At 45.0% G+C, this 115327-nt stretch overlaps 5 protein-coding genes and 1 pseudogene across 16 annotated transcripts; 4 read left to right on the top strand and 2 right to left on the bottom strand.

Moving 5' to 3' along the window:
* Positions 1–747: 747 nt before the first annotated feature.
* On the bottom strand, positions 748–83903 carry TSGA10 (testis specific 10). 10 transcript variants are annotated; one of them, XM_039519784.1, is made up of 21 exons: positions 83811–83903; positions 83575–83612; positions 75786–75905; positions 69991–70206; positions 68786–68851; positions 64795–64995; positions 64080–64235; positions 63128–63301; positions 62907–62984; positions 56655–56806; positions 54966–55081; positions 45678–45832; positions 37268–37323; positions 34757–34925; positions 32832–32942; positions 31834–32019; positions 30184–30393; positions 27973–28175; positions 27514–27618; positions 22005–22139; positions 748–3803 (listed from the first exon to the last, which is right to left on the bottom strand). In XM_039519784.1, exons 1-21 carry the CDS (start codon positions 83848–83850, stop codon positions 3779–3781), a joined length of 2712 nt encoding a protein of 903 aa, XP_039375718.1. In that variant the 5' UTR covers positions 83851–83903; the 3' UTR covers positions 748–3778. The 10 variants fall into 10 exon arrangements, with proteins under 10 accessions (XP_039375718.1, XP_039375727.1, XP_039375720.1 ...); XM_039519793.1 differs by lacking the exon at positions 83575–83612 and having other exon boundaries at positions 69991–70209; XM_039519786.1 differs by lacking the exons at positions 83575–83612; positions 83811–83903 and adding an exon at positions 78616–78714.
* On the top strand, positions 33816–34097 carry LOC120395419 (annotated as a pseudogene).
* On the top strand, positions 79005–84327 carry C1H2orf15 (chromosome 1 C2orf15 homolog). Of its 3 annotated transcripts, XM_039519795.1 has the most exons (5): positions 79005–79262; positions 80526–80793; positions 82059–82147; positions 82890–82984; positions 83768–84327. In XM_039519795.1, the coding sequence occupies exon 5, from the start codon at positions 83874–83876 to the stop codon at positions 84156–84158; it is 285 nt and encodes a 94-aa protein (XP_039375729.1). In that variant the 5' UTR covers positions 79005–79262; positions 80526–80793; positions 82059–82147; positions 82890–82984; positions 83768–83873; the 3' UTR covers positions 84159–84327. The 3 variants fall into 3 exon arrangements, with proteins under 3 accessions (XP_039375729.1, XP_039375731.1, XP_039375730.1); XM_039519797.1 differs by lacking the exon at positions 79005–79262 and having other exon boundaries at positions 79856–80793; positions 82890–82937; XM_039519796.1 differs by lacking the exons at positions 79005–79262; positions 80526–80793; positions 82890–82984 and having other exon boundaries at positions 81148–82147.
* A 7546-nt stretch (positions 84328–91873) lies between these two features.
* Positions 91874–93832, top strand: LIPT1 (lipoyltransferase 1). The gene has a single exon (XM_039503321.1). It carries the CDS (start codon positions 92437–92439, stop codon positions 93556–93558), a length of 1122 nt encoding a protein of 373 aa, XP_039359255.1. The 5' UTR covers positions 91874–92436; the 3' UTR covers positions 93559–93832.
* Positions 93833–95482: 1650 nt separating this feature from the next.
* Positions 95483–100302, bottom strand: MITD1 (microtubule interacting and trafficking domain containing 1). The gene is made up of 7 exons (XM_039520375.1): positions 99999–100302; positions 98367–98468; positions 98085–98221; positions 97916–98002; positions 97152–97267; positions 95771–95831; positions 95483–95695 (listed from the first exon to the last, which is right to left on the bottom strand). The coding sequence occupies exons 1-7, from the start codon at positions 100183–100185 to the stop codon at positions 95600–95602; spliced, it is 786 nt and encodes a 261-aa protein (XP_039376309.1). The 5' UTR covers positions 100186–100302; the 3' UTR covers positions 95483–95599.
* Positions 100303–100325: 23 nt separating this feature from the next.
* Positions 100326–103085, top strand: MRPL30 (mitochondrial ribosomal protein L30). Its single transcript, XM_039520376.1, has 5 exons — positions 100326–100509; positions 101158–101241; positions 101882–102028; positions 102702–102775; positions 102861–103085. The coding sequence occupies exons 1-5, from the start codon at positions 100456–100458 to the stop codon at positions 102991–102993; spliced, it is 492 nt and encodes a 163-aa protein (XP_039376310.1). The 5' UTR covers positions 100326–100455; the 3' UTR covers positions 102994–103085.
* Positions 103086–115327: the final 12242 nt, after the last annotated feature.

Below are 115327 nucleotides of genomic sequence, written 5' to 3'. Positions count from 1 at the left end.
TGCCACTGGATTTTTAGTGGCCAGAGATTGCAATCGACTGGCAGAAGCTCAGTGATCGACCAGTTGATGACCATTGCTCTAGAAGCAGCCAGCAGCAGGAGCTTTCAGGGGAGTGAGAAAAAAATTAATCTGGTAATTGGTCAATTTGCTTTGAAACAACAGAATAAACCCCATTGGTCCAGACTCTTCACATGTTAATAAGAGTCTACTTGCAGGAATTGTTAAAAAGATGTTGAAATGGTTTCTGTCTAGCAGGGTGTCATGAATTTCTCCTGCTGACTTTCTGGAATTATAAAGGTAAGGAGAACAGTGTTTTATATAAGCCGCTTCCCTCTGAAAAAGAAAATCTGATGAAGCATGTGACATGGACTAAGGCGAGAGGCACTTTACTGTTAACTGTGGCTCCTGTTAATAGTAAGTGATGTTTAAGTAAAGTACCTTCCGTTAGCTTACCTTGAAATGGTGTCCACAGCCTTGAGTAAGCAGAACCCAGTAAAACACAAATCACTGCATGAATTAATCACAAATTAACCGAGAATAGCTGCTGATCAGATATTTCAAGAATGCCTTTTGAAGTACTTTAGCATGCTTTGTTACACAAACTCAAATAAATTTTATAGCATTTCATAAATAGCTGAGAACAAATTAAATAAAACTTCAACAGATTTAGTATCATTTTATTCATTCTAGAAAACAAATACAATTATGTTCTCAAATTCAAATATGTAAAAATTAATATTCCTCAGATTCTTTGCAAATAATAAAATGATTAAGTGAAATATGAAAGCATAACAAACATTACAGTATTTAGTGTGCCTAAATGTCACATACAATACACTAACAAGAAACAGAAATGATAAATAAATGGATTATTTTCATATGTTTATTTCCAAACAAGAATACTATAATAAAATGACAAGAAAACTGCCCTACCACCAAGATCCCACAGTATGGGGAAAGATAAACCACTGCAAAATATAAACATGTTTATATAAACATTTAAATCTGGACACATTCAATATTCTTTCCTGTTTTAAGGGGTGAAAAGAGATATGTTATTAAAAAGATTAAAAGGCTGTTGTCAGAAATAGGAGAAAACTATAAATACTGTCCTGGTTTAGTTCATTACACAATTTTCACTTAGGAAATGAAACAAAGTTTAACATGCTTGAATGAAGTAACAGTCTCAAGACTTTTAGAATATACAGTTATAGCATACAGTGCTCAGTGAACTAATACCGTCCAAATCCCCTCATCAGTCTATAGCTGAACAAGAATCTCAGCAAGGTTTTAGTTTTTTAAGTTACATTGGTGATTCACAAACTAAAGCCAGGTCAGTTTATTTCTTCCACCTTTTTTCCCTCTCCACTCCTTTTCATTCTTTGATCTCAATTTCAGTTAAATGCAGTGATGGTGCCAGTACCAGCCCACAGATCCTGTCAAAGCTCTCTCTTATTTTAATATTGTATTCATTTTTAACGTGCACAAATTTAGAGCAACTAAATGCTCCTGGAAACCAGGCCTAAACCCATCCTAAATTCATGACTAAAGGCCATCTTCTGTTATGTTCCTCCTGCCCATCCATTCCACCTCAGAAATCTTAGTCTCTATGTACAGTCTATACTGCAGTAAGAGGTCCATGTATATAGAGGAGTATTAAATTCTGGTTTGCTGAGTGTTTTCTAAACAAAGGCCAGCCCTGAACATTATTATGGAAGTGTCACATCTAATACTGTTATTTTGAAGCAGTATTCTCTTAATCTGACTCTAAATAGTTCTGATTAAAAAAGGCAATACCAACAAGTTAATTAAAATAATCTTGAGCTTTTACTTTTTGATGGATAGTATAATATCATCAATTGACTGATTTTTCTATGCAGCCACAGAGCATTGTTTCTATTAACATGAATACTTGAAAATTTGTTTCTTGGGGTGGACCTTTGTATACCGTGTACAATCTTGAGGATACCTCATTTTTTCTTACTTAACCCCTCCCTCTTCATGCCGTATGTTACCCACATTAGTCTTATGGATAAGGATAATCAAATTCCCTTTAGATCCCATCAACAATGCTTTTAAAATCAGACTGCAGCCTCAGTGCTGAATGGCACAAATTATTCCTTCTCTCTCATATTCTGGAGCTGAGTGCAGAATTCCCAGCCTATTAGCAGCCCAGCGAGCAAAAGGATAATACTAAGGTCTGATCCCACAGCCCTTATTCATACCAATAGTCCCATTAATGTTAGTGGGACTACTCATGTGGCTAAGTACTAGTCACTTAAATAAAGATTGCAGAATCAAGCCTCAAAAGTTAAACCCAGGTCTCCCGAACAGAAGACTAGAGAATTGTTGCTAAAGAGCAAGGCTAAACTTAAGCATTTTTATTATAAAAATATATATGTTACAAACAATTGTTTTTGCACATTATTCCTCAAAATACTTTTTAAAAAGTTTTTTTTAAGAACGCTTTGTTTTACTATAAAAATTTTTGATATGTGCTATATATACCCGTAGGTTTTAGAGGAAATGAGAAGTATTTGAAAGCCACCACAAGTGATGTATGTATGTGTATGTATATAACACATACCAGAGTAAACTATTAGAATGACCAATCCTCCCTGCCCCCAAATTAAAGACTGACTACACAAAACATTCAAAAGGTTTCCCTGTGTTACTATGGTCACAAGGGTGAAGAAGTCTCCATAAAAATTAAGGGAAAGGGCCAAATGGAAAATCATTGAAAATAAAATAACAGCATTATTTTTCACTGTTTCCAGACATAGAAATGGTAATAAACCCAGACAGGTTATAACAGGGAGAAAGTTTTACCTGGGCTTTACAATTCATATTCAATCCAGGTATAGTGATAGGTTTATAAAATAATTTGGAAGAGTTAAAACCTGTCAAGCCTGCACCTCACATCTGAAGAGTGCAAGAATCTGACATGGATTAACAAATATCACCTAGCCCCTAAGATTTGTATTAGTTTTCTTTTAAATTTTAAGCAAATTAATTTAAAATACAGATATCTTTACAAATAACATTTATCTACATTAATAAACTTTAATAAGAGATTAGCACAATTGTAATATGCTCAATAATTAAATACTCCTTCCAATCATAGTATGCATATATTTGTAACAGACACTCATACTAATTTTCATAGATGGTAACAGATTTACTGGCTTTGAAATAAAAATGAATAAAACCTGATGTTAATCCCAAGAGTATCAAAATGCAAAACTAAGGAATTAAGAGAAGAATATGCCTCATCTTGAAGAGAAGGCTTGGCACGTGCTTTCAAATGTAAACAAAACAAAATACTTTGGCAAAAATACAACCAACTTAAAAAAAAAAATCTGCATCCAAATATCTGTTGTAAATTTTGTATTGTTACACTCTTCTTTATTTTCCCTACTACAGTATACATTTTTAATAGGGGAACATACAAACTTTTTCCTTTGCACATTATCAATGTACAGATGCAGCTGTGTGCGTTTCTCCTTCTATTTCCTGAAATGGGTCATTGTGATATGGCACTAAATAATAAAGGTTAACTGTATAAAAAAATACAGAACATCAAGACTGATTTCTTTCCATTGACCAAAATAAAAGAATTTCAGAGTATGTTGTCTCTTACATTGGTATATTAACGTATATTTAACGTAATTTAGCAGTCAGCAGGGAAAAACAATTGTTTAAAAAACCCTGAGTTCAATTTTAAACCTGCAGCTTTCTAGAGGATGTGCTGATTCAGTTCATGTCATCCTGAGTAAGGTTAGAAGTCCCTGAATGTAGAATTCCTACAAGAGAAGAAAAAGTGTGAAGTTGAATTGTTCTTATATTCACTTAATATAGAAACCCATTCAGAGGTTTATATGTGTGAAACGTAAATGCTTAATCCTGCAAGCTCTCTTTGTGTGTAACTCCCATTCACTTCAACAGGGATTCCATGCACAGAGGATTTGCAGGATTAGGCACTAATAGCCCAATTTTCAGAAGTAATGAGCACCCAAAATGCCCACTGAAGTCAAAGGCAACCTTGGGCTCCTTCTACCATCTCTGAAAAATCAGGCTACAAGTGCCTTTCCTACTTCCCGAGCAGGACAGTAGGTACACAACATTTGGGTTCACTTTACAGAAACAGAAGAATACTATTTTACAGGCAGTGGAAACTCATGAGATAAATGCACTAAATATTATGAAACCAAGATATCAGGAAAGGAGCGAAGAAGATGAAAAAAGAGAGAGAAGACAATTATTGTCTGATTTACTTCTGATGTTCACAATCCCACTGAAACAGAAAGATGTTAATTGGCTGACTTAGTCTCCAACCAAATCACAGTCCAATCGCTTGATTTGTTTTTGAGAGAGGCAGAGGAGCAGGAAGGCAGGAGGAATGAAAGAACAGTGCTGGTAATGTCAGCATTGGTGTGGGCTCCCAAAATATTTTAGGTATCATAGAACCAGATATTAGCTATGAAAAAGGCCTCTCCTTCCAATGGTGAATTGTGTCTATCTTGTCCAATGATTTATCCAGTTATCAATGAATCAGGTGATAAATATGATACCATCACTTCTGTTGAAGGACTATTTCATAGTATAATAAGATCTTACAGGAAGAAAATAGTTGTATTAACTCCTAATTGTACCTGTTTGAACCATCCTAAGCAATTTTTCTATTTTGCTGGTTTTAACAACCTTAAAATATTTTTGTTATTAATTTGGTCAAGATACACATTTTACATTATTTTTTCTTCTGTCAAGCTAGTCTCTTAATTACTGTGGCTGAGTTCGCTCCAGTTTGTCTAAGTTGTCAAAAAACTGGGCAAGGAACAATGATCTGAAGGGTAATTACCACCTTGAACATTCAATCCCAGAAACCAAACAAAGGAAAGAAGAAAAACCTGAAAAACAACAGCTCAGGAAGTACATTACTAAGGAGTTTGTATACACACCCTTTTGTTGAACTAAAACCAATTTTTAAAAAACCAATTTAGTTAAACCTGTAGAAACTCTTAAGTGGACAACTTAAATTGGTTTATCCGTGGTTTATATCAATTTAAATTAATTCAGTAAATTAAACCAGTGGAACTTTTATTTGTAGACAACACCTAAGAAAGAAAAAATGGTTACTCACCTTCTCGTAACTGTTGTTCTGCGAGATGTGTTGTTCATGTCCATTCCAATCAGGTATGTGCATGTACACATGCATGGCAGATGGAAGATTTTTCCCATAGCAGCATCCATTAGGTCGGCCTGGGCGTCCCCTTGAGTTGTGCCTCCATGGCGCTCAATATAGAGCCCCGCCGACCCACCACCCCCTCAGTTTCTTCTTGCCGGCTACTCTGACAGAGGGGTAGGAGAGTGGGTATTGGAATGGACATGAACAACACATCTCGAAGAACAACAGTTACGAGAAGATGAGTAACCGCTTTTTCTTCAAGTGCTTGTTCATGTCAATTCCAACCAGGTGACACACAAGCCCAACTTCAGGAGGTGGGATCGGTGTCGTCCACTGATTGGAGCACTGCTCTTCCAAAGGCCACATTGTCTCTGGCCTGCTGGGTGATTGCATAGTGTGTACTGAAAGTATGTATGGAGGACCATGTTGTGCTCTGCAGATTTCCTGGGTGGGAACCTGTGCCAGAAACACAGTTGAAGAGGCCTGAGCCCTAGTGAGTGTGCAGTGATTGGAGCTGCAGGAACCCCTAGCAGGTTGTAGCACTCACAGATGCAGGATGAAATCCATTGAAGAGACAGGAAGACCTTTAATTCTGTCTGCCACTGCCACAAATAACTGGACAGACTTTTGCAACGGCCTCATTCTCTCGATGTAGAAGGCTAGCACTTTGCAGACATCCAATGAGTAAAGCCTCTGGTCTCTGCCGCTTGAGTGCAGCTTAGGATAGAACACTAGGAGGAAGATGTCCTGACTGATGTGAAACTGGGAGACAACCTTCAGGAGGAAAGGTGGGTGAGGCCTGAGCTGAACCTTGTCGTTACAGAACACAGTGTAAGGGGGCTCTGATGTCAGGGCCTTGAGCTCAGACACTCTCCTGGCTGAGGTTATCGCTACCAGAAATGCTACCTTGTATGAGAGATAGCGTAGGGAGCCCATTGCCAAAAGTTCAAAGGGTGGTCCCATGAGTCTGGAAAGACTGAGGTTCCAAGCCGGGACAGGCTGTCAGACACATGGGTATAGCCTGTCGAGACCTTTAAGGAAACAGCTGACCATAGGGTTAGCAAAGACCCGAGCGGCCCTCTGTGCCTGGGTAGAAGGCAGAGATGGCGGCCAAGTGAACCCTTATTGATAAGAGGACAGCCCCCCTGCTGCTTGAGATGGAGAAGATAGTCCAGTATAAGTGGCACAGAGGTGAGCGTCAGGGACAAATGGTGCCTCGCTGACCAGATTGAAAATCTCTTCCACTTGGCAAGGCAGGGGGCTCTTGTAGAGGGTTTCCTGCTGCCAAGGAAAAATTGTCTAACCTGATCTGAGCAAGAAAGCTCCATTGGGTTCAGCCATGGAGCTTCCATACCGTGAGGTGCAGTGACTTGAGGTTCTGGTGTTGGAGATGGCCGTGATCCTGAGTTAGGGTACGTCTACACTACGGGATTATTCCGATTTTACATAAACCAGTTTAGTAAAACAGATTGTATAAAGTCGAGTGCACGCGGCCACACTAAGCACATTAATTCGGTGGTGGTCCGAGGCTAGCATCGATTTCTGGAGCGTTGCACTGTGGGTAGCTATTCCATAGCTATCCCATAGTTCCCGCAGTCTCTCCCGCCCCTTGAAATTCTGGGTTGAGATCCCAGTGCCTGATGGGGCAAAAATCATTGTCGCGGGTCGTTCTGGGTAAATGTCATCAATCACTCCTTCCTCTGGGAAAGCAATGGCAGACAATCATTTCGCGCCCTTTTTCCCTGGATTGCCCTGGCAGATGCCATAGCATGGCAACCATGGAGCCTGTTTTGCCTTTTGTCACTGTCACCATATGTGTACTAGATGCCGCTGACAGAGGCAATTCAGCAGCGCTACACAGCAGCATTAATTTGCTTTTGCATGATACCAGAGACGGTTATCAGCCGTTCTGTACTGTCTGCTGCCATTGTAAATTGGCAATGAGATGACGGTTACCGGTCCTTCTGTACTGTACTGTCTGCTGCTGTCATGGGTGCCCCTGGCTGAGGTTGGCCGGGAGTGCAAAAGACAAAAATGGGAATGACTCCCCGAGTCAATCCCTCCTTTATGGCAGGGGTGAGCTGGAGCCGGTTCGCACGAACCCGTTGTTAAATTTAGAAGCGGTTTTAGAACCGCTTGTTAACTAGCTTCCCTGCGAGGGAAGCTTCGATGGGCTCTGCCTGGGAAGCCTGTAATTCCCCCTCCCGGCCGCCGGGGGGGCGCTGCGCTGTGCTGCGAGAGCCATGTGAGCTGCCTCCTGGCCCTGTTGCTGCTCCTGCTCTTTGGACCTCTGGCCCTGGGGCTCCTGCTGCTGCCTGGTGAATTCCTGGCTGCGTCCTGCTGCTCCCAGCCCCCCCGCCCGTGTGAGTATCTGCCCCCCTCCCCCGCCTTCCCTGCCACAGCCACCCCCCTGCCCGCAGCTACCCGCAGCCAGCCCCTGCCACCCCCTGCCCACAGCCACCCGCAGCCACCCCCCTGCCCACAGCCAGACGCAGCCAGCCCCTGCCCCCAGCCCCCAGCCGCCCCTGCCCCAGCCCCTGCCCCAGCCAGCCCCTGCCCACAGCCGCCCCAGCCCGCAGCCCCTGCCCCACCCCTGCCCCCAGCCGCCCCAGCCCCTGCCCCCAGCCAGCCTCTGCCCCACCCCTGCCAGCCTCTGCCCCCAGCCAGCCCCTGCCCCACCCCTGCCAGCCCCTGCCCCAGCCAGCCGCAGCCAGCCCTCTGCCCCAGCCAGCCCTCTGCCCCCAGCCAGCCGCAGCCAGCCCTCTGCCCCAGCCACCCCTGCCAGCCGCTGCCCGCAGCCACCCCCTGCCCACAGCCACCCGCAGCCAGCCCCTGCCCGCAGCCACCCGCAGCCCGCCCCTGCCCACAGCCGCCCTCTGCCCGCAGCCCGCCTCTGCCCACAGCCGCCCTCTGCCCCACCCCCTGCCCATAGCCACCCGCAGCCAGCCCCTGCCCACAGCCGCCCTCTGCCCGCAGCCAGCCTCTGCCTGCAGCCCCTGCCACAGCCACCCCCTGCCTGCAGCCACCCCCTGCCCACAGCCGCCCGCAGCCCGCCCGTCTGCATCACCTGCCCACAGCCAGCCCGTGTCACTCCCTGCCTCCAGCTAGCCCTGCCCCACGCCCCTATCTGCAGCCAGCCCCACATCCACTGGTGCCCTGCAGTTCCCAGGGCAGTAACCCTGCACACCTGATTCAATGATGGGGGGGCAGGGAGCAGCTGGGACCCACACATGTGCACACCCTAGAGTGACCAGACAGCAAGTGTGAAAAATCGGGACGGGGGTGAGGGGTAATAGGAGCCTATATAAGAAAAAGACCCAAAAATTGAGACTGTCCCTGATCACCACCCACACATGTGAAACGGAGCTCATTTCTAGTTCAGCCCCATCTTTTTAAAAAAGAACTTTAGGTAGGGTTAAAATACATCTGTATTTTCCTGGACATGTCAGGCTTTTCGGTTCTTAATCACCTCCTGGGAAAATATGGACGTAAGGTAACCCTATTGGTACAAAAAATACATGCTGTCGCACATCCCTTAAATCAGAACTTTTTATAGGGAACCCGTTGTTAAATCAGAACTTTTTATAGGGAACCCGTTGTTAAGATTTTGGCAGCTCATCACTGCTTTATGGTATCTAAAAATAGAATCAGTCCTGCCTAGAATATGGGGCAAGTGTACTAGAGAACCAGTGTATCAGAGAACCAGAGAGCACAGCCGCTCCGTGTCACATCCCGCAGAAATGATGAGCTGCATGCCATTCACAGGGGCTGCCCCTGCAACAACCCCACCTGTTGCTTACCTCCTCCCCCAGCCTTCCTGGGCTACCATTGCAGTGTCCCCCCATTTGTGTGATGAAGTAATAAAGAATGCAGGAATAAGAAACAGTGACTTGTTAGTGAGATAAAATGAGGGGAAGGCAGCCTCCAGCTGCTATGATAGTTCAGACAGGATATTAAGCAGTGTGGGGGAGAGGAGCCCAGCATCCCCCTGCTATGATAGTCCAGGCAGTACAGAATCTTTTCTTTACACATGAAGGGCGGGGGCTGATGGAGCTCAGCCCCCTGTTGCTATGATGAAGACGGTTACCAGCCGTTCTGTACCATCTACTGGGAATGACCGGGAGGCCAGCCAGGAGCACTCATGGGCTGATGATGAGGATGGATATCAGTCCTTCTGTACTGTACTATCTGCCACCAGGCTGATGATGACAATGGATAGCAGTCATATTGTACCATCAGCCACCAAGGAGCGGGGGCGAGGATGCTGCAGTTCACTGCCGCAGCATCGCGTCTACCAGCAGCATTCAGTAGACATAGGGTGACATTTTAAAGAGTCAAGAGACGATTTTTTCCCCTTTTCCTTCTGGGGGTGGGCGGGGTGGTGGTAAATTGACGAGCTATGCCCTGAACCACCCCGGACAATGTGTTTGACCCTACAGGCATTGGGAGCTCAGCCAAGAATGCAAATGCTTTTCGGAGACTGCAGGAACTGTGGGATAGCTTGAGTCCTCAGTCCCCCCTCCCTCCCTCCATGAGCGTCCATTTGATTCTTTGGCTTTCCGTTACGCTTGTCACGCAGCAGTGTGCTGAGTCCCTGCTGTGGCCTCTGTCTGGAGATTTTTTAAAAATGCTTTGGAATTTCATCTTCTGTAACGGAGCTCTGATAGAACAGATTTGTCTGCCCATGCAGCGATCACATCCGTACGGTCCATGCTGGAGCTCTTTTTGGATTTGGGATTGCATCACCACCCGTGCTGATTGGAGCTTCACACTGGGCAAGCAGGAAATGATATTCAAAAGTTTGCGGGGCTTTTCCTGTCTACCTGGCCACTGCATCCGAGTTCTGATTGCTGTCCAGAGCAGTCACAGTGGTGCACTATGGGATACCGCCCGGAGGCCAATACCGTCGATTTACGGCCACGCTAACCCTAATCTGATATGGTAATACCGATATTAGCGCTACTCCTCTCGTTGGGGAGGAGTACAGAAACCAGTTTAAAGAGCCCTTTATATCGATATAAAGGGCCTCTTAGTGTGGACGGGTGCGGCGTTAAATCGGTTTAACGCTCCTATAATCGGTTTAAACGCGTAGTGTAGACCAGGCCTTAGTAAGTCCGGGAAGAGCGGCAAGGTGACTGGAGCTTCCACGGACATTTCCAGGAATGATGTGTACCACTGTTGGCGGGGTCAGGCTGGAGCTATCAATATCACCGAAACTTGTTCCCTCCATATCTTGAGGAGCACCTTTTGAACGAGAGGGATAAGCGGAAATGCTTACAAGAAATGACCTCTCCATGGGAGGAGGAATGCATCTGTGATGGCGCCCGGGCTGTGATTCAGGAAGGAGCAAAACTGCTGACACTTCCTGTTGCATTTCATGGTGAACAGGGCTATCTGGAGAAAGCCCCACTGATGGAAAATTGAGTTCACAATGTCCGGGTGAAGGGACCACTCATGGCTGTGGAACAACCTGCTGAAATAGTCCGCCAACTCATTCTGTATTCCAGGGAGTATGCTTGCAGATGTATCGCATGCTCTACATACACAAGTCCCACAGCATGAAGGCTTCCTGGCACAGGAAAGAGGAGCGTGCACCCCCTGCTTGTTAATATAAAACATTGCCGTGGTGGTGTCTGTCATAACTGATACACATCTCCCTGTCAAGTGGTCTCAGAAAGTCTGGCATGCCAGGGATACTGCTCTCAGCTCTCTGACACTGATATGGAGAGTGAGTTCACCTGAGACCAGAGGCCTTGTGTACTGAGGTCTCCCAAATGTGCTCCCCAGCCCAAGGCTGATGCATCTGTCACTAGTGAGAGACACGTCTGAGGGCTGGTGAAGGGGACCCCCGCACATACTAAGGTCGAGCCAGCACAGGAGGGAGTCGAGTACCGGGAGAGGCAGGGTTATGATCCTGTCTGAGCGATCCCAGAATGGCCAATACACTGACACTAGCCACGACTGAAGAGGTCGAAGCCTGAGTCTGGCATGCTGTACTACGTAGATACAAGCAGCCATGTGTCCTAGAAGTTTCAGGCAATTCCTTGCTGTGGTGGTGGGAAACTGCCTGAAACCTGGAATAATGTCACCAAGGGCTCAAAATATCACTTCTGGGAGAAATATCCTGGCCTCTGTCGAGTCCAGTACTGCCCCTACAAACTTTCTCCTCATTCAGCAGAAGACCCAGTTTGTCGAAAGATGCTCTTATGAAGGCGACCTGAATCTCCACTCGAGTTCTGGATCAGCACTTGATCAGCCAGTTGTCAAGACACGGGAACACTTGTACCTATCGACTGCAAAGGAACCCGGCCACTACTGCCATGCATTTTGTGAACATGCGGACAGGCCAAACGGGAGGACTGTGAACTGGTAGTGGATGTTGTTCATCACAAACATGAAGTATTTTCTGTGGGATGGAGTTATTGCTATGTGAAAGTATGCATCCTTCAAGTCGAGGGTAGCATACCAGTCTCCTGGATCCAATGAAGGGATGATGGATGCCAAAGAGACCATGGGGAACTTGAGTTTCTTCACGAACCTGTGAAGAGTTCTCACAGGGCTAGAATGGGCCTGTGCCCAGCTTTGGATTTTAGTATTAGGGACTAGAAGCCCTTGCTCTTCTGCTCCTGAGGAACCTCTTCCACTGCCCCTAGCAATAGGAGCAAGTGCACCTCCTGTATAAGAAGTTTCTCATGAGAAGGGTCCCTGAAGAGGGCCAGGGAAGGGTGGTGGAAGGGTAGGAGGGCACATAATTGCATGGAGTATCCCTTTTCTATCGTGTGGAGCACCCAGCAGTCCAAAGTGATATGGGACCATGCACGGTAGAAAGGGGATAGGTGGGATGAAAAGGTAAGGTGGGGTGGATCCAGTTCTTGCTCTTGTGCACTGTCCTCAACCGCACCTTCAAAAGGCCTGTTTCGGGCTGGACAGTGGCTTGGGTTGGCCAGAGCCCTGGCCTGAGGATGGGTGCGGCCTTTTCCTGCCATTCCTATTCCTCCTCCAGGAATTGTCCTATTGTTTCTGTTGGTAGAACCACAGAAGAGGTTGTGGCCTGAAGTGCTTCTTCTGTGTGGCAGGAGTGTGTAGGCCCAAGGATTTGAGGGTGGCTCTTGAGTCTTTCAGGCTATGCAGCCTTTTATCTGTCTTCTTGGAGAACAGAGTCACACCCTCAAAGGGGAGGTCCTGTATGGGCTGCTAGTCCTCATGCGGGAGACCAGAGACCTGGAGCCAGGAGCCCCTTCCCATAGCCACTCCTATAGCCATGACTCTCATGGTGGCATCAGCACCGTCCAGTGCAGCGTGGAGGGAAGCTCGGGAGATTAGATTGCCCTCTTCAACCAAGGCCGAAAACTCCGCAAATTTTGCCATTGCCGCACAGGTGTTATACCGTCTGAGAATGACCTGCTGGTTTGAAATTCGGATTTGCAATCCACCCATAGAATAGACCTTTCTCCCCGAAAAGGTCAAGTCTTTTAGCCTCCCTATTTTTGGTCTTGTCGCTTGTGCTGATTGGCAATGTCCACAACATGGGAATCAGGCGGCGGGTAGGAATATATGGTGTTCATAGTCCTTAGAAGGCACAAAGTATCATCGTTAGTTGCACTTGGCAGTTGGTAGCAATGAGGCTGGGGTCTGCCACAGAGTCAAGGTGGTAATAATAATATTATAATAATTGGAGATATACCTATCTTCTAGGACTGGAAGGGACCTCGAAAGATCATCAAGTCCAGCCTCCTGCCTTCACTAGCAGGACCAAGTACTGATTTTTGCCCCAGATCCCTAAGTGGCCCCCTCAAGGATTGAACTCACAACCCTGGGTTTAGCAGGCCAATGCTCAAACCACTGAGCTATCCCTTCTCCCATGATGTTTTTTTATGAGCAGCAGGGCAATATGAGAAGATCCAGAGGGCACGAGGATATCCACCATGAGATCAGAATGCTCGACTACTTCCTTTGCCTCGATGCCCAGATCCTGGGCAACCCAGTGCAGCAAGTGCTGCAACACCCTGCTGTCTTCAAGCACTGGGGCTATGGCAGTGCCCACCAATGTCTTGTGTGGCAACGACGAGGAGGCGGCCCCCATGACAGGCAGCTGCTCCCTGCTGTCAGCGGCCAAGGGGTTCCATGACTCTCGGGGGTCCTGGGAAGGTTCTATGGATGTTGCTGTGCCCCTCAGTGCTGGGGCTGTCAGCGCTGAACTCTATGCTGATATCAGTATCGGAGCCAATGTCGGCACCGAAGTCAGTGTTGGCGACGGTACTGGAGCCGATGGCATCAATGTTGGTGGTGGCAGCTCAGTGGCTGGTCGCTCGACTGAATGTGGCATAAAGGTGGCCGAAGCTACCCAAGTCGCCACCGAGTGAGACCTCTGGCTCCTTTCCTGGCTCTGGTGGAAGGCCCAGGGAGTCCATAAGGGTCACTGGGATGGGTTCTGCCACTGTGGCAGCCACGGTTCTGGGTAAACCCATCTCTCCCGCTGTGACCTGGACCTCCTGCTCTTATCAGAGCGGTAGGAGTCTGACTCCGAGGTCTCTGAAAAAGACGACCATGGAGGAGCCATACTTCGGGGCATTGATCGTTGGGAGCTCAGGGCTCTCTCCCTGGAGATGCTGGTGCCGGAGAGTGCTGTGGAGAAGGAGAGCACCAGGACATCACCACTGGCTTCCCTCTTGAGTGCACCTGGGGGCCGGGGTGGTGCTGATGGCGCTGGTGTCTCCTCTGTCCTAGGGGCAAGAATGGCGCCGTGAGCCGCAGCAAGTCCTGAGCTGCCTCAAAAGCTTCTGGTCTCAAGGGGAGCGTCCGTTGTTGGCTACTAGGGTCTGGCGAGCGCGGTAGGCCTGGACTCAACTGCCTTATCTGGGCAGAAGTCGAAGGGGCCCTGCCCGGGAATCTGGTGCTGTGGCCCAACTGGGGCTCACAGTCATCAGCTCCTTGGATTTGGCAGGGGGAGAATGATCCCTCTCCAGCTTCTTTTTCTTCTGAGGCACCAGTGACTCAGACCAGTGCCTACCTGCCGATTGGCCACGGGAGAGCTGTGCCGGTGCTGAGTGTCTTGGGAAGAGTCCTTTCTTGGCACCAGTTCCCGGGATGATGGCACTGGGGCGCTCCATGCAGATGAATATATGCTGGGTGCAGGGTCCCAGCATATACTGGGACCCTGGGTTCAAGAGGGGGTGGAGAGCTGCCTCCATAAGGAGAACTTTAAGCTGCTGTTCCCTTTCTTTAACAGTTCTGGGATGGAACTCGCGGCAGTTTTTACAATGGTCCTTTTGGTGACCTTCCCCGTGGCACCTTAAACAAGAGGCACGAGGTTCACTCTTTGGCATGCACTTAGCACAGACCTCACAGTCTTTAAACATTGGGGACCGCAGCTTACCACAGCTTTGGGGAGTCAGAAGGGGAGTGAAACCCCCCAACTAACCCTAAACTAACTGTAAACAACTATTATACAATAACTAACTACAGAAGAACTATATACAAATGACAAAGATAAAGGCGCTTGCTAAAGCAAGGGCTATGGGACGTTCCAGCTCACTGTCACTGGTGGTAAGAAGGTACTGAGGGGTAGCAAATCGGCAGAGCTCTATATTGAGCACCATGGAGGTGTGACTCCAGGGGGCGCCCAGGCCGACCCGACGGATGCCTCTTCCTCCAGCACGCAGCGTTCCCCCCCGCCAAATCAGCTGCGCAAGGGCTGAGAGGGAGGAGAAGCAGGATGCAGTGGCGCGCTTGTGGCAGAGGTGAGTTGGAGCAGGGGGGTGGGGCCAAGCACCCACCAATTTTTTTCCGTGGGTGCTCTGGGGCCAGAGCACCCACGGAGTCAGCGCCTATGCCTGGGAAGGCAGGTTGTTCAGAGGCATCACAGCACATGGCTTTGCCCAGCCTGAGGGGCTCTTCTTGGGCTCATGTCACTCTGGTCTCCTGCCTAGTTTGATGCATGTGGGGGTATGAGGGGAAAGATAACCCTGCCCGACCTAAATAGTGCCCCTGAAATAAATCCCTTGAGACTGTTGGAGTGGTGCAAGAGGAAATGTATGGGACCTAAAAAGTTTCCTTGGAGGAGAATGGGAATAATCTTGTCTGGCCTGGAGGCTAAATAGAATTGATTTCTTCAGTCAAGAAGAACAGGAGACTAAAAACCACACCTGTCTCTGTTGCATCCCTGCCCTATAGCACTCCCTCTCTCAGTTTCCCTATTCTCAAGGCCCCTCAAGAATCCCACAGAGCAGTGGTCAAGCCACGAAGGACCGTGGTGGTGGACGAGCATCCACCGAAATGCCGCCAACAAGTGGCAATGTCAATAGACGTCGCCGTCGAAATGCCGCCAAGCAACGTCATCCTGAGGTGTCGCTGCTGAAAATCAGTGGCATTTAGGCGGCGAAGCCTCTGGATGACGCTGCTTGTCGGCAGCATTTCGGCAGATGCTCATCCGCCGGCCAGTACGTGGGCGCACTTAGACGCCCCAGCAGGAACTATGGTGCCCACGGACACCACGTTGGGGACCCCTGCAGCAGAGTAATACCATTTTAGGGTCTCTTGCTTAATACTCTTTCTTGGGGCTGGTTTATTACCAAAACATTATTCAAATAATCCCCAACGTAAGTCCCAATCATAGTCCATTTCCCACATACAGCATATAGAGTCCTTAAAATCCTGTTCTTCCCAGCGGGAACCTGCACAGTCTCTCTGCTTGAAAATCTTCCTCTTCCTCACTAGGGGTGCAACCCTGACTCCCCCTGGACCTCTGGGTCCAGCTCTCCAGCATGCAGGTGTCAGCAGATAAGTCTGCCACTCCGCTGCCTTCAACTTTCTGGCTCTCAGCTTTGGCTGTCCAGATTAGAAGTCAGCAAGCACATCCCTCTGTTGCTCTCTAGCTTTCAGCAATCCCCCCGGAACCACATACAGTTCAGCCTCTTGGCTCTCGCAGCTCTCATCTACAAACCTCTCATTCCCAGGCAACTTTCACCTGTCCTTTTCTGACTGACCAGGCAGCTGTCATCTGCCTTTTTTCTTACTGATGCTCAGAGAGCCCCAACCCACCAGATCTGTGTGACCTGTAGTCTCTCTTCTTAGACTCAAGGTTGTGCACAGACCTCTTCCTTGGGGCCTGTGGTCTCTGAGAGCTCCACTTCCTTAGAAGTTTTAGCTCTGTGAGCACCTCCCTCTAACTGAGCCCTGATGGCCTTTTAACAGGCACAGGTGCTCATTATTCAATTAACTGCCTAGAAAGTCTTGTTCTCTTTAAATTAGCTCCGCATGGGTAACCTAGGCCTGGATTCCCCTTAAAGGGGCCAGCAATCCCCTGACACTCCCTTAGTGTTCTTATAGTGGCTGCGCCTAAAACTTTCCAATTTTACCTTTGATAATTTTACCTCAGTATATGCAATATTAGTAAGATAGTAAGCAATTAGTCTCTTAGCACAAACACTGTCCATTCACCAAGAAGTGATCTTTCCTGGCTTCACCTTCCTTGTACTTTAGAGCAACCTTAGTAGTGGACTATACCCTTACAACAAGAGGAGGAATGTCTTGCAATCCCTTTCTCTTGTTCTCCCTCATAGATTGACTCAGGAGACAGAGAGGTATGCCTAGGAGAAATACTTCTGCTGTAAACCAACAAAGAGGAGGTAGAAGGCTTTTTTTTTTGAGAAGCTGAGGGGACCCAGACACTATTTGTTGAAAGATATATACCTGTGCTGAAGAGGATAAATATAGAGAGATATTCATTATCGGTACCCTACTGGGAGAGACTTGGAAGCCATTATTAATGGTGAGACATCCACAAAAGGAGGAATGGTATGTTTGCCAGTGCCAAAGATCACATCTTAGCTAATACAAAGGAACCACACTTCAGGTCAGACTTAGGAGAAGGAGCAGTGGCTGAGTCAGAAGAACAAAAAGTCTCTTTAGCCTCCTTTTAGCCAATACTGGGGATGGTGATCAGTGCCAAGTCAAAGGCTTAGACCGATGTACCTTTTTCTATCAGAACGGCTGACTGACCCAAAGAGACCTGTATCATCCTCTCAGTTGAAGTGTGAGGTTTTTGGCAACCTAGGAGACCAAAGTGCTAGGGGTAATATCCTGGGTTACTAGCCAAATACTACTTGGGACCACCAGAGACTATTTCCATTGAGGGGGCTTCAGAATCAGAAGCACCCTCTATTGACTGCTCCAACAAAAATAATTTCAAAGGAGCCTCTTGGGCTTTGTGTGTGTGTTTTGGAAAGACCTGCATATTGAGCATTTGTCTGGAATACAGCCTTCTCCAAGACAAAGACATTTAAGATGTCCATCATTTAAGTACATCGCTATCTCACAAATAGGAAAAGTTTTAAACTCTGAAGTCTTTGCCTCAGTCCTGAGGCTGATGACTTGATACAGAAGTATAAACTAACAAAAAATATTATTTTAAAATATACTGCCAATGTGCTAGAAAAAATATGTAACAAAACAGCAACAAAGTGTGATGGATCTTCTTAAACAGGGGACTACAACTCCCATCAGCACCCTCCCCACTGCACATCCCCTTCCCCTTGGCCAAATAAGGGGAAAAGTCCTACCCAAGGAAGTTGCTGGAGATGGTGGCTATGTGGCTAGCCAGGATCTACAGAGAAACTGAAGCAGCAGCCACATGGCAACCAGGGAGCTGGAGAAAAGCTGAATTCAGAGTGGGATCCCCAGGAACCATATGCAGAGTCATGTGTGGAACGGGCTGTGACTTCTGGATGCAACAGCTGGGTGCAGGTCTGTGTGGAACTTATGGGGGAGCAGCAGCAGCAGGGCAGGAAGTCAGAGCAGAGGGGCCTCAATGAGAGAGACGAACTGAGCCTGGCCTGGAAACCTGCAAGTGCCCATTGATTTGGAATAGAGACGTGACCGGAGAGGGAACCCCAGGCACCAGGCCTGTAAAGCCTCAACTCAGCTGGACTGCTCCAGAGACCCAAACAAGAACTGCTGTAGCATACTTTGAACTGTAACTATTTAAACCTCTGTACCTAAGGTATCTACAACCTTTCCCTTTCCCTCCCAGCTCTAGCTCTTAGCAGTGTGTCTGAGTGGTTACTGGGACCCACCAGGGCTAGCACATACAGGGCTTAGCTGCAGTAGCACCTACAGTGTTTATCTGCGAGTTGTGATACACCTGACATGATACTGGCAATCTAGGGGTTTGGTGTACTGAGCAGCTCCAGTCATTACAAAACTAACACTAAATATAACTAAGATGGAGAGCTATGGGATAGCAGTCAGACACTGGAGATTGTCTTGCTGTCACAGGCATTAAGAAGGAACCGAGAGATGGTAGGGTTTGCTCTGCCATTTATGCCTAAAGGTGTGTTTATGAGGGCATGAAGGGAACAAAATGCCCCCATCAAACACTGCTGGGCAAAAAGAATCCAATCTTGCACGTGTACGCAGAGTCAAATGGTCACTTTGGCTGCTGTGGGATCCCCAGTCTCTTTGTTATTGGGGCAGGAGTAATAAAGGGTTGTTATTCTGGTTATGTGAATCAAGGACAGTAGAACTCTACTTGGCATTTTATGACTGAGGGACTTGCCCTCAACTAAGAAGCACTCTCTAGGCAAGGGACATGGGTTCCAAAGCCCAGTGAATTGAGAGAGGCTGGGGACAGTTATTTGTACCTGGTAGCGTGGGGCCCTTCTGGGGGCCTTAAACACCGCTTTGACCCCTCCTCTGTCCAGTGTGCAATAACAGAGCTAATTTAGACTCAATTAGGAGTCTTGTTACATGCCGCAGAACTGAAATCACTGATACCTAGGTCTAAGCATTAGACCTACGTTGGGCTAGTGGTTCTGATGCAAGAAGACTATCCAGGTGCACCAGCAGTGAGGCTCCTCTACTAACAGATGAAATCACGGAGAGCTGAAATCACTGAGAGCTATGTTAAGGAGGGGGGGCTGAAGACATATTGGTGAGCAGCTAGCAGAATGGCTAGCGGAGAGGTGCGGTCAGCTGGGTGGCTGGTGGAGAGGTGCGGCTAGCAGAACAGCTAGCGGAGAGGCGCGGCTAGCAGGGCGGCTGGAGGAGAGGCGCGGCTGGTGGTGAAGACTGGAGCAGAACCCCACAGAGAGGCATGGCAATCAGCCATTGAGGGCCCGAGCAGCGGCGTGTGTGAGGTGCCTCCATACCTCCCCCCTTCCACCCAGGCTGGGAGGTAAACTCTGGGGCTGCACTGACGGTTGCTGGACTCAAGAAACAAAGGGAAAGGACACAGCCCAATCTACTTAGGGGTGGGTCTTCTGGTTCATGGTTTGTGTTTATGAACTCTAGTTGTGGTGTTTTCCCAATTTAATTCTAAGTTGTTTACCTCCTGTTATTAAAGATTTTTTGCTACACCAAGGGTATGTCTACACTACGAAATTAGGCTGCTTTTATAGAAGTCGATTTTTAGAAATAGATTTTATACAGTTGATTGCATATGTCCACACTAAGCGCATTAAGTTGGTGGAGTGCGTCCTCACTACCATGGCTAGCATCGACTTATGGAGCGGTGCACTGTGGGTAGCTATCCCACAGTTCCCACAGTCTCCGCTACCCATTGGAATTCTTTGGTTAAGCTCCCAGTGCCTGATGAGGCAAAAACATTGTCGCGGGTGGTTTTGGGTACATGTTGTCAGTCTCCCCTCCCTCTGTGAAAGCAACGGCAGACAATCGTTTCATGCCTTTTTTCTGAGCAGACGCCATACCATGGCAAGCGTGCAGCCCGCTCAGCTTAGCTCACCAACACCACCACTGTTGTGTCCTGGGTGCTGCTGGCAGCAGACGGTGCAGTAGGTCATACACCATTGTCATACACCGCTTCCACTGCAACTCTGCTCTGCTGCTATTGCCTCAATAACAAATTTCTCCACGTTGTCAGGGTACATGTGTTCTTCCTCGGGAAATGTGCGCGGTCCTAACCGTCGTCCTCCACCGCTTCAGCTGCAACTCTGCTCTCCTGCAGACGCCATACCACGGCAAGCATGGAGCCTGCTCAGCTCACCGCTGCTGCTGTAAGCATTGTAAACACCTTGCGCATTATCCTGCAGTATGTGCAGAACCAGAACCTGCAAAAGCAGGCGAGGAGGCAACGACAGCGTAATTACGATAGTGATGAGGACATGGACACAGACTTCTCTCAAAGCATGGGCCATGGCCATTTGGACATCATGGTGATAATGGGGCAAGTTCATGCCGTGGAACGCCGATTCTGGGCCCAGGAAACAAGCACTGACTGGTGGAACCGCATAGTGTTGCAGGTCTGGGATGATTCCCAGTGGCTGCGAAACTTCTGCATGCATAAGGGCACTTTCATGGAAAGTTGTGACTTGCTTTCCCCTGCCCTGAAGCGCAAGCGTACCAAGATGAGAGCAGCCCTCACAGTTGAAAAGTGAGTGGCTATAGCCCTCTGGAAGCTTGCAATGCCAGACAGCTACCAGTCAATCGGGAATCAATTTGCGGTGGGTGAATCTACCATGGAGGCTGCTGTGATCCAAGTAGCCAATGCAATCACTGAGCTGCTCCTATCAAGGGTAATGACTCTGGCAAATGTGCAGGTCATAGTGGATGGCTTTGCTGCAATGGGGTTCCCTAACTGTGGTGGGGCGATAGACATCTTCAGGAACTCTGGTCTATTTGAACAGCTGCAGGAAGGAACTTACTTCCCAGACCAGAAAATTACCACTGGGGATGTTGAAATGCCTATAGTTATCCTTGGGGACCCAGCCTACCCCAGTCACAATGGAGCACTCCAAATTCAACCCAGCAAGGTCGATTTAGCGCTAAACCCCTCACCGGGGAGGATTACAGAAATCGATTTTAAGAGTCCTTTAAGTCGACAAAACAGGCTTGGCTGTGTGGACGGATGTAGGGTTAAATCAACTTAACGCTGCTAAATACGACCTAAACTCATAGTGTAGACCAGTGCCAAGACTCTGTGCTTGTGAGAGGGGAACTATTGCCTCTTTGAGGCACCCAAGGGTGTGTGTTTAATTTTCCCAGGTCACTGGGTGGGGGCTCGAGCCAGTTTTGCATTGTATTCATAGAATCACAGAATATCAGGATTGGAAGGGACCTCAGGAGGTCATCTAGTCCAGCCCCCTGCACAAAGCGGGACCAATTCCCAACTAAATCATCCCAGCCAGGGCTTTGTCAAGCCTGACCTTAAAAACCTCTAAGGAAGGAGATTCCACCACCTCCCTAGCTAACCCATTCCAGTGCTTCACCACCCTCCTAGTGAAAAAGTTTTTCCTAATATCCAACCTACACCTCCCCCCTGCAACTTGAGACCATTACTCCTTGTTCTGTCATTGTTGAAAAGGGAACCCCTATGTACTGAACCCGGACCTTGTTGCTGTCAACTCTGCCCAGCAGAAGGGTTACACATGCATGGGGTGCATGTGCACCTACAATGGAGTAACTACAGTGGACAAATACTTAAAGGTTGGACTGACATGAAATACTGATTTTGTTGTTGGCAAGATCAAATATTTGTGCCTAAAATTGGACAGTGGAATGATTTAAGATTATTAGGAAAGTCTGTATAGTATTGCCGGTGTTATAACTATAGCAATTACAGTGCATATAGCTACTATGTACTATATAATTGATATAGTTGAATACAAAATTTTACGATAATTAGTAGGGACTTTGTGCCTGATTCTCCTTTCACTCATACCAGTTTTTACAGTAGTTAAATTCCATAGACTTCAACCATGAGCTGAAACAGGTCCATGCTACTACTTCTGTCTCCTCAAAAGTTGAGTTTTAAGTCTCTGTACTCTTTTCCCACCATGAGTTGGGATGTTCCTGAATGACTTACCCTTCCAAGGATCTGTCCAGAGTCCAATCAGGAGATCGACGGAGGGAACGTTCAGGTGATGATGTCCTTAAAGTAGAGCTTAATTGGTATGTAGTAGTAAGACTCTGGCGACGAAGCTCTTGTACAGCACGTTCCCTAAATCAAAATGGTAATTGATTTTAAAGGAGACATTGCCAACTAAGAAGCAAAGCCTCTCTACAATACTCTACTTTAGACCCAAAGTAGTCTTATGTTATAGTATGGTGTGCAATAAAAAGAGGGTACATAAATGTTTTGTCAGCACAGTTCAATGGATAGCACTCAACCTCTAAACCAGAAAGTTGTAGTTAGAAATACAGTAGAACCCTGTTTATTTGACCCTCCATTATCCGGCTCTCCATATTATCCAAACAACCAGCGCACACAGGTCCAGAAGCGGGTGATCTCTTCTGGGGCTACTAGACAGTGCTGTGGCCTCACACTTTTCTATTCTCTGGATCAGAGGTTCTCAAACTGTGGTCTGTGGACCACCAGTGGTCGGCGAGCTCCATTCAGGTGGTCCACAGATAGTTCCCTCTAAATTGTGCCTCTGGGCAGCCGCACACAAGAGAATGAAGGGCCACCCACCTAATTAGTGGAGCCGTTCAGGCACCACTAATTAGGTGCCTGGACCCTGGAGAAGACACACATGTAAGGTGACGTGATGGCCTTGGGGGGGAATCGGGAGTAGGAGGGATGGGGCAGTGAGGCGAGAAGAGGGGATGATGGGAATTTGGGATGTGCAGGGCTGAAGCAGCCAGAGAAAGAGGCAATTTACCCTAGCTCCAGGGCTACGGCTGCCAGGGAGAGATGGTCCTCCTTCCCAGCCTCAGCTCTGTGGCGGGAAAGAGACCCCCCCCTCCCTTCCCAGCCCCAGCTCGGGGGCTGCCGCGGCAGGGGAGGGAGGGCACATCCATCGTGTTAGAAAGGTAAGACTACTGATATTAAAATATGAGTTGTGTGCTTTTATTTGTAGACCAAAAAAGGTTAATTATTAAGGTTTTTTTTTATATAGCACTTTTATCCAAAGCACTTAACAATAGTTAGCGAACGGTACAAAGAAAATTTAGAAAGATCATTAAGTGGTCCACGGAAAAAAAGTTTGAGAACCACTACTCCGGATTATCTGAATTTTTGATTATCTGGTACCAGTCCCACAATTAGATCAGATAAACAGGGTTCTGCTGTAGTCATAGAATCATAGAATATTAGGGTTGGAAGAGACCTCAGGAGGTCATCTAGTCCAATCCCCTGTTCAAAGCAGGACCAACACTAACTAAATCATCCCAGCCAGGGCTTTGTCAAGCTGGGCCTTAAAAACCTCTAAGGATGGAGATTCCACTACCTCCCTAAGTAACCCATTCCAATGCTTCCCCACCCTCCTAGAGAAATAGTGTTTCCTAATATCCAACCTAGATCTCCCCCACTGCAACTTGAGACCACTGCTTCTTGTTCTGTCATCTGCCACCACTGAGAACAGCCTAGTTCCATCGTCTTTGGAACCCCCCTTCAGGTAGTTGAAGGCTGCTATCAAATTCCCCCTCACTCTTCTCTTCTGCAGACTAAACAACACCAGTTCCTTCAGCCTCTCCTTGTAAGTCATGTGTCCCAGCCCCCTAATCATTTTTGTTGCCCTCTGTTGGACTCTCCCCAATTTGTCCACATCCCTTCTGTAGTGGGGAGACCAAAACTGGACAATACTCCAGGTGTGGCCTCACCAGTGCCAAATAGAGGAGAATAATCACTTCCCTCGATTTGCTGGCAATGCTCCTACTAATACAGCCCAATATGCCGTTGGCCTTCTTGGCAACTAGGGCACACTGCTGACTCATATTCAGCTTCTCATCCACTGTAATCCCCAGGTCCTTTTCTGCAGACTGCTGCTTAGCTAGTCAGTCTCCAGCCTGTAGCGGTGCACGGGATTCTTCCTTCCTAAGTGCAGGACTCTGCACTTGTCCTTGTTGAACCTCATCAGATTTCTTTTGGCCCAATCCTCCAATTTGTCTAGGTCACTCTGGACCCTATCTCTACCCTCCAGCTTATCTACCTCTCCCCCCATCTTAGGGTAGGTCCATACTTACTGCGCGGGTCGACGCGGAGAGTTCGACTTCTCGGAGTTCGAACTATCGCGTCTAATCAAGACGCGATAGTTCGAACTCCCCACGCGCTGCGGTCGACTCCGGAACTCCACCACCGCGAACGGCGGTGGCGGAGTCGACCTTGGAGCCGCGGACTTCGTTCCCGCGGCGTCTGGACTGGTGAGTAGCCCGAACTAAGGTACTTCGACTTCAGCTACGCTATTTGCGTAGCTGAAGTCGCGTACCTTAGTTCGACCCCGCCCCTTAGTGTAGACCAGGCCTTAGTGTCATCTGTGAACTTGCTGAGGGTACAATTAATCCCATCATCCAGATCATTTATAAAGATGTTGAACAAAACCATCCCCAGGACTGACCCCTGGAGCTCTCCACTTGATACCGGCTGCCAACTAGACATCGAGCTGTTGATCACTATCCATTGAGCCTGACAGTCTAGCCAGCTGTCTATCGAACTTATAGTCCATTCATCCAATCCATACTACTTTAGCTTGCTGGCAAGAATACTGTGGGAAACCATATCGAAAGCTTTGCTAACATCAAGATATATCACATCTACTGTTTTCCCCATATCCACAGTTATCTCATCAGAGAAGGCAATCATGTTGGTCAGGCATGACTTGCCCTTGGTGAATCCATGTTGACTGTTCCTGATCACCTTCCTCTCCTCCAAGTGCTTCAAAATGGATTCCTTGAGGACTTGCTCCATGATTTTGCCAGGGACTGAAATGAGGCTGATGGGTCTGTAGTTCCCTGGGTTCTCTTTTTTCCCTTTTTTAAAGATGGGCACTATATTTGCCTTTTTCCAATCGTCCAGAACCTCCCCCGATCGCCATGAATTTTCAAAGATAATGGCCAATGGCTCTGCAATCACATCAGCCAACTCCCTCAGCACCCTTGGATGCATTAGATCTGGACCCAGGGACATGTGCATGTCCAGCTTTCTAAACAGTCCTTAACCTGTTCTTTCACCACTGAGGGCTGCTCACCTCCTCCCCATACTGTGTTGCCCAGTACAGCAGTCTGGGAGCTGACCTTGTCTGTGAAGAGTGAGGCAAAAAAAGCATGCAGTACGTCAGCTTTTTCCACATCATCTGCACAAGGCTAGGACACATACCCAATGCACTAAAGAGAAATTGTTCTGCACTATTAGAAATATTTATCTGCTAGAAGAAATACTAAGCAGAAGATTCTTTTGCGCTGCTCTGGTGGTTCCTCAGACCAAAGCTAAAAATTCCACAATAGTGAGGGTTATCCCAATCTCTCTCTTGGCTAATGTTCACTTTCTTGCATTCCTCAGGATTCTGCAAGAGCTATTGCAGAGCACATAATGGCTGCTCCCGTTCCCTACAGACAATGCAATATGGGTCTCTAACACATTACTTTATAAAACTACTTAATTGTCTGGATTATGAAAAATATTATAAAGCCCAAATGTTATTCTATTCACTTTACTGTTGCCAAAAGTCAGGATTTCCTGATATAAAATATACTGCTGGCTGTGGTACATAAGAAACAGAACACACCCGTAGATTAATGCAATATAAAACAGTATTAGACAGATACTGGAGGTATGTTGTTCACAAAATGATTTATTAAAGCAAAGATTCTGATTGATACAGCACAGGTTCAGAATTATGGACGCTAGGAAAACTCAGAATAACTGTATTAGGACTAGTTTACCATACTATCCTCATTTTATCAAATTATAATGTCTTCTAGAACAGTGGACCCCAAATTGTGGGGCATGTCCCCCTAGGAGAGCATAGAGGAACATTCAGGGGGGTGCATGGTGGTGCCCAGGCCAGTCCCCACAGGGGGCAGGGAGGCAGCACTACCCAGCCCCTCTGCCTCCGCCCAGCTGTCACCAGCTGCACTTCACTTCACCCCCCGCTCTGCCCTGAGCCCAGCTCTGGCCCTAGATGCAGCTTCACTTCGCCCCTTGCTCCACCCCAGCCCAGCTCCAACCCCAGCCACAGCTCCACTCCACCTCCACTCCGCCCCCATGCTCAGCCCAGCTCCATCCCCAGCTGCAGCTCCACTCCGTCCCCTGTCCATTTCCAGCCCAGCTCTGCTCTCATTCCCTCTCCGCTCCCAGGCCAGCTCTGCCTCTCGCCCCAGCTCCTTTCTCATCCCCAGTTCTGCCCTCAGCTCCACCTTCAGCCCCAGCTCCTCTGCTGAGCCAGTTGTACAGTATGGAGGGGAGGTGTGGACAGATTCCATTACTGAGGTGAGGGGAGGGGATGCGACAGGAAAATTATAGGCACCACTGTTCTAGAACAACAAAAACTGACTTGAGAAAGTGAAATTATGCAAGAATATCAATATTGTTTCAGAAAGCTGAGGCACATGATACAACTGCATAACTTGATATGTTGTCATTGTTTACATAAATTAATTTAAATAAACCTGTGTTTTATCAGAAGGCTTTTATTACTGTACTGATATTTATCATAACTGGGGACTGTGGATTTCTGAGACATTTCTAAGTTTCTTTGTGTGGCAAGCTCATGTCCCCAAATCAAAAGACAGCAGGCATATTAAAGACATGTTTTACTACTGTATTGTCAGCAACAGTAATAAAAGTCAATTCCATTCCTTTCTTTTCAATTTAAAAATGAGGTTAAGCCATGACTGTGTGTTTTGAAAATGTATAGCCCACAGTCAGTTTTATAAAGAGATAAAATAAAATAAAATAAAATCAAAAGGTTGACAACTGTTGTTTGCCACACATTTCTCTATAGGAGAAGCTGGTGAATCTTCATTGTTTTTGAAGATTTTTTTCAAAATACTTCAGAATTTCCTGTATTCCTTCCCAACCCCTCTATATTCCCATTACGTCTAACTCCTTTCCTCCTCCTCTTCGCTTTCCTACTCTTCTTTCTCTAGCCCTCCTCTCCTCCACCCTCTTTTTTCCTCTCTCTCTCTTTCTTCTCCTTTCGACTATCTTTGCTCAGATTAGCTAGCACTTCCAAAGTAAAGGTGGGGAGGGCTTTGAAGGAAAGCAACTGAGAACTGTTAGAAGGTTGTTTTGTTTGAAAAGCACTGGTATTGATCCATTAGGATACAAGTGTTACAATCTGATCTATTTTACATAACTATAGGAGCATTACGGGTAACACTTTTTCAACTAACATTTTCCCGGTTTTAAACTAAATTTTTGCAGATTTTGCTGTGGCCTCAGTATCAAAATAAACACGGACCTTGATTTGACTGCCTTTAATTAATTAATTGCACTGTGGCAGCACACAGGCATTGAACCCATATCCCAGGGTATTACCTTAAATACTCGGCCATCTTTCTTCTCAATTGGTTTAACTAAATTAGTCTAACTACTATATTATACTTCATCTGAAATAATACGGGGAATTAGGAGTAGTACAAAAACATACACTTGCCTTTCAAAGCGCTCTGTCCCCAGCTGCCTTTTGGTGATATCTAGCTCAGACTCTAGCTGAGTTGTTGTATTTCTGAGCTGAGCAAAATCTCGACTCTGGATAGCACTGTAAAGTACATAAAATTGTCATTTGATTCAGAAAAAAGAGGCGATTATAACCTTCCAAATATATCAATATATACAACTGATTAGTTACCAAAGGCAGCATTAGTTCACATAAACAGTTTTTAAAAGGAGTTAAATAAAAATCTAAAGGGGAAACATATTGTATGGTACAGCTGCTGAATCAAAAGCAGGCATCAACTCTTGGACTTCTTCAATTTTTAATAAGTTATTCAGGTGCTCTAACTGCTCAAAAATGCAAGTAAATAACCAATAGATGTATATAACTCCCGAAGAGAGACAAAAATCACTTCTGCTCAGATAATCAAATAGTTTTATCTCTTGGTCATTTACTCACAGTTTATTCTCAGCCAGAGAAAGCTGCTCTTTAAGAAGCTGAATTTCAGATTCCTTTTCTTGTTTGGCTATCTGAGACTGAAATTCTTTCTCTCGGTTGGACACCAGCAAAGATTCCAGGTTTTTCATAGAGATTCTTTCATTAGCTAGTTGTTTCCTCAGGAGTTCTACTTCAGAACGAGAAGACTCCCATTCACTCTGCAGCTGAAAGACAAAGATTTACAAGTTTTCCATTTATAGCTATTTAGCCCATTGACCATTCTTTAATAAACTGTATTAATTTAAGATTAGGATGGCTGCTTGAAACCTTTCCAGGTCTCAAATGCCCAACTTTCTACTACCCAACAGTCAAAAACTCCAGTTCCCTCTCCCCTCAGTAACTTTTACAATGCAGTTCTATATAGGTCAATACAAAAATCTGCAGCACACTGAAAACTGAAAGTTTGGAAACAGCATAAATTTAATATGAAATAAATGGTATAAGGCATACTGTAATATGAGGAATACTGTAGTAACAGTAGTATTCATGATCACTTTAATTCATACAAATTTCCAATTTGAATATACTTCATGCTGCCATAGAATTTCCAATTTGTTGCTGATATTTGCAATGGAATGCTACAGAAAGTAGGGGCCTGTGTGGCAGAGGTCACATAGCTTTGTGTAAAGTGTATGTTAAATAGTGTGCAAAGCTAGAGACAGTTTCCCAACTTCTGTGTTTCCTCCAAAAACACTTCCCAGATTCTAATATACATTCACATTGCTTCCTACTTTTCTGGAACTTTTCTCTCTCTCCACAATCACTAACAGCCCTCCTACTTGATGAGCTCATGGAAGGATCCAGCAAGTCTGGTAATCTCACATTACATCTCAGACAGCTTCAGTAAGACCTAATACAGAGAGGATAGTCAATAGGCAGACCATGGGCCTAATCCGTAGAGTCCTGCAAATCCGCAGCTATCCTCATTATATCAACAGACCATTTTTGTGTTTTGGATGCAGGCACAAATTTTGTATCTTCATAGGGCTCTACTAATCTAGACTGCCAGATGCTTTTGAACAGACCCCAAAATCTTTTTATTTACTTATTATCATAATTTTTTTAAAATATTATTATTTTCTCTGGAGTTTGGACCTTGACCAAAAAATTTGGACCTTGACAAAAAATAATTGACTACTCCTGTCATACAGTATAAGGCTTCCCCTGCACATCATATCTGAGTGTCCACTTTGTTCTTTTGCTGGGGGCCTGAAGGACATTCACCAGCTCACTGCTATGGCAATGTGCTGGCTATCAAACTTAAATATAAATTTGTAGTTGTTGCTACTTACCCTCACGGAAAGAAAGAACGAAAGAACGAAAGGCGTCCCCATAAGAAGCATTTCAGAATGTACTGCACACTTATGATATGAAAAGCCTGCAGAACATGCAAGATTTGACTAGAACTATTGACCAATAGTCCAGCAAAGAGACTACCAGACCTCACAACGTTATCTTCAAAGGTAGCTGGTCTGTTATAGAGGAGAAGAAAGATAAAGGAGAATGCTGGAAGTCAGGAAGGAAAAGAGGAATGAGCTAGTGGTGTTGGGAGGAGGGATAAAAACAAAAATGAAGAAAGGCAGAAACAGGGAATGACACAGAGGAGGAATTATACTGAAAATATTTGAGTAGTATGAGTGTCCATATTCTTCAGAGCTTATCCAAACTGAAGCTTTTGAAGTTTGTCTATCACCAACTTTAACTTCACAATGCTTGTGAAAATCAGGGCCAACAGAAACATATATAATTATCAAGCATACTAAATAACCTTATGGGCAAGACAGCCTATACTCTACATCCTACAAGAGTCAAGTTTGGGCATCTCAACATTCCTTCTGGGAAACTTCTGTGTTAGCAGCCAGCTACTCCAAAGGAAGATGACACCAGGTGTACAGATTTAAAATCCAAGGCTCACATTATCATAAGTGACTAGTGAATTTAGCTGCCTCAATTTCTGAGGTGTCCAATTTAAGACACCTCAAAGGGGCCCGATTTTCACAAAGTATTGTATTTTCAGCGTATCTTCCCTCTGAAAACCTTTGGACATGCTTCAAGTCATCACCAGTCCTTTTGAAAATTTAGACCCAAGGCACCAAAAAAAAATTCTCTCTCTTATAAACTGAAATGTAATTTTCACACATAAACTGCTCTTCCAGTACATATTTTACATACCCTTTCTACTTCTTGTGCTGTAGAGTTTAGTTGCCGATTTAGTAGCTCTTTGCTAGAGTCTAATTTAATACAAAGCTCTTGTGTAGAGGTGAGATCTGCAAGAACGGAGACTTTCTCCAACTGCACATTCTGAAGCTCCTCTTCCATTTTCATAAGAGACTTGTTTATGGTAGAAATCTGTGACTTGTATGCTTTTTCTGTTGTTAAGTGCTGCCAAAACAAATGGTCTAAGTTAAGTAACAATTTGTACTGAAAATTATTTAACACTATCCAAAAACCTGATCTTATTAGAAAACAATCCATACTGTTTTTGAGAAACTTCCTATGGAAAATGAAAAAAAAATGCACATTCTTTTGTAAAATGTCAGAATTCCTGAAAGATTCTAGAGTAAGTTTTAAAATAAACTTTTCACACCCCTTGTATCGAATAACTAAAAAAAAAATCTTGTTTCTGATCCTAAAGTTGTCACTGACATTTTGGAATCCCTATTTCGGATTTTGCAGTGTCTGTGGAGTGGATATCTTCAAAATTCTGCTTTCATCCCTACATTCAGTTTCATAACAGAATCACTTATCTGAACAATAAAATAAATCCCGTCGTTCTATGTATAGAAAACACACTGAAAAGGAAAAAAAAATCAATGACTATTTAGATATTGTGAGTAATACTTACATTGCTGTCACTTGTAAAATGAGGCACTCCTATGGAAGTGATCAAAAAAAATCACACCAAAGAAGCATTCCCAAGATAACAGCCACAGGTCTTCGCACTAACGTCCTTGTTTAGGGCAAACACATCCTGGTTTACCAGATATGTCCATGGGCGGTGCGTGAACCGCTGGCTCAGGGAGGCTAGCTCTCAGCCCCGCCCCATCCACCCATCCGAGGCCCTGCCCCTTCCACTCCCACCAGAATCCAGAGGATCCCCCACACTGCGGCCAATGGCCCAGTCCTGCCCCAGGCTAGCCCCCTAGCACCAGCAAGGTGCGTGGCCACAGGCTCCCCAGCTTGGGAGGATGGGTAGCCCAGCCCCCTTAGCCCCAGAGCATGGGAGGGCAGGCGGCGCGCCGTCACAGCCTCCCCAGCCGGAGCACTGGGGGGCTGGAGGAGGACTGGAGCCACTACACACAGGGAGCAGGGGGGTGGGGCCACGCCTGGCTGTTTGGGGAAGCACAGCCTCCCCCAGCCTATGCGAACTGCCGCCCATGGGTATGTCCCAATCTGAGGAGGCAGTGCCAGTGTCCTGGCCAGTTCTAGTGGAACTGAGATTTTGTCCCCGTTTTACTGGATCACCCAAACATTTGGTCCCAGGTATTTGTTAAAGGTATTTAGATGTTGCTACGCTCAGCATTGCAACTCCTAACTGATTCAGCAGCCTAAATCTCATTTTCAAATAGGAATTAGGCACTTAGGAATCTAAATTCCATCAACAGCCTCCTAAATCAGTGGCTAACAGAATTCCAACCCATGCTACTACAAGATACAACACAGTCCAGGATTCTTCATAAAATTGTGTCTTTTATCCCACCTGTCTTTGCAGTATGCAGTAGAAGTAGGTATTATACCAAATCTTTAAACAACTGCAGAGTTAAGATATTGCCAGGCATTGTTTAGGTTAGGGTGATTTTTTAAGATACTATGCCACCTTACTTGCTCAATCTCTATTTCAAGAGATTCCATTCTTTCTTTCAGCCTGCGGCTCTCAGACTCTGTATTGAGGAGCATCAATCGGACAGAGCTGCAATCTCCCTCCGCTTGGTGGAATTTTGTTTCCCAGCTTTCTGCCTGTTCACTGGCTCTGTGGTAGCTCTCCGAAAGTTCACAGTTCTCTCTCTCCTAAAATACAGGATCTGATTTTTTAAACTGATCTTCTGCATTAAGTAGGACAAAATAAATATAGGAAGCATAGTATCTACAGGGATGACACAAAGAGTCTGCCCTTTCAGCCAAGACATCAAATAAAAGGTTTCTCAAGAGGCAGAATGTTTTGTATCTGCTTACATTTATCTATTAGCTGCATTTTTAAGTTAAATGATAAAAATGAATTTCTTCAATACAGTGATATGCTTCATTCATGTTTTAAATTAAAAATTCCTGAACAGACACAAATGATTGGAATAATTCCCTATTCCTGCAGATAAATGATTTTCAACTCTGTATACTAAATCCTAGAAATACCATTAAGTTACAAGTTCTAACATTTATAGATATTATTGAAATATACTTGGAATAGTTCATAGTGAGAAAAAAATGTGGTGAATTGTTTTCACTTCATGGACTAGTGTCAGCACTATTACTAATGGGAGTTGTGTGCCCATTCTGTTGTGTACAGCACTCCCCAAAACAATGGAGGCACACAGGTGATTGAGTTCAAGCATTCACAAAAGTCCCTGGACAGTGATTAGATGCTACATTTCAGTCACTATTGATCCAATCTGGTATTAAACCAATGACCTGGAGATACAAGACACCCAGTCCCTGCATCATATAAGGGCCCATCTTATGAACTTTAAAAAAACCCGAACCACAAAAAACAGTAAAGTACACTTCTTCCTTGCTTGCGTAATGCAAAAGAAGTAAAACTGCAACTCAGGTTTTGTTACCTGTGTAGCTTTTTCTATCTGTCTCACCTACATACAAACACTTACTATAGAATTCAATGTGCTCCTCAATCTGGCAATATCTGAGCTTGAATCCTGCGCTTTCAACTTCATATCATCAAGCTCATTCTGACACTTTGCAAGTTTTTGGTGTAGAATCTGTGAAGAAAGATATAGTTTTTCCACAAGGTTAACACTCTTTATGCCTTTAGTTTCTTATTCCATTTTACTAGCAGGTAAATAGTGAATAATGCTTTGATGCATAGTTTTTTTTATGATTAAAAGTTGCAAAAAATTATAAACAAACATTTCAGCTGTGCAAACACAGAAAAATATTAACATGATTATTAGACTTCTAGTTAATCTTCAGATTAACTTTTATAAAAAGTTGTAAGAGGACATTTGAATCTGTTACAAAACAACATTCTGAAAAAAACTTAGTTGGCTAATGTTAGACAAAAACAATGATTTATAAAAGGGTGCAGAGGTAACTGGTGCTAAAGCTCTTCAGCAAAAAGGTAGGGGAGAAGAGGTCAGTTCTTTGATAGGATTTTAAATGGTTCTGATTTATTTGTGAGACACAGTTCAGGATGAAACTGTTCCATAGGGCAAGAGCAAAATGATTAAAGCTACAAAGCACTTCCTGCTGGTCCAATAAAAGTTAACCCATTACACAATGAAGGCTTTCTTCCTTACTTTCAACTGTTTCCACAGGCATCCTGACTCATCACTGCAAAGAAAAACTTGGAGCCCTGTAAAAGTAACTAGAAACAAGAAGGAGCAGCAAGCTTTGCTGTCAGTTGGTCTACACATAGAAATTACACCAATTAATAACACAGCTGTTTAAGAAAGTGCAACCCCTCCTTCTGTGGACAATTTTAACAAAATCAATTTGGAAATATATTTAAATTGATGCAATTTCTGTGGGCAGATTAGGCCTACGTTAAACCACTGCTACTTAAGAAGAGAAGAGGAAACAGGAGCCTCCTTCAGCTCCTATCTATCAAAGCTATCTAGCACAAGCAAAAATAACTTTGCAGTGAAGGGGAAGAGGAAAACACTGAATGCTGGAGATGTCTTCTCAGCCATGGAGGAAATGGAGTTCCAGAGATTCATAGCCCCTTTAAAGGAATCACTGGAAGTTTACAGGCATGAGCAAAAAGGCAAGAAAGAAGCAAGGAAAGACAAAAACAAGAAGGCAGACTTTGAGGAACAAGACAAAAGCAGGGAGGAGGAAGAGAATGATGATGATGACGATGATGAAGAACAGATGGAGGCGGAGGAACAAAATGAGATGAAGAGGAGGATAACTGAGCTTCCTGGAGAGACAGACATGCACATAGGTTGGACTCTCTTCCTAGGGATATAAATACTGTAAATAAAAAGAAAGAATGTCAACAAGAGAAAAGAATAAAACGTTCAAGATATGGGAGAGAAGAGAACACCAGGTGACTGGGCAACATGCCCAGAAGAGTGAACCCAAGTTGCAGGAAAGCATCTGCAGAGCGAAGAGGACAACAGGGGAGAAGATAACCATAAATGAGAGAAGCATGTGCAAGAGAGAAGAGGAGCTAAAGGAACAGAACACTTGGGAGGGAAAGAAAAGAAAGAAAGAGGCTAGCGTAATACTTATTTTTAAAAGGACAAAACATTTGTCACCTTAAAGACAACTAAAATACCAAATACTTTCTTAAATTACTTTTCCATGTAAGCAATTGGTGTAGTGGCTCCTCAAGTTACCTATGATCCACCCTATGAAAAAAATTGAGAATCCCTGACCTAGAAACTTATTTCACACCATTTGCAGATGAGGTGTAGGAGAAATCAGGACAGACAGGACAGAGCTGAGATTAGAAACCAATCAGCAGATCTGAGTTTAGTTCTTTTGCATATAATAGCACAGAAATTACATGCAACACTTTGGGAAATATGCAATTTTACCTTTCAGTCTAGGTTTCTGTACATAGATATACCTGATTTTCCTTCTTAACTCTATGAAGTTGCTCCTGCAACCTGTCATTCTCCTGAGCTAATGATTCTCTGTCCCTGCCAGTCTGAGCAAGTTCATCATTGGTTTCATCCAGTTGTTGATGCAATCTGGTGATATCCTCCTCACAGATGCATAGAGCTTCAGTAGACTGTCTATGCAGCATATAAGACAGGATGTAATAAATATTTCAATATAACAATAATAATTAGCTTAACAAGAGTGATATATTTCCAAGGAGTCAAAGAGTTTACAAATAAACATTAAACAAAAACAGTTATAAAACAGAAAGTCACATTTAATAAGGTAGTAAACTACAAATAATTTATTTGTTAACACATTTAGATTTCAGTGGCTAGTGTGATACAGCAGGGCCAAAGAGCACAAGGGCCTGAAGAAAGGCTACTGGCAAATCCCCCTGACCGAGGATGCCAAGGAGAAAACCACTTTCTCTCTACTCGACAGCCTCTTCCAATACACCGCCCTCCCTTTCAGACTCCACGGGACCCGCACAACATTCCAAAGACTAATGGACAAATTACTACGACCTCACGCCAAGTATGCCACTGCCTGTTTGGACGACATAGTCATCCATAGCCCTGACTGGGAGATGCACCTCGGAAAAGTAGAAGCGGTGCTAGATGCCCTTAGACAGATCGGCCTCACCGCCAACCCTCCCAACAGTGTGGTGGGGCTAGCCGAGTCAGATACCTCGGGTATATAGTAGGAAGGGGCTTGTTGAAACCCCAATGAAACAAAGTAGAGGCAATACATGGTTGGCCCTGACTTGTCTTCAAAAAGCAAGTCAGAGCATTTTTAGGGATAGGGGGTACTATCGCAGATTCATCCCTCACTTTGCCACGAGAGCCTGGCCGTTGATGGACCTGATAAAAGCTCAGGGCCCAGATGTAGTAAAGTGGACTGATGTGGCAGAAGAAGCATTCACAGATTTAAGGACGGCTCTTTACAGTCATCCAGTGCTCATAGCCCCAGACTTCGAGAAGGAATTCCTCCTACAGATGGATGCCTCGGATGTAGGGCTAGGGGCCATTCTTTCACAGATGGTGGAGGAGGATGAGCACCCAATCCTGTACCCCAGCCAAAAACTCCTCCCCAGGGAGCAACAGTAAGCCATCGTCAAAAAGGAATGTCTGGCAGTTAAATGAGCCATGAAGACTCTCTGATACTACCTACTGAGGCGGCAGTTCACCCTCGTGACGCACCACGCCCCGCTCCAGTGGATGCACAGAAACAAGGAGAAGAATGCAAGAGTGACTAGATGGTTCCTATCCCTGCAACCCTTCCATTTCCAGGTAAAGCATAGACCTGAAAGCCAACACAGCAACGCTGATGGCCTTTTGTGACAGCATTGCCTCTCATCCTAAGTAGCCCAAAACCGTGGTGTTGAGCAGGGGGCGGTGGGGTATGTGATACAGCAGGGCCAGAAGGCAGCAGGAGAGTGATAGATGGGAGGTCCCAGGATGATCAGAACCTTAATTCCTGTGGACTGAGGCATAGGTGCCAACTCCGTGGGTGCTCCGGGGCTGGAGCAGCCACGGGGAAAAATTGGTGGGTGCTCTGCACCCACCGGCAGCTCCCCGCCCTAGCTCACCTGCACCTCCTCCCCTGAGCGTGCCGCATCCCAGCTTCTCCCCCTAGCTCCAAGTGCTTGCTGCCATGAAACAACTGTTTCACACGGCAAGCACTGGGAGGGAGGGAAGGAGCGGGAATGCGGAGTGCTCAGGGGAAGAGGCAAGGCCCGGGCAGGGATTTGGGGAAGGAGTCCAATAGGGGCAGGGAGGGGGCGGAGACTTTGGGGAATAGGTTGGAATGGGGGCAGGGCAGGGGTGGGTATGGGGCCAGGCAGTGGCTCGAGCACTCACCGGTGCCGGGAAAAGTTGGTGCCTATGGACCGAGGAGAGGTTACTACAGGTTAATTAGAGCATCTGGAGCCAAATAAGGCCCTGCCAGAAGCCTAATAAAAACCCCTGCTTCAGTCAGATGAGAGAGGGGAAGGAGAGCCGACTGTAGTTTGAAGGAGTACTGTTGTTGACTAGAGGATCAGAGCACCAGGGGAAGAGAAACCCTGCTCAAGCAGAGCGGGGGATTCCCCAGGCGCAGAGGACCGAGAGAAACCTTGCCCAAGGGGAGAGAGGTCAGGAAGCCTGAGAAGCTGAAGGGGAAAGAGCAGGAGCTAGCCCAGGAGAAAGAATTACAGCTTCAAGTGCTTAGTCACTGTCCATAGGGCCCCTGGGCTGGGACCCGGAGTAGAGGGTGAGACCGAGTCCGTTCCCTCCTCCCCCATCAGGGCACTAGCGGAACCATCGACGCACAAGAATAGGGGCAAGAGGTGGCGCCCTGACCCATCACACAAAGGAAAAGCATGGGACCCACCATAATAGCATTGACCATTTGCCACACTAGGCTAACAATGCAATATTTTCACGGATTTTATAGTAGTCAGACTATGATGCTGGAATTGGAATCTGAGACTTACTTTGATGATTGCTCCATCTCAGAAATGAGATCCTTCAAACCTGAAATGGTCTCTTCCTTGAAAAGAGATTAAACAGTTCAGTAAACCTGTTTCTCCCCAGTTAATAAATGAAAAGGATTGAGCAAAATCAGAAATACTGCTTTTCTTCTGGCTCAGTTAGCTCTTCAGTATTTCAGTGCTTGATGTAATTGTCTACATTGAAACTCATTCTGTTTTTGCAAAACTTCACCATACATTTTATAGAGAATCACTATGCCAATAGTATACAGTACTTTGACTTGGCCAGGACTTGTAAAAGTCTAATCACCTACTTGCCAATGGGGAGTGGAGGAACCAATAATATTAACTTCTGCAGAATCTAAACTTTCTGTTTTTGTTTTTTTAGAACTTACATTTCTTCGTCATCCATGGTTACAAAGATAATCTCCTGAATGTGAACCAAATGCTAGCAGTCACAGTGCTGTCTTCCTAAGACTGCTGACAATTAGCTCTATCTTCTTATAGCTTTCCTATAGTGCAGCTAAATGAAAACTAACTAGAGTGTCAGCTTTTACTGCTGCCATTTAATTCTGCTGACAGCCTGGAAAGCAGGGATACCAACAAGAATCAAATCAAGTTCATTCTGCTGCAGAAAGAGGAGGCTGGGAAAGAGGACCCAAAACTGGATGGATACACTTTCCCATATTGGAGCAAAACATGATGACCTTGCATGCTGATTCACTGGTACAAATTCATTGATGATTCAGGGGCCTCATTCTCTTCAAAGAGAAACAATTCTTAAATGAACAATTCTTTTTCATAAAGCTTTAATGTCAGGAAAGTTGTTACCTTGAAGAATGGTCCGTAAGCTAACAGCATAGGCACTGAACATCCTTAAAATGATTTAGTTAAAACTGGTGCAAATCCCGGTGTAGACAACTTTATTATACTTTAAGAGTGATTTATTTCAGTTTAGGTTAAACTGATGCCAAATCAACTTAAACTAAACTGAACACTTCAAAACTGAAATAAGAGTGTCCACACAGAGGTCTGCACCAGTTGTAATTAAATCAGTTTAAATTCATACCTTAAATTAAACCAGTGCAACTTTCTCATGTAGACAAGCCCTTAGGGTGCAAAGGGTGTTGTTATTCAGAGCCAACTGCAATAAAAGAGGGCAGTGCAATTTTGGGCTGAATAAACAAAGGCACAATTCATGGGCGAGGGAGGAAATAGACCCTTTCTATATGGCTCTGGTATAAACAAAGCAGGAATAAAGTGTTCAGCTAGTCAATCATCTTTTTGGGGGGAGAGATAGCTCAGTAGTTTGAGCATTGGCCTGCTAAACCCAGGGTTGTGAGTTCAATCCTTTAGGGGGCCACTTAGGGATCTGGGGCAAAATCAGTACTTGGTCCTGCTAGTGAAGGCAGGTGGTGGGACTCGATGACCTTTCAGGGTCCCTTCCAGTTCTATGAGATAGGTATATCTCCATATATTTAAGTGTCCAGAACTGGAGGGAGTTTAGAAGAGAGCAATAAAACAATCATGGTGCTGGGAAGAGTTAGAAGGAAAGTTTGAGAGAGATAAATATGTAACACTTGGTTATGTAAAGTGAGGGTATGTGATTGTAGTTCATACATACTCATGTGAGCTTTACCTGAGACTAGCATTGCTAAAAGTAACAGTATAGAGGCAGTAGTATGGGTTTCATTGCCTCGCCTTGTGCAGTAACTCAGGTTATTCGAGATGTGAGTCCCTGTGGGTGCTCCACTTTAGGTGATTGTGTGCTATGAACCTATAGTTGGAGAATTTCAACAGCAGTACCTGCACACATACGCTCTCCGTCTCACGCCAGCAATGGCAATTAACTAGTGCTGTGCAGCTCCCCCACCCCCACCCAGTTCTTTCTCTATCGCAGAAGACTTACAATTCTGAAGTAGAGGGGAAGGTAGTGGAGCACCTACAGGGACTCACATCTGGAATAACCTCAGTTACTGCACCATGTGAGCAATCCTCCCCCGCACCTCCTGAGTGGTGTCCCTGTGGGTGCTGCATTTTAGGTGACTGTAGAGCAGTGCCCCTCAGGGGAAAGGAGGGGCTTCAGAATTAGGTCTGAATGGACGATAAGACCACGTGGAGTGTGTTCTAACACATGAGGGGGTTATAGGTCATGTTGTTGGTAACAGAGCTGAATGCAATCTGAAATTCATCTGGAAAGTCTGTGCTTAGAGACAGGTTTGCCTTTGGAGTGGTCCACGGTGGAGATGAACAATCTAGGCGTTTTCCTGAACAATTTGATCCATTCAAGATAAAGGACTAGCGCCCTTCTGATGTCCAGGGCGTGGAAAATTGCTTCTTGCCTGTCCTTGTGAGGTTTAGGGAAGAACGTGGGAAAATGGATAGGTTGATTGATGTGGAAGGAAGAAGGGACTTTCAGCATAAATTTGGGGTGAGGCCATTGACCTTGTTTTTGGAAAAAACTATATAGGGGGGTCCATACATAAGAGCACCAATTTCTCCCACATCTCGCAGACATGATGGCGACTAGGAAGGCCACCTTCAAGGAAAGATGTAGAAGAGAATGCATAGCCAAAGGTTCGAATGGGGCAATTGTGAGAGATCAAAGCACTAAAGTCAGGTCCTGTGGGGACACTGGGGCTCTGGGTAGAGGTTGCATACTCCCTGGAGGAATCTTTTGGTAATTGGGTGAGCAAAAACTGAAACGCTGTCCACTTTGTCATGGAATGTTGTAATGGCTGCCAGATGCACCTGCAGTGAAATCATTAAAAGGCCGGCTTTCTTAAGGTAGAGCATGTAGTCCAGGAACACTGGTATGGTAGAGGTGGTGGTGCTGATTTGTTTATTTAGGCACCACATGTGGAATCTCTTCTGTTTGTGGAGGTATGCAGCCTGTGTAGTGGGCCTTCTGCTGTTTAGCAGGTTGTCTTTAACGTCCTCAGAACAAGTTATCTCCTCGCCTTGAAATCATTGAGGAGCCAGGCTTTGAGATGGAGTGACCCCAGGTTTGGATGCAGAGTCTGACCCGTGTCCTGAGAGAGGACATTTGGAAGAAGCAGAAAGAGACGTTGGGGGGGGGGCATGATGACATCTGTTTCAGGTATGGGTACCAGGTTTGTCTGGGCCATGCTGGTGCTATCAGGATGACTTTGGCTTGATTGATTCTGATCTTGTACAGGACCCTGGACAGCAATGGGGCGAGAGGAAAAGCATACAGGAGAGGTGCGTGCCATGAAATTAAAAACGCGTTGCCGCTGGATCCTGATCCCAGTCCCACTCTGGAGGAAAAAGCTGGACATTGGTGGTTGGTTTTCTTGTGGCAAATAGGTCTATTGCGGGGAACTCCCATAGTTGAAATATGACTGGATCATGCAGGTGTTGATTTCCCACTTGTGATCATTCGAGAACCTTCAACTTATTGTGTCAGCCATGATATTCTGAGACCAAGGCAGGGAGGTTGTTGATATGGTGACATTGTGTTGTATGCACCATGTCCAGAATGTTATGGCCTCCGTACATAGGAAGTGGGATCTCCCTCCTCCCCGTTTATGTGGAACATGCAGGTTACATTGTCTGTCATGATCTGTCTGTTTTTGTCTTTGATCAGAGGCATGGAGTGTGCACAGGCATTGTGAACTGCGTTTTGTTCCAGTACACTGATGTGGACTGTTGATTTGGAAGGAGACCATCTTCTCTGTACTGCGAGCTTGTGTAGGTGGGCACCCCTACCTCAGTAGAGAGGCATCCGTTGTGATTATCAATTCGAGAGGAGGCTGAAGGAAAGGGACATCTGTGTAGATGTTATGCGGGTGAGTCCACCATTGTAGCGAGTCCTTGACCTTCACTGGCATACTCAGAATTTTATTCAAATTGTGTTTGTGTGCCGTGAACACTGTCTTGAGCCAACTCTGCAAGCAGTGCATGTGCAGCCTGGCACGTTTCACCACGTATATGGTCGCCACCATGTGACCTAGTAGCTGAAGACTGGTCCTGGCCAATATCCTTGGGCTGTGCACCGAGGTATTGATGAGGTTCGTTAGAGTGGTGAATCTCTGAAAAGGTAATGATGCAGGTGTTTCTAGAGAATTTAGGTGCACGATGATAAAGTCCAGTTTCTGGACTGGCATTAATGTGGACTTTTGGATATTTATTTGTAGACCGAGACTGGTAAAGAGCAACATTGTCTGGTGCGTGGCTGCAATGGCTTCTGCCCAAGTGTGAGCCTTGATTAGACAGTCATCTAAGTAGGGGTATATCATGACCCTGTGCTTGCGAAGGTGAGTTGCTGCCACAGCAAGGACTTTGGAAAATGCCCAGGGAGCCATGGAGAGGCCAAAGGATAGTACTGTATATTGGAAATGGTCCTGTCCCAGTACAAACCAAAGAAATTTCCTGTGTGTAGAGCGTATAGTAATGTAAAAATATGTATCTTGCAGGTCGGGGGCTGCAAACCAATCCCCTTGCTCCAGTGCTGGAATGATTGTAGCTAACGTAACCATCCTGAATCGTTGTGTTCTGACTAATTTATTTAGCTTCCTAAGGTTGACGATGGGTCTCCATCCTCCAGACTTCTTTCAGGTTAAAAAATAATGGGAATAGAAGCCCTTCCCTCTGTGATGTACCGGAACTGGCTCTACCACGCCCATTTGTAGGAGATGCTCCACTTCCTGTCTCAGGAGGGGCTCATAATAGGGGCCCCTGAAGAAGGACGGGGAGGCAGGGTGGGTAGAAGAGATGAAGAGGAACTGGATGGCATAGCCAATCTTGATGATTTCCCGTACACATCTGTTGGAGGTGATGGTTCACCAGTTTGGATAGAACGGTGTTAGACAATTGATAAAGGGATCGTTGGTGGGAGGTAGCGTTGGCAGCAAAAGTTGGGGGAGGTCTGGCAAGCCCTTGACCAAACCTTCAGATCTGCTGTTTAGAGGTTGATTGTTAATCTGTGGTGGTTTGGGAGAAGCTTAGTCTGCATCTGGGTGGTCTCTGTCTGTGCCTCTGGTTATCGTATTGTCTCGGTTGCTGTGTGTATGGGCCCTGTCTGGGGCACTGTGATGTATAATACCTGCCTCATTTGTGTTTTGTTGCAGGTGTACAGATGCCAAGAGACCTGATCGTGGCCCTCAAATCTTTCAACGAATGGAGCAACTTGTTGGTCTTGGCGGCGAACAGTTTTGGACCCTCGAACAGAAGGTTCTCTACAGAGGCTTGGAACTTCCTAGGGAAGCCTGACAGATGAAGTCAAGAGGCTTGGTGCATTACTTTGGTGGTGGCAATGGTCCTTGCTGCTGTGTCAGCAGAGTCCAAAAGAGGCTTGGAGGGCAGTTCTAGCTAAGAAGTGGCTCTCAGAAATGAACGACGTAAACTACTCTCTTTTGTCGTCTAGTATGTAGTCAATAAATTCAGAAAATTTGGAATAGTTTATATGGTCATACTTTGCCATAGGGCTTCATAATTGGCAATCCAGAAGTGGTGTCGCTGATGAATACGCCTTGTGACCAAGTAAGTCCAGACTTTTCCACTCTTTATCATAAGGGGTGGTTCTAGAGTAATGCTCTTTGCCCCATTTATTAACTGCATCGATTGCCAATGAATTTGTCTGAGGGTGTATGAATAGATGAATAGATCCCTTTAAAAGGGATGTAATATTTTTTGTCCACGCTCTTACATGTGGCCGGGATGGTAGCAACAGTCTGCCAGATATTTGTGGTGGGTTCCATGATTGCTGAGTTAATCAAAAGGGCAATCTTGGAGGAGGTGGACATGTGGAGTATGTCCAAGAGCTCGTGATGTGACTCTGAGACCTCCTCTAGGGTTATCTGGAGCATCATCGCTATTCTTTTGAAGAGCTCCTGGAAATTCCTGAAATCATCTCCAGCAATAGGCATAAGGGGCATAATAGTCTCATCTGGTGAGAATGAAGTGCAGGTGGCAGGAGCTGCCTCCTGAGCTAAAACTTCTTCTGTCTCCTCAAGGCTCTGTTCGGGAGGGGCAGCTGGTGGCACTGTGGATCTTGGTGAAGAGTGCCTATGTACCTCTGCAGTGCCACTTAGGGGTTTGGGGTAACACTGTCTATAAGCTGCCCCCGGGTCCCAGAATGCCCATTGAGGTGGTAAGGGCATAGGTGGGGGCCTCAAGGGGTGACCATACAACCCTTGCAATTCAGACCCTGGTGGAGGCTTAGGACACTCCTGATGTGCAGACTGAACTCTGCCTTGCATAGGTGAAGAGTGTTGGGAGGAGAAAGCCTCCCCTTCCTCGTCTTCATCCTCCTCACTAGAGAAAGGAGAAGCAGCTCTAGTTGGCAGAGTGAGCAGTAGTGAAAGTACCGAAACAGTATCGGAACTGAGGAGAGGTGATTCCGGTACCAGGGCAATTTTCAGGTCTTTCAGAGCAAGAAACTGTTGAGGCTGTGGTACCATTTGAGGTACCTGTGTGAAAGGTGGTACAGAGAATTGCCTTGGTACTAGGGGACCTTGTGGTACCAGTAGGAAAGGAGCTGACAGACAGCGTGCCAAGGACGGTGTGGCAATGTGTGGTGCAGTGTCTGTGCTATTCAACATATGGCCAGCAGGTGGTGCTGTTGCCTTTTATACTGCAGAGTCGCTCCATACCGAGCACTTCAGTGATGCTGTTGCCGAGGTGGAGGAGGCGGTCTTCTTCCCGCCCTTCTTCTTAGAGCCTGCCCGCTTAGGGTCTGCAGCTGTGACAGTACCACCGGTACCGGGAGGGCCACCCAGAGGATTCAGGGGGCCTGGGGCAGGGCCGGGTCTTCGGCGGCAATTCAGCAGCGGGTCCCTCTTGGAGGGAAGGACCCGCTACCGAATTGCTGCCGAAGAATGAAGTGGCGGCGGTAGAGCAGCCTAAGTGCCACCGATCTCGGCTCTCCCCCCCCACCCACTTGCGGCGCTTGTACTCACTGGGCGGTGCGCTGAGGCTTCGGCAGCACTTCAGCAGCGGGTCCTTCACTTGCTCCGAGTCTTCCGCTGCACTAAAGGACCCGCCGCCGAAGACCTGGAGCGAGTGAAGGGCCCGCCGTGGAAGTGCCGCCGAAAACCTGGAGCGGCTCGCAGGGCCCCTGTGGGGCCTGGGGCAAATTGCCCCACTTGCCCCCACCCCGGGCGGCCCTGGGTACCGGAGGTCCCTGCTGACTCAAAGGTACTAAGCTACGGGGTGGTTGGTACCGATCTAGTGGACAGAAGCAGGGAACGTTCCTTCTTTGATGTGGTCTTGGTAGGGTTTGTGTTAGTTCTCCTCTTTCCAAGTACTTTAGGAGACAGGTGGACTGGCAATGGGTGGACTTCTGGGGCACATGAGTTTCCCCCAGGCACCGAACACATTGCAAGCGTCTGTCAGAAACCAGAATTGCCTCACAACAAGAGAGGCAGCATTTAAAGCCAAGTGACCCTGGCATTCTGAGGAAAATTAATGTGCCTCAAGGGGATGAAAGGAAAAAAAGTTGTTGATTTTTTTTTAAATGGGGAGAAAAGAAATAAAAGGTTCTTAACCAACTAACCTAACTGCACTAAACTACTTGACTAAGCTAAATCTGACGTAAAGCGAGTGCACACACTGCTGGAGCTCCGACTCAGACCATGGGAGATTGAGAAGGAATGGGGGCAGGGGAGGAGCCACACATCATTAGTTAATTGCCGCTGCAGGTGTGAGGCGGGGAGAGTACCCGTGGCCCAGCCAGGTAGTGCTGTTGAAATTCTCTGACTAGAGTCGCAGGGTGCACAATCACCTAAAGTTGAGCACCAACAGGGACTCCACTCGAAGAAGAATTCTGGGTACCTACTTGCATTGCTGACACATCTACGCTGCTACTTTTAGCAATGCTAGCATGGGTATATCTACCTGGGTTGCAATCACACCTTGGACTGCAGTAAAGACACACCCCAAGGGGAGATGTTGAATGCTTGAGCCCTGTGAAGGGCCCATTTGTACTACAAACTGGAAATATACTGTAACCATTTCAAGGGATAACGAAGTTGTAACTACATCACCCATTTGGTTGTATTTGTTACATAAATGGGCCCTAGAAGAGAAAATTAAGTCTGAATTTCAAGAAAAAGTTTCTGAATGTGAAACTTCTTAGCCTGTTAATTTAGTCTGCTTCACCCAAGGAAAGTGGTGAAAATCCCATCTCTTGGCATTTTTTAAATTACACTGTACAAAACACTAAGAATGGGGAGCTCAACACTGGCCTAACTCAGTTGCTATTGAAGTCAATGGGAATTTTTTATGGACTTTAATGGGAGCAGAATTTAGCTAACACTGAGCACTTTTGAGGATCCCAATGATAAGGTGGGTGGTCCTAAAGGGTCCTTTGCATAGATAACTATTATGAAAAATGTTTTAAAACTAATGAATCAATAATAAATTATATAGAAATTTAGATGCAAGAACATACTTTCATTGCCAGGGTTTCTTGAAAGGAAGAAATTTTCTCAGTTTTTTCATCCACACATTCTTGTAAGGAGTCTTTTTCTGTATCCAGCTCAGCAATAGTTTCTTTGAGAATATGGATTTCTCCTTGTTGTGCAAGATTTTGTTTTGAAAAGTTATCTGCACGTATAATCATAAAGGGCTCATTTTTATTAACTCAATTTAAAATAATTATTTTCCATTTCACATAGCTTGATACACTTCTAAACCACAAGAAAACACAACTAAGGCCAAGAACCAGCAAAGCACTGAAGCATGACGACAGGGACAGAAATAGTCCCACTAATGTCAATGGGACTACTTGCATGCTTAAAGCCTGTGCTTGAGTGCTTTGCTGGATCAGGGCCTAACCTACTAAAGACTCGATGCAAATTTACCCCTTTTTAGGGTGTTTTTTAAATTGCAAATATTAAGACAATAATTATAATAACTCAATAATTATAATAAACCTAGGAAATAGGTTTAAAACAACAGAGCAAAGTGGAGTGCAAATTACAATATATAAAGCTGGGTATTATTAAACTCTTGTCCATGCGCAAAACATTGGTCTTCTCTGTTATGTTAAGAGAAATACGTTAACTTAAGACAGAAAGATCTATAAATGCTAATTATAAACCAAAAAAGGACACTGAGTATTCCACAGAAGAATATTCAGAATGAGTAACTAAAGAAAATTAACAAATTCATAACAAAAATGTCATGTAAATACTGCAAGACACTTTTAGCAGGCTGTAACTGAATTATATGACACTAAGGGTAAATCTACACTGGAGATGGGAACATGCGTCCCAGCAGATAGACAAATGCTACTCAAGTTAGTCTCTAAAAATAGTAGTGTGGCCACGGAAGCATGGGCTAGCTGCCCAAATACAATCACACCAGACCCCCTGGGTATGTACTCAGGTGGCTAGCCCAAACCACCTCCTGTGCTACTGTGTCCACACTACTATTTTTAGCATGCTAACTAGAGCAGAGCTAGCATGTCTCTCTCTATTAGTGCTGGGAAGCACGCTCATAGCTGCAGTGCAGCTACACACATATATACATACTCTATGTAAAGCAAACAAAGATCATGCTCTATCTATAACTTGTGAGAAATTACCAAAAGTTTTAGTAGTTAATAACTAATTAAATGCTTTTGACACAATGAATGCCTACATGCATATGTATTACACACAAGGCAACTAAATTAAAAAGAAAAGTATTGAGGCTGCAAAGTCAAACACTCAATACTCCTGGGGGAATTCTGCGTCAAAAATGCAAAATTCTGCACCAAAAAAATTCTACACATTTTATTTGTCAAAATAATGCAATATAATCACATCAGTTCCACTTATTTTGGTTATTTATTTAAATTACCATACAGAAAAAAAATCACAATAACTGTTCAGCATTTCCTAAACACATGAAAGTTAAGTTACAAATACTTGGTAACCAAGACCCTGAATTCCAGTTATAATCCTGGATTTTCATTTAAATTACATTACTTTTATTTTGGTGTTTTGAAAAGTAGAATGTCACTTTAAATTGCTCAGACTTTCACACAAGAAAGTTGTACAGTTTTGCTAATCATTGTCCTGCATTTTTTTATATGGATAAGTAAAATAGATCCTGAGCTGTAATCTAACTCTGCTGTACCTCTCTGGCAAAGGAAAAAAAGCAAGAAAGCACTCTGACCTTCCTAGCTGAGAATTACATTACTGTCATTTAAAATAAATCTCCTTTACACCACTCTGGCAAGGTAAAGGAGCCTTAATTGACTAAGAATGGGAACAATGGGAACAGTAGCAGCAGAGGAGAAAGTAAGACGGTCCGGTCTGGTATGGCGTACCGGCAAGAGCCAGTACGCCGTGCCGGACCAGCTTCCCCAGGCTGGTGATTTAAAGGGCCCGGGGCTCCTTGCAGTGGCTGGAGCCCCGGGCCCTTTAAATCGCCTCCTGAGCCCGACTGCTGGAGCCCTGGGTTAGTGGCGGCAGGGCTCCGGCGGTGATTTAAAGGGCCCGGGGCTCTGGCTGCTGTGGGGACCCTTGGGTATTTAAAGGCCCCACCTCTTCTGGTTGAGGCCATGCCCCTGCTCAGGACTCCAGAGTACTGGTAAGTCCTTTAAGTTACTTTCACCCCTGATTAGCAGCCTGCCTGTTTAGTTGTTACATTTTTGCTCTGCCTCAGGGACAGAGCCTGCTTCACACAGCTCTATGCCTCCAAACCCAGGAGACAGCAGCAGCGTCGAGAGGGACAGAGTGAGTCTCTCTCACTCATCCGCATGCAGACAGGTGCCCAGTCCCACTCCCTTAATGGCTTTCCATGGACACATGCCCAGCATCCCTTCTCTCCCCTGCGGTGATCTGCTCTCTGCTGCCAGCTGCTCCCAGCAGACGTGCCAGGGCTGCTGCGGAACGGGTGTGTGTTCCCCACAGCTTTCTTTGCTGTCCTGTTTTTCTGCAAGGGAGCCAAGAAATCTGCGGGAAGTATGAATTCTGCACCCCTGCAAGGCGCAGAATTCCCCCAGAAGTAACTCAGAAGTTATGACAGACCAGAATTAAGGTTGCCTGTGCTACTTTAGTTCAGTCTCCTTATGCATACATATTATCATACATCATTTAGTTATATTATTACAGTTTTTCCCCTGCCTCACTCATTGTACAGAATAAAGGGTGCTCACTCAGTGAGCTGCTATTCAGTATTTGTTTTCTCCTTATTGAACAACACGTGCTCCCAAGACTGAATTACTGCATACTATTCATGCTCTGCTGTGAAGAAATTGTTATAAATTTCCTCCTGAGTTTTTCTGTTGTGCTCATCACTACAGTATTCAAGTGCTTCAAACATTAATTTATTTTTACAACACCTCTGTGAGATGACAGGGCATTATCATCCCCATTTAACTGACAAGGAACTGAGGTACAAAAAGAGATTAAGGTCAAAAGTATCCACTAATTTAGGGTGACTAATTTGAGACACCTAGAATCTGTATGCAGCATTATATAGCACTTTATATATTCAAAGAACAACTTGAATTGAATTCCATTGCAGCTATGAATGCTCATCAATTCTGCAAATCAGGCCCCAGGGTCTCAAGTTTGGCACCCAGAAAATGAGGAACAAACAATTAGTGACCATTTTTAAAAGATGACTTTCCTATTGCGTTTCCTAGCATCACACAGGAACTGTGTGGCAGAGGAAAGGATAGAATCCAATTCCCCTGCCAGCATTCAGCTGCCTTAACCATGAGACCACCCTTTCTCCAACTCCCAACCTCATTCATCCACAACTTCCAAGAGGAGGGAACCAAATGGCTTTGGGGCAGCATGATAATTATACATAATTCAGGCTTTCACCTGTAGGTCATCAGAACAAATCCACCCTCAATCGGTCAATAGTTTATCCCTGGATGCCTCTGAGGAGCAGTGGGCACTGTCAGGGATTCTCTGCTCAATGTCCCCCTCTGAATCCCTCATTATTTACCTCTCACCTCACTCCTGCTCCTGTTTTTTTCATTTGTTGCCCCAACTACTTTCTTGTACCCTGGATTTAGTGGTTCCTCCTCCTCAATTGAGGGAGTGGGCCTTTAATTATGGGTGGGCCTACAGCTGCCTGCCCCAGTGGTACAAATAGTATACACCTTCCAAGGGGTACTCTTTCAACTATGGGGCCTATTTCAAATCCAAATGTTAAGTCATGCCTCCGAACAGAGTTCCTCTGGGGCCTGGTCTACACTAGGACTTTAATTCGAATTTATCAGCGTTAATTCGAACTAACCGCTCAACCGTCCACACCAGGAAGCCATTTAATTCGAACTAGAGGGCTCTTTAGTTCGCCACCCGGCAGGTGGAGTAAATTAGGCTTGGTGTGGATGCTAATCGAACTTAGCAGCTCGGGAGCTATCCCACAGTGCACCACTCTGTTGGCGCTCTGGACAGCAGTCCGAGCTTGGATTCTCTGGCCAGCCACACAGGAAATGACCATTTGAATTCATTTTCCTGTCTGGGCGGTTTGAATCTGACGTTCTGGTTGCACATCGGGCGAGCTCCGCAGCACCTGCAACGATGCAGAGCTCTCCAGCAGAGGAGTCCGGGCAATCCCAGAATAGAAAGAGGTCCCCAGCATGGAGTGACCGGGAAGTCCAGGATCTGATCGCTGTGTGGGGCGAGGAGTCTGTGCTCTCGGAGCTGCGCTCCAACAAGCGAAGGTTTCTAAAGCCATGAAAGACAAAGGATACAGCCGGGATGCGATACAGTGCCGCGTGAAAGTGAAGGACCTAAGACAAGGGTATCAAAAGTCAGCCAGCCCCAGACATGCCGCTTCTACGAGGCACTGCATGCCATTCTAGGTGGGTCTGCCACCAGTGCCCCACCAGTGACGGTGGACTCGAGGACGGAATAGTGTGACAGTTCCCCCTCCTGTTCGCCGATGGGGAAGATGAGGAAGGGTCTTTAGAGGACGGCGCAGGCGACATCGAACCCACTCCCGCTTTCCTGACAGCCAGGATCTCTTCATCACCCTCACAGAGATCCCCTACCAACCGTCCCTGCCCGTTAACCAGGACTCGGAATCAGGGAAGGATCAGGCGGTAAGTGCAACACACGTATAAACATTTATTTTTATAACATTGTTATAGAAAAATAGAAACAGTATTTACAAAATTCTAAATATTAAACTATAATATATATTAAATTATATGAAGAGAAGGTCCACACAAATGGACTTTAAAAATTCTAAATATTTACAATTTAAAACATTCTAAATATTAAACTATAATATATATTAAACTATATAAAGAGAAGGTCCACACAAATGGGGATAGAAAAATAGTCCTCTAGCGACATTTCTACGAAGGTGTCATTCAGTTCCTCAAGCCTCCGCATGAGGTTCGTCGGAAGAGGTCGCTTGTTGGGCGCTCCGTGGAAGCAGACTCTTCCACGCCAGGACATCCGAATATAGAGTGGAACCATCGCCTCTACTAGCATTGCTGCATATGGTCCTGGTCTGTGCAGTGCGTCCCGTAACATGGTCTTTCTGGGCACGAGTGACCCGCCTCAGGGTGATCTCGGTCTGCAAATACTGCATCTAAGTAGGGCAATTAGTGTAGTGTTACTATTGTTAATGGTTTACAATTAGGTTGAATAACAATGACCCTCGCCTAACAGCCACGTGCGAGAGGCCACAGAGAACAAGCATGCATTGATCGTTCCGTGCGCTGGCGGGAGGGGCTGCAAAGGATTATCCTTTCTGCTTTGCACATTGCCTTTAGCAGGAGATCACAGCTAACCAGTAACTGATAAGCAGTATGTACTGTAAGGCTTACCAGGACTTTGTGCAAGAGGATGCAGCTATCTTTGCGCTCTCCAGTGCAATGGCGATGAGAGCGTATTCGAAATCTCGGACTAGTTCTGAGATCTCCTGAGACTTGGTTCCCTCTTTGGTCTTGTTCACTGAAACTGACTAGACTGTGTTTACTGTTGGCAAACATGTATGTGTTCAAGGAAATCACCTACTTTTTCACATCACACAGCTTGGCTCCTTCCCGGACTGCCCGCCATCCCCAGAGGCTGGCTCAGATTAGAAAGAAAAGACAAGGGACGACATGTTCCAGGAACTGATGGCCAGCTCCAGAGCGGAGGCGGCAGAGCAGAGACAGTCGAGGGAGAGCCTGTGTCAGCAGCATCGCACACACCTGGAACGGGAGGATAGGTGGCGGCAGGAAGACCAGCAGGCGACTCAAACGCTGCTTGGTCTAATGAGGAGCAAGCGCCTTGTAGATGTTCTTCAAGACCGCAGTCAGGAGGAGAGAGCCCCCCTGCAGTGGATCTGCAACCGCCCTCCAACGCCAAGAAGTCCTGTCCCCCCCTCACCCAAAGTGACAAGACGGAGGGGCGGTAGTGGCCGTGAGAACTGTCCCTGCACACACCGATAATGTTAGAGACAACTGTAAATTTGTACAAGCTCTTTCTTTACAGCATCAACCAGTCCCAACTCCAAGTTCAAACCCCCCACTGTGTATTACATTATTAAAAGCAGTTTGGTGTTACTGACTGTTTCCGTCACGTTTCTGGTGTCAGAAGACTTTCTGTTGTTCTGTGGGGGGGGGGGAATTGTAATGTCACTGCATAGCCCACAGTGCCATGCTACAGACTTGGCTGCAGGGTCAACTGCAGGGCACACACAGACTGCAGTCACTAGGCACCAGGGACAGTCTGTGTGGTGTATGCTGCCCAGGTCTTTCCTTGAGGTGTATGCTTGTGCAGGGTCCTGGTGCCTGACATCCCGAATGTAAAGGCAGGCTTCCCTTCACATGCATTTGGACCGTAGTCACGATCCTCCCGGTGCCCCGAGCCCCAAAAATAGACCACATCCAGGGGCAGATACTCACCCTTCCCCACACCCCTCACCCTTCCAACGCCCAAACCCACAGCCGTCATGGTAACCCCTATCCACTTCCTGCAAACCCACCCATCAGTGCACACCTTAACCAGCACAGAATGCTTCCATGTTTCAACGAATAAACAGAAATGCAAAGTCAACGAAAGATTTATTATTAATTACTAAAACATGTCCTTAGTTTTAAAACGTCCTTGGGAAGTGGGGAAAACTTGGTTTATGATCAGGCTCTCTTAAAATCAAGTGGACAGTCACAGGTTACCCTGCTCTGCGAGGAAACTCGCTTTCAAAGCCTCCCTGATGCATATCGCTTCCCGCTGGGATATTCTCTCAGCACGGGTGTCTGGCTGATCGTAAACAGCAGCCAGGCGATTTGCCTCAACCTCCCAAGCGGACATCAAGGTCTCGCACTTTCTCTCACTGAGATTGTGGAGCACACAGCAAGCAGCAATAACTACGGGGATATTCTTTTCGCTGATGTCCGAGCGAGTCAGTAAGGTCCGCCATCTCCCTTGAGAGCACACTCCACCACCATTCTGCACTTGCTCAGCCGGTAGTTGAAGAGTTCCTTTTCAGTGTCCAAGGCGCCTGTATAGGGCTTCATGAGCCAGGGCATTAGCGGGTAGGCCGGGTCCCGAGGATCACTGTAAGCATCTGCACATCCCCAACCGTTATTTTGTGGTCCGGGAAGAAAGTGCCTGCCTGGAGGCGTCTAAACAGACCAGAGTTCCTGAACACACGCGTCATGAACCTTGCCCGCCCACCCGACGTTGATGTTGGTAAACGTCCCTATGGTCCACCAAAGCTTGCAGCACCATTGAAAAGTAGCCCTTTCGGTTAATGTACTCGCTGGCCTGGTGGGCTGGTGCCAGGATAGGGATGTGAGTCCCATCTATAGCCCCACCGCAGTTTGGGAATCCCATGCCATCTATGATGGCCTGGACATTTCCGACAGTCACTACCTTTGAGAGCAGTTGCTCAACGATTGCGTGGGCTACTTGAATGACAGCAATCCCCACGGTAGATTTGCCCACGCCAAAGTGGTTCGCTACTGACCGGTAGCTGTCTGGCGTGGCAAGTTTCCAGAGGGCTATGGCCACTCGCTTCTGCACAGTCAGGGCTGCTCGCATCCTTGTGTCCTGGCGCTTCAGGGCAGGGGACAGCAAGTCACACAGTTCAAGGAAAGTGCCCTTACGCATCCTGAAGTTTCGCAGCCACTCTGTGTCATCCCAGACCTGCAGCACTATGCGGTCCCACCAGTCTGTGCTTGTTTCCCGGGCCCAGAATCGCCGTTCCACACCATGAACTTGACCCATTGCCACCATGATCTCCACTGCCCCTGCTTTGTGAGAGGTCTGCGCCACTCTCCTCACCGTGCTGCCGGAGCCTCCTCGCCCGGTTTCTCAGCATCTGACTGTGGAAGAGGTGGACGATAATGTGCGAGGAGTTGACAATGGCCATAAGTGCAGCGATGATCGCAGCGGGCTCCATGCTCGCAGTGCTGTGGCGTCCACGCTGTAACCTACCAGAGAAGGGCGCGAACAGATTTGCGCTTTCAAGGAAGACAGGAGGCGGGATTGACGGTTCAATGACACATTTTTCCCCCAGCATGCATTGGGGAAATCCCTAATTCAAATGGGCAGCGGGAGTGCGGGAACTGTGGGATAGGTTCCCACAGTGCACCGCCAAAGTCGAAGCTGGCCCTGTGAATGTGGACTAAGAAGTTCGAATTTGTGTATTTAGTATGGATACACAAATTCGACTTATTAAGGTCGAATCCACAAATTCGACTTAAGTAGATTCGAAATAGTCCTGTAGTGTAGACAAGCCCTGGGAAGTGTCCACTGACTCCTTAAGATGCCTCTGAGAAGCAGTAAGTGCTGTCAGGAGTTCTCTGAGCTGTCAGGTGTTTTCTGAGCTGTCTCCCCTTCCAGTTCCCTAATTTTAAGCCTTTGACCTTCACTCCTGTCCCTGTTTTTTCCCCATTTGTTGTCCCCAGAATTTACTTGTGGCCTGAATCCCTCTTGGTTGAGGGTTTTTAGCTTTGGGAGGGGTTAGGTCCCCTATCTCCCAGCAACCACAACAGGTACACATAAGCAACTGAAAACAAAATCTCATATAACAGAAAACGTTGGGCCATTTTAACTGTAGGTTTTGCCACCTATAATCCATTTCATTTTCTTTTTGCAAACTGCTGCATTTTACTTTGGTGAGTGCAGATGATGTTGACTGTGATCTATAAAGTAGTTATCCAGTGCTATATAACTGGGCTCTAGTTTAGTCAATGGTACTCAAAATGCCCCACCATTCCTGCACCCATCTCTTTTACTCCTGTCTTGAGCATATTGCTCTGTACTGCGTTTGAAAATTTATTCTGACTACTTACATCCTTTATTAAAAGAACAGTCCCACGAAGTACTATCTCAGCACCTTGCAGAATTGGGAGCTACCGTTTATTAAGCAAATATTACTGATGAGCCCAAACAAATCAAATGGGTAACAAAACTTATTGTTCAACTAATAGTATGAGCAGTTTATCAGGAATAACTTTATTGATAACCAGCTTAATTATGCTGGTCTGAGAGGGAGAAAAGTCCTTCTAAAAACAGAAAATAAGTTATTTGCTTTTTGTTGATGAAAGTAAGAAAAAAAAGTTTTTTGATGTATCCATATGCTTTCCTCTAGCCATAAAATATAAAACTATTTTAATTTTGAATTTCTGTTGATGAATTAATTGTTTTGCCTTTGTACTACTGGAACACTTAAAATAGTATAAAATAAAACAGTTGATTAAACATTACTTTTTATATAACGTGGAAGAAGTGAGGAAGAGAAAGCAATACTGCCACTAATTTTAACTAAATATCTAACTCACCAATTTTTTCATCCAAAACCATAATTTTCTCCTGGGTAAGTTGTAATTCATATTTTTTTTTAGCAAGATGTCGCTGCGTCTCTGAAAGACTCTGTTCTGTCTTTTCATTTAATAAGCTGTGGAAGTATTAAGAGTGACAGCTTTAATGCAAACATTGTATATTAATATGGCTTTTCTCACATTCTCTAATGTCACCACAACTGCCAAAGTTAAATAAATCAGCATTTCTTGAGATATTTCAAGTAATCTTGGATATTGCACCAACATTTATCTTAGTCTATCTTTAATTATGAAAACTGGTCTATTCCTGTGATGAATCCCACAGAATTAGAGGTGTTTTGAGAGACTGGACAGCTCAAAGGATTAGAATAAGATAAAAAAAAACTTTTAATCAACTATAAGCTCTGATTAGAAGATGCCTAAGACTGGGATGGGCAAAGTTACAAACTTATAAATCATGACTGAGGTGCACTGATAGAGCTAGATAGTGAAGCTTATACCTGCTCAAACTGTGCTTTGGAACTGGAAAGAGCTATTAGTGCTACTTTGAAGGTATAACAAGAACAATCTTAAAAATAATTGAAATTAAGATAAAGAACACAGATTTTTTTTGATGGTGCTCATGAAGCTGAGAGACTAACAGGAAGTAGCAGTAACTTTAGAGCAGAGTTTCTCAGATGTTTTCATAATACTGGACACATCTTAAAAGAGAACGAGTGTATCATGGGCCAGCCCCACTCACATTCACAATTCTGTGGAGCAGCTCCCCTGTCCATCACAGATCTATTCGTAATAGTGCAACATTCACATGGCAACTACAGCAATTACTTGTAAGTAACAGAAGACATGTATCTGAAGCATGTTTAAGGGGAGTAGATTTTTTTACCATCTTGGAAAAGAATCACAATATCTTTCCTTCCAATGTGTTCCCCTCTCTCCTGTACATACTTCTGTGCCACCTTGTCCTCTTCTTCCCCAGTTCTCTGCACATGCTTCCTTTTTGTTCATCTTTCTCCTTTGCCACCTGGTTCCCCTCTTCCCTCCTGCACATGCTGCCTAACGTGCCTTCTTCCCTGTAGTCCTCTCCTGAGGATGGCTCATGGCTCTTGTCTCACTAGTGGCTCTTAGTAATGGCTAGAAGTTTCAGTCAGGCTGGTAGCTCCAATCCTTGAAAGAAGCTCCAATATCATTTCCTCCTCTTGGAGCCTCTCTCAAGTACAGAGAGAGGGCAGCTTGAGGAGGCTGAAACCTGGCTATTACATGAAATGTATGTTTGTTACTGTATTTACTTCAATTTATAGAAGTAAAGAAGGGTCTTAAAGGAGTTACAAAACTTAAATATAAAATTAGCTGCTGACAATATCCAACAAAATGTAACCCTTAAACACTCCTAGAAAAATCCCTAACCCCACATAAACCTCAATCCTCATCAAATTTCACCTTTTGCAAAAGCCAGTGAAAATAGGTATGTCTTGCAGCATGCTCTGAAGGTCAACAAACCTAGGCTATATCAGACCAAGGTGAAGGCTGGGGAAGGAAGGAGAGTTGATTACAAATCTGAGGGCCCCTCATGAGAACAGTCTGTTACAAGCTCCTTCTCCTTCAAATAAACAGAAAAGCTTTGACAAAACAGTGGATATATGCTTATTTTATAATTGCAGTCGTTTTTATGTATATGCTTTTATTTACCTTAGTGAAGCACATTCTGCTTTTTGTCTGCTGAGCTCACTTTCTGAATCCAGTGCCCTTCTTGCCAATATTTTCATCTCCATTTCCACAGAATCTATGGTCTCTTTCATCAGTGCTATCTTTGATATTTGTTCCAAACGTTCACTGTCAAGCTATAGGAGTAAAATGACTAGACATTAAGAACAGCAGAAAAAAACAACCAGTTACTAACCTTCTTGTAACTGTCGTTCTTTGAGATGTGTTGCTCCTGTCCATTCCAATTAGGTGTGTGCGCGCACGTGTGCATGACAGACAGAAGATTTTCCTGCTAATACTATCCGTAGGGTTAGCCTGGACACCCTCTGGGGTTGTGCCTTCATGGCACTTGACATAGGGCCCTGCCAACCTGCCACCCTCTCAGTTCCTTCTTGCCTGCTACTCTGACAGAGGGGTAGGAAGGTGGATATTGGAATGGACATGAGCAACACATCTCAAAGAACTGTTAGGAGTAGGTAACTGTTTTTTCTTCTTCGAGTGACTGCTCATGTCAATTTCAATTAGGTGATTCCCAAGCCTAAATTTGGAGCTTAAATGCTTACCAAATGCACTCCTTACCAAAGGCTGCATCATCTCTGGCCTGCTGGGTAATGGCATAATGTGATATGAATGTATGAACGGAGGATCACATCACCGCTCTGCATATTTCCTTTCCCAGATGGCTGAACCATGTCCTTGATCCTGAAGGAAGGTGGAATGCATCCATGATGGAAATGTTTCTGCTGCATGGCAGGAGTGTGAGTACACCTTCCTCCCAAAAAGGTCCAATTTTTTGGCCTCTCAATTTTTTGGGGAGGGCCCCTGGTATCCCTGGTGCTCGCACTGGTTGGCCGTATCCACTACCAGGGAATCCGGCGGGGGGTGCGTATAAAGATGTTAAAACCCCTTGGAGGGGACAAAATATCTCCGCTCATATCTTTTAGCGGTAGGAGGCAAAGAGGCCGGGGTCTGCGACAGGGTCTTAGTGACTTCACTGATAGTCTTTATCAGTGGCAGCGCAATACGGGATGGTCCAGGAGGGGAAAGGATATCCACCATAGGGTTGGCATCCTCCACCGCTTCCTCTGTATTGATGTTAAGGTTCTGGGCCACCTGTCTCAGCAGCTGTTGTAGAACCCTGCTGTCCTTCAAGGCCGGATCAGTCAATGTGCCTACCCCCACCTTGTCTGGGGAGGAAGAGTACGAGAGACTGACTAGAGACAGAGCCTGCTCTCTGCCCTTAGCCCCTCTGGGGTCCCAAAGGGCGAAGATCTCTGGCGCTGAAGCCTACAGGAAGGTTCCTGGAGCTGAGAGTGTCAGTGCCGGTGGCTCAGATGGTATCAGTGCTGGAACCGTCAACGCTGGTATTGTGATCGGCTGTGTTACTGTTGATGTCCCTGGTGCTGAAGGCGTCTGCGGCAGCCAAAGGATGCTGAGACTACCAACACTGACCTGGATCCCTGGCTCTGCTCCTGGCTCTGGTGATAGGCCCAGGGTGTCCAGAAGGGACATTAGGGTAGGGCTTGCCACTGATTCGGCCATGGTGCCGGGTAAGGCTGATGGTCTCTGCAGGACAGGGACCTCCTGCTCCTACTGGAGCATAATGACTCCGCTTCCGACTCCAAAGTCTCCAACTGGGACAACCACGGAGGTGAAAAACCCCTTGGTGCTGGGGATCGATACCACGAGCTGTGGGACCAGTGTGGCTTCTCCACATGAGCTGCAGGTGCTGAAGGGCAGTGCACCAGGGATGGTGCACGTAGACCCATCATCACCAGCTTGCCCATTGATTGCACCAGGGCCCGAACCAGTGCCAGCGACCTCTCTCACCTTGGAGGGGAGGTTGGTGCCATAAGTGCCAAGAGACCTGACACAGCTTCAAACGCGTCCAGTGTGGAGGGGAGCTGCATGTCTTCATTCTGGCAGGCTGGCAAGTGATGGGGGTCCAGACATGACTGAACCCCCGTTGGGGCAGGAGTCAACAAAACCCATTGCGGTTGAGCCGCCTGGTCCTTAGGCCTACCTGGAGAATGACCTCTGTCAGGTTTCTTCTTCTGAGGTGCTGGGGATTGCGATCGGTGCCTCACGGAGGTCTGTGGCATGGCTCTGTGCATGGAGCTATGGTGGTGCTGAGGGTCTCTGGAAGAGTCCTTCCTCGGCACCAGCTTGCAGGTCGAGGGTGCCGGCGCCCTGCACACCAAAGAGGAGGTGCTTGGGGCTGGCTCCAGCATGCTGGAGTCTGACTGGGGTCAAAGAGCTGCCTCCATGAGTAAAATACGTAAGTGCTGATCCCAGTTTTTTAGACGGGAGAGGTCCTAAGACAGAACCCTCTGCAAATTTTGCAGCGCTCCGAGATAACCCTCGCCGAGACACGTCAAGCACAAAGTGTGCGGATCGCTTCTGGGCAGACCTGCAGCAGTCTATACATGCCTTGAAGCCTGGGAACCAAGGCATGCCCCAGTGCTGGGGGATCGCTGTGTGTGTGTGTGGGGAGAACCCCCAAAGGAAACTTAAGAAATTACCACTAACTACTAATAACTAACTACAACTATATAAAATGGAGAGAAAGGACACTGCCAAGAAAACGTGCTTGCCAAGGCAAAAGCTACGGGATGTTCCAGCTAGCCATCACTGGCAGCAAGAAGGAACTGATGGGGTGGCGGGTTGGCAGGGCCCTATATCCAATGCCAAGAAGGAGCAACTCCAGGAGGTGCCCAGGCCGACCCTACTGATACTGCTAGGGGAAAAATCTTCAGGCTGTCGTGCACGCAGCACGCACACACCTAATTGGAATTGACATTAGCAAACACTCAAAGAAGAGTATGTCTTATATAGAATATTTTTTCTGCTAGTTCAAATTATACTCTGATTTGTACTGTAAATCTTTTATTTGAAAGGCAGATCTCCATAGCATCTTCTGAGCTCAGGGCCTGATTCAAAGCCCACTGATTAATGGAAAGAAATTGGAGTGTGTCTCTCATCTTTCTTGTAGTATATCTATGTATCCGACATAGAGCAGCACTGGCAAAACTATACTATTTGCCTGAGACAGATCATAGAAAGAAAGTGTGAGTTACTGGGTCATATCTTTCAGCTCTAGTAATAGGTTGCCCCGCTAGTGGAAATCTTGGTTTGGTGCTTATGCCCAACCATAAAACTCATATGGTGCCTAAAAGAATTAAAAATCACAGAGTTGGATGATATAGCACAAGGTATTGTAACATGATGATGATCATAGAATATCAGGGTTGGAAGGGACCTCAGGAGGTCATCTAGTCCAACCCCCTGCTCAAAGCAGGACCAATTCCCAACTAAATCATCCCAGCCAGGGCTTTGTCAAGCCTGACCTTAAAAACCTCTAAGGAAGGAGATTCCACTACCTCCCTAGGTAACTCATTCCAGTGCTTCACCACCCTCCTAGTGAAAAAGTTTTTCCTAATATCCAACCTAAGCCTCCCCCACTGCAACTTGAGACCATTACTCCTTGTTCTGTCATCTGCTACCACTGAGAACAGTCTAGATCCATCCTCTTTGGAACCCCCTTTCAGTTAGTTGAAAGCAGCTATCAAATCCCCCCTCATTCTTCTCTTCTGCAGACTAAACAATCCCAGTTCCCTCAGCCTCTCCTCATAAGTTATGTGATCCAGCCCCCTAATCATTTTTGTTGCCCTCCGCTGGACTCTTTCCAATTTTTCCACATCCTTCTTGTAGTGTGGGGCCCAAAACTAGACACAGTACTCCAGACGAGGCCTCGCCAATGTCGAATGGAGGGGAATGATCATGTCCCTCGATCTGCTGGAAATGCCCCTACTTATACAGCCCAAAATGCGGTTAGCCTTCTTGGCAACAAGGGCACACTGTTGACTCATATCCAGCTTCTCGTCCACTGTAACCCCTAGGTCCTTTTCTGCAGAACTCCTTCCTAGCCATTCGGTCCCTAGTCTGTAACAGTGAATGGGATTCTTCTGTACTAAGTGCAGGACTCTGCACTTGTCCTTGTTGAACCTCATCAGGTTTCTTTTGGCCCAATCCTCTAATTTGTCTAGGTCCCTCTGAATCCTATCCCTACCTGCCAGCGTATCTACCACTTCTCCCAGTATAGCGTCATCTGCAAACTTGCTGAGAGTGCAGTCCACGCCATCCTCCAGATCATTAATGAAGATATTGAACAAAATGATGATGCTAATGAGTGAAAGAATCACAGTGCAGTAAAATCACTGCATCAAAAATATAAGACATAGCTCTCTCCTGAGCAAAGACACCCAGATAGATTACTGTAGAGCAGAGGTAGGCAACCTATGGCACGTGTGCCGAAGGCGGCACGCGAGCTGATTGTCAGTGGCACTCACACTGCCCGGGTCCAGGCCACCGGTCTGGGGGGCTCTGCATTTTAATTTAATTTTAAATGAAGTTTCTTAAAACATTTTTAAAACCTTATTTACTTTGCATACAACAATAGTTTAGTTATATATTATAGACTTATAAGAACATAAGAAAGGCCGTACCGGGTCAGACCAAAGGTCCATCTAGCCCAGTATCTGTCTACCGACAGTGGCCAATGCCAGGTGCCCCTGAGGGAGTGAACCTAACAGGCAATGATCAAGTGATCTCTCTCCTGCCATCCATCTCCATCCTCTGATGAACAGAGGCTAGGGACACCATTCTTACCCATCCTGGCTAATAGCCATTTATGGACTTAGCCACCATGAATTTATCCAGTCCCCTTTTAAACATTGTTATAGTCCTAGCCTTCACAACCTCCTCAGGTAAGGAGTTCCACAAGTTGACTGTGCGCTGCGTGAAGAAGAACTTCCTTTTATTTGTTTTAGCCCTTCTAAAAACATTAAAATGTATTACCGGCACGCGAAACCTTAAATTACAGTGAATAAACGAAGACTTGGCACACCACTTCTGAAAGGTTGCCGACCCCTGCTGTAGAGCATAAGGCTCCAATTTAAGTCTTATTAAGCTATCCCTGTACTGCCCTTAATTCTGTAGTCCAGAAACAAAGAATAATTCCAGAATCTCAATTTGGATTTCCTGCAAACCAACATTAAAATCAGATCGCTTCAAAAAGGTAACAGCTTGATTAGTAAAAGGTTTCAGCTTAATATTCAAAGAAATCACTTGCTCTAATCTATTTAAAGATTTAACACTAAGAAAAAAAAACCTATACAAATTCTCCACCTTCTTCTCTCTCCTAGTTTACTGATTCACTACTTTGCTCTAATCCAGGGTTTCTCAAACAGGGCTCGCCGCTTCTGCAGGGAAAGCCCGTGGTGCACTGGGCGCGGGCCGGTGTGTTTACGTGCCCCGTATGCAGGTCTGACCGATCGCGGCTCTCACTGGCCGCGGATCGCTGCTCCAGGCCAATGGGAGCAGCGATCCGCAGCCAGTGGGAGCCGCTATTGGCTGGACCTGCGGACAAGGCAGGTAAACACACCGGCCCGGCCCTCCAGGGACTTTCCTTACAGAAGCAGTGACCCCTGTTTGAGAAACCCTGCTCTAATCAATGGTCAAACCATTTGAGAGCAAATCAATAGGACTCCTGTACATTCAGCAACTTTCTCAACATTAAAATCACAAGACCCGAATATTGAAGTACCAGCCTCCATATTTATCAAGTGAGTTGCAGAAAGAAAAGAGTGTCCATTAATCAAGGGGATTCCCAAGAGAATGCAGAGTACAGAACAACTATTTAAACTTGTAAATCAAGGCTTAAATTCTCAACAATTATTTTCTCGAGCCCCCTCCCACACCACTAGGGGTCCCATGGATCTGAAGCCCTGAGCCACAAGGCTCCCGTAGGTTTGAAAATATTTACCAGAGCCCCACTCCGGTGGGCTCTGGATGAATTTAAGCCCTGCTTGTAAGTAAATGTTCAGTTACTGGTATATTAGAATCTCACTTTGAGAGCAATACAAGCTTCCATTACATTTTTCGATGTGGGTGAACTCAAGTTTTTACTTCAAACACTATAATCTCTGAAACAATATATTTAATATGTACATTTTCTTTATTAATGTTTTTCTTTTATAAATTAAGGACTCCAGCCAACACTTTACTCATCTGAACAATCAAATTGACTTAAATGGGACAATTCAGGCACGTACAGTTACTCATATGTGCATTTAGAAAAGCAGGCCCTAAAACTATACCCGCAGATCTTTAACCACGAATGTCACCTTTATGACATTAATAACAATTCGATATGTAAACAAGACATATTTTCCTTACATCTTGAACTGTTGATTCCAGCTCTTCAACTCTCTGTTCCAAGTGAGCCTTCTCATTAAATGCAGTCTCCTGGGCAATCTGTTTCAAACAACAACAAAAAAAACATACAAAACATTACTTTTAAAGTTCATTGCATACATTTAGTTTAACCACATATTGGATACCACATTGCAAATTTAACTATACTATGATGCTATAACAAGCTGGGATAAAAATCAAACCTTTAACCTCTCCCTGAGGCTATCTCGTTCTGTGGTCATCCTTCGGAAGTCAGAAACAGCCGCATCCCTTTCTGTCTCCACACGCCTTAAGATCGCCTGTGCTGTCACAGTCGTTTTAGGAATCTTGGGGGATTTGATAACATCTCGGCGAAGTCGGGATATTTCTTCCTGTGCCTGTTATTTTTAAACACATGTGAAATGTGAAACAGATAATGTAATGTATTATGGACTAAATATTTTACAAATAAGGCTGGTCAAAAATTTTCCATCAAAACTTTAACAGAAAATTGGATTTGTCACTGAATGTTTTTGCAAAAAAAGTCTGCTTTCTGCAAAATTTGAGATTTTTTCATTGAAAAACTAAGCACCTGACATTCCAATGCTGCATCACGTGCTGGTATCAAGAAAGACTATGGTGCATCATGGGAGATATAGTCTGAACAGGAAGTTTGGCCTATAGAAAGGAATAGAAACACGAGGCACCAAAACTACAACTCCCATAAGATGCTGCAGTGGCATGTCCAAATCAAACTATTTACATTATTGGCAGAAATTTTTCAGTTTTGGATTTTTCAAAAAGTCAACATCTAAAAAAAAAAATTCTGACCAACTTTAATCACAAGACATGTAACTAGTGATATAAGTGCACCTCAGCAATGTTGTGGGTAATGAGGTCTAAGTCTGAATGCAATGACTCATGTATGTATTCTTTGATTCAGGAAAGCATCCCTATTCAGGACAACATTTATGAATGAGCTTAAATTGAAGTCAAGGGGACTTAAACACCTGCCTAAGTGCCATCCCGAATCGGGATAAACTTCAACCGTAGAATCTTCCAGAGTAGATGAGACCTGAATTTCTAATGCAAGTACAAGACTAAAATATTTTTTCTTTTAAAGTGCTGCAATTATTATTTTTCCACTAGCTTTCTTGCTCCTGTGAATACAATTACCCGATCATAAAGAATGATGATTTTGTCTCTCTCAGCTGTTAGAACCTTGATGTTACCCTGAATTTCTGCCATGTGGCGCTCATATTTTTCCAGCATTGACTTAAGTTCTTCACGTTCTCTGAATATTTTCATAACTTCTGGATCTGAACTCATTCCCTTAAAGAATGTCAAAAAAGTTTAATGATGAGAAACAAATTTTACACATTTCCTAGTACTTTAGGTTTTGAAATTACTACTATACACACACAAAATAGAAAGCCCAGCCCTGAACAGATTCAACACAATCAAAACTAGATGCATATGCATTTTTATCAATGTTATATACTAAATAAAAACACTAAATGGAGATTGGAAATCTCTTTCATGTGCAAAAACTCAATCTTCTCAATCTGACTCAGTATTCTCTACTCACTTTATATCATGAAACTAAAGGGTTTGGTTCACCTTTTTTTGGGCTAGTAATTGCCTATCACAAAACTATTTTTATTAAACACCTTATGAAGTATTTAAATGTAATCACAGTAAGCCTTAAGGAGATGTAAATCTAGAACAAGGCAGTGCTTAGCTACGTGTGAATTGCCTGAGGTTGCCATCCATTTTCATAACTAATAGACTATCTTATTACTGAACATGGATTTGGAGCCACGTCCTGTGTTAAGGATTTCAGTACAAAATAAATGCATGACTGCTATTCTATAATGTATTCCAAGCTTACCTGGATAGGTGAAGAATGTTTTGAAATGCTGCTACGAGTGGGGCTGTGCTTAGGACTTGAAGATGTGTTTCGAAACATCTTCTTCAAATTCTCAGCTTCACTTTTATAATAATCTCTGTCCTCCTCCAATGTCTTGATAAAGGTATCAAGTCTTGAAGGAGACTTCCCTAGTGTTTTTTCAGATTCTGTTTCTAAAATAACCTTTTAAGTACCAAAACGAAAAATGTGTTCATTGAAATATAACATTTTAAAATGTAATGCACTTATATTTCAACACAAAGTGGATAAACATACTTTTCAAAATATTAAAGTGAAGTAACTACTTGAGGATATCGGCATTTTCACATTTTGAAACATTTTCCCAACTACAAGTAGGTAATTCTACAGTTGATCTAATAGGATGTTCAGTTATTCAGTTTCTTCCATCTTTTCTCTTAACTACTTTTCCTTTTACAAGAGTTCTCCTTTAAACTTTCAGCGTCTTAAATATAACAAAGATTGTGTACTTAGACGGCAACTTGAGAATGCTTCCTGCTTAAAAGGTAATCCTGAGCTAAATAAACTCCAAGACAAAATGGGGAAGTGATGATTAACCCTTGATACGTTACCACCAAGTTAACAAGAAGCACCATTAAACTACTGACTTATAGTGTCTAATTATTATATTATAACTAGGGCTGTCGAGGGATTAAAAAAAATGAATTGCAATTAATCATGCGATTAAAAAAAATAACACAATTAAACAATAGAATACCGTTTATTTAAATATTTTGGATGTTTTCTACATTTTCAAATATATTGATTTCATTTGCAACACAGAATACAAAGTATATAGTGCTCACTTTATGTTTATTTCTGATTACAAATATTTGCACTGTAAAAAACAAAAAATCATATTTTTCAATTCACCTAATACAAGTACTGTAGTGCAATCTCTTTATCATGAAAGTTGAACTTACAAATGTAGAATTATGTACAAAAAATAACTTCATTCAAAAATAAAACAATGTAAAACTTTAGCGCCTACAAGTCCACTCAGTCCTATATCTCGTTCAGCCAATTGCTCAGACAAACAAGTTTGTTTACATTTGCAGGAAATAATGCTGCCTGCTTCTTGTTTACAATGTCACCTGAAAGTGAGAACAGGTATTTGCATGGCATTCTTCTAGCCGGCGTCTCAAGATATTTACATGCCAGATGCACTAAAGATTCATATGTTCCTTCATGTTTCAATCATCATTCCAGCATGGACACGTCCTCTGATGACAGGTTCTGTTCGATAGCAATCCAAAGCAGTGCGGACCGATGCATGTTCATTTTGATCCTCTGAGTCAGATGCCACCAGCAGAAGGTTGATTTTCGTTTTTGGTGGTTTGGGTTCTGTAGTTTCCACATCCGGAGTGTTGATCTTTTAAGACTTCTGAAAGCATGCTCCACACTTCGTCCCTCTCAAATTTTGGAAGGCACTTCAGATTCTTAAACCTTGGGTCAGTTAGAAATCTCACATTGGTACCTTCTTTGCATTTTGTCAAATCTGCTGTGAAAGTGTTCTTAAAACAAACATGTGCTGAGTCATCATCCGAGACTACTACAACATGAAATATATGGCATAATGTGGGTAAAACAGAGCCGGAGACATACAGTTCTTCCCAAGGAGTTCAGGCACATATTTAATTAACACTTTTTTTTTTAAACTAGCATCATCAGCATGGAAGCATGTCCTCTGGAATGGTAGCCAAAATATGAAGGGGCATACAAATGTTTAGCATATCTGGCATGTAAATACCTTGCAATGTCAGCTACAAAATGTAAACGCTTGTTCTCACTTTCTGGTGACATTGTAAATAAGACGCAGATAGCATTATCTTCCATAAATGTAACCAAACTTGTTTGCCTTAGCGATTAGCTGAACAAGAAGTAGGACTGAGCAGACTTGCAGGCTCTAAAGTTTTGCTTTGTTTTGTTTTGAACGCAGTTATCTAACAAACAAACAAAAAAATCAACATTTGTAAGTTGCGCTTTCACGACAAAGAGATTGCACTACAGTATTTGTATGAGGTAAATTGAAAAATACTATTTCTTTTATCATTTTTACAGTGCAAATATTTGTAATAAAAAATAATATAAAGTGATCAGTGTACACTTTGTATTCTGTGTGGTAATATAAATCAATATATTTGAAAATGTAGAAAGACATCCAAAAATATTGAATACATTTCAATTGGTATTCTATTGTTTAACAGTGCGATTAAAACTACGATTAATCACAATTAATTTTTTGAGTTAATCGCACATGTTAACTGTAATTAATCAACAGCTCTAATTATTACTACTTCTACTACTACTACTAGGAAAAACATGAGGTTGTCATGTCTGGTGTTGGTAATGGATGGTGAATTTTGAGGATGATAGTAAACTGGAGGGTAGGTAACTATGTTAATTAAAGGTCATCTGCAAAGAAAAAAAATGGTGTGAGTTTTTTGTTTTTTTATGATGTGTAAACAGGATCTACCCATATTTTTCTGCTTTTTTTTTTTTACTTTAAAAATGCCAAGAATGTCAAGTAACATCTTCCACATCTTCCTTAGTATTGAGAGGAAACTCTTTGGAGGTCTCAGATGTGGACTGCGGGGGAGGTAGGGAGGGTATCAAGCCTTTATTTGAGCAGGCAGGTGCTGAGTCTTTAACAATGATATCTTTTCTCCCAAATATTTCTAATTAATTTAAATTTAAATAGATGTTAAACTGAACGAGAATCACTTTCTCTTTCACTCAAATTTGACCTGATTAGAGTCCTAATAGGTTTATATTACATCAAGTTCTCCAGACATCTACAGAATCTTTCAGGAAAAAAGGATAGAAAAAACCTGATTTTCTAATGGAATAGAAATAAAGCAGGGAAGAAGGCCTGAAAGGGTTTTTAAAATATGCACTCATTGCTGTTGGATGATAAACCAAATGTTTAGTTTTACAAGTCACCTTTAAAAATTGTTGAACATTCATGAAATAAGATCTGTACACCGTTTCTGTGTTTTGGCTGAGAAAAATCCCATTTCAATACGAGTTCATTTTATCACACAAGTAGATACATGTGCTATAAATACATCTCAATTTAGCATAACTATAACAATACAAAAAGGCTATTTTGCTTGGCAATGTTCAATGACAGGATCATAGGAAAATCTTTGATGGGGCCCAATTCTACAGGGCTCTTAATTCCCACAATTCCTACTCACAAGATCAAAGCCACTAAGGCCCTAATCTGGTAGTGAGATCTGCAGAGGGGTCCTTCCACAGGAAATTCATTAAACGACTGGGGTCTAAGAAGCAAATGTAATTACCAAAAGCCTTATACTGTAGGCACGGAAATGTGTGGAAAAAGCTTAATATTTTAGTATGGTAAGAGGTCTATGTGATCTTGATAAATCAAAAAAATTACTTCCCAGTTAAATGAAGGAGTCTATTAATTATACCAATTTAATCTTGAAGCAAACAATATACATCCATTTTGTAACCCAGAAGTTTTTCTTGCTGATAAATTGTTTATTAGACTTCTATACAAGTTTGTGTATATTTCCAAATGTCATTGTTCAATGTTATGGTTATCAACATTTGGGGAAGACAGAATATTAAAATAAATATCTAAAGGATTAAAATACTGGCTGTGTGTATTTCACATATATGCAGAATTTTGTTTTAGGAGTATTCAGAGCAATCATTTTGGATTTTGTAGAAAAGTTAATGAGACTCTCAAAAACAAAAAAATTCAAGTGAGTTGAAAGATAAAGGATATATTATAGTCTATTTAAAGAAAGAGAATTACCAATGTAAACCGAAATGGAAATATTCTCTATAATCTTTCTATTTTATTGAACCAGTAAAAACCAAAAGACAATTAAATGTACATATACTAGTATTAATTGCTCTTTGAAAGTAATAACCTACATAAATACATAGCTGCAAAAATACTAAGAATACATATTTAACTTACAGATCTAAGTATTTTGATTGTGTGCTCCAACTTTCTAATATTGTTTTGCTGGCATCTAATTTGAGTCTAGAATAAAAAGTAATACAGATTACATTTATTTATTTACAGGTAGTAAACTGAAAATACAGCATTTTTTGCCCCACTTTCTTATTCTTTTGAAGCATCTAATTGGAACTCTCTTCCAGGTTGGACGGACTGGGGACACGCTATTTAAGAAGTTGAATCTTTAAGAATTAACTAGAACACAAATGTGCAGTCAATTAGGATTTTGCCTGGATAAACTGTACAGGATCAGGACAAAGAAGGAGAAGTGTCTGTCCGGGTGAGCAAAAAAAGTGCAGGATCCCCTTTTACCAGATCTGCATTGCCAATAAAATTTTGGAAATCGGACGAGTTTGAGTATTCCAAGGACTAAGAAGATAAGCATGTAGATACGTTAACCACACATGCATAGCTCAGCCTACCTTCCCAGCTCTGGGGTTTCAGCGGTGGGCTAAGCGTCTCCGCCCGCCCCCGCTCTGGGGTTTCTGCCAGCCGGGGTCTCAGTCTGCTGTCAGCCTGGGGTTCCTTCACCCAGGCCAGCAGCGGGCGCTGAGTGGGACCGGTGGTGGGACCACGGCTGGCAAGGGGCCAGCAGTGGGAACCCCAGAGCAGCGGCGGGCTGAGCCACTCAGCCCGCCCCGCTCTGGGGTTTCAGCCACTGGCTCCTGCCAGCTGGGGTCTCAGCCCACTGCCAGCCTGGGAAAGGAACCCCAGGCCAGCAGCGGGCGCTGAGTGGGACCGGCGGTGGGACACCGGCTGGCAAGGGGCCAGCAGGAACCCCAGAGCGGCGGCATGCCGAGCAGCTCAGCCCGCCCCGCGTGCCGAGCAGCTCAGCCCGCCCCGCGTGCCATCAAAAATCGGCTCGCGTGCCACCTTTGGCACACATGCCGTACGTTGCCGACCCCTGGTTTAACCCATTACACTAGGAGCCCTTTTCAAGACTTATCAGGTTGGAGTGTTTCAATCTTCATTACCCATTACTCCCTCTTTCCTTTATTCATTTTTAAGTTTTAAAATGAGTAAGATTTTACATGAAAAAATAAACAAAAATCACTTACCTTCAGGCAGAGACCATGGCTATAAAGTTTCATCCCAAAAGGTTAAATTTTATCAAACTTATTGGCTCCCCCTATAATATATGTATTCTGTTCAGCATTTAATACCTTTGCTTCCTCAAGTTCCTGGTCAGCAGTATCCAAGACTAATTCTTTTTCTTTTTCCAGCTGTTCAGCTAGTTTGTCAACTACAGCAAGTTCTTTACACAGATACTCATTCTTATTAGTCAAACTGTCCACCTGACTCTCCACCACCTGCTTACTATCAAGCAATTGCATAACATGTTGCTTTAAATCATGGTTTTTCTTCTTCAGATCGTCAATCTACTAGGACCAGGAAGAACAAAGACATTTTACTTTTCTTAATCTTAAAAGGTATAAACTGGAGGCATTTCACAGCAGAAATATTTATTTACACTTTGCACTCAGTTTAGTAAGACAGTGACAAGCCCAAAATTTTCATTAATTTACACTAGTAGCATTTTGTAGAGACATAAATGACTATCCAAGGTGAAAGGCAGTGAAGAAACAGGCCCCTAATTTCCACCCTAAAATTAAGCAATCTGCTTCTGTTTATTTCTCTTCTCCATCCTAGTTGTTTTCCTTTCATCAGCAGCTCCACAGATTCTTTGGCTGTCCTCTCCATGTGATGTGTACACCATTTGTTGGTCTCCCAGTGTGATATGTAACTCCCAGTATCCCCTTGACCACCCCCACAAACTGAGCTGCTACAGAAGAATTCCTCTGACAACGCTGGGAGAAGAAATGGTTCTCATGCTCTGCCTGAATATCAATTAGTCTTGCTCACAAAGGCTTTGCAAGTATCTTTTCCACCACCTGCATATGGGGTCTATGTGCTTCCTGTGTGCTAAAAGCCAGCAGGGATGTACTACGTTCATTATTGGTGAAGACTGTTAATATCCCCCTAAAGTGGAGGAGGACAGGGTACCTGATGTTCTTAAGGAAACTACTTAAGAAACAACATGTCAATGATCTTGCCACCTATTAACCTGCTCACTTTTGGGGAAGGTCCCTGAGAAAGTTGTGGCAGACACCCAGGCAATCTCTTAAGTCCAAAGATTTCAGAGATCACAGTCAATCAGGCTTTAGACCTGGTATGATATAAAAACTGCACTGGTTGCACTGGTGAATGATTTCATAGTAATTTATAAGGATTAAGTGTCCATGCTGATATTATTGGATCCGTTAGCTGCAATTAACACCAATCACCACAATGTTTTATTGGGATATCTGCAGGCATGAATAGCAGTCAACAGACCTGCCCTTGAATCATTCTGATCAGGGAGGTCCCAAAGAGTGGTTTGGGACAGAAGTTTGTTCCTTCTGAAGGGTTCTGTCAAAATTGGGATTTTGCCAGGGCTAATTTTGTCACCCCTTTTATTGAACTCATATACAATATTAAGAGAGTTAACATGGAAATATGAGTTGCAACAACTGATATCAGCTTCATATTTCCCCCACAACTGATCCAGTTTTATAATTGGAGATATACCTATTTCCTAGAACTGGACAGGACCTTGAAAGGTCATCGAGTCCAGCCCCCTGCCTTCACTAGCAGGGCCAAGTACTGATTTTTGCCCCAGATCCCTAAGTGGCCCCCTCAAGGATTGAACTCCCAACCCTTGGTTTAGCAGGCCAATGTTCAAACCACTGAGCTATCCCTCCCTACACCATTACAGTTGGTGTAATAGAATGAATAACCCAATGCAGTTATGAACTGGAGAATGGATAAAGGTAAAGTGGTTGAGTCTTAAACCAGATAAAACCAAAGTGTCGTCAGCAAGGGCGATATCTGCACACTTGGTTGAGGGAATACATTATTTTTTTTAATGTCTTTCAAGTTTTAACTATAACATGACCAACATTTAAAATTACAAAAATAACAGAGGTGAAGCCAGCAGCTGCTCGACACCTTCATACCTGAAATAATAACCACAGTAAAAAAATTTCCCTTACCCCACACAAACAACCTATATCATCCCCTCTATCCCCCAAACCCTGGCTAAATAGACAGGCCTTGAAGCATGCTCAAAAGGTCACCATATTCAGGCTGTTTTGGGCCATGAAGGAAAGAAATGTTCTCCAAAGCTGAGGGCCCTAAAAGAGAACACCCTGCTGGCATCTCCCTCTCCTTTATATCAATAGGATTGTAATTTGAGCAACTGTGAGAAGGTGAAAGAGGCAGTTTTTCAAGTACACAGGATCGAAACCATTTAGGGTTTTTCAGATAAAAAGTAACACCTTACATTCTACCCAAAAACCAAAAGGCAGATAGCACAGATCACTGAGCACAAATGTCACATGCTCCTACCAAAATTTTGCATTCTGCGCCAGCTTCATTTTCCACGTTGACTGAGGTACAACCTCATGTAGACCATGCTATAACAATCTTGAGATGACAAAGGCACAAAAATGGTAGCAGTCTCCTAGCCGTAGGAGGATGGAGAAAAACATTCCTGGGCAATATTACTATAGGATAATTCAGCAGCAGCCAGGAGTTCAAAAGAACCTGTAGATTATGAACTCTAGAAACAAATGGCAGGCACACATGCTAAATATGAGGGACAGATATAATATACACAATATCTTCTGATTTCTTCTCCCAACCAACCAGCATCACTTCAGCCTTGTCCAATTTGAACCTCAGCCAGCAAACTTTCCTCCATGCTCCAATTCAACCCAAGCACTGAGCCAGGAGTTCAACAGCACTGGCTGCTGGATCAAGTGAAACAGAGATATGATGCTGGATATTATCAACATATCAGTACTGCTGCCCATACCTCCTCCCAGCTCCAATATACATTGAATAAAAAGGAACACGAGATGGAACCAATTGTGAAACTCCAAATGACATTGCCCTAAGGGTTGAAGGGCTATTGCCCTTCACAACTATCAGAGAACACTAAATAAGGAAAATATAGTATCATCTGAGGAACTGCTTGTCCATTTCCATTAGTCTGCAGATAAGTTACTACTACTCTGTGATCAACAGTATAGAAAAACAGCCGATAGACCTAACAATATCAGTATGGAGATCTCAGATTATCCACCACTACTACCCCGGCAGCTTCTGTCTTGCACCAAGGTACATATCTAAATTGACAAGGGTCAAGAAGACTCTAGGTATTCTGAAGGTTGTCTCACTATAACATTCTATCTAATTTTAACAAAAGACAGAAGATTAGCTACTAAACAGGAGCCAGATTGTTGCATCAAATGCTGGTTTCTTGAGAAAAAGCCAAGCAACAGCTTTCTTAAGAGATGCTGGCATTCTACACTCTCATTTGACAATATCCACCAGCAATGGATCTAGTTTTCTCTTTTAGCCTTCCCAGCCAGGTAGGACACAAGTTCCAAAGACAGGTTGTGGGGTCCCAAATCTTCTAGTGTCTCTAGGGTGACCAGGTGTCCCAATTTTATAGGGACAGTCCCGATTTGGGGGTCTTTTTCTCAAATAGGCACCTATTACCCCCCACCTCCTGTCCTGATTTTTGACACTTGCTATCTGGTCAACCTAAGTGCCTCAGTGATTGTTACTGACCTAAACTCAGCAAGAGAACACTTAGCCTTTGTGTTCTCAAAATACCATTTGTGATTCAAATTACTTATGATTCAAATTAACAATCCTGGAATCATATTAGCACCTGCGCTGTTTCTGGAAGATAGAATAGTACTTGTAATTAAAAAAGTTCTTTCACCTGTGCCTGCTAAAAGAGAGTAACCTTTCCAGTGTTGACCTTGCTACCATCAGCCACTAGACTACTAAAATGCACTGTACAAGAGGCTGCATACTGGAACCATTTGGAAGCTCGAGCTAGAGCAAAATGCCACTGCTTGCATATTTAGAGATGTGTCACATAGAGCTCTTATAACAACATTCACAGTTGTTGGCTTCCATTAAATTTCTGAATAGAGTACAAGGGGCTGCTTTTAACATGTAAAGCCCTACTTGTTTCAGGGCCTAGTTAACGGAGTGACCATCTCCCTCCCCATACCACAGTTAAGATCCGCAATGGCACCTGAGTAGGGTTGCCAGGTGTCCGGTTTTCAAACAGAATGCCTAGTTGAAAAGGGACCCTGGAGGCTCCAGTGAGCACCACCAACTGGATCTTTAGAAGTCCACTCAGCGGTGTTGCAGGGCTAAGGCAGGCTAGTCCCTACCTGTCCTGGCACTGCGCTGTGCCCCAGAAGTGGCCAGCAGGTCCCTCTCCTATGTGGGGGGAGGCCACGGGGCTCCATGCACTGCCCCTGCCCCGAGCACCGTCTCCACACTGCCATTGGCCAGGAATTACGGCCAACGGGAGCTGGGGAAGCAGCGCCTGTGGGTGAGAGCAGCTGTGTGGAGCCTCCTGGCCCCCCCCCGCCTAGGAGCCAGACCTGTTCCTGGCAGCTTTTGGGGCACAGTGCAGAGCCAGGATAGGCAGGGAGCCTGCCTTAGCCCCACTGCACTGCTGACTGGGAGCTGACCGAGGTAAGCCCACACCCCAACCCCGAGCCCCAACCTCCTGCCCCAGCCCTGAGCCCCCCCAACCCAGAGTCCCCTCCTGCACCCCAAACCCCTCATCCCTGGCTCCAAACCCCTCATCCCTGGCCCCATCCCAGAGCCCACACTCCCAGCCCAAAGCTCACACCCCCTGCAGCACCCCAACTCCATGCCCCAACCTGCAGCCCGCCCTCGCACTCCAAATCCCTTGGCCCCAGCCTGGAGCCCCCTCCTGCACCCCAAACCTCTCATCCCTGGCCCCACCCCAGAGCCCACACCCCCAGCCCAGGGCCTGTACCCCCTCCTGCACTCCAACTCCCAGCCCAGAGCCTCCTCCCACACCCTGAACCCATTGACTCCATCCCTGAGCCCACACCCCCAGCTACAGCCCTCACCCCAATCCCCTGCCCCACCCCAGTGAAAGTGATGGGGGGGGAGTGAGCCACCGAGGGAGGGGGGAAATGTAGTGAGTGGGGAGCGGGGCCTCAGGGAAGGAGAAGGGCTAGGATGTTCGGTTTTGTGAAATTAGAAAGTTGGCAACCCTACACCTGAGCTGGAGCTTCCTCAACATAAATAAGGAATTCTTGGAAGAGTAGTCTCGACTCTAGAATTAGCATACCATCTTGCTAACCTGACCATGAATTCGTTAGCATCCAGACATGCTACAAAACCCCTTTTTTCTCATAGGCACTTAAGTAGAGGGGCTGGAGACTGAGCATGGTTTAGGATGTCTTTGGTTTTTGTGGGAGAGCATATTAACTGGAAAATGTGTAATGATAAATTAATGACTAACTGTGTGCATTAAATTTGGGAAAGTGCCTGCAACTCTATAGACAAAAAAAAAAGTATTAACTCTACAGCCCAATTATATCAGTCTAAATGCAACATTGATAACTACTTCACTGCTAATGATTTCAGCTAAAACATTTAGATATTTGGGACTGTGAACAAGTCTTGGGTGGATAACCATCATTTCCTTCTAATCTGGCCATTAGTCCTAGGAAGACTCCCCTCTCTCCCAATAACAGAGAGATGAAGGAATGACAGTCGTTGACCTCAAATGAATAGACACAAAGTCATTAACTAAACTATGATGTTTTTTGTTTTGTGAAGTTCCATCAATATTTAAGGACGTTAAGTCACGCTGACATAACATCATCACATGCTGACAAAATGCTATGACGTAAATGATGCAACATAGTCAGGATATCATGCCATAATTGATTTGGTTCTGCAACTCTATTCAGTAAGAAAAGGCTTGCCAGCTCTACGGACTGTGACACTGATTTAAAGAACAGATGTTATTGCTGAGTTATTTCATTATATAAAATTATCAGAATTCTTGTTCCTTACAAACTGCCACCAAAGCAAAAAACAAAAAGTAGAAAAATAAAACAACCTTTAAATTCAATTTATGGATGACTTTGTCTTTGTTCTTAGCCTTTCCTTCCAATTTAAAAGGTTTCTCACTGTCAGACACTGGATCCCTTATATTAAAATGGTCTTCTCTTGTTGTTACCTTTTGGGGGAATGGAAAACAGTATAAGAAGTACTTCTGTGGAATGAATTTCTGCATGCAGTCATGAAGTGTGAACTTTGAAAATGGGAGAAGACATACTCCTGAAGATATTTCATAACAATATTTCCCCTTACGGTACTTAACGCTGTACACTGAGAGAACATCCTGAGATAACACTGTTCATGGATACATACACCAGAGAAGCTAAAGATAAATTTTGTATATTTCATTTTTAAAAACAATTTAAAAATTTCACCTGGAATTCTCTGCAGAGTCCCATTGCCCCTGCACCTGGAACCCCCACAATGAACCTTTGTCCATCCATATTCCCCCACTGAACTGGCTGCACCCAGATTGCCCCACACAGAATCCTCTTGCCCCACACCTGGATCCCCCAACACTGAGCTCCTCCATACTTGGATCCTGCTGGTTGAGCCTACCTGCCCCACATCTGGTGCATCTGGCACAGAGGGGGATGGCCCCAAGATATTTCTGGGGCAGGTCCAGGCCTTGTGCTATGTCAGGGATGGGTGCAGCCTCCCCGCTGAGTCCATGTCCTGGAGGTGGGGGAGTGGGGCTGGAGGGTGCTCTCCCACCTTTGTGCAGCCAGTGGCCTGTGCTCCCCACTGCCATGCTGGAGCCTCTGCATTTATTTATTGACAAATAAAACTTGCAGAATTTTAAAATATTGTGTGCAGAATTTTTAATTTTTTGGTGCAGAATGCTCTCAGGAGTAATGTTCAAACAGTTTTTAGACAAACAAAGAAAAAAATAGGACAAATACTAGTAATTAAGGGTCCTATCCTGCTCCCATTAAAGTTAATATGAGTTTTCCCAGGGATTTCAAAGAAACAGGATTGGGCCACAAATATGGGTGGGGCAAATTGGTTCAGTTAAAAAAAAAAAGTGGTCATGCTGTGGAAGGAAACCTGTACTGTAGATCACAGACAACATGCACCCTGATCTCCTAGTAATGGGCACATAACAAAATAAAAATCGGTTAACTGAATGTAAAATAATAGTATTTTATCACAGATTACAATGAAAGATATTAGATGCAAAATACTGCATGAGGGTTAGAGTCTGTTTCTATAAAAATCAACAGAAAAATCACTGGATACAGCCCTGAAAAAAGCAAAACTAGCCTTGCTCTTTTTTTTTTAAACTTAAAGGTATCTTTGAAAACTAACAAATCTGGTATATAACAGAGTCTGAATATGTATGCCTTTACCTATTTTTATAAGTCTACTATGTCAGATCTATTTGACATTAAAAAAAACAAACCAGTGAAGCTTTGATAACCCCTTACTGAAACTTGCTAACTTACTTGTGGGAAACCTGCTACCCACTGTCTACCTTTATGCAATAACCTTTCAGAATTATCTTTGCCTGGGCAGTGGTGGGTGCTTGGGAAGAGGGGGGGGGGGGAGGTTAACCAGTACATAAAATAACGTTTTTTCATCCTGATAGTTGTAATGGTGGGCAAGCAGCTTTTGCGCCTGGGCTAGGAAATTCTGATGGTCTGCAAAACCGGTGCAGATTTGATCGCGGCTTTTTCTTTTTAAAGTAAACGACACTGTCTGCAGGGAAATAGGCAGTACACGAAACACCCCTATGTTACCGCTTTCTAAAAATAAAGCAAGCGCCACAGACGCTAAGGGCACTTGGTCTCACCCAAAGCCCAACGTCTCGCCGGGCCCCTGCCTGTCAGCCGGAGTCAAGCCATCACCATGGTGACTGCGGGGCCAGCCCGTGTCACGGCGCCCCAGCCTGCGCTCAGCCTCAGCGCCCGCTGCTCCGGCGGCCCCGCGGCAAGGGCCGCTCCTGTGCCCCCCGCAGTCGGGGAACCCGCGCCTCGCGCCGGGTCTTACGGGGGGGGGAGGGGTCTTCCCAGCGCAGGCTGCGCGAGCCCAGCCCCAGGCCTCACGCGCCCGCCGGCAGGGCAGGGAGCGGAGGGGTCCCCGGCTCCCACCGGACGGGGCCGCCGCCCCAGCTGCTCTGAGGGGGGGGGGTCTGTACCTGCGGGGAACACGCCGCTTTCCTCCTCCTGCGCCCCGGGGACTTTCTGGCGCTCATGGCGGCGGCTCCCCCGGCTCTGGCCGGACTCCGCCGCCGCCCCCTCGCACTTACCCGCCGTGGCGCCCGCTTCTCCCGCTCCAGCCCCGCAGCCCAATCAGAGACCCGGCGCCGGCTCCCCCTGCTGGGCAGGGCGGGAGGAGGTCTCTCCTCCCGGTCACCCACCGCTCACTGCCCCCGGGCTCCCTCCAGCCGCCCCCCACCCCCTGCGCTTCTCCCGTTACCTGCTGCATTAACCCCCTCGCTCCCCTGCGCGCCTCTCCCGGCCCCTCCCCCGCCCCGGTCCGAGCCGCGCGCTCCATCCCCCCAACCGTCGCTCGCGCACACAGCGGGCGGTGAAGCGCGCGCTCATCGCGTGCCCCACAGCCGAGCCCACCTTCACTCACCTGCCTGCACGCGCGCACCGGGCAGCGCAGAGCAGCCTAGGAGCTGCGCTGCCGGGTGTCCATTGATAACCCCCCTTTCCAGAGCCAGGGAGCGCGCTGCAGCCCGTTAATACCCGGGGCGCCCAGGCTTATTACACACCCACCTGTCTTAGAGCGAACGCAGCCAGCGGCCGTGTTAAACCATGTGCCAAAAACCCCAGCCTGAATGCCCCCCTCCCGCAACCTGAATGCCCTCCTCACAATTGCACCTGCCGGCTTGGGGCAGCACTGAATTGCCGAGGGAGTTGCCACCGCAGCATTAATCCCCTTCTCACTGCGCCCAGCCCAGTACCCGCGCTGCTCTAGACTGGTTCGGACTGAGACGCGTTTTCCGTTTCAAGGACAGGGGCGGCTCTAGGATTTCTGGCGCCCAAAGCATCGCGGCATGCCGCGGGGGACGCTCTGGTGGTCGCGGGTCCCGCGGCTCCGGTGGACCTCCCGCAGGCGTGCCACCTGCCGCCCTCCCGGGACGCCGCCCCAAGCGCGCGCTTGGCGGCTGGGGTCTGGAACCGGCCCTGTTCAAGGACTACTCCTAAGTGCTGTGAAATCCACATGCATGCTCATATTTTTTTTAATTTGCTGTCAATGGGGTTGGGGGGAGTGATGGTGGACTATTAGTGGTCCAGATATGGGGTCATTTTAGCAAGGGGCTCCTGAGAGGCAGCCCCCACCCGCAAAAACCTCCAGCATTTTACAAAATCAACAGACCGTTATAGCGTTTTGGGGGGGGGCGGTTAATGCACACCTGAGGCTTAGATGATGGCTCTGGTTGTCCCCCAACTTATATCAGTTTCTTGACAGTGTCTCAGCTAGGGCATAGTACTCACTGCCCCTCTGGAGGAACAATGTTTAAAAAGTTCGTGGAAATCACTCAAAGTCCAAAGGGATAGAAATGTGCACATACAGCGAGACTAGATAAGAGGGACAGTGGCTAGTGCATCTGGCATTGGCCACTGTTGGAATACAGGATACTAGGCTAGATGGACTATTGGTCTGACCCAGCATGGCCATTTCTCTGTTCTTATATCTACAGGCAGCCTGTGTTAGTAATTTAATGGCTCAAGGGGACATCTGTGGCCCTTGAACCTGAGCTATCCCCATGGGAGAAATCTGAGAATGATCTCTATGCATGTTGCTATTAACTGCATTTGATGAGTTATTTGTTTGTTTTGTTTTTTCATTTTGGAAAATGTGCGCTGCTGCTTGTGCAGCTCAATTAGAAGGGGCTGTAACTATTTTCTGAAAAATAATAAATTACGTGTCTTATATGCAGATTCTTACAAATTTTGGTGCAGAGACAGGGGCAGGGAGATCAGAGCAGTGGAGGGTGTATGTGTGAGAGAGACAATGCATGGGAGCATTGGCATTAGGAGAGTGGGGGGATCAGGGGGCAGAGGAGTTTGGGGGGAATAGGAGAGGGGGTTGGGGCTGCAATGTGGAAGGGATAAATTGAGATGAGAATGAGGACATAAGGTTGGTGGTAAGGGAAGTGAGGAGTTTAGGGGTGGGGGGCCTGTCAACCCCGCATTCTCCCCTCCCATATCTGTACCAGGATCAGGGGACTGTAATGCTTTCTCAAGATGCCCAGGACTGTGAGTCACCTTGGTACCACTGGCCTCTGGCAAGAGGGAATCTTTCTTGTTGTAGCTGGGTGTCAGCTCCCTGACATTGCCAACCCTTCAGCCACTCAAGCACTGTCTTTTGGGCTCTGCCAGACCTTCCTTCACCTTGAGGAAGCTATAGATACACCCTAGCCCCCGAACTCCCTCTAAAAGTGTTTCCTGCTGGCTCCAGCCCTTGTCACTACACACTCACAGAAATTACCAGGTTTGCTGTCCCCAAAGGGAAAAGTGTACACATCAGCTTGTTTGATTCAGCTGAGGATTCAAACTTTGCTTAATACCACAGCACTGAGATGTATTTATAATAAAAACAAGAATAAGTTTATTAACAAAGAACAGAGATTCAAAGATTCAAATGAATACTGAGTAAGAATATTGGAAGTAGAATGGTTTAATATAAAACAAATGTATAACACACTTTTTAGATGCTAAAGTTTAACTTTAACAGATTACAATCCTTGCCTAAAGTAGTTTCTCCTCTAATTGTTTTCTTCCAGCATCACCAACCCACATGGCTGGGATCCACCATTCATGGAAGCAAAAAGCTCCATCCATTTTTCTCTCTCAGTGATGGATAACCAGGGTGCTGCCCCTGACCCCACAGGAGATTAGACTGTTATGTGCCACAGGAAAGAACAGGAGGGACTGAAGTGCACCAGTGTCCAAGGCCCCTGCAATGGCAGGGAAATGATTGAGATACACCTGGATAACCCCAGCAAGTGACCTGCATCCACTTGCTTAAGAGGCAGTTAAACAAACCCCAAGGTTACTGCCAGTCTGACCCCGGGGCATAGCATGGATGGGCCTGTGTGGGACACAGGTCAACCCACTTAGCATCCAGGGACACTCAAATCAGAGCTGGAATCCCCTGAATCCAGAGACTGGGACCCCCAACCCTAGCTCAGTGTCTGTCCGGTGTCTGTCCAGCTGCGTCCCTCACCTGCCAGTGTTGCGCGTTGCTGCCCCGATCTCCAGCCCCAGTGCCTGGGATGTGCCTTGTGGGGGCAGGTCTGGGTGGGACTAGTGCAGGGGCCGGAGATTGGGGCAGCAGCACATGGTGCCAGCAGGAAAGGGACGCAGCTGGTCAGACGGACACTGAGCCGGGTTGGGAGGGGTGGGCAGAGGTAGAGCCCTGGCAGGGCCCCCCTCCATCCCATGGGTGTGCCCTGCAGCCTTTGTGCCCTGGGCAGCCTCATCTTCGGGTGCCTGCTGAGCAGTAAGGCCAGCTGGAGGGGTGGGGGAGGCGGGTCCCCCTCCCTCCTGCCTCCCCTCCTCCCACTCCCATCATTGCCCACCTCCCCAAAAGTTGAGGCCCACCCAGTTTTCCTGTCCTAGCTACGCCCCTGGTCTGACCTGGGAGAAAATTCCTTCTCGATCTCACATATGGCGATCAGTTAGACTCTGAGCATGTGAGCAAGAACCAGCCAGACAAGCAGCTGAGAGAGAGAATGCTCAGTGCCACCTTAAGGCCCTGACCCTCCCCACCCAATGTCCCATCTCTAACCCTGGCAATCTCTGATGTTTCAGAGGAAGGAGATTAAAAGAACCCACCCCGAATACACTGAGGGAAAAATCCCTTCCAGTCCCCTGCAGGTGGCCAGCTGAAACCCTGAAGCATGCTTTTAGGAACATAAGACACAAACTGGAAGTGAGTCCCAGGCCACTAGGGCTGTTGAGCCCTGCCCCCTACCATCACAAGTGTTAAGGGACAAGAAGATTTGTCATTCCCTGGGACCTGTTGCACCATTAATGCCTGTCATTGTCCAGAAAAGGTGTGAAGGCAGAGTTCCTGACAGAGAGTTCTTTGGAGATTCCAAAAGCTGGGCTGATGGAGAATGGAAAAGACATGCCTCCTCCATCTCCACCTCCAGCAGGTTTTAGCACAGGAGTTTGTATCCAGGAAACCCTGCTTGGCAAACTTTCTGCCACCAGCCACCACTGTACAAACACATACCTATATTTAGACAGAGATCACTCCCTTCTGGGGATTAGGAGCTAGCAGCACCTTTGAAACACATCTCCACCCACAGAGCACGGGGGAAGCCAGAGCAACTAAACCTCAAGAAGCCTACACCAGCACCAGGAAGAGCCTTCCTTTCACTGTTTTTGTTTCTGACAGGTCAGGCATCATCACTGCTTTTCGTCTCTGTCAGCTGTAGCAGAAATTGTCAGAAAAGAAAATCTGCATTATCTAACATTGTCTCGTCTCTGAAATCGAGATGGAATTACAGGACAGGATTTCATATCCTTCCCCAAATTCTTCACTATGAAAAATGTATTTGTAGGGGGAAAATATATATCTTTTGTTGGAGCTTTATTCTTGTATTTTTTATTTTTTTTCTCTAAGTGAAATCTGGTTAAATGAATATCTCTTAAGGGAATAATGCTGTTAAAAGAAGGGATTTTCAGCTGAGAGGAAATGGAGACTGGAGACTATACACAACGGTGTTTTCAGAAGGGGAAGAGGTGACAGCAGCACTTATGAAAGAGAGGGAAAGACATAGTGGAGATGGTGTGATTAATTGTGATCTGTGAGGGCTATTGTTGAGAAGTAGGAAGTTAAAACTGCGTTTAGATAGGGTATCAGTTAGGGGAGATGCTTTTGTTCACAAGGATAGGGAACATAGTGGTGGCTTTGACCTAGCCTTCACATATGAAGATTGTATTAAGAGCGAGCGAGACTGAGAGAGAGAGAGAGAGCTTCATACAAAGTCCAGTCCCCATTGACTGGAGAAAAGAGATAGCTAAATACCTCTTTATGTGTGCACTTTATCATTTTGGAAGGCATTCTTAGATGCCATTTGATGGAAGTTTGCTCCCCACATTGGTCTAAAATAGCCCCAATTTGGCAACTTTTCTAGACACTGCAAACAACATCTATTGGAGAGCCTGTTTGGGAAGGACTGAGGGTATGTTTCCCAGAATGATGAAAAAGTGGAAAAAAAATTTTTTGGAGGTGAATTATTATTTTAAAGCTGCTGGAATTTTGTTGTTGTATTAGTTGTGTTAGAGCACCTAGAGCCTTATTTATGCATATTTATTATTATATTATTTAAATATAAATAAATAGGAACCTTCACACATAAACAGATAAATTTAGTGGTAGGAGAGATTGAAAAGGTGCCAGCTTACATATGGGGTCAAAGAAGAATGAGGTCCTTGGATTCAAAACAGCACTGAAATAATATATATTACTGATTTTCCAAATGAAGAAAGTAGTAAACCCCTCAGATCACTCACTGAGGAAAATATTATTATTATTATTATTATTATTATTAGATCTATTGGCAACCAGGTATGTTCTGGCCCCTCCAAAAGCAGAAAGAAGATACAACCCTACTCTGAGGAGTATATAAGCCAAGACCCAATCCTTAAACTGATCCCTTTATCGATGTAAGCTAAATTGATATAAGACAGGTTTAAATCAATTTAAGAGTCCACACAGGGTTGTCCCACAGTTTAACTAAATCAACTAAAAATACACTGTTAGTTAAAAAGAGGCAATTTTTTAATATAGGCAAGAGGTAAGGTGGGTACTCCACATACCTCAATTATGAGTTCCGACTTGCTGTACATCTGTACCCCTGTGTTTTCAAGAAAATAAGTGAATCCATATTTCCAACATCATAACATTAATATCAATTGAGAATCAGATTTCTTTATTAGGTTTTAATTTGTGTTAACTAAGTCACTCCTCTTATTCTATTTTTCCTAATATTTTTTCTAATATTTTGCATAGGATTGTTACAACAATCAAGCTGAATAAAAGCATCCTAACTGACCCAATTCTTTGACCTTCAAGAGACTTTCTTGCATGTTCATATGATTTGCATTGTAAGTGCACCATGGGCTTCTGCTTCAGTAAATCCAATACTCCAGTATTCGTCTTACAGAATGATCCAAAAGTGGGGAATGTTGAAGAGGATTATTTGCGACAAAACAGTGAAGAAATCCATGTTGACGTCAGGACTCACTTATTCCAAAATACAGAAAAAATTAAGTTTGAAAAAACAGAAAATGGCATTAGAAATAATGCAGAAACTCACACGGACTCTTATTCTGATAATGCATTGCACTCTGTGACTTATGTTAAAGAAACTGATGGTTTAGAAATGACAGATGTGGAATGAGGTTTGATGAGATAATTCAGGACTTGATCCAACCTGAACAAATGAATATAGCATAAAAATATTCTATTTAGTCTACCAAATAACAAATAAAAACAAAATAATGTTTAATAGCTGAGTCAAATAACCATAATCAAATATACTTTCAATTTCAAGATCTATTATTTGGCAATCTTTGGAGTAATTTTTACCATTGTTGAAAGTTCCCTCTTCCCATCCACCACAAATCAAACGTCTTAGAGCATATTCTTATTTTTGGGAATATGATGGGATGCACAAACCGCACATTGGGCCTGAAGGTGTTAAATGAGTTCAAATAGCTCTTCCCCTCCAGCCTGCAAAGCATGCCCCAATAGAAGAGGAAACTTAAAAGGGAGCAACTCAATTCAGAAGTGGGAGGCTAGGGAGGAAGCCAAACCTACTCTGAAGGCTCCTGGACAAGTGTACCTCCCTGTGAAGACTAAGGCCTTGTCTATACTACATAGTTTGGCTTTTGCTGACAAACACTGTAAGTTTACATGCTACAAAGCTACTTTTGGCGGCAAAACTTTGCTGTTTTGCAGACAAAATAAAATCACCTTGATGAGAGACATAAAGCTTTTTGTGGCAAAGTTAAAGCGACAAAGCATCAGTGCTCATTATGTTGACATAATAACTGGCCCCCCCAGTATCCCACCATGCCCACCCTGCTCACTATTTTGAACTCGGCTGCCCTGCAGGCAGTGTTGCCTCTAATTTTTCCCACCCATGTGCGGAATGAATTTTGTTATGTGCATCAATATGGAGGTGATGTATGACACATCACCTTCATATTGGTGCACATAACAAAATTCATGTGGTGCGGGGGGGGGGAAGGGTTTGGAGTCTCGGAGGGGGCTCAGGGCTGGGGCAGAGGGTTGGGGTGCAGGGGTGTGAGGGCTCCGGCTGGGGGTGTGGGCTCTGGAGTAGGGCTGAGGATGAGGGGTTTGGGGTGTAGGAGGGTGCTCTAGGGCCAGGGTGAGGAGAGAGGACTTCCCCCAGCTCTCTCTCCCTACAGTAGCACTGGGCCTCTCCCCGCCGTGACAGCACCAGGGCTGGGGCTGCAGGATAGGTGCCCCTCCCCTGGCAGGTCCGGGCCGGGGCTGGGTTCGGGCCACGGGAGGAGTGCTGCATGTCTGTCTGCCTTGAAGAAGTGGGGGAGGGAAGTCTAGTCTCTGGCTTAGGCTGGACTCCCCTGGCTCTGAGTTCACTAGCAGTCTCTCCTCTTAGGCCACCTTCAACTTTTTAAGCTCCCCTTCTCCAAACAGGGCATGCTCTGCAGGTATGCCTAATTTGCACTGCCTGAGTGCAGGGATGCTCATTAGGCTAACTGTCAGTGGGATGGGGGTATGTCCCATCGCATTCTACCCTCCCTCTGCCCCTCCACTTCCAGTCCCTCTCAAGACCAGAAAAGTGTCTTATTCAAGCATCAACCCAGTCCCAACCTCTCAGGGGGGAAAAAAAAATTCACATTTGCATGCTCCTTCCTGTCTCGGTGCTGCATGTGGAAGCTAGCTATAAGGCTGAAGTGCCAGATAACAGCACATAATCCAGCGTTTAGAGTCCTTCAAAGAGTGTAGCCAGTGTAAGGGCACAGTCTGTGACTAGGGAGAAAAGACTACCCAGCAGGTAATACATAAGGGTGTCCACAGTCCACTTTATTGCCAGAGCTTCCTAACAGAATATGCTTTCTCCCTGGGGAACAACTGAAGGTGAAGAGCAGAAAAAGTCCTGGGAGAGCACTGATCCCAGGCCAGTGTCAGATGTGTCCATATTCATCACATTGTCTCAACAGACCTTTTTGGTGTCTTTGCCCTGTAGCAAATCAGTCTGGGGTGCTGCGATCGATGCAAAGATGGGAATGAACCAATGATAATATCCTGCCAAGCCCAGGAGGTAGCATATGTGTCCGGTGTGCAGGGCAGGAGTTTAATACATGGACTTTATCTCTCATTGGTTTCACAAGGCCTCCTTCTTCCTGATACATTAAATAAGTCACTTCTTATACTTGGCAGGTTTAGCTGTGAAACTGGCCTCTTGTAGGAAAGTTAATACTGCTCTTAGGTGACAGAAGTGATCTTCTCACGTATGGCTATAGATTACAATGTCCTCAAGGTAAGTCACAGCATACTGATGGTGGGTTCGAAGGATTTGATTAATCAGAATCTGGAAAGACACTGCAACCCCTTGCAAGCCAAAATGGTATGATTTTAAAGGGGAAATAGCCAAAAGGGGTTGAGAACGCAGCCTTTTTGTGAGAGGATGGAGACAGGGAGATCTGCCAACTGTTTTTTGTAAAGTCCACCATGCTGAGGTATCATGCTAGGCCAACCACTCTAATAACTCATCCATGTGCAGCACTGGGTGAGTGTCAAACTTTGTGATGGAATTGACCTTATGAAAGTCGATACAGAATTGGAACAATCGCTCTTGGATTCCTTGATGACCCCCATTCTCAGCACTGCCTGCACCTCAACTTGGACAGTGTCTCACATCCTCCTGAGTAAGGGCCACAGATTCTTTCTAATCAGTTGTTCCGGTGCAGTCTCCACATGATGTTGTACGACATGTGTTCTCCACAAGTGGGAGGTCAGACAAGGTTCTCCTTTGTGAAAGTGCTCAACTTCTTAAGATGTTCCTGTAGTTGGATGATGTATTAGGTTTGCTCTGAGGATGTTTGTATCTTGCTCCTCACAACACATCCAAGATTCCCTGGGGCTTGCATCTGTAGAATAGTACAAAGAGTGAGAAACTCATGGAGGCTTGACCTTTTGCATGGCAAATAGCAGTGGTGGGAAGAGCTAGTCCCAGTGCCTAGCCTCAGCACCAACAAACCACTTCAACATCTCTTAACGTCTTGTTAAATCTTTCCACCAGGCTGTTTGTGAATTGTACACTGATGTCCTCAGGGCCTTGATTTTAAGGCGGGAGTATTGCTCATGCATCACCTGCAAGGTGAAGTTAAAGCCTTGGTTTAGGATAAGTATAACATTAAAGTTATGTGTTATAAAGAAAGGCCCTGATTAGCAACTAGAAGGAAGGCCTTGAAAATAATAAGTAATAAGGACAGAAGGAATAAAGTAGGAAGGATGTCTAATGCAAAGAATAACTAAAGAGCTAAGGGGAAGTTTCTGAAAACAAGGTCCCTGATCACTAGGTGTGACTGCAGATGTTTTTAAATCAAACAAAGAGTCAGTCTTAAAATGAACCAAAATGGCCTTTCCCCAACCCACACACCAGTGTTACAACCTGTGTGAACCCAGGTGTAATGGGAAAACTGTTGGATAGCAAGATGGAGGGGAGGAAAGGCCTTGTGAAGAAAAGAGGTTGTAAATTTTATCTGGATTAAGACTAGAAATAAGAGTGAACTGTCTCTAATTGGTTTTTAGCTGAAGTAAATAACCAGCAATGACATCACTTGTTTGTTAAAGGGTATAAAAAGTAAACTCTTAAAGGGTTCATTGCTATACCTGCCTGATCATGCTGAAGCTGACTAAAATGGGTCTAAGCTCCTGGGTTTAGCCCATTTGTAAGTATCTTGACCAAATGCTTATAAATGTGTCACTGTTTGGATGTAGTAAATTGTTTATTATTTAGGATTTTTCAGCATGTTTAGAGCAATTGTGTAAGTACCAATTAGCCTTCAGATTTAACAAAGGAATTTATGGTTAAATTGGTGTTTGGTGATTTCCCATATTAATAATTTCAATTATTAATAATTCCAACACCTGGTCAATCAATATTTCCCACGAGAAGCTGAGCCAGGCAAAGAATCTCATAAGCTCAGGAACAATCACTGTCACCTTAGCTGAATGTGAGGGTATGGCTTCAGGGTAGTGAGTGGCACAGTCCAAGTATATGCTAACTCCCTGAGGAGCTCTTCTCTGAATGCCTCACCATAACCATTCCTATTCTCACAAATGGGGTTTCCACTAAGGACATTGAGACCAAAGGAGCCTTTGGGACAGTTTTAACTACCACATACTGACACTCAGGACAGGAAAAGGAAAACTCCCTTACCTCATGGTACACCCCTGCCCTGAAAAAGTGACTCAGAACCTGGTCCAGGGTCTTCTCACATCCTAGATGTCCATGCAGGGAATATTGTGTGCCAGCTGGATTACAGCCACTTACAGTACCAGTAGTTGAGCTCTTAGTGCCACTGATTGCAGGTATCATTCCATGTGACAGAGCCTCTTTTTCTCCAGCACAAAGTAGGAGTACTGTCCCAGGCACTGGGAGTCTGCTGCCTTCCCATCTACAGACATCACCTGTTTGTAGGCACGGCTCAGCATTGTGTTATCATGCTGCTCTTGGATGAAGCTTCCCTCTTTGTAGTAAGGTCTCAAGGTCCACAGCCAGTGCCGGCCATCCCTGTGTCTCTCTGGCTGTCTCTGGTCCCAAGAACGTCCCTTCCTGAGGGTCTTCAGAGTACCCCAGGCCTACTAGGTTGATGGGGTGCACAGGTCAGGGCCTGCCCTGGGGCTCAGTTGTGGCATGGATAAGATCATTAATAATTTGTGAAAAGGCTGACCAATCTCAGCCTATAATCACTGGGTATTCTAATTTCTCTGCTAGCACTTCTGTAGTTAAGTCAGTGTGGACCCCCACTGAGACAGGGCTTTGTCTCCACATATGCACTGTAGGCAAATTGTCCCCTGTGTCAATTGTCTCACCCACTAGAGGAGCCTGTATCACAGTTTAGTTACACTGTGCCCACTGAGCCCCAGTACCTCCTTCCCTTGGACCAATAGAAGGTTGGTCAACTTGGGGGGAGTCCGCCTAGGGACTCTCTCTTTTGCCATACAATCCCCTGTGTAGTTGCACTCCATCAATGGGCACTCTTTCCTCATGTGCCTGGGCTGCCCACAGGCAGGGGTGTGCGCAGGAATAAAAATGTGACCGCTTTTGGAGGGACGGGTTCTGTGCCCCTGCCCTTGCCCCGGGGCCAGAGGAGCTGTCAGCTCCTACCCCAGGGCCAGAGGAGCTCTGTGCCCCTGCCAATTATTCGGGGGGCATGTGCCCCTGCCCACAGGAGTAGCAGGTTACTAAGCTTGTGTCTGCAGGCTCCTTTCTGACAGGGGACATATTTAGACTATGAGAGAGACCTTTGTCTGAGCTAAGATTCCAGCCCAGTTGTTTGTGTCACTGTTCAGTTATCTGGGTGATACCTCATCTGAGCTCGGCCATGGACCCTTTTGACTGCAAGAAAATTATCCATCAGCTGCTTCATGTCTGACAACGACTCCGGGCAATGCCAGAGAACCCACTCCCAGCCCCTCTCTGAAAGTATGGGCATGAGCTGCTTGACGAGGACCAATTCCATAACTTGAGTCCTGGAAAACTCCTTGAGGGGAAGCCAATGCCAGCAATGCTCTTTTAAACCTTGCCCTAAAGTTCTGCCAATGTGTCTATTTGGTAATATCCAGATACTTTAAAATAGAAATTTCACCCAATTGCAGTCTCTAGCCTGCTCTGAGCCAAGGTTACAGTGGGCCAACTGTGCCTGTCTCATTAGGGAGGGAGCTAAAACTAATGCCTGAATTTCCAGAGGTTATTGAGTTGCCAATGCTGCCCTCTCAACGGTGGTGAAGAATGCCTCCAGAACACTGTCAGGGCCCACCTTAGTTAACTTCTGGCATAGGTGAGAGAGTTCCTCCTGGTGTATTAGGTCCTACCAGGACTCCCTGTGCCGGGGTTGGGGTTTTTAACTGTGGCAAAAAGTCTCTTGGCAGTTCTTGCTGGTAGGTCACAATCACTTTCAGCAACTGCTGCTGTACTGACTGGGCCATCCACAGCTGCAACATCTGCTGCTGGCATTGTTGATGCTGGATGGCCTGCTTCTGTTGCCATTCCACCATCTAGCGCTCAGGATCCATCTCAACTGATGCCCCCACTCCAAGGACTAGCACAAAACCTGTTTCTCTCTCAAGACATTGTATCAGGCACAGAGCATCATGCCTGCATCCTTCACTACATGTAGTCAGCTGGCTCTCAGCCTGGGCTCAGCAGTCACCTCTTTACATCTCTTGTCCTTGGAGCCCCCACTCTTGGGCAAGCTCACTGTCCCCTGTGGCAGTTGAATTCACTCCTGGGTTCCTTTCTGAGTCTAATTATTCCAGTCCCTATCACTGGTGCTTAGGTCCAGCTAGAGGGCACAGATGGAGAGCAATGGCCAGAGCCCCTCTCAGGGCTGCATGTCCCTCTGCCCTAAACAAGGGGAAGGAAAAGGAGAGGCTAGTCACTGCCTTGGGGTGTGCTCTTGACGTCAGATATGCTGCGATCGCTTTGTGAGAAGTATTCACCCATGGTGGATAGGGTGTTTCTGGCTTTTATTTTATTTTTTTAGACAGACTGCAAAGGCTTGTCTCTGACCGCAGCAGAAGTTGGTCCCACAGAACAGACGCTCTCAGCCCAACCCTGCCTCGCTCACAGGACACACACAGAGCAAAATCCCCTCCTGCCCCTGCCCTGCCCCTGCCCTGCCCAGCCTGGTCTGCCTCGGCCCCGCGCCCCAGCGCTCCCCTCACGCGGCGCCCGCAGAACCCAGGGCAGCGCAGCGGAGCCCTATTTTGTCACGTGACCTACAAGAACGCCTGGCAAGCCCCGCCCCCCCATGCGTGGGAGGGATGTGGTGTCTCCTCTTCTCCCTTCCCCCGTGATACCGGGCGATTCGCTGGGGGAACGTCAGGCCCCAGCTGCGGCGCGAGGCCGGAAGGATTTGGGAAGCGCACTCAGGACAGACGCTCGAGATAACGGGCCGCGCCTGAACCGGAGGCGGCTGGAGTCTGACCCCAGGTGAGTAGCGACCTGCCCCCGCCACAGGCACCGGCGCTCGGGGTTTCTCGCTCTGCTGGCAGAGCCGGGCCCGGCCCCTCCCTGCCGCCCGCCCCCCGTCTGTGTCTCTGCGGTCGCGTTACAGAAGGGCACGTCCCCCCCCCCCCGGGGCCGCTCTCACCCCGCAAAGCTCAAATAGCCTCGGGCGGGGCCCCGCCGCCCTCACGCGACTAATGGTACCGGCAGGATTGGGCACGTCACGGACCCGCGCCCGCGCCTCTCTAGTGCGATCCCCGAAGCAGGGTGGGGGCATAGGCACAAGGTGCCGCGTTTTAGCGTCAAGGGCCGTTTAAATCCCGCACTTTTTAGCTGGACCACTTTACCGACTTCTTAACAAGTTAACCTGCATATTTATGGTAGACTAGATAGTTAAATACTTTTACTGCTCCTGAGGGAATTCCATGTCAAATAAATGAAAAATTCGCACAGATTTTAAAAGTTTGCACAATTCACATTTATTTATTTACAAATACAAGTTGCAGGAGGCTCCAGCAGGGCATTGGGGAAGCACAGGCCACTGGCTGCACAGAGGTGTGAGATCCCTCTGTAGCTCCTCCTCAGAGACAGAGGTGAGGCTGCACCTGACACTGGCACAGTGCAAGGGCTGACCCTGCCCCTCCATGCCAGGCACACCTGCTGTGAGCAAGGCTGGCTCAGCCCAGCAGGCTCCTAGTGTGGGGGAGCATCCAAGTGCCCAGTGAGAGGGTTTGGTGTAGGGCAACCTGGCTGCTGGCAGCTTGGATACAGCTGGAGGGGGATCTGGATGAACAGGGGCTGATTGGGAGGTTCTGGGTGCAGGGGCACTGGGACTCTGCAGTGGGGTCCAGGGGAAGGTGGTTGGGGCTCAGCAGGGAGGGCAAGGGGGTTCAGAGTGGGGTTGGGTGCAGCTGGTTAGGCCTCAGAATGGTGGGGTGTGTGACCGCTCTTGTAGCTTTCCTTTGCTTCCCCAGCAGCAAGTCATTTTTCTGTAGAGAAGCAAAGAAATCTGGAGTGAAGGGGACCATGAATTCTGCTCCGGTGCCGTGGCACAGAATTCCCCCAGGAGCAGTGTTAATGACAGTACTGTAAAATTACATTGTAGGGGGAAAAACAAATACAATCAGATACTATGCTTCCTGCCCTCCCTCTTGCAGGCTTCTAGTAATATGCAGCAAGTGGAAACAGCCTTCTGTAGCACCATCTTAGATATTGACCATGCACCAGTAGTGAAATGCCATCATCATATTTGGAAGAAGGAAATCTACCTTGTAAACACATTCATTAGGGTAGTATCACTATTTTGGTATCCTGGGAAGAAAGTGAGTACAGCATGATTGCCTTTAGTAATGTGTTTGTACGAGAGGAGTGCAGACTATGAACATCTCATACAGAACTTTGACAGACCTGCCTCTTCTTTCACACCTTATCTGATAATTTTATTAAAACCATGGTAATCCTATCATCCCTGAAGAACTGTTTTCAGTTATTTTATGTCCTCAAGATTTCAGCAGCTGGCTTCAAGTACACAGCAAACAGAGGACTTATTTTACAGTCCGTTTCTAGTGATGTTTACCAGAATTTGGCTATGGAAGATTGGATTCATGACAACATGAATTTAGAGAACAGACAGGTTCTTTTCCTTTGGAGAAATTCTCCCACTGTGGTGATTGGGAGACACCAGAATCCCTGGCAGGAGTGTAACCTCAAGATAATGAGGAAGAAGAACATAAAACTGGCTCGAAGGAGAAGTGGAGGTGGAACTGTTTACCATGATCTGGGCAATATCAATTTTACTTTCTTCACATCCAAGAAAAAATACGAGAGAATGGAAAACATAAAGTTAGTTGTTAGGGCTCTAAAAGGCTTGCAACCCCAGTTAGATGTGCGTGCCACTGACAGATATGATCTCTTGCTAGATGGGAATTTTAAAATCTCAGGTACTGCTGCAAAGCTAGGAAGGACTGTTGCTTATCATCACTGCACTTTACTATGCAGTGCAGATAAAATAAACTTATCTTCTGTACTGAAGAGTCCTTACAAGGTGATAAAAAGCAATGCCACTCCTAGCATGCCTGCTTTAGTGAAAAATCTCTTTGAAGAGGATCCTACTTTAACATGTGAGATGGTTATGGATGCTGTTGCTGCAGAATATGCAAGATGCCATCAAATTGACCATCATATTACCCTAATAAACCCAGCTGATGAGACAGTGTTTCCTGGAATTAATAATAAAACCAAAGAACTACAAACCTGGGAATGGATATATGGCAAGACACCAAAATTTAGTATTAGCACTTGCTTTAACATGGTGTATGAACAGTCTCTCCTTGAAGTTAAAGTGGATATTCATGTAAAGCATGGGAGAATTGAAGTTTGCAACATAGTTTTGCCAGAGCAGTGGCTGCCACCAGCAATGTGCAATGAACTAGAGAAAAACCTAATTGGCAGTAAGTTTTGCCCCAGTGAAACCACAGCATTAGCAAGCACTCTGCTTAGAATATGTCCACAAAACTATGAGTTGCACAGCAAGTGGAGTCTCTTATGTGAGAATGTGATTACACTAATGTGATTTTCATAATGAAAGTGTAAGTCACATCTTTGACATTAACTAGTGCATGATTAACAAAAATTGTAAAATAAAATCTGGTTATTTTCAGTATGTTGTGCAGGTTGATTTTACAGGAGTAAGCTACTACTGAAGTAACTTTCTCTTCATTTATCCACTAAAGTTCTTGCTTTAGTTCATGACTGATTGTGTAATTAATCTACTAATTAGACTGATCATAAAACTAAATTTCATGTTGTAGGCACTGTCAACATGAAACAATTTCTCAATTACTGAAGATTGAACATGTACATAGTCACCCAAATACATGAAGATACTTCAGACCAGATCTATATGCTACGAGTTCACATCTCAGAGGCAGTGACTTACTGGAAAGTTATACTGGATTTGGACAGAATGACAGTTCATTTTAAAAAGACTGTAAAGCCACTAGTCTAATATGCAGCAAAGAATCCTGTGGCACCTTATAGACTAACAGACGTTTTGCAGCATGAGCTTTCGTGGGTGAATACCCACTTCTTCGGATGCAAGCATCCGGATTCTTCGGATGCATTCTTCGGATGACTTGCATCCGAAGAAGTGGGTATTCACCCACAAAAGCTCATGCTGCAAAACATCTGTTAGTCTATAAGGTGCCACAGGATTCTTTGCTGCGTTTACAGAACCAGACTAACACGGCTACCCCTCTGATAGTCTAATATGAGGTATTTTGATACATTTTGGTAACTTCTGAGAGCTTAAAGTAAAATGTATACATGGAGTATCTGCTTTGTCTACATGTTAGGCTCTAAATTGAATTTTATTCTAGACTTTCATCTTACGGTCTAAATTAAAAATAGTAAAGTTTGCATGTTAACATCATGAAAAAAATCAGTATCAGTAAATAATGGGCCATGGATTTCGACCAGTTCAGATACCATGCAGGAGAACTGCATTTTGATTCCTGTGTCTTGCTCTCTGGAATGGTTCTATGACTTAACTAGAAGGATAATGGCCACAAAGCAGAACCATACATTTAGATAGTCTGATCAAGTATGGCACATTCTGTTCTGTTTATTGGTATGTGGGCCCCTCAATACATATACTGCCATTAGTAATCAAATAAGTTAAATCACTGAAACAGAAGGCTTTTGAAGGCTGTTAAATTGTAGTGTGACTGCCAATTGGTATTTCACAGAGGACTCTGCACAAATATTCACTGATTTTACAGCTCCCCACCTTGTTTTAGAAGGAAACAATTGGCCTTAATTATCTAGTTAACTAAGCTAAAGTTTAACATGGTGTTTTTCTTCAATTCTATTGTTTTTTTCTTTAAAGTATAATACTAAAGACAGTTGCCTATCTAACTTCTGTATATTTGGATTTTCTGTGTTGGATCAAAAACATTTAAGTTTGTGGAGTGTGTACAGTTTACAGAAACTTAACTAGTCTCCTAAGAACTTGTGAACTTTCAGCACTGCTAATTCATCATATTTGATGGAGTAGAACCTCAGAGTTTACAACGACCTTGGAAATGGAGGTTATTTGTAACTCTGAAATGTCCGTAACTCTGGACATGTTATGGTTGTTCTTTCAAAAGTTTAGAATTGAACATTGGCTTAATACAGCTTTGAAACTTTACTATGCAGGGGAAAAAAAAGCTAATTTTAACCATTTTAATTTAAATGAAACAAGAACAGAAACAGTTTCCTTACCTTGGCAATTTTTTTTTTTTAGTAGTTTACATTTAACACAGTACTGTACTTGCTTTTTTGTTTTGTCGTCTCTGCTGCTGCCCGATTGCGTACTTCCGGTTCCAAATGAGGTGTGTGGTTGACCAGTAAGTTTGGAACTCTGGTGTTCATAACTCTAAGTTTCTTCTGTACCTTGCTTTAAAGTGTTACACCATTTAGTTTAGAAATTCTATCAATTCAAACTGCAAGTAATCAAAAATATAAAAAAAATAGTTTATTCCATAAAAAAATGTACACTACATCTAATTGAGAGAAATTAAAAGCAGGCATTTAAAGCTTGTAAGAGCAGTAATTAAATAACAAATATTCGGTCATGTTTTCTTTGTATGTTTAGTATGAAAGACATCCACTGTTGTTTCATGACATGGTCTCAAATCAAAATCACAGTATCCAAGGCAAAAACGACCCTACAGAAAGGAACACAATTTTAGAATAAGCCACTTGGTAGTTCAAATTCATTCAAAAGAAAAAGACACACATACCTGTGGTTTCTTAAAATAATCAAGCCCTCTTCCAATCTTAATCATCCATCCATTGTTGAATCTATTAAAAAATTCAATGTTATTCCATCTTCACAAGTTTACAAACTGTAGGTACATTTAACATAATTAGGAAAAAAGACCTTAATCATATCTACAAGTTATGCAAATTGCTCCTACCATTTCAATCACAATTTCTAGCTAGAGTAGATGTCAACTGTATAATACAGTAACTCCTCACTTAAAGTCATGTTATGTTGCTGATCAATTAGGGAACATGCTCGATTAAAGTTGTGTAATGCTCCCTTCTAATGTCATTTGGCAGTCGCATGCTTTGTCCACTGCTTGCAGGAAGAGCAGCCCGTTGCAGCTAGCTGGTGGGGGCTTGGAACCAGGATGGACCAGCACCAGCCCCCCTTATCAGCTCCCTGCTCCCCTAAGTTCTCTGTGCTGCAACCGCCCAGCAGGCTATCAATCGTTCAGCTGTTCCTCCCCCCACTGCCACCTGCTGCTCCTGCCCTCTGCCTTGGAGCTGCTCCCAGAGACTCCTGCTTGCTGTGCAGGGGAGAAAGGAGAGGGGCTAATGTCAGGGTGTCCCCCTCCCCCATGCTCACCGCTTCTCCATATAGAGCAGGGAGGGGACACGGACAGAGAGAGACAGAGCTTGGGGCAGCAGCTGCTGTCTCAACTTTCTGATCCACTTAAAAAGACAATGCACTTAAGAGTGGGTCAGCTTACTTAAAGGGGCAGCGTGCATCTTTCTCTCCCCCACACACACAAAGTGCGTGTCTGTCTTTGTCTGCTATGCTGTCTCCCCTCCCTCCTGTTCATGTTTCCTTGATGAGAGGCTACATTAACAACGTGTTAAACCTTGAGGGCTCAGTGGAGTGCTAGGTTCATCATTTATCAGCAAGGCATTCCCTCTGAAATATCCCTTCCTCTTCCACCCTCTTAACTTCAACACCTCAACCAAGCTTCACAATCATCATAGCTGTGAACAGTATTAAATTGTTTAAAACATATACTGTGTGTATATCTATATAATATATAGTTTTTTGTCGGGTGAAAAAAATTTCCTGGAACCTAACCCCCCCATTTACATTAATTCTTATGGCGAAATTGGATTCACTTAACGTTTTGCTTAAAGTCGCATTTTTCAGGAACGTAACTACAACGTTAAGCGAGGAGTTACTGTACATCAATGTCTTCTTTTAAAAACTAGATCCCAGCAGTCCCAATGTTGAACACAGTATAAAACTATGAAGAACTTATTTTACTGAATAAAGTAACTGCCTTCTGCTTTGAATGATATTTGTAACCATTGTTATAGATAATTTGTCAGGATTAAATAATTTGAAAATAATTGGTTTTCTGCATCACTGACCTTATTTCTCGATCATGAATTGAAGATGAAAATGAGACATTCAGTGTCACTCCATAGTTCTTTAGTGATTGCTTTATTTCTTCTAGACTACTTGTCTGCTGACTCTTTCCACTGCCCTGTTAAGAGTAAAAGTTGCTTCTTCAACATGCATGTTCCAATTGTGTCCATTTATCTTCTTCAATTCTCTAACACCACTTTGTTCCTATACTTTTTATCCAAGTCTCAAAATGCTTTATGAAGGCAGATAAGTTATACTCATTTTTGCAGATGGGATGACTGAGACACATTGACTGCAGTGGCCAAAATCACATAGCAAGCCAAAGACAGATTATGGACAAGGACTCAGTTCTCCCTCCTAGTCCCATGCTCTAACCACTAGATATGCTGCCTCCCCAGTACACTGAATTATCTGTCCAGACTAAGATTTGGGCTAGAATGAGTACAATGACAACAAGAGGGTTTATACTTGTCATAACCCCAAAATATCAAAATGTATCCAGGCCTTCCTTATTATAAAGAGTCTCCCAGCAGAACTGATTTAAATGGTGTTTCTTACAATAGTCAGTCAACTAGGACAATATAAACGTATTTCTTCCAGGGTCACTTCCACTTAGAATTCCACATAAGTAGAATTACACTATTCAGTGTTTATGTTAAATCCTCCTGATCTGCTTGCATCTCCTGTTGAAGGAGGGAGGGCCTCAGTCTGACAAATATTGGTAAATATGAACAACAGATGTTATACGTGAAGTCTAGATACTTACTTCATCATAGGAAGTGAGAAGGTGGATAGTTTTCACTTTGCAGGGCCCCTTAACAAGCATCTCACAGAATCGTAAGAAGTTGTAGAACTGTAAGAGTTAGTTTGATTATTTAATAACTGAAAAAAATTGTTATAGTTTTATATGTAAGCTACTTTCAAGATCCACTTGCCTGGTGAACATGTCTAATGTATGGGTCCTCTACCCAAACTTCTGTAACAGTCTCATTAAGGTAGTCTTGGAAAACCTTCTCATAGCTGAAACCAGTTGCATTTTCTTCAATTTTAATTTGCTGGTGGTATTTACCATCTAAAAAAGAAGCATCCCTCACTAAACAAGACAGTGAAATCATACATATGCATTCTATAAATCCTAGGTAACTGTATTGTAACTTCAGATGTACAAGTGCATCATTTCATGAACATTTTTAAAAATGTACAGTACAACTTCATACCTTCTCTTTCTTTTTCAATATGTTTTTTAATTGCTTCAGCTCTCTCCATGTAGTCAGATATTTTTTGTCTGTAGTGAGCTTTTTTTGTTTCATCTTTTGTAGCTGTGAATCAAAAATATTCAGATTATCTCAGAAAAGGAGGATAACTACATCTGGTAATTATTCCCCAGGATAAAAAGTCCTCTGATTATTTTTTTTTCATTCAAACAGTCTATAGGAGAGGAGAGAAATCCTTTACTGGACTTGCATTCATGTCCAACAAACCAGTCCCTTTACTGGTTAGTTCTCAATATTTTTCATTGTGTGTACCTAGGCTTGGCAGAATTTGATTTTTAAAATATAATTTTGACTGATAATATCAATGTTTAAAATTTTAAACACTTTTAAAATTTTCACAGTCCCAGAAAATTATGGGTGGGTGATGAGACAATTATTTAATGACAGTAGGTTTTGAGATTCACAAGTTAAAGCTTTTTAACGGTTAAAACACATTATCAACATCACATGTCAAAATATAATAATTAAATATTCTTAAGTGAAACTCTAAAGTTCTCAAGCAGATTTTTTTTAAATTACTGTAAGTTTTGATTATTATTCATGGAAATACTTTGTTAGTACACATATTTTACATGTTTCTGGCAAAATCAACCCTTACCAACATTTATCAATAAAAATCTAAACCTTCCAAGCCTACATATGACCCAGGATAAGCTTCTAGAGAGAGAGAGAGAGAGAGAGAGGAATATAATAGCTGTCTACTAGACACAAGATGTATTTAAAAAAAAAGTAAGTGGGAGCCACTCAAACACAGCAGCCAACCAGCCTTTTGATTTTACTAAGTTTCCAAGAATGTTCTGTTTTTCCTAGGACCAGTCTACACTTAAAATGCTACAGTGATGCTATCTACACTGACAGGCCAGGTTCTCCCCAGTGTAGGTAATCTCTCATGGACTTTATGCTATTTACAGCAGGAGGTTACGTTGGTTTAACTGCATTGTCCAGGGGTGTGGATTTTTTATACCCCCGAGTGATTTAGTTACACTGACCTAATTTCCTAGTGTAGTCCAGGCCTTAGTCATTTATGAACAGTGAAGCCCAACACAGGCATATATAACTGTAACATTCCCATCACCACCTCTCTAAGGGTTCAGCACATACATGAATGTTATTAGGGCTAGTCTACACTTAAAACACTTCAGTGGCACAGCTGTGCTGCTTCAGCTTAGACACTTCCTATGCCAACGGGAGGGGTTCTCCATCTCCCCCAGAGGCAGTAGTGGCGCTGATTTAGGTGAGCTTAACTACATCAAGTAGGGTTATAGATTTTTCATACCTCTGACCAACATAGTTAAGACAACGTAATTTTCTCGTATAGACCAGGCCTTAAAAAGCACCTACAGGACAGCCAGAGCTGGGCTCCCAACCTCCACGCACCCTCTGCAATCCCGGAGAAAATGACAGCCCCCAGCCTCAAACGTTTGCAAGCTCAGGAGGGGGCAGCGTGAACTCTGCCAGGGGGTTGCATTGGCGCTGCGGCTCCCGACCTTTCCTGGCGGGGCGGGGCGGGCAGGAAGACGGCTCTGGGGGTGGCTTGCAGCGCTGCAGGGGAGGTAGGGGCCAGCCCGTCGGTACCTTTCAGCACCCGCAGCAGCAAGTCGATCCCCTCCTGGTAACACACCAGCGACTCCTGGAAGCGGGACGCCGAGTCCAGCTCCACCGCCCGCTTCAGCGTCGCCACCGCCGGGGGCTCCAGCGCGGCCACGGCGCCCGGACCAGCCTGGGACATGGGGGCGGGCGGGAAGCGGCACGCGGCGGGCATCGAACCCCCAGCTGGACCAAGCCCGCGCGCGCCAGCAGCCGCCGCCGCTTCCGGGAGCCAGAAGGGGCGGGGGAGGCGGTCACGTGATTTTCAGGACCGAGAAGAACCCTTGGCGGCCGCCGGTGCCGCACTTTATTCCCTCCCCTGCCCTTCCCGCCCCGTCGCCGGAAGTAGCCGGGGCGCGCGCTGCGCCTCGGAACCAAAGTGCAGCGGCTTCTGGGCACGGATTTTAGTGGCTGTCGGAATCCGGGAACGGCGCCCGGGGCTCAGATGGCGGCGGCGGCGCTGGGCCGCGTCGCTCAGAGACACCCGGCCGCCTGGCGAGTGAGTGGGGCGCCGGGCCGGGGGGCTCCCTGCGCTGGTCGCAGTGGGATTGTTGGGGCCAGTTTTTCGAAGGGCAGGAAGGGCGGCGGCGGGAGCGTGGGACCCGGAGCTGCAGCCCCTCGCCGCCCAGTGCCCGGGCTGCTGCGCTCCGCTTCTCTGGTCCCTCGAGCCCCCGGTGAAAGGGTCGCGGGACCGGGACTCTTCCCCCTCCGAGCTATCCTGGGCCGCACTAGGGCGGTCTCTCAAGACCGGGTCAGCCCCAGTGAGCTGCGCTGCCTGATCGCTCTCAGAGGGCGTGTCCCGCCTCACCGAGCTTTTCCTCTTGTGAAGGGCCCCACACACTCCTGCCGTTCTGCAGCCTCCGTGCTAGTGAAACCCGGGGTCGTGTCCTCATTTCACTAGAACACCCGGAGCAGAAACACCGGCTTTAAAAGGTTTCAAAAGTATTTGGTTTCCTTAAGCAAAAATATGCTAAATTTCTTGGTGTCAAAGCACCCACTGATGAAATAAGGGCACAGTATCAGTTATTCTGGTTGCACAATGGGACCCTGATTCTAATTCAGTCATTACACAGGTTTATGTACAATACAGATGTTAATAATTTTCTTCTTGAATAAATTTGACAAATCATGCCATAACTTTTTTTAGACTCTGGCAAAAAGCAGCGTGGAATCACTGACATGGACAGGATGGATTCGCCATAAATTTACTAAGTCAAGAATTCCAGCTTCAGTAAGCACCATATTTAAAGATTTGAAAGCACATTTTGGGTTTGTTTATACCTTTAATTTTTTTAGTAAGACTAATTTGTAACAGTACTGAGCAATACCATTGTTAAACCAGAGAGATATGCACTCAGATTCTTGTATGAAAAACCAGTGTCTGATTGTAGTCCATTTTATTTCTGAAATAGGGCAGCCTTGAGTAATAAGCCTGTCACAATCATCTTTGTGGGTTGTAGTTCCCAGTTCTACAACCAGACTGATCTGCGCAGATCTCTGCTTTTGTGTGTTCATATATATGGTTGAAGAATCATGCCCCCAAAGGCTAGGCTATATATGATTGGAGGATCATGACCCCAAACTTACTGTATCTTTCTGCAAACTGTCCTGAGGAAAGACTTTGAAATAATTTGAGGTTATTTGGAGATTAGCTTTTTTAATACTATGGTCATATGTTGCTGCTTTGCCTTTCTGGAAGGGAAGCTTATTAGAAATTTAGGTGGGGGTTGCCACATTTTCTTTCTAGTGAAAGACCAAAATATATTTTAGGGGAATATTTTTATAGCAAGACATTGTTGAATTCAGTAACTGTTGAAATGTTTAAAAATAAACAAACAAAAACATGCCTTTTGTGAACTACTTACTTGTAGGTATTTCAGCCACGGCCTTCAGATCATGAAAAATATGGAGGTGATCCTGAGCAGCCTCACAAACTGCATCTTGTCACTAGAATCAAAAGTGGAATAGGTCGTCCATACTGGGAAAAGAAGATAATACATGATCTTGGACTGGATAAAGTATACTTTCTAAATTACTTTATTTCATGTTTATCATGCACATCAGTAAAGTAATTAGCCTAGAAATTTAGGGCAAAATTCTTCTCGGATCTTCACCATAGTACACTGCTTTGATATTTTTTGTCCTGTGGGACCCTGACTCTGCAAACATTTATGCATGTCCTTAACTGTACTACAGTGAGAAATCCCATTGAAATCAAAAGGACTACTAACAATAGTAAAGTTGAGCAAATAGGTAGGTATTTGCATGATTGGAGCCTAGATGTATGGATCTCCCATGTATATTAATAGGAAATATACATTTGTAAGGAAAGCAGAACACCAGCATTGAGACTGCTGTGCATAGCAGAGAAGAACTTTGCCCGTTAGCCTTTAGTAAAGCTATATATACATATTTTTGACTGCTCATTAGTTCACTCTTAATTATTAGGTCATGTTAATCAGTGCTTGTGAGTATTTGGACAGTCTGGGTGTATTAATGAAGATGTTAGAGAATCCCAAAAGTTTAATATATTTTAGCACACTTTTATTCTCAGTAAGTGTGAATTTCCCAAAGTAGTTTAATTTGTGTACCTATGTTCTTCTTTTATTGATATGTGAATACATCAGTTCCCAGAGACATAAAGTGCCCTTTCGAAGTGAGTTTGTAACATTTATTCTGCATTGTTTATAGGCAAATCAGCCCAGAGTGCACAAAAATATCCCATCTGTGAATGGAAAACTGAAAGTCATAAAGCATCTAATAAGGTTTGTTAACTCTTCCTTTAACCAGAAACATTTAAAATAACTTGTTAGCATAGTCCATGTTTTAAACAAATTCTCTTGTCTGTAGAATACAGCCCCTGAAACTACCTCATGGAATTCCAACAGAAGAGGAAATGTCAGATACCTTACTTAAGAGCACAGGAGAATTAGTAATTCGGCGGCATCTGAAACCTGTGGAACAAAAAGCAATTAAGTCATAGTATGCGCTGACTAATCTCACTTTTACAAAATAAATTATTTAACTGATAAATTGGGAGTTGTGTGTATTAATAAATGATTAAAATGGAAACCAGCCTGTCCATGAGTAGCACAGCTTATTGTCTCACGATAAAAGTTTTGAGATAAGACCTTGAAACAGATGCTTCCCAGAACACATTGTGAACATTTCCCAAAAAGCATTTTGCCAGAAGGCAGCAAATGGCACACTGGGATGCCTACCCACTATGTACAGCACTTTGCATCAAAAAAAGAACTCCTGGAAAATATGTGCAGTGCAGACACAAGCAGCCAAATATGCAAGCGCATGAGTGATATGCAAACTTCAGCAGCTGTATGCTAACATAACTTGTGTAGATGTGGCCTGAGTGTGGGATACAGGGAGGCATCTATCTGTCCTTGCAATCTACAGCTGGGAGTGCCTTTTCTGGAGTCAGGAACCTTAGATGCCTAAGCTGTTGCTTGAGAGAACAGAAGTTAAGCACCTGCCCGACTCCCACAAAGGGGTGTGTGTGTGGGGTGGGGGGGTGTTAGAGGAGGAGATGGCAGGTGCTGTCCTTTGTCCCGGTGTCAGAGCACTCACCCAGAATGTGGGAAACTGGTTCAGTTCCCCACTCTGCCTGACAAAGAGAAGGGATTGGAACAGGATTCCAACCTCAGGTGAGTGTTCTAACCATTGGACTATAGTCTCATTCGCTCTCTGGTCCCATTAATATTTAATACAACATAGAATGACCACAACAAGAGACCCACATCAGAATATGGCCTGGTGGTTAGGGTGCTCACTTGAAAGGTGGGAAACTCCTGTCAAATCCCTTTTCTTCATTAGGCAGAGGGCAGAATTGAACTGGGGATTCCCTCAGCCCAGCTGAGTATCCTAACCACTGGGATCAAGGTTAACGGGAGTTGTCCTCCTCTGTTTTGTGTGGAGTAAGTCATGCTTAGAAAATGCCTACCCGATCAGGCCCTGATGCTGTTCCCCCATCTGTCTTCTGAGTTGAGGATCGCACTGGGGCTTAGATGTGAGATAGGATCAGTATGCAGGCCCAGAGGCAAAAATGAGGTCCCTAGAGAACTTTTCAAGTGAAAATTTACTCAGTGAGTGAGTTTAGGCACCTACAGAGTTAGTTGGCAGCTCAGTGGGGGTTTTGTGGATTGCAGTGGTACCCACATTTGGGATTTAGGCACCTAAATTCCTTTGTGGAGCTGAGCCACCATCCCTTCTCAAGATGAATTATTGGGCTGGAAGCGTTTCACCATGTCCATTGCGGATTTTTTTTTGGGGTGCAGCTGGTAGCCATACCCTACAATAAAAGCTGAGTTAAAGAGCAATAAGCCAATTTAGATAAACCCAAATTTTGTTTAAACAGAGCTTTATCAAGATACCTGAAAAATGACTGACTACATATGGGAACACAAACTTATATTTACCTTTAAGAAGAAATGAAAGTCCTGAAAGTTCTATTTCTGTGCTCCTTTTTGGGTACATTTACTACTACCAGACTGTCTGGAAGTTAGATCCCTTGGTGTTTGCAGCCTTTGATAAAGTTCTACTATTAAACTATGTGGATTCTTTAACTGAACACAGAGCAGGTAAAGAATAATAATGTTGACTACACAAGAGGTGCTTTAGTGCAAAGCTCTCAGAGAGCTGTTCTGAACCTTTTTCAACTTAAACCCCCAAACCATACACTCTTGCCTTTGACCCCACCCCCAAGCCACCAACTTTTCTCTACTATGACTCCACTACATAACCCAGAGTCTCTTGGGCTGTTTCAGCCAAAACATCCCAAAAAGCATAGATAATCTGGTAATGGTTTTTAAAGTTTATTGTGCCTGCTTTAAACAAAAGGGGACACTTATATTCAATGCTTATACATTTTATGTCATTTAAAAAAATGCTAACTATATGTTCTTACTAAAAATTATGTATTGATCCTTCTACGAGTGTGTGTATGTATATATCAGTAAACATTTACTGCAACAGTTTTGCATTTGGTAGGTTCTAATAATTTGGTTATTAGAGTTGACTTCCAATTTTAATAACCTAATATAATCTAACCTAATCTAGTATAATTAATATGTATTTTTTCATTTTTAGAAATTATTTCTAACCTAAACTAAAAGCCTCTTGGAGTTCTTAACTTATTTTTCTATTTCCAAGATTTATATAGGAAAAGTAGTATTTTTTAAATCACTCTTTGACCACACTACTTTTAGAAACTGTTCTCTATAGAAGTGCTAGTTTCCAAATCTCTTTCTCTCCAAAAACTGAGCTCTTGCAATAACATCATTGCCGTAGTCATTATTTGTTGTGCTAATATCCATTCTGTCATTGCTCTGGACATTTTTAGGTCCTGCATTATATGCAGAAATTGCACCTGAACTGAAAAAATAGATATACTTAAGAGAAACTTGTTTCTTTTTTTAAGAAATAAAACTAAAGCCCTCGCAACACAAATGCACCTCAAAACTGCAGACTTAACTGAAAGCAACTTACAGAAGTGTTCCTGTCTTTAACACTCAGATGCCCAACTCCCAATGGGGTCTAAACCCCAAATAAATCCATTTTACCCTGTATAAAGCTTATAGAGGGTAAACTCATAAATTGTTCACCCCCTATTACACTGATAGAGAGAGATGCACAGCTGTTTACACCACCACCCTCCCCCAGGTATTAATACATACTCCAGGTTAATTAATAAGTAAAACGTGATTTTATTAAATACAGAAAGTAAGATTGAAGTGGTTCCAAGTAGTAACAGACAGAACAAAGTGAATTACCAAGTACAATAAAATAGAATATGCAAGTCTATATCTAAGAAAACTGAATACAGATGAAACCTCACCCGTTCCAGTAAGCTTCCTTTTACACACTAGTCTCCTGCTAGTCTGGGTCCAGCAATCACTTACACCCCCTGTAGTTACTGTCCTTTGTTCCAGTTTCTTTCAGGTTTCTTGGGGGTGGAGAGGCTATCCCTTTAGCCAGCTGAAGACCAAATGGAGGGGTCTCTCATGGGTTTAAATAGACTTCTCTTGTGGGTGGAGACCCCCTCCTCTTTCCTATGCAAAGTCCAGCTCCAAGATGGAGTTTTGGAATCACACGAGCAAGTCACATGTCCATGCATGACTCAGTTTTTGCCAGCCAAGACACATTCCTGGGAAAGCTCAGATGTGGATTGGCATCTTCAAGTTCATTGTTGGCTTAAGTGGTTCTTGACTGGGCACTTAATTTGCACTTTTCTCAAGAAGCTGACCAAATGGTCTACTAGGCTACTTAGAAATCAAGCAAGTATACAGCCAATATTCCTAACTTCAAATACAAAAATGATATATGCACACGAATAGGAGGAATGTATTCAGTAGATCATAACCTTTACACAGATATGTTACATGGCATATGTATCTAGTTATGTCATATATACATTCATAAGCATATTCCATAAAGCTTTATGGGGTATACCATCACAAAGACTTCCCTGTTTCTTCTAGTGCATATTTATATATTCTAAACTTTGTCCCTCTCTTTTCTCATGGCATCATAGTTTGATGGCAGCAAAATAAGTTCACTCACCTGGATCAACTTTTTCAGATTTTAAATAATATGAAGAACACATAGTGACATAACATTCAAAGATCACATTTTATAAATATCTCCAGTTTTGCCATTACCTCCACGCCAAAGCCAGCCAAGAAAACATACAGCAACCCACGTACAGAGAAATCCATACCCAAGATTGAAAATTAGCTTAAAAGACACAGAAAAGCAGGAAGGTCTCAAAGACAAATTGCAATCCTCTGTGCAGCTCTGAAAGGAAAAAAAATAGTGTGGATGTGACTAAAAAGAAAAATTCTATTCAGAATTTCAGAGTACCGTCGAAAATGACTCCTGAGCACACAGATGCTGGCCTCCTTGCTCTGGGGGTGCTCAATCCCCGCTCAGCCCCAGACCTTGCCCCCACTCCACCCCTTCCACCAAGCCTCCACCCCTGGCCCACCTCTTCCCGCCCCCGCTCTGTCCTGGGCCCCACCCCCACTCCACCTCTTACCCCAAGTCTCCACCCCACCCTACCTGTTCCTGCCCAGTTCTGCTCCCTCCCACAAGTGCGCCCTGTCCCCGCTCCCATCACACCCCAATAGCTCCTTCCCTCAGGGAGTCCCCAGGGAAGCCAGATCAGCATTGTATGTGCCCCCTCCCTCAGGGAGTCCCCAGGGAAGCCAGATCAGCATTGTATGTGCCCCCTCCCTCAGGGAGTCCCCAGGGAAGGCAGATCAGCATTGTATGTGCCTAACGCTGTTGCAAGCATCGCAAAGCATTTTGGGGAGGGTCAAAAGTGTGTGAATGGGGAATGGAAGATTCCTTTACAGAAATATGAGAGGCCAAGAGAGGAGGGGAAAGAAAGAAAGAAAGAAGCAGAGAACTGGTTAACTTAGCATTTTAGCTAGCTCTGTGTGAAGATAAGACGCTGGCCCAGGCCCAAGGTCATGGGCTTGAGGAGAAATCTACAGACGAAAAATCTACAGCTGCCCAGTCGTGAGAAGAGGAGAACTAAGTGGAGCAGAGCTGCAAAGACAGCAGTGAAAACAGAGCAAATGAGGCGGTGATGGTGAAGGCCAACAGAAGGGAAAACAAATTCTCCAGAGCCGGTGTGTTTTGGGCAGCCGAGAAGGCCACGGCAAGCTGATTCGGACTGGTACAAAGAGCACCGGGCACAGAGGGCTCTGGATGACGACACCCCGAAAGAAACCCAGGACTTAAAAACCATCCTGAGAGCTGAAGCAATTTGGAGAACACAGCGGATTCTTGGATGACCTGGGCCCAGGATAGCACTCCCCATTCAGCCCCCCTCCCCCTTCTTCTGATGTTACACCTAGACTTGGCCAGTCTGGGTCGTGCTTGGTGTGAGTATGAAAATTGGTTAGGGCTTGGGGCATTAACGCTTTCTTCCTTCCTTTGAGTGACATGCGAGCAGCGGCACAGGAGGCAGCAAACAGGGCTGCCAACAGGGGAGTTAGCGTGGGAGTTCCCATTGGAGGAGCAGGTGAGTGTCTTTGCGTCTGTTTGTGTAGTGTTTGTATCTCGCTGTAGAGGCCCGGAGGGGCAGGCTGCTGAAGGGGCAGCTGAGCCAGGATTGGCTGAGCCCTGAGTAGGGGGAGGAGCCAGGCTAGGAGGGGCCTATAAAAGCGGCCGCCCAGCCAGGCAGCGGCACAGCTGCGAGCAGCGGCACAGGAGGCAGCAAACAGGGCTGCCAACAGGGGAGTTAGCGTGGGAGTTCCCATTGGAGGAGCTGGAAGGGGCGGCACCGCGCACCCCAGGCAAGAACACCAAGCGAGGCCAGGACAGGAGCAGCCATGAGCCAAGCAGCAGAGGACACACCGAGGATGAGAGCATGCAGCAGCTGTGGTATGTACCTGGTCCTAGCAGGGGACCCAGAACAGTACTATATATGCATGAAGTGTCGCCTAATAGAGCTGCTGGAGGAAAAGATCCAGGGTTTAGAGCTGCAGGTAGAAACCCTGATAGAGAACAGAAGGGGGTTTGAGAGACTGATGGAGCAATGGCAAGCAGTAACTGAAGGGGAACGCTCAGGGGCACAGGGGGGAGCAGGGGCCGAGGCCACTGAGGGGGGACCACCAGAGGAGGAAGATGGGCGGTGGAAGCATGTGACCATGAGAAGCAGGCCAAGGAAAAGGAGAGCCAGTGAGGGGGAAATCTAGCTAAGGAACAGGTTTGAAGGTTTAGAGAATGAGGACGGGGTACAGCAAGTGGTAGCTGACGGTAGGAGGCCAAAGAAAAAGAGACGAGCGGCCAGTCCCATAGAAAAAGGGGAGGAGTCGATGGAGGTAGCACCATGTTTGGGCCCAGGGAGGATGCAGGACGGCTTAAGGGGAACCACAAGAGATGATAGGAATGGAAGGAGCTTGCAACCAGGGGGAACGGGGGATAGGTTAGAGGTCCGTGCTGTCCCCAGGCGAAGGCAGGCCTACGTGATTGGGGATTCCATACTGCGAAGGTTGGACAGGCCTGTGACCAGGGCCGATCCGGAGAACAGAAGGGTGTGCTGTCTACCGGGTGCTAAAATACGGGATGTGGACCTGAGGTTGAAAAGGATCCTAAGAGGAGCGGGTAAGAACCCTTTGATCATCCTTCATGTGGGAACGAATGACACTGCCAGATTCTCACTAGAAAGGATCAAGGGAGACTATGCCAGGTTGGGTAAGACGCTCAAGGAAATTGAGGCTCAGGTGATCTTCAGTGGGATTCTACCTGTCCCTAGGGAAGGGCACCAAAGGGGTGAGAGGATCGTGACGATTAATAGTTGGCTGAGGGAGTGGTGTTACAAGGAGGGCTTTGGGATGTATGGGCACTGGGAGGCTTTTGGGGACAGACAACTGTTCTCAAGGGATGGGCTCCACCTAAGTAGGGAAGGAAGTAGACTTCTAGGAGGGAGGCTGGCTCATCTGATTAAAAGAGCTTTAAACTAGACACTGGGGGGAGACGGTTGGGAGAGGTCCTGGTGCTCTCCACGCCAAATTTATACATTGGGAGTGAGGACAACAAGATAACAACAGATATAGCCAGAGAGGGGCAGTTACATGTAAAGAAGAGGGGGGGGACGGATACTAGGTCTATAAGACATACTGGAAGTACTGTGTCCCTTCCGAGTTGGGTGAAAAGAGTGAGAGGTGCCCAACAGGAAAAATTAGGATGTTTGTTCACCAATGCGAGAAGCTTAGGTAACAAAATGGAGGAACTGGAGCTCCTGGTCCGGGAATTGAAACCGGATATCGTAGGAATAACCGAAACATGGTGGAACGGTAGCCATGACTGGAGTACAGGTATGGAAGGGTATGTGCTGTTTAGGAAAGACCGATGCAAAGGTAAAGGTGGGGGAGTAGCACTGTATATCAATAATGAGGTGAAATGTAATGAGGTAACTAGCAATGCAATGGATAATACGGAGTCTGTTTGGGCAATGGTCACATTGGGGAAGAAAACTACCAGAGCCTTACCCGGGATAGTGATTGGGGTGTGCTATAGACCGCCGGGATCTAGCTTAGAGACGGATAGAGAGCTCTTTAATGTATTTAAGGAGGTAAACACTAATAGGAACTGCTTGATCATGGGGGACTTTAACTTCCCGGATATAGATTGGGAAACAAATGCTAGTAATAATAATAGGGCTCAGCTTTTCCTAGACGTGATAGCTAATGAATTCCTTCATCAAGTGGTTGCTGAACCGACGAGGGGGGATGCCATTTTAGATTTGATTTTGGTGAGTAACGAGGACCTTGTTGAGGAAATTGTTGTAGGGGACAACCTTGGCTCGAGTGATCATGAGCTAATTCGTTTCCAAATAAATGGGAGGATAATCAATAGTGCATCTGAGACTAGGGTGTACGATTTCAAAAGGGCTAACTTTACTAAATTAAGGCGACTAGTTAGGGAAGTGGACTGGGCTAACATATTTAGGGATCTAGGGGCAGATGACGCCTGGGGTTACTTCAGGTTGAAGTTGCAGGAGTTGTCAGAGGCATGTATCCCGAGAAGGGAAAGCGGCTCGTAGGTAGCAGTTTTAGACCGAGCTGGATGAGCAAGCGTCTTAGAGGGTCATTAAGAAAAACAGAAAGCGTACCAGGAGTGGAAAATGGGAGGGATCAGCAAGGAAACCTACCTTATTGAGGTCAGAGGTGCAGGGAAGCTGTGAGAAAGGCAAAGCGACGAGTGGAGATGGACCTAGCGAAGGATTAAAACCAATAGCAAACGGTTTTTTAGCCATATAAATAGGAAGAAAACCAAGAAAGAAGAAGTGGGACCGCTTAAAACTTTAAACGGAGTGGAGATTAGGGATAATCTTGGCATGGCACAATATCTGAACGAATACTTTGCCTCGGTCTTTAATGAGGCTAATGAAGGGCTAAGGAATAGTGATAGAGGGACCGATGGGAATGAAGATATGGGGGTAGACATTACGGTATCTGAGGTAGAAGCCAAACTAGAACAGCTTAACGGAAGTAAATCGGGGCCCGGATAATCTTCATCCTAGAATATTAAGGAATTGGCGAGGATATTGCTAGCCCGTTAGCGATAATCTTTAATAAATCCCTAAATTCGGGGATTGTACCGACTGACTGGAGATTAGCTAATGTAGTTCCTATATTCAAGAAGGGGAAAAAAGTGACCCGGGGAACTATAGGCCTGTTAGTCTAACATCTGTAGTATGCAAAGTCATGGAAAAAATCTTAAAAGAGAGAGTGGTTCCGGAGCATGAGGCCGATGGCAACTGGGATAGAGTACAGCATGGATTTACGACAGGTAGATCGTGCCAAACCAACCTGATCTCCTTCTTTGAGAAAGTAACAGGTTTTTAGACAAGGGAAATGCGGTGGATCTAATATATCTGGATTTCAGTAAGGCGTTTGATACGGTACCGCATGAAGAATTACTGGTTAAATTGGAAAAGATGGGGATCGAAATGAAAATCCAGAGGTGGATAAGGAGCTGGTTAAAGGGGAGACTGCAGAGGGTAGTATTGAAGGGGGAATTGTCCGGTTGGAGGGGGGTTACCAGTGGAGTTCCTCAAGGCTCGGTTTTGGGTCTGATTTTATTCAATCTATTTATTGCTGACCTGGGAACCAAGAGTAGGAGTGGGCTGATAAAGTTTGCGGATGACACCAAGTTGGGGGGTATTGCCATTTCGGAAGAGGATCGGGATATTCTCCAGGGAGATTTAGATGACCTTGTAAACTGGAGTATTAGTAACAGGATGAGATTCAATAGTGAGAAGTGTAAGGTTATGCATTTAGGGATGACTAACAAGAACTTTAGTTATAAGCTGGGGACGCACCAGTTGGAAGTAACGGAGGAGGAGAAGGACCTCGGAGTCCTGGTTGATCGTAGGATGACTATGAGTAGGCAATGTGATGTGGCCGTTAAAAAAGCTAATGCGGTCTTGGGTTGCATTAGGCGAGGTATTTCTAGTAGGGATAAGGAGGTGCTAGTCCCGTTATATAAGGCGTTGGTGAGACCTCATTTGGAGTATTGTGTGCAGTTTTGGTCTCCCATGTTTAAGAAGGATGAATTCAAACTAGAACGGGTACAAAGAAGGGCCACTAGAATGATCCGAGGAATGGAAGGCCTTTCGTATGAAAGGAGACTTGAGGAGCTCGGTTTGTTTTCCTTAACCAAAAGAAGGATAAGAGGAGATATGATTACACTCTTTAAATATATCAGAGGGATAAATACCAGGGAAGGAGAGGAATTATTTCAGCTCAGTGCTAATGTGGACACGAGGACAAACGGATATAAATTGTCAGTCAGGAAATTCAGGCTCGAAATTAGACGAAGGTTTCTAACCATCAGGGGAGTGCAATACTGGAACAGCCTACCGAGAGAAACAGTGGGGGCGAAGGACCTCCATGACTTTAAGATTAAGCTAGATAAGTTTATGGAGGAGATGGTATGATAGGATAACGGGTTTAGTCAATAGTAAATAGTACAATGGGTCAATGGTATGATATAACCTTTTCCAGAGGGTTTGGCTGGAGAGTCTTGCCCGCATGCTCGGGGTTCAGCTGACCGCCATATTTGGGGTCGGGAAGGAATTTTCCTCCAGGGAAGATTGGCAGTGGCCCTGGAGGTTTTTCGCCTTCCTCCGAAGCATGGGGCAGGGGTCGCTTGCTAAGGAGTGGGTGGATCGGCTTATGTGGCCTGCATCTTGCAGGAGGTCAGACTAGATGATCATAATGGTCCCTTATGATCTTGAATTCTATGATTCTATGATTCTAGCACTCTCCACTGTTATTTTATTATTTTATCAATAAAGCTTTAAAATCTAGACACTGGATGCGTTTCATCATCTCCTCCCCAAACGATCCTGAGGCATCAGCCTGATCGCCTGACGCTCCAGGCAGATTGGTAAAGAAAATCTGTCACACTCCTCATCCTCTCTCCAGCCCCTCCTGCACGCCGTGGAACAGCTGATCGTGGTGTGTAGGAGGTGCTGTAGGGGGAGCTGTCTGCCAGTGGGTGCTAAGCACCCGCTATTTTTTTCCGTGGATGCTCCAGCTTTGGAGCACCCATGGAGTTGGCACCTATGCCTGAGCAGATACTATCCAACCTGCCCATACTACCTCTCCTTCAACATCATAGAGAGAGAGTTGTAATGGAATGTAATCACATGCTTCTTCTACACCACAGTAATGAATATGTGCAATTAGCTCCCTTCACACATGTTCTGGGATCATGCACAGATGCAGACCTTTGGTTACACTCACAGGCTTACAGAAAGCATCCAACATATACTTAAGAAAACCCACTTATGTTCTCAGAGACACTCCCCCTAAATCTACAAATCAGCAAAGAAACATATATATTCAGAATAACAACACTAGTAGCAAGGAAATATGTGGCTCAGAAGAGAAAGCCCTAGTATGAGAAATGCAAGATATTGAACAGATTGCTGTTCAAATCAGACAGTCCAATCACTGGTTTGGGGAACAGTGGACTAAAGCCCAGGTGGTCACTTGGAAAGTATAAGAAACAATAATGACCTTGTTGATGCCCTTTGTACTATTTCAATAGGGATATCAATCTCTTGTTTATTGAATAAGTAACACCTGCACACTTAGTAGTAGTAGTAGGCATCCTTCAATCTCGAGACACTAATCTGAGAGGTAAAGAATTTACCCAATTGGTTTTATGGAAGCTGTGGCTGAAAAGACCCACTCAAGAGAGAGACTCTCTGCCACATCTGTCACATTTAAAGGTGATGTTTCAACCCTTTGGGCTCTGCTTTCTGCGAGCTCTTTTCTTCTCTGCTAAGCTGGACTGCTTCCTCTCGTAACTCCAGAGACTTTTGTTGAGCTCTTGTTTCCAAAGGCTGCAGGCCTGTGTATGATCTTCCCTGTTGTCCACATCCATATCCATATCTTTGAGGTCTCACTTGTACACATCCTTGAAATGTAATTTTGGGCATCCTTTGGGTTGTTTTTCATATACCAATTTGCCATAGAGGATGCCCTTTGGGATGTGCCCATCATTCATTCGGCACATATGCCCAAGCCAGAGAAGGCATCTCTATTTGAGGAGTGTTTGCATGCTGGCCTGCTTGAGCACCTCAGTGTTGGTAACTTGGACCCTCCAGGAGATTCCAAAGATTCGATGAACGCAACACATATGAAAGCTGTTGAGCCTCTTTTCCTGATGAGAGTATAGGGTCCATGTCTCGCTCCCGTACAAAAGCGTGCTGATAACATATGCCCAATACACACAGATCTTTGTGTGTTCACTCAGTTTGTTGTTGTGCCATACCCTCTAGATATTGTTGTGGTGGCTTTTCTGATGCAGATGTTGAGTTCCATTTCAAGTGAGAGATTGACTACCATAGTGGACCCCAGATATGTGAACATGTTCACCACTTCAAGTTCACAGTTGTTGATCTTGATGTAGAGTGCTTCTTCAACTCTTTGGCACATTATGTTAATCTTCTTTAGGCTTATGGTAAGTCCAGATTCTTGGCAGGTTTGAAAAACTATCCATGAAGTTTTGGAGATGGGTTTTTGTATGGGTTGTCAGTGCTGCATCATTAGCGAAGAGGAGGTATTGGATGAGGGCCTCCTGAGTCTTGGTTTTAGATCTTAGTCTTGCAAGATTGAACCTGCACACTTAAAACACAAGTTAAATAAATATATTTTCAAAATGTCTTCATACACTTAAACACTGTTTATTATCCACTCTAGAGGCTGGCTTGATACTTCAGTGCAATTGCATGTGAGCTCTGATATCACATTATAATTCATGCTGGTATGTAAGAATGGAGCAGGTATTGTCCTACCACAGCTTTGGATTCTTAAAATAAAAAATAAAAACAAAGCCAAAAAAGCCTTCATTCTGAATTGCCTCTTTTAGCTGCTCTTCTTTGAGGCATTCAACTGGACATAATTTTACAGTTCACTAATTTTAACTTTTTTTTTCCTATTCGTCTTTAATAAATGGTACAGATTTTAAAGTGTGGTTCTGTCTTGAAAATGACTGTAAAAATACCACCTTATTCAACAGAACTGCTTTCTGTGTATTCAATCACATTCAATCACATTTATTGACTTCAGCAATAAATACGATAATAAATACGAAAATACGTATACGATACGTATTTTCAATCACATTCAATCACATTTATTGACTTCAGCAATAAATACGATAATAAATACGAAAATAAATAATAATAAATACGATAATTCAGTGCTCTTAACTTCTGTTAGCATGCATCATCAATAAAATTGTTTGCTGAATTTTAATCAGTTATTTGTGTGTGA

Source organism: Mauremys reevesii, linkage group 1 (assembly GCF_016161935.1).
Source record: "Mauremys reevesii isolate NIE-2019 linkage group 1, ASM1616193v1, whole genome shotgun sequence".
NCBI lineage: Eukaryota > Metazoa > Chordata > Testudines > Geoemydidae > Mauremys > Mauremys reevesii.
The sequence above is the reverse complement of the archived record's forward strand: the minus strand, read 5'-3'. Positions and strand labels throughout refer to the sequence as shown.

Excerpts from the sequence above, each read along its gene's own strand:
- MRPL30 (XM_039520376.1), top strand. The coding sequence starts at position 100,456 with ATGGCGGCGGCGGCGCTGGGCCGCGTCGCTCAGAGACACCCGGCCGCC. Across the intron at positions 100,510-101,157 it reads GACACCCGGCCGCCTGGCGA|ACTCTGGCAAAAAGCAGCGT; the intron begins GTGAGTGGGGCG and ends AACTTTTTTTAG. Across the intron at positions 102,776-102,860 it reads GTCATAAAGCATCTAATAAG|AATACAGCCCCTGAAACTAC; the intron begins GTTTGTTAACTC and ends TCTTGTCTGTAG.
- MITD1 (XM_039520375.1), bottom strand. The coding sequence starts at position 100,185 with ATGCCCGCCGCGTGCCGCTTCCCGCCCGCCCCCATGTCCCAGGCTGGT. Across the intron at positions 98,222-98,366 it reads TATTGAAAAAGAAAGAGAAG|ATGGTAAATACCACCAGCAA; the intron begins GTATGAAGTTGT and ends CTTCTTTTTTAG. Across the intron at positions 97,268-97,915 it reads TTCTCACTTCCTATGATGAA|GGCAGTGGAAAGAGTCAGCA; the intron begins GTAAGTATCTAG and ends TACTCTTAACAG.
- LIPT1 (XM_039503321.1), top strand. The coding sequence starts at position 92,437 with ATGGTAATCCTATCATCCCTGAAGAACTGTTTTCAGTTATTTTATGTC.
- TSGA10 (XM_039519784.1), bottom strand. The coding sequence starts at position 83,850 with ATGAACATGCAAGAAAGTCTCTTGAAGGTCAAAGAATTGG. Across the intron at positions 75,906-83,574 it reads AGTCGGAACTCATAATTGAG|GTAACAACAAGAGAAGACCA; the intron begins GTATGTGGAGTA and ends TTCCCCCAAAAG. Across the intron at positions 32,020-32,831 it reads GGAGCACATTGAATTCTATA|GAGAGAGAGAACTGTGAACT; the intron begins GTAAGTGTTTGT and ends CCTGTATTTTAG.
- C1H2orf15 (XM_039519795.1), top strand. The coding sequence starts at position 83,874 with ATGGGCTTCTGCTTCAGTAAATCCAATACTCCAGTATTCGTCTTACAG.